The following is a 144,179-nucleotide window of genomic DNA, read 5'->3' on the forward strand; positions in this document are numbered from 1 at the left end:
ATTGGTTAATTTCACTGGCTCGGGGGTGGGTGTTTGTGCTGTCCTCAACATCCCTGCAACTCACACACCACACATAACACTATCCTCCACCACAATAACACGCACTTACCTACACATGGCAGATGCCGCCCACCCTCATGGGAGGGTCTGCCTTACAAGGGCTGCACTCGGCTAGAAATAGCCACACGAAATTATTATATTATTCCATTCAGCATCATTTTCACCTTGGTTAGCCAATTTTCATCGTGTAGATGTTTCATTTGATGCTGGTATGCTAAATTGAAGAGCCTCCATGGCTCAGACGGCAGCGCGTCGGCCTCTCACCGCTGGATACCGTGGTTCAAATCCCGGTCACTCCATGTGACATTTATGCTGGACAAAGCGGAGGCGGGACAGGTTTTTCTCCGGGTACTACGGTTTTTCCTGTCATCTTTCATTCCAACAACACTCTACATTCTCATTTCATAGTACCTATCAGTCATTAATAAATCACTTTGGGAGTGGCGACCCCATCGTACTAATAGCCTATATATATATGATTCATTCATTACATCCCTGACCCGATCAATGACTTGAAAACAGGTTGTGGGTTTTTCATGCTAAATTGAATATTTCCATCCCGTTTGCTCTCTGTAATCTTAACCAACATTTAATTACTTTTGTAGCTATATCTGCTTGTCTACTTATATCTTCTCATAGAATTCTAACTCCACTATTAGCTATACATTCTGGTAGCCTTATATTATTTCGCAGAACGTATTATTTAGTTTCTTACTGACTTCTCCAATGCCCCATATTTCTGCCCCGTACAATTGTGTGGATTTTACAAGTGAATTTAGAACATTTCTCTGCAATGTATATTCAGTATTTTGTGTAGGGTATTTCTGTGTTTCGATGGTTCCCTCATAGTTTTACGTAGATATTTGATGTGTTTAAGACAGACATATTAACAGTAAGTAAACTGTTAATATTCGTTACTTTGTCATGTTCTTCGATATTTTAGTTCAGTAAATCCGTAATCAAATAATAATTGCATTAAATAAAACCAAATTAATGTAGAAATGTATAGGTAGTCAGAAGTCGTGAATTAAGTTTTGATTAAAAATTTATGTGACAATTATGTCACAGTATAAGGTTAAACACCCTGAAATACCACTCACCTCAGCTGGGACGGAAATCTCTATCTAAGGAACGTGAGAACAACCACTAAGCGACTGTACTACTGAGGTCAGCTGACTCCTTGGTTGCGCCGTAACAGCAGTGAACACAGAGGGTAGCTTCCAAACAAATGGTTTATCAATAACAGAAGCTTAAATCTTTAACATGGACGTTGACAATAATTAACGTATCTGCCCGTAAATAACCATTAGCCTCAGCGGTATCGAACCTGTTCACTTCACTTTGGAATGCCAAAACTTGCGTGGAATTCCCAAGCATATCCTCAGTATATCTTTAACATGTATTATATTGATGGGTGTCTTGTCAATCGCCACTAGTGCCAATCCCTCCCGGTCCATTAGTCCAGTCCAGCTGTTCACCATGGACAATCGTCCCCAGAAGGGGCCGTTCTCGTTAAAGAGTATTCCTGACTTAGCGAAGAAAGCATGTGTCAGTGGACAGGTCCTGAATACTCCCAGCAACTTCATGGATTATACAGTGATTATGTTCCAACGAGTCAGTGGTCACAGAAGTGGGAAGAAACAAAGAGCCACAAAGGTAAATTTTACTCAACGATTGAATAGAATCCCCCGCGACGTCCTTGGTTTGCACAATGGAACACTCAACGACGATTCATCTCGACTATCACTCGAATGCGCTTCAATCACGGAAGTTTTAGAACTCACCTTTATCGCATCAACGTAGTGGACACACCATATTGTTCCTGTGATGGTCAGTCGATTCAGGACCTAAACCATCTCTTTTTTGCATGTGCTCATTACCACCAACAACAAAATGTGTTTCTTACAGCTCTGCTTCACGCTAAGCAACAGTTACCAACCTGTGTAAATACACTACTGGCGACCAAAAACAGAAAAGTGTATACTATTATTGGGAACTATTTAACAACAACTTGTCTACAAATTTGATTGATTTTTTGTGAAATTATGTGATTTCAATGTAATGATGTGCAACATCTATGTCTTTTATATGTATATGTATATATTTCATACTGTGACAATTACTTGTAATGAATTGTAAAGTTCAAACCAGCGTACTGTAATATCCAGGTGGCTGTTTGGTCTGTAACTGATCTAAAGCCAAATAAAAAAATAAAAATAAAAAAAAGAGTATTCCTGAGGGGTTGCCCCACCACCTCTCAGCAGGTCAGCTACAAACGGTGAAAGCATTGCATTGTCTTTGCGTGTCCATGAGGTGTGTTCACGTTAGTACCATTGTACACGTTAGGTTCGGTTTGCGCTTCCCGTGACTGTTCGTTGAAACTTCCATATCAAGCACAACTGGAATGCACTAAATAATTATGACCAGAAAACTATGATACCCGGAGCAAAAATGAGACGAAGTGGGGCTAGCAGGCAAGTGCAATTTTTGAAGCGAAAGCGAAAGTTTCGTTGAATATCCCGTGGTTAATCCAGTGGTCATCATCTCACGAGGGAAGGGTACGAAGTCGGACGGCGAATTTCCATTTGATTTGTATATATTCGTGAAGTTATTTAAAGCTGAAACAGGTAATGGAGGTCTAATATTTTCGCTGGTCTTTCTTAAGGTGGCATTTGGGAGCTGCAAGTTGGCGGTGCGCGCCCTGAATTGTACAGTATATGTCGGCACACGACAGTGTTCAAAGCCAGCGGCTGTCTTGTCTCGCCTTCCCTCTCCACTCGTTCGGTTCTCCACTATACCCCACCACATTACCACATTACGACTACCTACATCTGTGTACACGGGATGAATTCATTACGGAATAAAACGGTTTTACAAATCACTAGTTTTAGGGATGGCAACGATTTATCGGTTTTTATGAAATACCGATATTTTCCTTTCGATTTATCGATATATCGATATCGAAATTTTGATTCGATTTATCGAATAATATATCGGTTTTTCCATTAATATATCGTTTTTCTTTGAATTATTATTTTCATTAACAACATCCGCACTAGAGAACGCCGATAATTCTGCAAGAGATGGTGCTAGTGAAGGTGAAATTGCAACCTGGAAATATCCAATCTAATCAATACCTTGCTCTGAGCCTCTGGTAGGCCGGACTATAATTCGAATACAAACGGTGGAATATGTAACACAGTTGCCTCCGCATGGCAGTTTACACAGCGCGAAATACGTTCTAGTTCCAGAGTCACCGCTAGACTTCGTGTTAGCCCTCCACCATTTAACAACACAGACTATATGAAAACTGTGAAGGAAAAAGGTAAGTTTAGGTGAGATAAGCCTTAAAATTCATTATAAAAGGCGTTGATTTGTGTATTCAGCTTGTGATGAGTATATGGTTTATATTTAAACGTAAAGTTATGAAAATAGAAGCCTCCGCGAGTCAGGTGGCAGCGCGCCAACTTCTTACCGCTGGGTTTCGTGGTTCAAAACCCGGTCACTCCATATGAGATTTGTGCTGGACCGGTTTTTCTCCGGGTACTCCGGTTTTGCCTGCCATCTTTCATTCCAGCAACACTCTCAAATATCATTTCATTTGTCAGTCATTAATCATTGTCCCAGAGGAATGCGACAGGCTTCGGCAGCCGGGAAATTTCCTATTCTCGCCGCTAGATGGGGCTTAATTCGTTCCATTGCTGACCCGGTCAAATAACTCTAAACAGGCTGTGGATTTACATTAAGAAAATGTTTTGTGCATACTGATAAATATACAAGAGCCGAGAGAGTATTTATTGTAAACATTCTATTCACAAGATGTTTATTGCGCGTGGTAAACAATGGTTTATTGCTATGCACCATTCTGCAAAAGTAAACTTCAGAAAGGTAGTGGCATTTATATCCACGAGCAAATGTGGAACTACGAGAAAAATGGGTCTTAATTATGTCATGTCGCGGTGACGAGAAAAATAGCATGTGGCAACCTTCCTCGAAGTCTGTAGTATGTAGTGAACATTTTGAAAGCACGTGTTTTAGCATTTCTACTAAAACTAGTCGCAATCATTGCCAACACTTTTTTTCAGGGTATTTGCATGGCAAGACTAGGTCACGTACTAATACTAAAATGTTTTAATTCCTCCCCTGAAGGAGGAGGCGGGCCTCTTAGATGGTGACGCCGTCTGTGAGGCCGGGAGATTTGTTACGGCGAAGGAGATGCTCGGAGATGGTGAGGGGGTTGGCGACCGTGGCCTATACTAGGAACCCTTCCAGCATTTGCCTTATTGCAGGAGAATGGAAAACCACGTAAAACCATTCTCAGGAAAACCGACAGTGGAGACCAGCCGTGAGGTCCAGCCCTGTCCAGTCTCCCGAATACAGAGACGAAGAGCCACCCTTCCTCTGCTCGGTTGGCCGGTCGGAGTGCAGAGCTGTTGGACCACGGACCAGCCGTGGCCACTTGTGGGCCGAGACCCACTCTGCATTCATCGACGAAGGCTCTGTGAATACTGCAGTGTTTTAAAATATACTATGAAGTATTTTCATTTTTATTAGGATGTGTACTTTCCGGTTGCAATTATACTACCTGATTCGTATGAGCTCATCTTGAATTGCTCGGTGATACATTTATTTTTCTTCATTAAACGTCATAAAAATATCACTTTCCTACTCAAAACGCAATGTTTTATATTTGTAATGTGCTTTTATGTGCAAGTTATTATCGTAATGCCAATTGGAATCGTGCTGAGGAATGGAGGGAAAACCTCACATCCAGCGGCGATATTTGAACTGCTGCTACTTTGTCAATTTAGTACTTGAAGAGACCGTGCATGCTGAGGCCTTTACTTATCTCGTAGGCATCGATAACACGTAGGGACGTTCCGATATAATAAATATCGATATTTCATTCGATATCGACATGCCGATATTATCCTACTATCAGAACAAAATAGCGATATATCTCGATATAAAGTTATTTCTTTTCCAAAATACAAGGATTTGAAATTATATTGAAGTTCTATAAATCGGGGATCTATTAACAATATGCAACTTGTTTGAAGCCATCAAGAAATATTTAATTTGTTTGTATCTATCTGTACATAATACTGAATGATTAAAAATTTTAATTTGTTTGTATATAATTCCGAATTTGATTGATTCCTTACTTTATAAGGTAAGGCGGCAGCTAAGAATTTTAGTCCGTTAAAATGTGCAGCATGCTTGAAGCCATCAACAATGTTTTGATTTGTTCGAATCTGCTTCTATGTATTACTAAATGATTGGAAAATTTCATTTGATTTTATGTCATTCTGAATCTGGTTTGCACGTAAAATTGAATGTTTCAACAAAACAGTTAACCAAGAGACGTAAGCGTGGTAAGACCTCTGTAGTGTAGTGGTTAGTGTGGTTAGCTGCCACCCCCGGAGGCCCGGGTTCGATTCCCGGCTCTGCCACGAAATTTCAAAAGTGGTACGAGGGCTGGAACGGGGTCCACTCAGCCTCGGGAGGTCAAATGAGTAGATGTGGGTTCGATTCTCACCTCAGCCATCCTAGAAGTGGTTTTCCGTGGTTTCCCACTTCTCCTCCAGGCGAATGCCGGAATGGTACCTAACTTAAGGCCACGGCCGCTTCCTTTCCTCTTCCTTGTTTATCCTATCAATGCAATGATAAAACCATAAATATTTGCACGGTAGATGCTGCATCCTATTCTTAACTATTTTCAGCCATTTCTACTAATTTACGACGTTTTTATGAACATCAAGCATTACTGACACTACTTCTTTCACTCTAAAGAAGCTATTTACTCAGGATCTATGCCTCGACTGCTGTCTTGTGGCTGCGGGTGAATGAAAATTTGTGTTATGGAAGTATAACCCTAGCAACCGTGCAGGCTAGTGGTTATCTGAAATTAGCAGCCGTTGATGGATAATTTCCATGGATAATTAAACCGCGAATTCCAGTAGCAAGATAAACTCAACCAACCAGTCGCGTGCACAGGCAGAATAAACCAATATTGATATATATGCATTGAGATCTGGTGATGATATTGTAGTTACTCTTGGGCACTGCCTGCTCGATCTGCATCCGATGGCTGCTTATACTGCCTGCTCATTACAACATTTTAACATGGCACTAAATGAAACACTCCGTTTACAAATACCCACAGCAGGTGGCAGCACTAACCGGCTCCAGACCTGTCGGAATAAAATAGCGGGAAATAGGATAGACTGTACTTGTTTTCAGTGAAAATGGTGTACTGCTGCGTGCCTTTCTGCAAACCAAAGAAAGGGAAACCAGAATGCCGTGATATTTCATTCCATGATATACCTTCAAGTACACAATTGCGTCGAAAGTGGTTAAGTATTATATCCAGGGAAGGAAACAGCAAGGGAAGTAAATGGATTCCTTCTGATTATTCCGTGGTTTGCAGTCTACATTTCGTAAATGACGATTTCAAAGTGACCAGCAAAACGCGAAAATTAAAAAAAAAACAGGATCTGTGCCCAGCCCTTTCCCTGATTATCCAGCTTATTTCAGCGACGGTTAAGAGAAGGGATTCAAGCACAGAGACGGCTAACAATAGCTCTTCAAACACCATTGCAGAAAATGGTAAGCGTAACGTTTGAAGTATTACATACTAAGTAATATAATATCTGGGGAGACTGTACTGTTAATGTGAAGGTACAAAACAGAATAATATGCTGTCATAGATACCATTGTCCGCCTCTGTGGTGTAGTGGTTAGTGTGATTAGCTGCTAACGCCGGAGGCACGGGTTCGATTCCCGACTCTGCTACGAAATTTGAAAAGTGGTACGAGGGCTGGAACGGGGTCCACTCAGCCTCGGGAGGTCAACTGAGTAGAGGTGGGTTCGATTCCCACCTCAGCCATCCTGGAAGTGGTTTTCCGTGGTTTCCCACTTCTCCTCCAGGCAAATGCCGGGAGCTTCCTTCACCCTTCCTTGTCTATCCTTTCCAAGGCCCCTGTTCAGCATAGCAGGTGAGGCCGCCTGGGCGAGGTACTGGTCATCCTCCCCAGTTTCATCCGCACACAGCCCTTGAGGCGGTAGAGGTGGGATCCTTCGCTGAGTCCGAGGGAAAAGCCAACCCTGGAGGGTAAGCAGATTAAGATTCCATTACGAGTCTTTTGCTAGCAGTATAATATCGTGTCAATATACTGCTCTTTTTATTACTATTATTATTTACGCAAGTAGGGCCTATTTAGTTAATTGGTTAATTCCAGTGGCTCGGGGGCTGGGGTGTGTATGGCATCTTCAGCATTAGAAATCACCCTAGGTAGGGCTTTCATCTTCACAGATATGCAAGTCGCCTAATAGGCCGTCTATTATTATTATTCCCTGAGTATGTACTTGATTTACTGGAAGATTTTCGTGAGCCCCCTGAGTCAGTGTGTGTCACTTCGGAAACTGCTTACCAGGGATTGGTGTGTGGTTATTTAGTGCGTGTAATCGAAGAAAAACAGAATGCAGCACGTGCTTGAATAACGTTTCTACCTCATTTAATTCATCCCCATTGATAGCTGCGCTAGCCCTAGCAACGATTTATTGGCCTAATTATGAGGCTTCAGAAGTTTGTTGAGGCGGCTCTACCGTACTGCAAGAAATCTGCAAGTCTGCCCCAGATTATAAAAAACTATGTTCTACCTTCCTTGTGCCAATGTAAGTTTTTAAAGTGTTTTAGTAACAATAAGCACCAGGAACTTGTGTCAGGAACTGTGCTGGCCAAAGTCGTGAAACCTCTACTTAGTAATGTAGGGAAGTACCATACAGACAAAGTTTCCAGGTTTTCTTGTTCGTCGAAACCTCTTTCTCGAAAAGTGCTGAAGCTATAACTCTCTAGAGCACCACTTTATACGTAAAATTCTTTAATATTTCTCTTACTTTCAGATTTTAAATTTTGCTGGTATGCTTATCTAGTTGTATTCACGCGGTAAATGGGTACGTTTGGTGCTGCCATCTAGCGGCAGATTGTTTGTAAGGCGTGTTACACGTTTGAGTATGGAATGAGCAGGCAGTTTAAGCAGCCATCGGATGCAGATCGAGCAGGCAGTGCTCTTGGGTTACGATATATCGATATCGCTTGAATATACCGATATATTATGTGCAATAAATATCGATTATCGAAAATAAGTTTTCAATATATCGAAATATCGATATATCGGTATTTTTTTTTAAACTGCCATCCCTACAAATAATACACAATCAAATATCATGCGCATCATCATGACATTCAAAGCTTTCAAGAAATAACTTCTTATACAGTATGGCATTGGTTCATTGTACGATAGTGAAATTCCTACATAAAATATATGATTAATATAACCATGAAACGTAAGATAATAGTTTGCGGGTTATAAGAGAAAAATTGGTACAGACATTTTCAGCACACATTTTATCAGTCAAATCATAAAAAACAGTTTGCGAGACAGTATGAAATTGTTGTATATTGTCAGCTATAGAATAAGCACCCACTTTCCAAACATATTTCAACGTTGGTAAAAAATAATCAGCTTGTATTGATTATGCGCTAGTGTATGAAGTGAAAATCCACAGCCTATTTCAAGTCATTCGACAGGGTCAGAGATGGAAAAAATGAAGTCCCCATCTAGCGGCGAGGATGGAAATTGTGCTAGCCGGGCTGAGTGGCTCAGACGGTTGAGGGGCTGGCCTTCTGGCCCCAACTTGGCAGGTTTGATCCTGGGTCAGTCCGGTGGTATTTGAAGGTGCTCAAATACGTAAGCCTCGTGTCGGTAGATTTACTAGCACGTAAAAGAACTCCTGCGGGACAAAATTCCGGCACCTCGGCGTCTCCGAAAACCCTAAAAGTAGTTAGTGGGACGTAAAGCAAATAGCATTATTATTGGAATTGTGCTAGTTGCCGAAGCCGGTCTTATGCTCTAGCATTTGACTAGTTATAATGAAAAGTCTGTTTTTCGGTTTTAATTTTAACTGGCCGTGTAATTCCTTACTCGGCAAATGTTTACCATTCGACTAAACATTTTATTTGTTGGAAGAGCCCAGGATCACAGGGCTGGCACAGATACGTAGTTCCATTAGGTCTGTATTCAATTTGTACATGATTGTTCGTCAGAGATTTAGGTTGTGCATTTTTGCGAACGGAAGACATTTTGGAACCAGTCACATACATGCCCTTTCCCCATTTTCCCGGAAGATGAACAATTAATGACAATTTTGAAGGCATCCATGTAGGCTTTGATACTTTCTTGTACCCTAAGTCCAAACTTCCAATTAATGTTTTGGAAAACGACTAAGAACCAAATAACATCCCATTTCTCCGAATTTGGAAATGCGATAATGCAGTGTGGGAGAGCGTAAATATATTTCGGCAAACATGCGTAGCAGGAACGTCTTTCACACCACGAAAATCATAACTTCTCTGTGTTGCCATTTCATACTCGATACTCGTATCAGAGATCTTGTTGTAATTCAGAGATCTTCTTGTAATTCATTAATGAATGTTACAGACATTTTTAGCCACTTCATGTCGTACTTCTTCGTCTGTTTTAAACATTTTACTGACTAGTTCTGTTACTTTACGGAACCGAATTTTCGAACGCCTTTTAGGGTTTGTCAAGTAGAAGTTGCTCTGGAGAGAGCGTTTGGGGCAATGTAACTCTCTACCCTCACCAATCCAACGCTCAATGTCCTATTTTGTGACATATAATAACGCATCCTTGCCCTGGTGAACTCTTCTTTCACAGAAGCTCGAACCATTGCACATTTTCTCATTTCTCCATTGTGTTCAACGTAGTTGACGATCCCATAAATTTGTTTCCGAGTCTTCTAATAGTTCCGTACAACGTATTATCTGCGCACTTTTTATCGATAGATTTGTGTACGGGTTTGAGGAGTAAGGAGGAAGCAATTCCGGTTCCAGTAGTACTGCCAACTGAATGGAAATGAAATCTGAATTGAATCGATAACATGATCGATCGATATGAATTTTGCTAAACCTTTGTTATCTTAAGCCAACAACTGTGTCCTACACACATTATATAACATTATATAACATTTCTCGATGCGAATCTTATTCCTAGAGTGAATTCTATAGTTTGACTTTGCTGTGTAAATAACAACAGTACTAGTACGTAAAGTGTACGCCAGATGTCGTACAGCGATGCATAAGCGATTCATAGTTTGTGTTTCAAAGGTTGCCAGTACGAATCTCGAAGATTGCCGAGGTCGACCAATTCAGCACTAGGGTGTAAATCTAATACATAGGTCCTCAATCCTTTAATTTTTGATACATGTCCAACAATGATAATTTGCAATCATAATCTTCCACTGCTTTACAGGGTCTTCCTCGTCTATCACAAGACATGTTATCTCCTTTAAGTTCATCTCCATGTTTGCGATTTTTCGGTGATGTTGCCCCATTCTTAATGCAGGTTGGAAAGAAATAGAGTTACAAATGGCTGTGGAACTTATAGTTATGAATTTCATTGGGTTGCGTATTGAAGTGGGATTACAGTAAATTAAAATTCTTTCAAGGCACACCTATTCTATACAATGACATTTTATTGTGATTCAATCACATGTCTAATTGTACTAGTTTCGGCATCTATGTGCTATCAGTAGCCTTACGTACAAATCAAACACTTATATGCATATTCCTAAAACATCTAAAACACATTTTAACTCATTATAAAATACATTGCTGTAATGATACATGAGATAAGTTAAAATTATGTTACAGTTGATTGCTGTATTATAAAATTCTTAAAATCCCGGAAATTCGTTATGTAGTCCAGCCTATGTACATCCGGGATAAGCGAGTTTGTGCTGTTTCATGCTGTCTATATGGGTGACGTCGGACTTGGCTAATTTCTCCTTCAGGTTTAAATTGAAGTGGGAATTCATCTCTATTTAAATCACAACCTCACATGAACAAATTAAACTTCCCTGGAACCACCTAACAACAAGTGAATAAGTGTCACCCATATAGACAGCATAAAACAGCACAAACTCGCTTATCCCGGATGTACAGACGTGCACATTAATGGTGTCCCGACATAAACAATCAACACTGCCCCACTCCAGTACTGAAAACAAGGGGAGAGAGTGAAGGGGTAGTGTTGAAGGCCAATCCAGTACAAAACATGGCGGAAGGGAGTGAAAGGGTAGTGTCGAAGATACAATGACTCACCTTCTCGCTTAACGCATTGCTGCATGGACTGCATGCAGACAGCCCGCTACAAGACTTCGTTGTGATCGACATGGGCACAGTGGCGGATGTATTGAAGTACAGCATTAGGTTACCTACTCGTCCGGCCCGGCGGTGTACGGGGCAACGCGTCTGGCCGCTCCGGGTTCGATTCCCGGCCGGATCAGGGGGTTTTAATTGTAAATGATTATTTCCCTGGCCTGGGGACTGCGTATTTGTGTCGTCCTTAACGTTTCTCACATTCAACACTCAACACTTCCGCAATTCCAATTACATGCAGGTTCATATATTGTGCAAGTAGGAGAAAAAGAACTCTATAGGTCGACGCCCCGAACAAATAGCATTTTAACATTAAAAAATTAAAAAGTAACCTACTCTGCTAATTACAGTATTAAGAGGTAAATGAGGTTTTTAACCCAAAAGTATTTTATACTAGTTAGGAATATTTTGTAGCTGCGTTATATCGGGTCTACCAATTCTTCTTCACCTCGTTCTTGCCATATTTCTTTCCATCTCCAAACTGTCTTAAGACTGCATGGTATTGCTTGGGGGACCATGTGAGCCTCCCACATGCCAATAATACGACCTCGATTCACCTGTGGTAGGATAGGAGCCATCTTATTACAATGTTACAGTATAACGCCGGAATACACACACTGTGTATTCAGCACTACCTGTTCACTCCCTTCCCCTCCTTTTCAGTACTGGAGTGGCCTTGAACACTATCCCTTTAGGCCTACTCTCTCCCCTCCTTTTCAGTACTGGAGTGGGGCAGTGTTGATTGTTTATGTCGGGACACCATTAATGTGCGTGCGTGTACACAGGCTGGACTATGGAACGAATTGGCGGAATTTTAAGAATTTTATATTGCAGCAATCAATTGTAACAATTTTAATTTATCTCATGTATGATTACAGCAATGTATTTTATAATGTGTTTTAGATGTTTAAGGCATATGCATATATGTTTAATTTGTACTTAAGAGTGATGATGGCACATCGACGCCGAAACTAGTACCATTTGACATGTGACTGAATCACAATAAAATGTCATTGTATAGAATAGGTGTACCTTGAAAGAATTTTAATTTACTGTAATCCCACTTCAATACGCAAACCAATGAAATTCATAACTATAAGTTCCACAGCCATTTGTAACTCTATTTCTTTCCAACCTGCGTTAAGAATGGGGCAACGTCACCGAAAAATCGCAAACATGGAGATGAACTTAAAGGAGATAACATGTCTTGTGATAGCCGAGGAAGACCCTGTAAAGCAGTGGAAGATTACGATTGCAAATTATCATCGTCGGAAAATCAAAATATAATGGAATTGTATTGAATAGGTGGACCTTGAAAGAATTTTAATTTACTGTAATGGCTGTGGAAGTAAGTAGAAACTGAAGGAACTTACTATGAAACTAAAAATAGCAAAGAAGTCAGTTAAGGAAAACATGATGGCAAGCATAATTGGTGGTCATATAAATTTTAGTAAAAAATGGAAGAGTATGTATAGGTACTTCAAGGCAGACCGGGCGAGTTGGCCGTGCGATTAGGGCCGCGCAGCTGTGAGCTTGCGTCAGGGAGATAGTGGGTTCGAATCCCACCGTCGGCAGCCCTGAAGATGGTATTCCGTGGTTTCCCATTTTCACATCAGGAAAATGCTAGGGCTGTACCTTAATTAAGGCCACGGCCGCTTCCTTCCAAATCCTACGCCTTTCATATCCCATCGTTGCCATAAGACCTATCCGTGTCGGTGCGACGTAAAGCCACTTGCAAACAAATATCTTTAAGGCAGAAACAGGTTCCAAGAAGGATATTCCAGGAATCATTAATGAAAAAAAGGGGAATGTGTATGCTAAGATCTTCAAAAGGCAGAAGTATTTAGTCAAAAGTATGTAAAGATTGTTGGTTACAAAGATAATGTCCAGATAGAGGAGGTGACTAATACTAAAGAAGTATTAACATTTTCCTATGACAACAACGACATTTGCAGTAAGATACAAAACTTGAAAACTAGAAAAGCAGCCGGAATTAGTAAGACAGTGGGTGGGGATATAGTACCATATCTGAAGTACTTATTTGATTATTGTTTACATGAAACAGCTATACCAAATGAATGGAGAGTTTCTATAGTAGCCCATGTGTATAAAGGAAAGGGTGACAGACATAAAGCTGAAAATTTCTGGCCAGTTAGCTTGACATGCATTGCATGTAAGATTTGGGAAAGCATTCTTACTGATTATATTAGGCATGCTTGCGAAATTAATAACTGATTCGAAAGGAGGCAGTTTTGGTTTAGGGAAGGTTATTCCACTGAAGTTGTAGGATTCCAACAAGATATAGCAGATATCCTGGATTCAGGAGTTCAATTGGACTGTATCTCTTTTGACCTAAGATAAGGCTTTTTGCAGATGATGTTATTCTGTACAGAGTAATAAATAAGTTGCAAGACTGTGAGCAATTGCAAAATGACCTCAATAATGTTGTGAGATGGACAGTAGGCAATGGTATGATCATAAACGGGGTTAGAAGTCAGGTTGTGAGTTTCAAAAATAGGAAAAGTCCTCTCAGTTTTAATTACTGCGTTGATGGGGTGGAAGTTCCCTTTGGGGATCATTGTAAGTACCTAGGTCTTAATATAAGGAAAGATCTTCATCGGGGTAATCACATAAATGGGATTGTAAATAAAGGGTACAGATCTCTGGACATGGTTATGAGGGTGTTTACGAGTTGTAATAAGGATGTAAAGGAGAGAGCATGTAAGTCCCTGGTAAGACCCCAACTAGAGTATGGTTCCAGTGTATCGGACCCTCACCAGGATTATTTGATTCAAGAACTGGGAAAAATCCAAAGAAAAGCAGCTCGATTTGTTCTGGGTGATTTCGACAAAAGAGTAGCGTTATGAAATTTATGCAAAGTTTGGACTGGGAAGACTTGGTAGAAAGGAGACGAGCTGCTCGACTAAGTGGTATGTTCCGAGCTGTCAGTGGAGAGATGGCGTGGAATGACATCAGTAGACGAATAAGTTTGAGTGGTGTCTTTAAAAGTAGGAAAGATCACAATATGAAGATAAAGTTGGAATTCAAGAGGACAAATTGGGGCAAATATTCGTTTATAGGAAGGGGAGTTAGGGATTGGAATTACTTACCAAGGGAGATGTTCAATAAATTTCCAATTTCTTTGCAATAATTTAAGAAAATAATAGGAAAACAACAGATAGGGAAACTGTCACCTGGGCGACTGCCCTAAATGCAGATCAGTAGTGACTGATTGAAAGCCATCTTCGTCTTCTGAATCAACGAAAATGGCTTCTCCAGCTTAAATTAAGTTCTCATTTTTTCACCAAAATTGCATCAGACGTTGTCCTTTTTTTTTTTTTTTTTGTATGTACAGTCCATGACTTGCTCTTTATCAGAAAGTTCTGTACCTTCCTGCGTATTACCACCCTAGACGATATTAAGAGCTGCAGTAATGTTGCAAGCGGTCATAAAACAAAGAATCCCATGCGTTCGCCTGTATGTGGAATAGCCATCCGTCGTGGAGAAGTTGACGACCGTATAGAATAAGCCCCGCCGTCCAATGTACACGACTGCAGGTAGTCGTATGTAGTGGGGGATAGTGAACCGAACGAGTGGAGAGGGAAGGCGAGGCAAGACAGCCGCTGGCTTTGAGCGCTGACGTGTGCCGGCATGTACTGTACAATTCGGGGCGCGCACCGCCAACTTTGAGCTCCCAAATGCCCTTTTAAAAAGGACCAGTGAAAAATTTGGCCTCCAATACCAGTTTCAGGAATATGTAAAAATGAAATCGAAATTCGCCGTCTGACTTCGTACCGTTCCCTCGTCAGGGGAGGGAGCCGGACAGTGAGTCACGGGCAGGTGTAAATATATAATAATAATAATAATAATAATAATAATAATAATAATAATAATAATAAATTTCTGGACATATTCGGAGGACTGGAGATTTTAATCCCTAGTTAAGATGGTTGCTACGAATCACAATGAAAACCATGCCAAAATTAACTTCCCTTCACCAGCGTAATACACACTGTTACCATCGTTTCCATTCCGTCTCGCAGGTCAGCTGCCTATAGTCGCTCTTTTATTGCAAGGGGGTATAAATTATGAAACTCGATTCCAGATAACATTTTAAGAGTCATTCAAGTCTTCATAAAGTACGTCTCAGATACATAAAACAACGGTGTGAATCGTGATTGGTGAATGATAGTTAGTGTGTAAATTACATAATTAATAGGCCTATGCATTGATCTCAGTACACGAGTAATGATACACACATGCTATTTTAAAGTTATTCTCATTTAGGAAATGCTTTGTATTACTATCCGAATGAGTTTTTTATTGCATACATTTTGTAATTTTTCTTTCTTCCTTTCTTTCTTTCTTTCTTTCTTTCTTTCTTTCTTTCTTTTTCTTTCTTTCTTTCTTTCGTTCTTTCTTTCACAATCCTTTTACCGTCCACGTTGGTCTTTCCCTTGGACTCAGCGAGGGATCCCCCCTCTACCGTCTCGAGGGTAGTGTCCTGGAACGCGAGACTTTGTGTCGGGGATGAAACTGGGGAGGAGAACCAATACTTCGCCCAGATGGCCTCACCTGCTATAAGCCTTGTGGGGGCGGGGGAGATTGGAAAGTGTAGTTCAACAGCCTATGCATGCTCTTCAGCTTCCACATGACAGAGATTGCCCGGGGTCCAAAGCAAACCGAACATGAGTTGCAGTATGTCTTATAATCAGATGGCAAATAAAATTCCTATTTTATACTAGTCATAACAGTTATAGTAAGTAAACCTTTATTTTCTCCCGATCTTACAGTTACACAACCCAATCAATCTTAACGGAGAAAAATAGCAATTCTCAAAATTGGCAAAAAAGAAAAACAACCATGCAAAACTAAGAAAGTTACAAGCAAAAAAAAAAAAAAAAAAGGAACCTAGCTTACATAGACAATGCATTACAAAGATACAATGATACCCCACACTGGTGGGCATAACAGCACTAAGCACAAGAAACAAAGGAATAGTTAGTCCACTGGCCTCTCGGGCGCCAGCTGAGCATAATAGTTATACAAATGATACCTCAAAAAAGCAACAGAACCATTAACAGCCACGAAGACTACCGTGTTCATACGTTGATTGTCCAGCGTGAGCAGAACCGTGTAAACATGAATGGTATTGTACTTCTAGCCCCAACCTTAGGACCCACTACTTCTGTAGATGTAAACATTTATTGTGTGCTATAATATGAAAATGTGGGTTCGTAGGCGTCGCAGGTTTCTTTATGAACATCCACTGGTTGAGTGTCGGAGGCCTCAGTTCTAACTGTTGAGTTATTCGTAAACCATGAGCGGAGCCTTTTGGAATGGCTATGATATCAATCCTCTCGCAGGATCCATTGAACCAGGGGCGTAACGAATGTTATACGAGCCCACCTGAAAAATTAAATTTCGGACCTTCTCAAATGAAATGTAAAACCAAACTCCATGGTGAAATAGCCCCGAGGTGCCATGGCCTACCAAGCGACCGTAAACCTATGAATAACTAACACAAATTCAGTCACAGCACGAAGAAGTTATGCAATATATTGTCAATGCATATTAAGAAAGGTATTCATCATTATTGTAAGTGTATCTGTGGAACAGCAGAGGTGAAAGAAGGTGCTGGGTGTAATAGGTCTCAACTTACGAAATTAAAGTTAATTCAAAACTTTAACAAAGGCTATATTTTATTTTCAAGATAAATAAATAACAGAATATAACAGGTACCAAGTAGCAGATCAACAAATTAAGAAAGTACAATTTTAGTTCATTACAAAATTTTGGCTTCGAGCCCGACACTCACGAACCTTGAGCTATAAGCGCAACTTTACCTATATACCAAGTTCAAACAAAGGGGCAGAAAACCCCAATCATGCCAAGGAGCACTGGCTCCTGATTACCATATTAAGCCTCCTCGAGGTACACAGAAACCAAATTTAAGAAAGAGCAAACCCGCTCTCAAGATTCAAGCCCATCAAAGGCCACAACAAACTATACTTCAAACTGCCCTCAAGGCATACCAAGAACAGGGGTAATAAATACCCAACCTACTGGGCCTATTCAGTAAAGAAGCAGGTTAATTACATGGCCCAAAATACCAACTTGACTGGAGGCGTAACTTGCACTCCTAATACACTTTTAAAACCTACTTGACACTAGGCCGCATACACAAGGGCTAATCCCATACTAAAGAGGTGACTTGTATAAGAGGACATTATTACATTAAGAAAGGAAGAAACTGTTGTGAAAACAAAGTCACCTCAAAACAATAGGAGTAGGAGCTCGAGAGGGTTTAGCACTCTCTATCCAAATTTATAGTTAAAGATACGAAGTTTTACCAAGTGTCTATTACATTTTAAAGAGAGGTTACATGAGAAAAGTTTCGAACCTGCCCCGAGGGTTAAACTGCTGAGCTAGCGAGAAATGAAGTTATTAAATGGCCATTACCTTATGGATGAACTGCTGCCCGAAGAAAGAGGCGCTTCCCGCCCCCTGCTACATAATCACACTAGGAGAGATGTTACTGAAGTGGCCCCGAGACAAGAAAATCAGCAGCTTATATATCCTCGTGGAACATTCGAGACCTTTCATGAATGATAAGACACACCCACAGCAGTTTATTGGTTACATAACACAGTTACAGAGCAGGTTGGGGAAGAAAGCCCCGATTGGCCGAAAATTAATTTAAGAAATTCGGGATTGGCTAATTTCAACACTGGTGGAAAGAAAGGATTAACATTGCCAACTCTCAAACCACAGAACAAAATTTAGCGAAAACAAAACTTATGAATGTTAAATTTCTTCAGGACAGTTCATTCCTTTACACCAGAGTGCGTTATTATAGTTTTTGTAGAGACATCTGTTAGGGAACGTCCAAGTTCCTTGATCCGGAGGAAACAAACACAAGTCGAAATAGACACCGTTCAGACACTTCAAAATTACCAAATTTACTGTGGTGACATCTTTCGAGAAACCATTGGATTAATATAGTTTGTTAAAGTTCAGGCGTTCTCCTGTAGGGGAGTTTCGACTGGCGCAATATTTGAATAGGCATTGTGGAGGTTTACCGCCCGGTACAGTAAGATTTCAAAGAAACCTATTTAATTGATATTATAATAGCATGCGAGCTGAGGCTGCTATTAGCCGAGGCCACTAGTTGCCAGAGGATTTAAATCCCGGCGATTGTGAATAATGGCTCAATTCACATCCGGCGAATAGTCACTAAAGAGAGATAATGGTGTCCTATGATGAACTTCTCCTTGCTCTTCTATTCAAAATGAAAAGGCGAAGGTTAGGAGAATGCGAAAACATCCTATGTCTGTTTTTCGACTGACTAGAGGATTATATTATGCATTGTAAAGTATTTATTATGAGAAACAAAGTAACGACTATGGCATGACTTACCTCAGTGTGGGGAACAATTTTTCTTCTGCTGGGAAACGCTTGTTTAGTCGAGTGTCGATTCCTGTTATATCTTATTTTATATACCCAAGCAATTAGTAAAATTATGATTTCGGCATGCGACAACAGCTGAAAAATTTACAGTAGCCCGCAGTTAGATCGTTAACTAATGTATAATATAATCCTCTAGTCAGTCGAGAAACAGACATAGGATGTTTCCGCACTTTCCTAACCTTCGGCTTTTCATTTTCAATAGAAGAGCAAGGAGAGGTTCATCATAGGACACCATTATCTGTCTCTAGTGACTATTCCCCGGATGTGAATTGAGCCATTTTTCACAAGTTGCGCCACTAGTCGCCTTCGGCGAGAAGAAGAGCTTCTTGCCGTGGGAAGCTCAGTGCATGTCTTGATGCTAGTCATACAAGAGTCATTTTAATAATAGGATGATTTCTTAATATTAGTAGTTTGTGGCTGAACATTAAACTGTGAAACTGTATCATAAGTATATATTTGTGAATCTGTATTATATTATGTAATAATATACACTATAGATAAAATATATACTGAAAATACACTTAAATTACCAAACAAATTTTTTTCTTTGTCTTAAATTAGATCAAAATCTGGTTTCATTTCTAAGTAAACCTCACGCCAGGCATTTCTTGTCGCATTCCGATCTTTATAAATGCAGTAGCGGCGATTAGGGGGGCGAGGGGTTGTGGTCGCCCCCGCCCAAATTTGTGGAGAATACATTATTATTCCGTTTTAGGTGGCTGAAACTAGGACTTATTTTAATTATTTAAAAAAGCAATTTGTACAAGCCCTGTTGTCTTATCAGATGAATCTTTCTTACATTTCCTTTAATTATCAATAAAATTATTAGCGGAAATACGCACAAAATGTAGTTTGTCGCGGCTAATCGATTTGTATAGCGCCATACCAAGTAGTGGAGACTTTGCATGTCCTGTGAGGAAAGGTGGCAGGGGTATATTTTATTGCCAAGGTCATAGACACTGAGGTATGATTCACTCGCTTGCCGCGCGCATTCGTCTATCTGGCAATCTCTTTAGTGTGTTAGTTTCGTAGTGTGTAGTCAAATACTAAACGAATTTTAATTGTATTATCACACTGTACTTCTGTTTAATTTTAGTATTCCTTTGATGAAAGTTGTATTGTATGGTACTGAATCAATATCTAAAAAAACTATTACCGTACTTAAGTTAGTAGTCTGACAACCTTTACCTCTCTGTCGAAATTAGCCTACCACATTGAGCTTTTATTAAGAGTTTTGGTGTATATACCTCCTCCCCCCCCCCCCCCGCCCCTCACGCTATACACCACAAACCCGGGTACGTTTTGTTGTTTGTACATTCCCCCTCCCTTCCGCAACACACACGTCCAATACAATCGCCACTACTGTATAAATGTCTAGAGTTATGTCCCAGTATGGACCAGAGTAATAAGAATTACAGAATCTACGTCAGCCGTTTCACAAAACCAACGATAAATCCTACAAAGCAATGCACTGAACATTTTAACAACAAAGTAAAACAACAAAACGCAACGATACTAATGCGTATAAGTTGTGTCTAGATACCTTCGCGTTATCTCCTCTACAGCTGCTCGAGAGCTGCCGTACGATTAAAAAACCGTGCAGTGTGAAAGCACGCATTTAGCTGCGTGCGCCACTGACTCAACGGCAGCCGTCCATTCCAGTGGCAAGACACGGCTGCCGTGCCGTGTAATGTGAAGGTCTAAGGCTCCTTTCACACTACACGGTTTCGACCGTACGGCAAAAAAACCGTACGGCGACATTCCATTAGTGGCGTGAAAAAGAGCATTAGACCTTTCACATTACACGGCACGGCAGCCGTGTCTTGCCACTGGAATGGACGGCTGCCGTTGAGTCAGTGGCGCACGCAGCTAAATGCGTGCTTTCACACTGCACGGTTTTTTAATCGTACGGCAGCTCTTGAGCAGCTGTAGAGGAGATAACGCGAGAGATAACTTTTTTCTAGTTTAGTTTATACGCATTAGTATCGCAGTGTTTACTGGTTTATTGGTGAAGTGTTCAGCGCATTGATTTATAGGATTTACGATTGGTTTTGTGAAATGGCTGACGTGGATTCTGAAATTCTGATTACTCTGGTCCAAGCCAGGCCTGTGTTGTGGGACAAAACTCTAGACATTTACAAAGATCGGAATGCGACAAGAAAAGCCTGGCGTGAAGTTTGCTTAGAACTGAAACCAGATTTTGATGTAATTGAAGACAAAGAAAAAAATGCGTTTGGTAAGTGTATTTTCAGTTATACAGTATTATTACACGATACAGATTCACAAAATATATATATATTTATGATACAATTTCATAATTTAATTTTTAGCCACAAACTGCTGATATTAAGAAATCATCCTATTATTAAAATGAATATTAAAAAGTTGAAACAATGAACAATCTGTACAGCCTGTATTATTATTCATTAACTGATATTACTGTCTTCCGTTGAACTAATACAGACAAGCTTTTATGTTAAATAGCAGCATACTAATTATTTTACAAAAATGAACACTTCTTCACTTCACAGATGGCTCTTTTGTATCTGAAATGAATTCCTACTGATAATTTATATCTTTGACATTTGCCATGACACGCTTCCGACATTTGACACAAAATATTTACAAAGTGTGTTTCTAACATTATTTGCTGTCAAACCTCCTCTTGTGGTGTTCCCTGGTGGCAAATCTTCCAAACCTGTCACTGATGTGGTATCTTCAACTACAAATCCATCTCTTTCACGTACAAAATTGTGTAAAACAATGCAAGCGTTGACAATGATGACGGCAAAATCTGGCTCTACATTAATAGGTCGGTGAAACACACGCCACTTATTGGTGAGAATGCCAAAGGCACATTCAACATACCGCCGTGCCCTGCACAATCGATAATTAAATATTCTTTTCTCAACTGTTAAATGTGTTCCACCAAAAGGCCGTAATAAATGTTTATTTAGTCCAAATGCTTCATCTCCGACGAAAAAGTACGGAACTTTTGGACTTTCCGTTCCCGGTAAAGATTTTTCTTCGGGTAGTTGTTGACTGTTGTTTTCTATTGACTGCCACAACCTGGATTGCTTAAATATTGAAGAGTCACAGTCTTTACCATAGCTTCCTACGTCAACATAGACAAATCGGTATCTGGAGTCTGCTACAGCCATTAGAACTAAAGAGAAATAATCTTTGTAATTAAAATACATTGATCCACTGTCAAATGGACACGTAACACGTATGTGTTTGCCATCGACTGCTCCTAAGCAATGGGGGAAGTTAGCGGTACTTTCAAATAAAGAAGCGATTGACTCCCATATCTCTGGTGTGGGTGTCGGGATGCAGTCTTCTCGCATCAGTGACCAGATTGCTCTGCATACATCTTTAACAATTTTACTTGCAGTTGAAATACCAATTCTGTAGTTGTAGTGTAATTCAGTAAACGTACAACCATTTGCCAGATATCTGAAAATACAGTAAATTATTAATTTAGTTTTTGCCGAAAAGAAAGTAAGAGGATAATTAGTAATAAACTGTTATAGTAATTCTTTTTACAATGGTTTCTTCCTCTTTTTAGGAAAAGAAGTAATACGGAGGTGGACCAATCTCCGTGACTCCTTTGCCAAGTACAAGAAAAAAATTAAAGATATCAAGAACAGTGGTGCGAAGGTAAAAATTCTAAGAACGTATGTATTTTCTGACCAAATGCAGTTTTTAGACAAACTCTGTCATGGTCGGGAGACGGTGGATAGCTTCGAATCAGAAAGTGATGGAGGACTGGAGAATGTACAGGAAGTAGATATAGAGCCGCAAGCTTCCACGTCATATGAGAGTACCGGTATTCCAAAGCGAGCATATCAAACAAGAAGCAGGAAACAAAGAAAACCAGATGAGGTCGAAATGAGAGTTTTGAAAGCTCTAGAAGCAGGCAGTCCTTGCAGCAAAATGTCATTTTTACGAAGTCTGATGCCTCATTTGGATAAATTTGACGAACAAGACTTTCTTCAGTTTCAAATAGAAGTACTTAAAGTTATTGAAAGAATTAATGAAAGAAAGAAGGGAATGGTTGCTCACCCTCCTACACATTTCCACTACTCAACTACCATGCCCGCCCATCAGCAATTTCCGACTCAGCCTTCAACTCAACCTAACCAATTTTGTAATCGTCCATCTCCTATTTTCCTTCAAAACCAAAATTTTTCAGGTCTACCCCCTTCGTTTCCCTCCCAAATAGCAACCTCTAACCGGCCTCCCTCGTACTTAGCCCATCAGCCGGTGATTGCAACTCAGCATGCAGTACCACCACAACCAAACCAGACGCTATCTCGCATTAATGAGATAAATTCTAATCAACACTCACAGTCAACAGTGCAACACTTCCAGCAGTTCGGACAATGCACCTCTCCAGACAGAGACGTGCTGCACAGTCCTTCTACAGTTTCAGCAGAATCTTCAAGTGCTGATAATATTGACTTTGGTACCGGTAATTAATAATGTATTACCCACCCGTATTCATCTTACTTTCTTCTTCGATGTAATGTCAAACAATTTAAGTAAATAGAGAATTTTAAAATGCAGATGTCTCCAGTTGGTGTTGTAATATTTCATTCGCCAATAAAATTTAATTGTACTGTTCTCAGTCGTTCGTAAATCTCCTAACATTGTGTCTACCATGATTTGAAACAATGCTTATGAACTTAAAGAAGGTGCGAATACTACATTTCTTTTTCGGCACAAAGTCACCCCACCCGACGGTACTTAACACGACAATGTTAAAAGAGATACTAAATAAATACATTCTGTACAATTATATATATATATATATTGAACCCATGACCTTTGTGCCCTAAGAACATTATGCATAATGTAACAATTAAACTAAAAGTTGGATTCTTGATAGCATGGATTTGACACGTGACGAGGGGGTGATTACCTTCGGTCCCACGCTCTGGGGTACGTGACGTCAACCACACGTGTCGACGGCGGAAGAATCTCAAGTCATTTTTATGAACTATTTCAAAGCGCGTGTACATGGCGTGACCACGCCAAGTCAAAAAAATATAGTGCCTATCAAAGGGGGTCAATCATCTCACAAATCGAACCCGTAAAAATTTTAAATGTCCGTGAACACTACCGCCAGAAATGTAGCAAGCATGTAGTCACTTTCAAAACTCTTGAAATTGCAGTTTAGGTAAGTCAGAAAATTTATAGAAATTTTCTTGGCGGCAAAGGGAGAGATCCGAAGAGAGGGGGTAACTGCTATAAATACTAAGGGACGCCATGACGAAGCCTCCTTCTCCGGCATTTGTGATACAAAGCGGACGAAAAATTGTTGAGCTGCTCTGCGAAATCAAACCAACGAAAGTAGACTGAGTTCAACTGCAGATTTTAGCCATTGCGGCTAAGTCTTGACTCCATGAGGAGATAGTTTTCTTGAGTGAAATAATTGTACCAGATAGGACGGTCAAAGTACTGAATAAATTCTAATGTGATTAAGTAATTCGTGTGCGTAAATAACTATAGTCCATCGTGTGCACTCAACAAACAAGTGAAGGGTATTTTTATGCTTTATTCCAGGAAACCTGAAGAAAATTAATAATGAACTGTGAAGCCATGAATGTAAAAATGGCTAAATAAAATGCCAGGGTCACAGGTGAGCCCTATGACGAATACTGGCGTGACGACATGAGGTAGGTGACTTTCCATCTTACTACCTCTTATATCTTGTCTCGTGATTTCTTGTATTTGAATGGGGATATACGACGCAGTGGTCACCCCTACTAAGTTTTGTAAATGTGAGAGTACGACTAAAAGAGTCATTTGTTTTTATTTTCCACTTGGATAAAAGTTTGAAGTCTTGCGAGTGCCGTATAATGTTGTAAAAAGTTATTGAATAGGGTTCCGAAGTGATATCACGTCCAATGTAGATCGTCATCCGTGTGAGTGTACTGCCTATATTTTGTGATGTCAAATTAAGATGTTCATTCGACGTAAAATTTTTCTGTCTGCAATTTGACGTTAATAATAATAATCCATGGTCACTCATTTTCAATCGAGTGGAAGCGCGCTGTCGGGTGAGAACCTAGGGTGATGAGTTTTGGTCACGGAGGGAAACGGTTTTATTTAATTCCCATTTTAAACTGTGTCTGACTGACAATAGAAGATCTAGTAGAATGTTTCAGTCATTTCTCGTAAAAATCAAGTTATTAAATACGATATCATTTATGCGAAGTTATTCATGATTAATGCATTGTGCGATATTAGACGTCGGGATTTCTAGTGAGGATTTTATTCCAGTTCTTTGTCGATGATAATTGTGGAGCTGGGAAACAGAGGTTAGTTTTGTGAATCAGGTTGGACCTGTCATTGAAGCCGGGACACGGAAGCCCGAGGAATGTTTTATATGAGTTGAGATGAGATGTGCGAATCAGGTTAGAGTCCTGTCATTGAAGCCGGGACATGATAGCCCGAGGAATATTTTATAATGTTTGGAATGGAAAGAAATTCATAGAAATCCATAGCGGGATCAATTGGCGACGCGTGTAATTAGTGTGGGCATCTTGAAGCATAATCTGTGCATTTTGTGGGTTAGAATATCGTATTTGTTTAATTATGTCGGCAGAGTTTAAAGGGAGCATTTTGAGAAGTCAGTCAACTGTGAATAAACCAGGTGTTTCCTGTAACTGCCAAGCGAGCTCGGGGGGATGAGAGGCCTCAGTTATGATAACGGGACAGGCTTGGTATTGAGATTGTAATTCTCGGCCAGGGGAAACGTTAAAATGCTGGATTTAGTTGAAATTCATAGCCGGTAATGATCTAAGTATTGTGAAATACTGTAAATGGGGACGTAATGAACATTTGAAATCACGAACTTTGAGTATAAGGAACAGAGTAACCCAATTTCAGGGTGGTCCAAAATATAGAGCGATGGTCGTGATGATCGGTTTGTCTGTGAGGGGTGTGCAAAATTCATTATGGAATGACGAGATATGACATCGTAATTATATGGCGAGTTGTTTGGTTTGTACGTAGATTTATTAGGATATCCAAGTGTTAATAACGGTTAGGACTAGATTAGATTTTTAAGCGTGATATCACGAGACAGGATATATATAGCTGGACATGAATTATGTAAAATTCTTTTCCAGCCAGATAAACATCGCAATATTGAACTCACATCACAGCTGTGTAGAAATTTGTGAAGAAACCAGAGTCCGCGGAGATAAAATTTGTTGTTCGTTAATATTTCGTTAAATCATTTAAATTTATTTAATTATTAAATTCAGTGAAACCGCATTTGAAATAACTTTAATCAAGCGAATAACTTGGAGATGCATTCTGGAAATTTTAGTTTGTTTTCTGGGGAATGTTAACATGTAAAGTAACGATTAAGGGGACATATGCGAAGGAAATGGATTTTACTGCCACAAAGTTTGTGAGCATTGCTATTGTTGTAATTATTGAACTTTGATTGATTGAGCAGTGAATGTGCTGGGGATAGTGAAGTGGAACTTTGGTCATAAACCGATGTAACTTAATTGTATTTAGCCTTCAGCCTAGAAACTTGGATGGTCAGGGGGTCATCAACCTCAGTGACTTAGATTAGGGCCATATGCCATTGTAGCATCATTTCCTTGCGGTCATCATCCACAATGACTTTAAAGTAACTTAGAAGAGTAGATGTCGGTCCATGACATAGACGCAGGTCACATCGATTCAATTAAGGGTCCATGCCGTAGAACCACTGTGTGGCACACACCGATTGGACGGCCCTAATTATTCCCAGAGTCCAGAGTTCGTGTTACGAGGGCTGGACCATAGCGAATCACTATGATGGTACATGTGGTCTCACATGGAAGCCGAATTTAAGGATTTCCAGACTTTCCTTTCTTAAATGATTAATAATTGAGACAATGGTTTCTAGTAAGAATGCCCATCAGGCAGTTACGTTAAAGTCTCACACCAGTGTTCTGACGTTTATGTAAAAGTGATTGTGGTGTCCAGTGGACACAATTGACTTCTCTGATACTGTTGACATACCATGATGCTTCAGAATTTTCCTGAATAAATAGGAATCTTTTAAATAGACCTTTCATTCTCGTAGATAGATTACAATTACTGAACCCTACCTTTACCTCAGCAAGTGACGAAGAACCCGAACCGACCCAAGAGACAGATCTCATGAACTTTGCTGATAGGTAAGGAAGGTAGGTATCCCTCAATATGGACCTAAAGGGTTCAATATATATATATATATATATATATATATATATATACAATGATAACAGTATATTAGCAGCAAGCTAAAAAAAGATTAATATATTTAAAAAATATTCAACGCACAACTTCCTAATACAATTAAACTCATTGTCATGAGGATGAAGTGAAATCAAACATTTTTAAAACATATTTATTACATTGATTGTTATTTCTTTACTTACCTCAACGTTACAGCCAGCATTTCAATAGGTTGTATACAGTTTCTAAATTGTGTGTTTTGACGTTGAAGAGCATCCTTCAGTTTGCCGTGTAATTCGTCATAGGAGGCAATTGACATACGAAAGTAGTTAAAAAAATTATTTTCGTCATTCCTGAGATCTTCAAAAAGTGTGTAAAATAATCCCACTTCCTCTCTCCTCTGATTGATAGGATGCACCCAAAGACGAGGATTTCGTTTTTGTCTCTTTCGGCGACGATGAAATAGCCATAACGCAATGATTTGTTCACGGTCCATTCCAAGACTGTCTTGTATGACTGGAATCAAGACACATACTGAGCATCCCACGGCAAAAAAACCGTACGGTGAAAAAACCGTTGTAGTGTGAAAGCAACATCCACGGCAAAAGAGCCGTACGGTCGAAACCGTGTAGTGTGAAAGGAGCCTAATGCTCTTCTTCGCGCCACTAAAGAAATGTCGCCGTACGGTTTTTTTTTTTTTTTTTGCCGTACGGTCGAAACTGTGTAGTGTGAAAGGAGCCCCAAGAGTTGATGCCATGCTGTTCGGAGTATCCAAATGCTGTCATCAACTCATCAATAACATCATAGGGAAATTAAGTTAAAATTACCAATCTTCATTCCCTGACAGGCTCAGTGCGTGGGACGATCGATATCTTATGAGCAAAATAATATGGACTCTGCTCCGTATGTGTGAATGAGTCATGCATTCAAATGCTATTACTAGAAATGCATAGATAAGTATACGACATCACGCGCACACGCGATCACACGAGGTGTTACTTGACTCACATGATTTATCAAGTTATAAATTAAAATCCACTAGAATTATTATTTTATATAATGCATATTTCTATATTTTTCAAGGAATCAGCGGGGCTCCTTAAAGGTTCGCCTGCATTGCAGGATCAAACGTTACGCTCCTGCATTGAACGCAAGACCCTGCACTTCCTCGTATATTTCATATCAAAATTCCCTCAAGACATCAGCGATCAAGGTCTGAACTCAGTGATGGCAGGCATTTTTAAGTACTTCACCATGTTGGCAGGCACCCAACATGTGTGCAAGTGTTTCTATCTCACTGTGGCAACAGCGACAGTTTTTTAATACACGTACCGGTAATATTAACGGAAAGGTTTGGCATTTCCTGCTCCGGCCTCTAAAATTACTACGCTGTATTTTAATGAAATAATATCTAGCCTAAGCTATACTTGAATTGCTTCTAGATATATATTCCATTTAGGGCCGGTTTCATCAAAATGTTTTATATATACTCTAACCCTGTGTTTGTTAACTTAGGGTTAGTATTTTAACTCATTCTTACCAGTCACGCATTTCATCAAGCTATTTCGACAGAGAGTTAACTATCACCGTATTAACCCTCGCCGGAAACAGCTGCCGTAACGATCAAGAAGGCTGTGACTAAATATCAGAGATTATGAACACTCCTCCGTCCTGGTTCATTTGTTTATATCTTGCACAGTATTTCGTTTTCTTCCTCAGTTCCGTGCTAGATATTATTCTTTCGTGATTGTGATAGAACTGATTGCAGTGATGATAAAAAATGAAAAAAGTTCAAAAGAGAAATAGGAGCACGAATTTTTCTGCTTTAGAAAAACCATTACTTATTTAATTAACCACCAAGTACCAAAGCACTGTAGAATTCAAGAAGACTGAAGGTATAAAATTAGAAGAAAAGGACACATGGGAAGTATAACAGGGGAATTTAATAGCATTGCCCACGTAACAGGTGATCTTGCAACTATACAGGATGGCGCACGAATATTTGACACATTTGAAAAGCAAATATAAAATGCAACTTACGTACTATGTTGTTCAAATTTCCCGCACACCTTCCCTGTTTCATGGAAATATCTGTACAGGTGACACTGCTGCTTTGTCTCCAAATGCCTGCATTCCTGTGAGCTTTCTGCGATGACCGACCACGGCCGACTCTCCGTTCAGCAGCGCGTCGAAACAGTTATCTTTTATTGCGAATCAAAAATTGTTATGGCGACACAAAGGAAATTTCGAGCTGTATTTCAGATTAGGTGGGCAACAGCAAGGAACATCATCCTTCGCTTATGCAGAAAGTTTGAAGAACAAAGCAGGGTGAAGGAAGAGACGCGACCACGTGCACCAGCAGTTTGGTCTCCTGTGGGTCGCCATGCAGCGCGGCCCACACAAGTCAACACGGGGAGCTTCAAGAGGAAGTGGAATATCGCGCCATTCAGTTCAAAGAATGTTACACGGTGACCTTCAGTTGTGCCCGTACAAAATGACTGTACTATACAAGCTCACAGATCTTCACAGGGAGAAGAGATTGCAGACCGCCTTATGGACCCAAGATAAAGATGAAGTGCTGTTTAACACTTGGTTGTCTGATGAAGTTTGTTTTCATCTCAACGGAGCAGTTAATAAACGAATTGTGCGTTTTTGGGCTACAGAAAACCAGACATTATTCATGAAAAAACACGTATGGGGAAAAAGTGAGTCTTTGGGTAGCCCTGTCAAGTCATGAGTTAATTGGACCACTTTTTTCAGTCAGACAGTTAATGCATAGCGATAGAAGGACATGCTGGGGAATGAATTCATGCCTCAAATTCTCGCTATCCCTATTCATACGCAGTGGTTTATGCAAGATGTTGCAACACCTCACACAGGTAACGATGTTCTTGAGTTTTTGAAGGAAGTATTTGGTTATCGTGTAATGTCTCTTCGTTACTCACAGTACAAAAATAATGGTGAATTCTCGTGGCCTCCTTAGAGCCCTGATTTAAATCCTTGTGATTTATTTTATGGGGTTGTTTGAAAGAAAAAAAAGACCTCAAAACCGCATGGAAATGCGTGCTCGGATTGTGCAGCTCTGCAGTGAAATTCATGAAGACCTGTGCCGCAAAGCTGTCAGGAACATGCGTACTCGTCTCGAAGAGGTTATCAGAAGCAGTGGAGGCATCGTTGAACCTGTGATATAGTGAAATGTATTTCCAGGGTCCAAGCTGCTTGTGTCTAAAATTTCATTAGTGTTCTGTGAATAATAAAGTTGTTATTCCAAAATGAAATGTGTCAACTATTCGTGCACCACGCTGTATAACGAATTTTGAGGTTAGAATCACTGATTACTTGACAATTGACAGAAAAATAACCCTTGTTGTCTCCGACTATTACATGAAACGACCGTGTAGTAAAGCACCTTAACGCATTCAATATCCAGGGACCTGTTTCGATGAGTTGTGTATACTAACTTCTCACAAATTTCGTCGACGACTTTACTGACGACGGTTTCTGACAGTCTATACGTCTTCAGAATTTTTTCCACAGATAGATTTTTGAAAGTCGTTCCTTCTAATTATAGACCTATTTCTGTTAGGAACGTCATTTAACAAACCTAAATAAAGCAACTCTACATCAGACGCATGATTTACGGTGGCCATTTTGCCTTTAACCTCGAGTTAACAGTTTAACCCAAGGTTTACTTATCTCCAGCCTTAACCTAGAGTTTAAATTAAACCTCGTTGATGAAACAAACTGAATAGTTATATTCAGAGTTAAAACGGTATAACTCGCCGATAAGATTTAACCCACGTTGACGGCTCTTAGCCGTTCTTCCCAGATATCGCGAATAAACAAACAAAATTTGCTTTCTTTCTAATTTTCGTGCATCTCATCCGGGACAAGAACTATTTAGGAGGAAAATAATTTAGTGTACAGATAAATTTATAATTTTATTTATGTAGATGATTAGGATTGAGGTGATTTCAGCCGGCGGTGGCAGCCAGCTCATGCTCGTGTTTAACCTCCCCACCCTCTGGTCATTATCATGAAAGTCTAAAGCTGTGGAGCAAAAACCAACACTAAGAGAATTCTGGCACCAGCAGGACGATCCACAAACCAAATATTTGCTTACCGCAGTAACAGCACTACCCACATCATACTCACACTCAATGATACAGCCGATGTTGTCTGTAGCGGGCCTTGGGCAGGGCTGCATGGGAATTTGTGCTGATGGCAGAGTGTACCCAGTCAAGGTTCAAAATGAGCTGCATGCAGCATGGACATGAGATTCACGTTACTAAAAACTGAAAGTATGCGTGTGATACCAGCCGCCTCCATCATGCGGGTGGTGGAATTTTAAATTTTGCTTTAGTTTTTAAGTGGTTCATTATCTGTTCCGTTTTAGCAAATAAACAGTGTGCAACTTTCAATTTACGCGAGAATGACATTTCTTCAGATTGTGTCAAACTTACGTCTTCAGTTATAGCCTAATCGAAGAGGTGGTGGTGATTATTAAGGGGACTTGTACGAGAACATCACAAAAAATGCTCCAATATTTGCTTATGTTCACGGTATTCCTGCTACTGAAGCTTAGAATACACAAGGCATAATTATGATAATATCATTATGCATTTAGAAGTATTATAAACCCACAAAACTTGCGCTTACCCCAAAATTACTTTTGTTGTTCACTTTTTAATGAGTTTTTGTAACATTAAGTAAATTTTGTCACTTCATGGGATTGTACACGTATCTCAGAAACTGTAATAGATAGAGGGCTGAAATTTTGTACAAAACTCTTAGACAGATAATAGATTAATGTAGGCTATTGGTATGGTTCTAGGTGAAATAATTCTCATAATTGGTTAGGACCACCCACTGAGAAATTTCAATATTTTTTGTTTGTAAATATAAAAATTCACACTAGAATTCTCATACACTACAAATGCAATAATGGTGTACATTGAAGACCATATTATGGTGAATATGTATGAAAAATTTAATTCCAGTAGCGTAGCTGGTCTCTGAGATACGTTTACCAATCCATGAAATAACAAAGTTTACTGAATGATACAAAACCTCATTAAAAATAATATCACAATTATAAACTTGTACATTCTAAACTTCAGTAGCAGGAGTACCATGAACGTAAGCAAATATTGAAGCATTTTCTATGATGTTCACGTACAAGTCCCCTTAAGGGGAAATACAACTAGGCAACTGTCCTCTCTTAATACTTATCAGGAATGAAAGTGGAAGAGTTTCGACACGTTGAAAAATGAAGGTATCAGCAAAAGAGAGTGAAGTGCCACGATGGGCATGAAAAGACTCCTTAGCCCACTGCTACACTGGAGAGAAACAATGGTAATTTAACGTTTGGAAAAGCCTAAAGAGCTTAATGTTTTTAACATTTTTAATCGTTGAAATTAAATTATGGTTTCCTTCTAGGAACCTTATTTTTGATATAAAGGCCAAAGACAGGCATTTATACAAGTTGCGACACATGCTTCCCCTTGTGCATCATCACTATTTTTCCTACATAAGAGGCTTGCAGTGGTGTCTAGAGGTGTGACAAACGGTTATTTTTGTGTAACTGCTACATCTGTCACTATTACAATAAAGTAACTGTGAAAAGTAACAGTAAAAAATAACGTCGAACGTTTCTCACCTTTTATTGGTCACAGCCTGGTCACGGCTTCAAATTTGTTCCCTTACAGCTGTGTTGGGAAGTCCCATTCATTCACTTGCACATGCATGCATCACTACACTGTTGAAAGTCGGTGCAGCAAAACACGCATTCCTATTTGCTATGAAGTTAACGAGAGACAGACAACGGATGAAATGAGAAGACAACGTAGCGTCTTTTCTGATATTTTTTTTACTATTGGCTTTACGTCACACCGACACAGATAAGTCTTACGGCGACGACGGGACAGGAAAGGGCTAGGACTGGGAAGGAAGCGGCCGTGGCCCTAATTAAGGTACAGCCCCAGCATTTGCCTGGTGTGAAAATGGGAAACCACGGAAAACCATCTTCAGGGCTGCCGACAGTGGGGCTCGAACCCACTATCTCGCGAATACTGGATACTGGCCGCAATTAAGCGACTGCAGCCATCGAGCTCGGTTTTCTGAAATCTAGAGGAGTGAATTTGACGATGTCCCGATCAAGGATAGAAGACAAGAAAACATGATGATCTGTCTGCCAAACCTCGAAACAAACCGGTACAAGAGGATCGATTAAGTACAATGTAATAATATTATGTTATCTATAATATCAATATGGAAAGCATACTAATTTATTTATGGTACGAGAAAAATTATACGGGTTTAACTTATAGTATTATAATGTAGGTAGGCCTACGCGATATCTGAGTCAACGATTACGAGTAGTTGAATATGTCATAACAGTTAACACTTTAGTTTCCAGATGACAGCAGCAACTTAAACAAATACACTATACAGTATATTATACACTATAGTGTAGCCCATTTGACTTCAAGCATCTCCTACGAAAGCGCTCTCACTTGGAAGACATGGGTACTATCTGAACTCTGAAGGTCACATTCTGTGTCTGTAAGCTGCTACTAGTGGCAGTTCCCACTTCCCAGTTACTGTTTTCACTAGTATGTTATTCTTTTGTCGTGACTCGATAACCTGTTACATTTTGTCCCCGTTACATTTGTAACAGTGACAGACATAGAACTGTGACAAAGTAACTGCTACTTTATTTTTTAGCCATCTCCATTTTTTACATAAATTAATTCTTATGGCAGGGTGTTGGTGCTGTCTTTAGGATTAGAATTATTCACACTAGGTAGGCCCAGTCCTTACCGACACACAGGTCGACTATACGGCGCCAATTGGAAACATCTGCGCCAGACCACTCCCGAGACCACACCCATTATTGTTACCAACCTAATACCGTCAGGGTCGTAAGAAAACAAGAGGTGATCAAGGGAGGTCGGATAAGAAAGGTGAAAGTGAGGAGCGTGGCACAATGCCAGATTCAGCTAGGGAACAGTGGGCACCAACCCTCCGGTGTCCCTTCTAGTCGCCGCTGACAGGCAGGGGATACCGTGGATTTATTCAAGCACCCCATCCACATAAGGTAGTCTAATCGTACTTAAAATATGCAGATCACTCCTCCGTATTTCCCTTACTCGCACATCAGATGACATAATGCACATAGTAGAAGAAATACTTTGCGGTATTTCATATGGGAGTCCAGTGCTTTGCGGGCGTTAACACTTCACATGATTTCCCGGCACGATGAAGTACCTCGTCGTTGGTGTCGAGGTTTACACATACGAACTTGAACATTTACGATACATGCATATTTCAAACGTTCATTGAAGAATCTGTTAGTGTCCATCCTTAAACACAGCGAATTAGCACCGATAATGTACAAAACACGTCACGATACGCCAACGAGTTCCGAGTTCTGATACAGTTGTACACAAGATGATTTTTTTAAGCTGAAAACATTTCCTGGCAGACAAAGTGGGGGTGCCTATACTACGAAATACGTAAAATTAAGTAATTTTCTCAATTGTGCCGAAGGTTGAAGGGCTACAGGGCCCGAAAATGTTTGATATTGTGGGTACTGGATACCTCCTTCAAACTAAAAACATAAATTTCGAAAATTATATCCGGCCTAAATGCAGTTCCGTAAAAACTGCCTAAAATTGTTTGTATCTTTACTAATTTTCTCTTTAATTCAAAGCCTAGCCAAATTAACTTATTCACATAATTCTTCCTGTAATTTGTTCCTTGTTTTAATACTCTCAGGCGGTTTTTTAAATGTCTGCACCGAATGTGAAGGGCTTAAGTGAAACTCTGCATTGACTCACATTAGCGCTTGTAGTGGTAGAAAAAGGCGAATAGCTCATCCAATCGACTGGACAACGATGATTAAGGAAAGGATTATCATTTGTAGGAACAAATAAACATTACATTCTCATACTTCATTATATTTTATGCACTTAAAATTCATACCTCATATCTCTAGATTGTTTTCAACACTGAGTTGCTTGTAACTGTGGAGTTCTAAATTTAAATTCCTTGGGCCGCGGTTTCCTAGTATATCGCTTGTTAGCTTCATCAAAATAACACTGCTCAGTCAAGTTGATTTTGCGGCCCGTGGTCAATTACATTGTTTTAAAAACATTCCAGTGTTCTATTCTCTACAAAAACAAGTGCATGTGAGTGCGATAAAATGGAAGTGGTAATATGAAAAGGATCGACACACAGTTGTTGATTAGCTGAAGTTCCTGATATACCAGTTTGGTCATTGCATCCATGAGCTAAATTAAAAGTCGTGCTAATCTAATTTTTTTTTAAAGTTATTTACATCAAGCAGATCTTGACGTGAGCAGACTAAAGGGGCCTTAAGCTGTGAACTACTTACGCACAATTCTACACACTCATCAGCATTTTTGATGTTCTGCTACATGCGACAGCACACCACTCCCCAAGCGCTCCACGGAATATCGCAGCAATAAAAAATAATGTGACGACCTGGAGACTTCTCATGCTCCACCGCTCGCGCTAACGACATCATCACAATCCTTCGAGAAGGCTGTAACCGCGTGCGCATTAGAGGCAGAGGTAGATTGGCAACAGATCTGAAAGTCGCGTCGAACTGTTGTGAGCTGATAGGCAAACTCTCTCAGCAGCAGAGCATCCAATCATCAATTACATACAGGACGACACCTAATTAAGAAGCGGACGTAAGACAATTTACTCGCTATATATTTTAATCCCAAGTTTCCCAACTCATATTTCTAGGACAGACCTTTATATACTTTTGCATGGTACGAAGAACTGAATAATTTAAACGGGACCAAAACTATACTACACACACTGTGTCACGCATGCTTTGAATTAACATGTATATCAACAAGAAACCTCATATACACTTTTCATATTGAATACTTAGTTAATGAACGACATGATCTTTTTCAAAATCTCTTCACAGTGTAAATTCAAGCAATGCGGATAGTTTATTGGAGATAATTTGTTATTATGTATTCACATAGCAAGATGAAAACACATGCCATACTGACACGAAAATATAAGGACAAATAGTAAACAAATCAGAAAATACAATAACTTTTCTTGACCATGCTGTATACTACTGTTGCAATCCAAGGGTCTGATTCAAGATTGATTATTATTTTCAGCGAACAAAGTTGTCATTCTTAAGACGTAGACTTTAACGACCACTAAATGACATAATAATATATGCATTTGGAGATATTAAATCGTGTGATATGCTGACATGTTTCGAACCTGCGACGAGGATCGTCTTCAGAGGAATTACAAAGATTCCATTGGCAACTCACTCCATAATAACCAGACTCAAGATGGAGAGACCCTGTTAAAAATATATTTCATTCCATGACCCCCAGAGTCACGGAGAAAGATGTTGAAAAGTTAACTATGGAGGGTAGCCATGACCTTCTCAGTATATAACCGTCCCCTTTGTTGACATTATTCTGGTGTTTAGCAATTTATATCGCCTCATGAACGCTTCTAGTATAAATACTGGAGATTGATTTGTTATTATTTATTCGTATATAAGAACGCAACATGACGTGCTGATGATTATGATGATGCGTGTTGTTTAAAGAGGCCTAACATCGAAGGTCATCGGCCCTCATGATGTACTGACATATAAGTTATATGCCTACATCGAAAAGTAGTAAATAAATCAGAAAATACAAGTAACGTCTTCGCCATTTTTTTCATTAATACAACTTCCCCCATGTGGAGGCTGCCACAAGAACAAAGTACGTCGACCACACAGTATTTTGTCTTGTAAGTTACTGGTGAGTTTGCCAGTGTGCCAGATAGAAAACCACCACAAGGCTCAGATGGAAATTGCGAAACACTCGAATAATTTTAACAAAAGGGACTACTGTATACTGAATAGATCATGGCTAACCTCCATACAAGGGAACGCGGATCCCGAAAATTATGAAATTTTGTATTTTCAGTTTAATGTGAACTAAAATACTACTGATTTTCCTCTTTATAATCTCATATTAATCACCCGGTATCTTAAAGCCAAGTATTAGAAAATATCTTCTTTCTAATAATTTTGCTGTAATGGGCGTGTCACCATATATAATTTTAATAGATATGTGTTCAGTGACAACATCCATATCAATTCTCCCGGTATTTCCAAAGAAATTGTATTACGTATGTGGGAAATATTTCTTGTGTTGGCTACATGATTTGATAAGCAATTATTTTGCCTGCTTTGCAGCAAACTGTTGTTTACGTTGAGTCATTTGGTGGTTAGTTCAAGATTTTTATTGCATTTCTGTTGTGTAACTGAAAGTTATAAAACATTCCTAGATTTAAGAGTAGAGTTTATAAGAGGAAAACGCCTCCGGGGAGTTTCACTAGTCCAAATGAGGTGATTTCTCATTCCGTAGGAAAATATTCCGAAAATAGCGAGGTTATGCATGAAGCGATATCTACTTTGGTCACTGCTATGATATCAACGGATAATGACAGGAAACGGAATGCTGAAAGGAAATAAAAGGAGTGTAAGAAGCAAGCGAGAAGAAATAATGAAAAGAGTGAAAAGAAGTGTAGATGAGGAGGTGCCCATTGACGGTGAAAACTCGTGTTAGGTGCCGCACTCCACTAGAAAGTTAGTTAAATTTTAAAACTCGTTTCCACGAGTTTACTCCTTTCTCCCATATAAGGAACATTTCTCCTAAACTATTAGAGATACGGACCTCAAAATTTTAGGGATTTAAATAATGCCAATATACACCTTCTGTCATAGATCTTTTGTCCTACTTAATTGATGCCGGATTTTATGTCAAAGATACTACGTCCAAATTTTCAGTAACAAAATAATTAATATCTTACCAGAAAATAACAATAAAATAAAAACCCTATGGTACATGGTGTTAATAAGTTACTACTGTAAAAGTTTCATTATTCGGCTGTTAGTAGTTTGGGAGGAAATGTCCATTACATTGGAGGTATAGGAAGGTCCGGATCAGCTAACAAGTCAACATCTTTCTCCTTGACTCTGGAGGCTCTGGAATGAACTACATTTTCTTACAGAGTCTCTCTGTCTTGAGCCTGGTTACTATGGAGTGACGATCTATATACATAAAGTTCTAGGAGGCCCGCTGTCTGTAATTTCGTTTGTTTTTTCCATTTTGTCTGATATTTATCCGATTTAGGTAAACTAAACACCGTATCAGTGGTCTTCAGCTTTCTTGTCTGTTTGTCCGTCTGTTCCACCATCACGGCGAAACGGCTAGATAGATCTCGACCAAACTCCCTATATAGGGTATTCTCATCAAGAGAAGGATTTGGTATGCATATAATTTAAAAATCACTGCATAGAATGGGGTTTATAGGGAAACCACAACAGTTTTCTTCCTTTTTCTCTTACACTATTGTTTTCCTGTAAAATCCGTGGACTACGTGTGAAACGCCCCTTTATTTTAATTATTTTTTGTTATGAGCATAATATTTCGCTTGTTCTTCAAATGACGGAGAGAATTACTGCTTTCTGCGAGTTTCATGCTCTGCATTGAGTGGCCGACAGACCGACAACGAACTTAACGGTTACCTTGGCAACGTCTGGCTGCTTGCCAGCATGGAAGTGACATAGGCTAATGTCATTTTATTAAAAATTCCTGTAAACTCGTGGTTGTTCCTTGCGTAGAAGATGAGAGAGACGTCATAGTGCGATTCTGCGGGATATTGCGGAATCCCGATGGAGGTTACAATCGTCATCAAATAAGCTCCAAGTGGGCTATTAATATATGAGCAGTACCGCGTATGATTTCACACCGTAAGGTGTTTTCTGGCATTTGCTAAATATTTTTCAGATTTCTCCTCTACTTCTGTTTTCCGCTTTAATTTCCTTGCCTCTGTCGTGCCTTTTTAGGCTTGAGTAATAACACCATAAGTCATCTTCTTATCTGGTTACCTAATAATCCCTGCACGTAAATTTCTCCTCTGTTACTGTCTTCTTATATCGTAGCTCATGTCAACCCAATTTAATGAGAGACATTTCATTTTAAAATACATCCACTTGGTATTTATATACTTGTCCCATCCGGCTGTCCTCAGTTATAATCCTATTTTCTATAAATTTCAACTTTCTTAACTGTAATACTTTCTTCATTAACTAATCCGTATGTATTCGAGTGCTAATCCAGAAATCTGGACACTTGTTCCTTTGAGGAAAAATTCCAAGATGTTCAAATGTACAATTTTTTGGCCCCGGAACATATCGAAATATGGAGGCAATTTCAATGACGTTGTGGACCTTCGTTTCGGGATAATTGGTGGCTAAACGGTAAGTCGTATCACTAAATAGAAAGCACAACCGCCTTTAAATTTTGGGAGATCTACAACTTTGGTCCTATCACATATTGTCGTATCCCGATCCCTTATAGGCTAGAAAGAGCTGAATTTCCTAATGCGGTACGCACATTGACACGACTAGTGGTCATATGTTAGCCAAATTTTGTTATTCCAGCTGCTGCATAAGTAGCCGTAAAATAATGTGTGAAAACTCTACCCAAATTTCACCCTATTTAATGTTTCTAATTCAATCTAACCCATAAATATAGGAGATATGAGAAAATGTCATAGCACTAACCCTATAGAACACTATAAGCGACGTCTGATGGCGGAATTCGTTTGTTGATATGACCTACCGTTTAAAAGTAGTAAATCTCGAAATGAAGGTCTTCACTTATTAATGTGGCCCTGCTTATCTATATAAATAAAGTTCTAGGGGTCCCCTGTCTGTAATTTCGTTTGGTTTGCAAATTTTTCAGATATTTATCCGATTTAGGTCAACTCAAGACCGTATCAGTGGTTTTTTTCCTTTCGTGTCTGTTTTTCTGTCTCTATGTCCGTCTATTTCACCTTCACGGTAAAACGGCCGTATAGATCTCGACCAAACTTTATACTCATCCAGGGTAAGGTGTAGATATGCATATTATTTAAAAATCACTTAATAGAATCGGGTTTTATAGGGAAACCACGACCGTTCCCTTCCATTTTCTCTTATACTATTGATTCTCTGCAAAATCCGTAGTACTACATGCAAAACTTGGCTTATACGTTACGTCCCTTTGTTATGTACATAATTTCGCTTGGTCACTGCACACTCTTTCGTTTGAGGCAATATTCCAGGCTGTTCAAATGGCAATGTGTATTTCTCGTTTCTCGTTTACAATCAAATCTATCTTACTCGATTGCGACTGAAATTAGGGAAGGTGCCTGACGTTATAATGAAAACTATCCATCTTTATTGCTAATGGCAGCTGGCAAGTGAGCCTGCTGTATTTGTAGAAACTCCTGAACTCAAGTGTGATTGGCAGTAGGAAATGTGGCTTCCCTATCATCTCAATAACCCCACCATGCACCTTACATCGGAAACAACGTATGGGATCTTCCACGTTTTGTTTCTCGTATAGCGCTAAGATACGTGGAATTTAATATAATCTTACTCACTGCGTGTGCAGTAACTTACATAGAACTCCGTATACAAGATATAATACCGTAGTGAAGCACAGATACATTTACTAGTTGCTAATAAAATCTTTGTTATTGCTCTGAAGACGAACCTGGTTGCAGGTACAAAAGGCGTCAGCATATTGTAAGTATTACACGACATAACATCCCCAAAATTGTATAAGTTCAGATTCCTAAACACTAGTGCGTATAGCTCATCACTACATTCTCGAAAGATTCCCTTAAAACTTTCGAAATTTTTATCAGCGGCATACGCTATATGCGAGCGTCCGACTGTGGAAGCCATAACGTAACGCTGATACCCACGTGTGGTTGGGCAGACGACGGGAAAACTATAATTTTTTGTAAATGATTCCATGTGGCAGCTAGTCGTAAACTGACATTTTTCCTTCAACATCGTACCAAACAATAACACATTAAAGAGCTCGACACTTTCTTCTGGGTCTAATAAAGTAGAGAGACGTATTATTGCTGCGAGCCTGTGCGATCTTTCAGTCTGGTCCTGAGTACTTGCGGAATAAATAAATAAATAAATAAATAAATAAATAAATAAATAAATAAATAAATAAATAAATAAATAAATAAATAAATAAATAAATAAATAAATAAATAAATAAATAAATAAATAAATAAATAAATAAATAAATAAATAAATAAATAAATAAATAAATAAATAAATAAATAAATAAATAAATAAATAAATAAATAAATAAATAAATAAATAAATAAATAAATAAATAAATAAATAAATAAATAAATAAATAAATAAATAAATAAATAAATAAATAAATAAATAAATAAATAAATAAATAAATAAATAAATAAATAAATAAATAAATAAATAAATAAATAAATAAATAAATAAATAAATAAATAAATAAATAAATAAATAAATAAATAAATAAATAAATAAATAAATAAATAAATAAATAAATAAATAAATAAATAAATAAATAAATAAATAAATAAATAAATAAATAAATAAATAAATAAATAAATAAATAAATAAATAAATAAATAAATAAATAAATAAATAAATAAATAAATAAATAAATAAATAAATAAATAAATAAATAAATAAATAAATAAATAAATAAATAAATAAATAAATAAATAAATAAATAAATAAATAAATAAATAAATAAATAAATAAATAAATAAATAAATAAATAAATAAATAAATAAATAAATAAATAAATAAATAAATAAATAAATAAATAAATAAATAAATAAATAAATAAATAAATAAATAAATAAATAAATAAATAAATAAATAAATAAATAAATAAATAAATAAATAAATAAATAAATAAATAAATAAATAAATAAATAAATAAATAAATAAATAAATAAATAAATAAATAAATAAATAAATAAATAAATAAATAAATAAATAAATAAATAAATAAATAAATAAATAAATAAATAAATAAATACATACATACATACATACATACATACATAAATAAATAAATAAATAAATTAAATAAATAAATAAATAAATAAATAAATAAACGAATAAATAAATAAATGAATAAATAAATAAATAAATAAATAAATAAATAAATAAATAAATAATGGCTGGTCATGTCGCACAGTAAACACAAAATATAATTATCATGTTATTTAATGCAAACATTCACAATGATATCCCTTAACGCTAACAGTGCACGTGACTGAAATCGTAAACTTTAAGACCAGAGGTGCTGACAATGGGCATTTCGTCCCACGGGCACACAGTACTGTAAGCGGGCAGGCGATGTTCTCCCGGTCACTCTCGATCACTGCGGCGATACCCGAGTTGGAAATGGAGGCAGAAAATAATTAAAGAAATCCACGTCATTTTCAATTTACGTCGTAAGGAATAAGTTATTTATGTTCGTTGTAGTTCATGTATACAATGAAGAGTTAGGCCTACAAACCGAAATATTTTTTAATGTACGTAATGAATTAAAACACTATTACATTTTACGAGGTGCTTTAGAAACATTTCTAATAAAATACGGAGTTAAAATGGATAAGCTGTGGCTTGTGGTTTACTGGGTTTAAATTATCTGATAAACTCACCAACAATCCAGAACATGCTCACCATGAATAACATCAATTAGGTTATTTATTTGAAGACACGCTCTAGGCAATATCTATTTGGTAGATGCATTTATATTGTTGTTTTAATTTAATCTTGGACAGTAAATAGCTCTGTCCTCACTCCTGATTAAACCCCTTCGTCCTTTAGAGGCTAGCTATTATCATAGGATGCCTGATAAGTTTTAAATGCTATTTTTACAAATTCAGTCAACAGGCAGAGTCACGCAGCACTAAAACACTGTGCAAAATAAAGCATCAAACTTGTTGAATTATGTGAATATGTTACATTCTACTAAATGAATAACAGGAAGTTTAATTCGTTTAATGGAAAAAGTGCCATTCCCATCCAAAGAGTTGTAAATCGTAGCTTGTACGCTTAAACACTCTTCTTCTTTTCCTGCCGCTTTTCCCACACCTGTGGGGTCGCGGGTGCGAACTGCGTCGCACATGTGGATTTGGCCCTGTTTTACGGCCGGATGCCCTTCCTGACGCCAACCCTCTATGGAGGGATGTAAGCACTATTGCGTGTTTCTGTGGTGGTTGGTAGTGTAGTGTGTTGTCTGAATATGATGAGGAAAGTGTTGGGACGGACATATACACCCAGTCCCCGAGCCAGAAGAATTAATCAGAAGCGATTAAAATCCCCGACCCGGCCGGGAATCGAACCCGGGACCCTCTGAACCGAAGGCCAGTACGCTGACCATTCAGCCAATGAGTCGGACGTACGCTTAAACACTCTATCTTCGTAAATTATAACACAAAAAATGAAACGTTGAACCCATAATTCTACGGTGAGAAAAATTTTTATTTTTCCCAAATATTTATTTGGTATTCAGAAACTACTGTATGTTTGAGGGCAGCCATGTTGCGCTCCCAAGAGCCCGATGTTGCGTGGGAAGGTTCCCGCAAGGCGAGCTCGTGGATTGCCGGGACACTTCGGTGGAACTCGAATGCCCGACAATTTTCTAAATTAATGAATTCTGCACAACGAGGGATTTTGACAAGATAGTAAAGGAAGAAATAAATAAGCAAAATTATTCATATACCCTTTGTGGAGGTAGTGACACCAGGGAAAATTTTAGATGCAGTTAAGCCCAAGTGTGTGTTAGCGTGAGAACAGCGAGCTAGTAACACGTGCCAAGGTCATGGGCAGAAGAAAAACGCGCGAAACGCACGGGCAGAAACAATTTATTTCTCCTGTTGTGAGTGAAGAAAAATTATAAAATTAACACCTAACATAAGTGCAAGTCTGTCCGGAGTTCTGGGACAAGTCTTATCAAAATCGGTTTATTAGAAGCAAATTTGGCAGATTACACCACCGAGACTCATAGAGGGGATAGCGTCCTTCCGGAAATTATAAAAGAAACCCCCCACCGTAGATTTTGGGAGTGTCGATCTGGAACTTGAAGCCGCGGGAGCTCGTGCCCGTCGTCATTAGAATTTCGCGCCAGATTGACCGACAATAATCAAATACATGTTCGTGGCTAAAGTCCATATATTTAGTAAGAAGAAAAGTGAATTGGAGAAGCTGTGAACGTTTGCAGACGAACTGGGAAGGTGTAGGCTGGTTGAAAAATACACAGCAGATTTTATTTTTTTATCATTTCCTGTACTCTTGTAAGTGAAGAAGGTCTGGGGGAAGCGATTCAAAGTAGTTCGACTCCCTTATCGGCCGAACACCTGTTCTTGTTGAAACAACGGGGAGAGAAACCACTCTGGGAGACGCATCAGACAGTTATAGCCGACTGCAGAACGAGGGAAGTTCGTGGTGCAAGTTACAAAGAAAGTGCATTATTTATGGTAATTTTTAATCTCGTGTGTGTGTGAAGGGTAGTGTTTGGATGAGTGAGTTTTTAAATATGAAAATGTTATCTGTGAAAATGAGGGGCTAAGTACGAGGTTGCTGGGATGATGCAATCAGAATGCTGAGAATGTCACCAATGTGCAGGTCTGTCTATTTTATATTATGTTGTAGTTAGTAGTTAGTTACTGTCTGTCCTAACCAAATTTCCAGATGATTGTCGGGTGAGATTCGTAATTATCAGGCGAAAGGCGTTGTAAATTTTGGTCAGCGTGTGAAAATTTCAGTGTGTAAAGTTCATGTCAAGAACGGTAAAATGCGACGCTTAAATTTTTGTGTTGAGATGAGATATCATTCAAAGTGCGGATTTGTGAACGTTATAAGTGTCAATTTTGTCGTGGCGAATATTGTAATTTCAGGTGTCAGTTGCATTCAGAAATGTTGGTCAATAATAATAATAATAATAATAATAATAATAATAATAATAATAATAATAATAATAATGTCTACCGCGGGATAAGGAAATTCTTCTATGTCAAATTGCATTTAACCAGTTATTTTTACAAGGATCGTAAGCATATTTAGATAATGTCAATGAAATTTGTTAGAGTCACAGTCATTAATGGGAAGAAAATTTTGAGACATCGTGTATACTTGAATTGCGAAAGGTCGATGTGTGCTCTTGGATTTTTGAGGTTCGAAAGTCGTAATTATAGTAAAGTCAGAGATGTGCTTAATAATGGTTGTCGTTTTCACCAGGGGATCGATGTATGAAAAAGGGTCTCGAAGGAAAAGGGATTGAAAGCGATGGATTTATATGTACGTGGAGATGAGAGAGAAGTGTTACCGCTGAAATAAAGCGATGAGAAAGAGTGTTGAGACATTTTTGTAGAGGAAGTATTTAGGAACAGGCTGTGTGAAACAGGCTGTATTGTTTTCCGCAATCAATCCGAATTTGAGACGACCATGATGTGAAGCATTGTAAATTGATAGAACGATTCCAAGTGAAAACGACTCTAGTAAAATGTAAAGGTCTTGGTAGTAAACATCCAGTGATTTTTGTTAAGATAAGGTACGGCCTCACGAATTGAAGAGAAATTTTGACACACGGTTGGGTTATATTTAATTTGTTCATTGGAGAGGTCATGGATAAGATGGTTGGAATTGATGATAGGCGATCTGAGAATTTCGAATGTGATGGTGATGATTATTATTTTGAAGGTATCCACTAAAAGGGAAACGTGTGTTGGGAATTTTCATTGGCAGCCCTGACACTTCAGTGCACAGGCTGAGATTGTGTTCGAGGTGGAGAATCGTTCGTCACGTCTATTTATTTTGAGTTCACATATTATGATGAGGTAGACACTTGTTGTATTTTTTTTCTTCGAGAGGTAGGCACTTACCGTGTTTCGACTTGCATTCTTTTGATAAGAGACGTAGTTCCGTCGTGCGTATTTTTTGTCTGACCAGATTCAGTGTTACTGTTGGAGGTTTGTTGGAAATTGCATTTCGCCTGATATGTTAAGGGAGGCGTATTACGACCCACTTTGACGCCCGACGATAGATTTAGGACGTCACGTGTTTATTCTTGGAGTCATTGATGATGAGACGTCCTAGGTCACGCCCGACGATAGGATTTGGAAGGCATCATGTATATACTGATTAGGTTTAGGGTGTACAGATTTCAAGTGAGCCCGACGATAGGTCTGGGATGGTAGCTGTACACGCTCAAGTCTCGGTTTAGATGTTCTCTTTTGTTTGTTCTTTTGTGGAAGTGGCCTGGGGGAAGGTAGCAGTTACAGTACGATATGATTTATTGTAGAGGGTCTATGCGAAGCTCTCATTGAGATAACGGGACTGTTGTTGATAAATGAGGGCTGTCCAAGTATGGGACACCGACCCGATCTAGATTAAATATATTTACTGTGTTTCTTCGTGCGTGTTAAGCTGTATGACTTTGAGATGTTAATTTATTTTTACGAACTTCATTGTTTTTCGTTTGATAGTGTGCATATTGACACTCAGTGTTTTAGAATGAGACTTGAGTTGCGAATGCGGTTTCGATTCGTCAGCCAGTGATTTTATTTTATTTTAATCTTGTTATATTTTCATTCTGATTCATAGTTAACGTAAGTAAGTAATCACTTTCCAGTAGCGTGTTGGGACAGACAGTAAATAGAGAGATCTGTACTGGTAGCATTGTTGTCAAGGGAAAGAATTCCTTAAATTTGTAGTAAATTTTAGCGTGGACTGGTAATTTTATTAAGTATAACAAACCCATTTCTAACCTGAAAATCGGTTCAATAATAATATTTTCAAGTGACTTTTCACTTTTTGATTAACTTCAGTGTTTGGCATTTCTTCTAAATGCATGATTAGTAAGTGTTTCCTGCATTTCGCAGTTTTGTTCCTTTAGAACGACTTAACGTAAGATCCTCCCGGATCATGTGGTTGTTGGTTCCTTCCGAACAGTTGTTTGGGTGATGCACATTTAGCATCGGGATTAACGTATCACTTAAGGGTGTCATGAATGACAAATACATGGTGGAATTTTAGGTCAATTGTGAATGATGCTGTTAACTTGTAGTGAACACCATGCTTTCCCATAATATTTCGCAACCTATCCAAAGCAACTGATAGTCAGTTTGGTTCGATTAAGGGTCCATTCGGCGGATGTTTCCGTATCCGTGAAGGGTATTTGACTGGTGGATAACCTTAATTGAGAGAAAATCAGGCGTTCTAATTGTTGAAAGTCAGATTTTCCACGGATCGTGTGGATTAACTCTCAGTTCTTGTTTGGAAAATAGGCGCCCGGTTTTCAGGTCTTCCCTTTTTCAGTTTTTCAGTTTCGCTGTCCACTAACATATTAGCTTCTCCGAAGCAACTCTTCGACATTGGAAGAAACGAAGTGACGTGATGTAATGTGACTGTGTTGGGAACTTTTCAAAAATCAATAATTAAATTTTTTTTATATTTTTGTGGCAAGAATGCATATTAAATTAATTATGTTATCGTGCTATTTCAGTTTAATAAAAGTTAGTAAGCACATTTTTGCTCCTCATTTCAAGTAGTTAGGCTTTCTTCTGAACCCCATCGTTTGGTTAAGATCGTGACCGAATTTATTCCCGCAACGACCCAAGATTTAAGAGTTCTAAATTGTTCTACTGTAGCAGCCGTGGCCGACCAACGATGGAATGGTAAGTTCAAGGGTTCAGTAGAAGTGGCGCCATCAACTTTGGGGCCTTAATGTCACGATAACGATGAGGAGCCCAGAGTCACGATAACGATACGATGCCACGATAACGATAATGAAATTATCCATTGAAAATAAATGTTAGAAAAATATAAAATAATGTTGAGGCTTAAGCCACATTATAAACAATACAAGCGGGTGAAAATGATGGCTGAGCCACAGTTAAACGAATTATGCCCAATGAGAGTGCTAGATATTAACACGTTTAATGAGGAGCGTAACTACTTGGTAGATAACAATAATAATAACAGTCACAATGCATTTTAGGAAATCAGTATTTAAAGCTGTATTGAAGCTTATGTCATGTTGCCAATATAAATTTTGGAAGTGGTAACGCTGAATTACATTCAAAGTTTATGTGTTAACATGTTCTTTGTTTAATTAATTTACGGAAGCGAAACTATTTGGGATATTTATCCAGAGTAACTTATTAACTTTAGAATTTTCTTTTTATTAAACGAGTTTGTGATACCAGCCATGTAAACAAAATTTTATGAGACAACTGTTGGAATGTTGTCAGTTTCGGTATTAAATTATAACAGCGTTTGTATGAGAAAACGCAGTAGGTAGTGAATTCTTTCCCTAGTAGTTTGGAGTATTCTGGTTGCATCAACAGCCAGCGTACTCATTATTGTATTCTTTGTGGTGTTGTGAGATGGAAGGTCAGGCGACCTTGGATCTGCTAATGCAGATGATGAAGGACATGAAAGTCCAGAAGGAGAGTTTACATAGTAAGTTGGATAGCTGGAATGATAAGTTGAGAGAGGACATTAAAGACATGAAAGTCCAGAATGAGAAGTTAAGGGAGGACATGAAAGTTCGTGATGAGAGTCGGATAAGTAAGAGGGAGAGTTTACATAGTAAGTTCAATGAGAATTTGAGTAGTAAAATGGATGACATGATAGGTCAGCGTAAATGTTTGGCAGTTAGCTTGAAAGACACTAGGGAGAAGGTACAGTCGAGTTTGAAAGACACTAGGGACGATTTAAAGAGTAGTATGGATGCTTTTCGAGCCAGTTTGAAAAAAAGTCATGACGATTTAAAGAGTGGGATAGATGAGTTGAGGGTTAGCCTGAAAGATAATTTTAACGATTTGAAGAGTATTGTGGGTGAGTTACGAAATGTTTGCAAGAGAAATAATAATGATTCAAAGGTAGGCTCAGAAGAAATGACCGATAGACACGTGAGAGTTGAGAATCAGATTCCAGAGACTGAGATTGGTTGTCCAGAATTTAAAGAGGGAGCAGTGGAAGTAGAAAAGGATTTAGGTGACGATGAACGGGTCATGACCGTCCACACCAAAGAGTCCGAGGATGTCGATAGTAATTGTGAACAGGATTCGAGAGGGAATACCTTAGCCCAGGAGCAGACGGACGAGAAGGTCAAACTCAAGGAGAGTGAAGTTAGTAATGAGATCAGTACAGTGGACAGGCAACCAAAGATGGTTGGAAATCTGAGTCAAGCTATGGAGGATCATAATCTAGACCTTGGTAGTCAATTGAAAGTTGGAAATGACGCAAAGGCTACAGGCCAGAATGTGTACGTTGAGGCGAGAAAATCTCAAAACTTAAGGATCGCGAACGTCTTTAATATGACTGGGAGATATCAGGACCAGTTGTGCCAATTGAAGGAAGACCCGCACCTAACTGTAAAGGAATTCTTTGAGGATCTGATGGAAGATGTCCTAGAGGCCAAGATATCTGAAGAACGTAGATGGAGGAAAGCTGATGGATACACAGAGAAAGCGCCATTATTGTGGGTAGACGTTACAGCCCGTCAACATTGTTTCTTTGATAAAGGAAAGATATGCCGGAGAGCCCTTTCAGTGAAATGCAGATAGCAGGTATAGAGAGAGAGAGAGAGAGGCAGGCGGCAGAGACCATCGAATGACGCACATAACATCAGTAACATCAAGAAACAGACTCCGAGCAACTCCCAATTCAATGATGATGCAGCCAATTTAAAGGTTTATCATAGAGCCGAAGAAAGAATTCCACTACAGGATGACGCAGCCTTACCAGCTGGGGAAATGGTCACCGAAGAAGAAGAAGAAGAAGTACAACCCGTAAATATGATCGTCACGTCGAGAGGAAGACAGGTCGAGGCACCACTCCAAGGACAGGCAAGCAGTGGGAGTAAAGAAGAGAAAGACGCTGAATGTTTACAATGTTCATTCTTAAGAGAAGACTTTGTTGATGACATCTGTAACGCGATCCTATTGTTGGAAGAAGAAAACAGGGAAATACGTGAAAGTAACAGAGCCCTACGTCAAGAGTGAGATCGGCTGGGAAAGTTTACGTAGAATCATGGTTCATCTGTATCAAAATTCCCATGTACACTTTAGAATTTTGAAGGAATATATCTGTTTAAATATTTCCCCTTTCTGGGTAAACATTTCGTCGTTGTAGGTGGATTATGAACCCATAATTCTACGGTGAGAAAAATTTTTATTTTTCCCAAATATTTATTTGGTATTCAGAAACTACTGTATGTTTGAGGGCAGCCATGTTGCGCTCCCAAGAGCCCGATGTTGCGTGGGAAGGTTCCCGCAAGGCGAGCTCGTGGATTGCCGGGACACTTCGGTGGAACTCGAATGCCCGACAATTTTCTAAATTAATGAATTCTGCACAACGAGGGATTTTGACAAGATAGTAAAGGAAGAAATAAATAAGCAAAATTATTCATATACCCTTTGTGGAGGTAGTGACACCAGGGAAAATTTTAGATGCAGTTAAGCCCAAGTGTGTGTTAGCGTGAGAACAGCGAGCTAGTAACACGTGCCAAGGTCATGGGCAGAAGAAAAACGCGCGAAACGCACGGGCAGAAACAATTTATTTCTCCTGTTGTGAGTGAAGAAAAATTATAAAATTAACACCTAACATAAGTGCAAGTCTGTCCGGAGTTCTGGGACAAGTCTTATCAAAATCGGTTTATTAGAAGCAAATTTGGCAGATTACACCACCGAGACTCATAGAGGGGATAGCGTCCTTCCGGAAATTATAAAAGAAACCCCCCACCGTAGATTTTGGGAGTGTCGATCTGGAACTTGAAGCCGCGGGAGCTCGTGCCCGTCGTCATTAGAATTTCGCGCCAGATTGACCGACAATAATCAAATACATGTTCGTGGCTAAAGTCCATATATTTAGTAAGAAGAAAAGTGAATTGGAGAAGCTGTGAACGTTTGCAGACGAACTGGGAAGGTGTAGGCTGGTTGAAAAATACACAGCAGATTTTATTTTTTTATCATTTCCTGTACTCTTGTAAGTGAAGAAGGTCTGGGGGAAGCGATTCAAAGTAGTTCGACTCCCTTATCGGCCGAACACCTGTTCTTGTTGAAACAACGGGGAGAGAAACCACTCTGGGAGACGCATCAGACAGTTATAGCCGACTGCAGAACGAGGGAAGTTCGTGGTGCAAGTTACAAAGAAAGTGCATTATTTATGGTAATTTTTAATCTCGTGTGTGTGTGAAGGGTAGTGTTTGGATGAGTGAGTTTTTAAATATGAAAATGTTATCTGTGAAAATGAGGGGCTAAGTACGAGGTTGCTGGGATGATGCAATCAGAATGCTGAGAATGTCACCAATGTGCAGGTCTGTCTATTTTATATTATGTTGTAGTTAGTAGTTAGTTACTGTCTGTCCTAACCAAATTTCCAGATGATTGTCGGGTGAGATTCGTAATTATCAGGCGAAAGGCGTTGTAAATTTTGGTCAGCGTGTGAAAATTTCAGTGTGTAAAGTTCATGTCAAGAACGGTAAAATGCGACGCTTAAATTTTTGTGTTGAGATGAGATATCATTCAAAGTGCGGATTTGTGAACGTTATAAGTGTCAATTTTGTCGTGGCGAATATTGTAATTTCAGGTGTCAGTTGCATTCAGAAATGTTGGTCAATAATAATAATAATAATAATAATAATAATAATAATAATAATAATAATAATAATAATGTCTACCGCGGGATAAGGAAATTCTTCTATGTCAAATTGCATTTAACCAGTTATTTTTACAAGGATCGTAAGCATATTTAGATAATGTCAATGAAATTTGTTAGAGTCACAGTCATTAATGGGAAGAAAATTTTGAGACATCGTGTATACTTGAATTGCGAAAGGTCGATGTGTGCTCTTGGATTTTTGAGGTTCGAAAGTCGTAATTATAGTAAAGTCAGAGATGTGCTTAATAATGGTTGTCGTTTTCACCAGGGGATCGATGTATGAAAAAGGGTCTCGAAGGAAAAGGGATTGAAAGCGATGGATTTATATGTACGTGGAGATGAGAGAGAAGTGTTACCGCTGAAATAAAGCGATGAGAAAGAGTGTTGAGACATTTTTGTAGAGGAAGTATTTAGGAACAGGCTGTGTGAAACAGGCTGTATTGTTTTCCGCAATCAATCCGAATTTGAGACGACCATGATGTGAAGCATTGTAAATTGATAGAACGATTCCAAGTGAAAACGACTCTAGTAAAATGTAAAGGTCTTGGTAGTAAACATCCAGTGATTTTTGTTAAGATAAGGTACGGCCTCACGAATTGAAGAGAAATTTTGACACACGGTTGGGTTATATTTAATTTGTTCATTGGAGAGGTCATGGATAAGATGGTTGGAATTGATGATAGGCGATCTGAGAATTTCGAATGTGATGGTGATGATTATTATTTTGAAGGTATCCACTAAAAGGGAAACGTGTGTTGGGAATTTTCATTGGCAGCCCTGACACTTCAGTGCACAGGCTGAGATTGTGTTCGAGGTGGAGAATCGTTCGTCACGTCTATTTATTTTGAGTTCACATATTATGATGAGGTAGACACTTGTTGTATTTTTTTTCTTCGAGAGGTAGGCACTTACCGTGTTTCGACTTGCATTCTTTTGATAAGAGACGTAGTTCCGTCGTGCGTATTTTTTGTCTGACCAGATTCAGTGTTACTGTTGGAGGTTTGTTGGAAATTGCATTTCGCCTGATATGTTAAGGGAGGCGTATTACGACCCACTTTGACGCCCGACGATAGATTTAGGACGTCACGTGTTTATTCTTGGAGTCATTGATGATGAGACGTCCTAGGTCACGCCCGACGATAGGATTTGGAAGGCATCATGTATATACTGATTAGGTTTAGGGTGTACAGATTTCAAGTGAGCCCGACGATAGGTCTGGGATGGTAGCTGTACACGCTCAAGTCTCGGTTTAGATGTTCTCTTTTGTTTGTTCTTTTGTGGAAGTGGCCTGGGGGAAGGTAGCAGTTACAGTACGATATGATTTATTGTAGAGGGTCTATGCGAAGCTCTCATTGAGATAACGGGACTGTTGTTGATAAATGAGGGCTGTCCAAGTATGGGACACCGACCCGATCTAGATTAAATATATTTACTGTGTTTCTTCGTGCGTGTTAAGCTGTATGACTTTGAGATGTTAATTTATTTTTACGAACTTCATTGTTTTTCGTTTGATAGTGTGCATATTGACACTCAGTGTTTTAGAATGAGACTTGAGTTGCGAATGCGGTTTCGATTCGTCAGCCAGTGATTTTATTTTATTTTAATCTTGTTATATTTTCATTCTGATTCATAGTTAACGTAAGTAAGTAATCACTTTCCAGTAGCGTGTTGGGACAGACAGTAAATAGAGAGATCTGTACTGGTAGCATTGTTGTCAAGGGAAAGAATTCCTTAAATTTGTAGTAAATTTTAGCGTGGACTGGTAATTTTATTAAGTATAACAAACCCATTTCTAACCTGAAAATCGGTTCAATAATAATATTTTCAAGTGACTTTTCACTTTTTGATTAACTTCAGTGTTTGGCATTTCTTCTAAATGCATGATTAGTAAGTGTTTCCTGCATTTCGCAGTTTTGTTCCTTTAGAACGACTTAACGTAAGATCCTCCCGGATCATGTGGTTGTTGGTTCCTTCCGAACAGTTGTTTGGGTGATGCACATTTAGCATCGGGATTAACGTATCACTTAAGGGTGTCATGAATGACAAATACATGGTGGAATTTTAGGTCAATTGTGAATGATGCTGTTAACTTGTAGTGAACACCATGCTTTCCCATAATATTTCGCAACCTATCCAAAGCAACTGATAGTCAGTTTGGTTCGATTAAGGGTCCATTCGGCGGATGTTTCCGTATCCGTGAAGGGTATTTGACTGGTGGATAACCTTAATTGAGAGAAAATCAGGCGTTCTAATTGTTGAAAGTCAGATTTTCCACGGATCGTGTGGATTAACTCTCAGTTCTTGTTTGGAAAATAGGCGCCCGGTTTTCAGGTCTTCCCTTTTTCAGTTTTTCAGTTTCGCTGTCCACTAACATATTAGCTTCTCCGAAGCAACTCTTCGACATTGGAAGAAACGAAGTGACGTGATGTAATGTGACTGTGTTGGGAACTTTTCAAAAATCAATAATTAAATTTTTTTTATATTTTTGTGGCAAGAATGCATATTAAATTAATTATGTTATCGTGCTATTTCAGTTTAATAAAAGTTAGTAAGCACATTTTTGCTCCTCATTTCAAGTAGTTAGGCTTTCTTCTGAACCCCATCGTTTGGTTAAGATCGTGACCGAATTTATTCCCGCAACGACCCAAGATTTAAGAGTTCTAAATTGTTCTACTGTAGCAGCCGTGGCCGACCAACGATGGAATGGTAAGTTCAAGGGTTCAACGTGTTAATTTCCTTTGAAGGCATACATATAAACCCAAACCCAAACCCCATGGTACTACAGCCCTTGAAGGGTCTTGGCCTACCAAGCGACCGCTGCTCAGTCCGAAGGCCTGCATGTGACGAGGTGTCGTGTAGTCAGCAAGACGAATCCTCTCGGCCGTTATTCTTGGCTTTCTAGACCGGGTCCGCTATCTGACCGTCACACAGCTCCTCAATTCTAATCACGTAGGCTTAGTGGACCTCGAACCAGCCCTCAGGTCCAGGTAAAAATCTCTGACCTGGCCGGGAATCGAACCTGGGGTCTCCGGGTGAGAGGCAGGCACGCAACTGCTACACCACGGGGCCGGCGAATGCATAGATATAAGAAAATAAAACTTACTGTTCATAGAGTCTTTTTTTTTTCTTTTTAATACTGTACCCTTATCAACATTTCGCCGAGTTGTGGAGGAGAGCTCCGCAGCACTGCTCCAAATCCATGCGAAGTGCGTTCGCTCTCTCGCTTCACTATGACGTATGCTTGCTACGTAAGCTGCCCGCATTTACCTCGGGCCAGCCCGGCCACACTGCGCTAGCCCCAACGAGCGCCCCGCTGAGCACCTCTGTTTTACACGGTTTCAGTCTCGTAGCTCTTCCGTTTGCGGTAACATCAGGCAACATACTGAGAACAAAACAATATCGGAAGAGACTTAAGGAAGAATTATATTCGACTTACATGCAGCCGGAATAAATTAATCAGGGTGAAACCCTCAGAGTTTGTCCAATAGGCCTAGTATGAAATACAGTACACTGAAAAGGTATTCGGCCCATTGGATGAATGGTCAGCGTAGAAGCCTTCTGCTCACAGGGCCCCAAGTTCAATTCCCGGCCAGGTCGGAGATTTTAACCATAAACGGCAATTTCGTCTGGCTCCGGGAGCGAGTGCTTGTACTGTCACAAACATTCCTGCATTCCTTCTCACAGACAACACTACCCCTCCACCACACTGCAAAAACACACAGTTCCCATACACGGCAGATGCCACACATCCCTCATTGGAGGGTCTGCACCAAGCCAGCCGAACGTATACTTGGACATTTCCAGCACAAAATGCCATACGGTAAATTATATTGAAACGGTCCTCTTCAGTAAATATAACACATGTCGGAACATCGATCTGCTTAATAATAATAATAATAATAATAATAATAATAATAATAATAATAATAATAATAATAATTGTACCAGGGGTACACCTTACCCGGCTATATAAACTGTGCTCTTTCTCCATCACGACAATCTTTGACAGTGATTGTGAACTTTTAAGACTTTCTAAAACTTTATTCTCCGATGGTTAGATGGCTCTAGCATATATATTATAGCGATCACTGCTGGGGAAAAACTTACTTTATCGCCGGAGAAATGTAATTCTTTTATAGTTGGTAAACATTTTTACTTCTTTTTATTTGCCGAAGTTGTCAATACTTCACCAGGTTCCTCCTCTAATATAATCTGCCTATCACATGCCTGTAACTCAGTTCTCTAACCAATCTGTACCAGAGGGAGTGTATGGAAATTTAGCCTATCAGCGCTCTGGATTCTAATATAGTCTATAACATTTCCCTGAGGATCTATTTAACCCTGGAGTGGTCGCATGGGTTTTGTCAATATTAATGGTCGCACCGGGTCTCTCAGACCCATTTATTCTCAGTGTTTTACTATTAGATTTTTATACTTTATTTCCAATTATAGTATTATAGGACATTATTTCGTTTATTTTAATACAGTCTACATGACTAAAATATTTAACTATCCCGTTTCGTAACAAAAAAATGTATTTTAATAATTACACTGAAAACTGATTGTTTTCTGTTAACTTGTGAAAGGTAAAACATGGTAACAACAATATGTATTTCACATATTTTTTTTTTTACTTCTTCCTGCATCTACGCGCACAAGGCAACACTCTCATATATTTTCTACACAGCGTTAAAAAACAAATTTTTGAGAATTTCACACTTGAACTATTGGTACAAAAATATGGATTATTTTAGGTATGTGTAAAATATGTATCATAATTCATGAAATAAAAGTTAAATTGTTTTTAGAAACACATCGAAGTACAGGGAAACATCACTTTAATCAATTTATATGCACATTCTGCAGACGAGTTGTCCATGTTCTCCGCAAATGAAATTTTGGGCCTTGGGGCAGTTGAAGGATGTCTTCCTCTTTGTTTGTCGGACAGAAATGTCCAAGAGCTTCTTCATCTTCAGATTCCTCCAATATGGAACGTATACAGGCAGAGTTAGCTTCATCCATTGTTACACAGAAGGAAAAGTGTACTAAACTACCAATGCGAAGTTTGACCAACGTTAACAGTCGCACCGGGTCTGCGAGACCCTGAACAGCCTGTACACGCAAAGTTTCCAAGGCAACTGAGAGCGGGCTACTGTGTTCGGTTGAAGGTCGGGAGCCAAGAAGCTACCAGGGATGGGGAAGCGCTCGTTGCATTTCAACAACAGGAACACCAGTAAGTATGTCCGCCTGGGTCTCGTCGACCCATCGCGACCACTCCAGGGTTAAGGATAGCGCTCTAGGGCCGTCTTATCTGATTTACTCCGGTGATTGAATGCGCGACTTGACGGAGGTTAAAGGTGACAGAAGGCAAAAGGCAGGGGGTGGCCGGCTTGAAGAAGATGCAGTGCCGATAGGTAATGGCAGAATTTTCCTAAATATGTGATTGCTAGGGGCTTTACGTCGCACCGACACAGATAGGTCTTATGGCGACGATGGGATAGGAAAGGCCTAGGAGTTGGAAGGAAGCGGCCGTGGCCTTAATTAAGGTACAGCCCCAGCATTTGCCTGGTGTGAAAATGGGAAACCACGGAAAACCATTTTCAGGGCTGCCGATAGTGGGATTCGAACCTACTATCTCCCGGATGCAAGCTCACAGCCGCGCGCCTCTACACGCACGGCCAACTCGCCCGGTAATATGTGATTGTGCCGGCGTGTGTCTCGAGGGGAAGATTTCAGCAGTATTCCTTACAATATAATATGCAATATTTTCATTTCTTGCTGAAATCGAGGACCTTTTGCTGAGGCTTCGGACTCAGTATATATTCTCTACTGGGATAATACTTAATGTAAGGAGCCATGAGTGGTGACCCTCGGAACTCTCCCCTTCTACTTTTGAGCTGGGTGACAAAATTTTTCTAACTCTAAAAGTTTTGAAACTTGTCTCGGGTTTTAAACGTTGTCCATTAGTCACTCTTTTTTAGTATGGGATCAGCCTCTGTGTCTTTGGGCCTTAATCCCACTTAGGTTCCTGTCTTTTCCAGAATATTCTTCTAAGGAGGGCTGGTGTTTGCCTTTTTCTAATGGCCTGTTTCGTTGTAACCTTTTCTTCTCCTTCTTAAGGCCTAGTAGAATGGGTAATATGCCCCTGTATATTCTTTATGTTTTTGCTGGTAACCATGTCTACGTTTAGGTTACCTCGGGGAACAGTACTTAACTCGTTGTGAAGTTTTGTAATTGATAAGCCCATTATGGGGCAACCGGTGTATAAACACCATGAAGTGGGGTCTCCCAATAGGTTACTTGTGTAATTGAGAATGTAACAAGCGACATATCGCTTTATTGAGGTTAGCCTTTATGTATTTGGAGCTCAGTCTCATGCTCTTGGTTAATGCTGTGCCTTTGATAATGTTGGTTTCGTATGTAAGTTAACGATTAGTAGGTTCTCCTCATTAATCTTGTACCTGATTCTTGTACTTTTCCAGAACATTCTTCTAAGGAGTACTGGTGTTTCGCCTCCTTGCCTTTTTTTAATGGCCTATTTCGTGGTAACATTTTCTTGAAATCTAATATGTGATATTTTCATTTTTTGTTAAAATCTAGGAATTTCTGCGGAGCGTTCAGACTCAGTTTATATTCCCCACTGGGATAATATTTAGTGTAAGGGGTCATGAGTGGTGACCCTCGGAACTCTCCCCTTCTACTTCTACTGTTGGAGCTGACGAGCTCGTTGTTAAATGTGAATAGGCCTATCCTGAAGTAATTTTTTGTACTTCTTGTCAAATAATTAGATTACTTTATTTGGTTTACAGAGGAAAGAAATAAAATTTCCCATTTTTGTTGAGGTAAATTTTTGTTCTATGTGATCCCCTGTCCAGCCAGCCATTCACCCCACGCGCTTCTTTACCTCTGCGTTGCGCGATACATCCCTGTAACAAAATTATACAACAACAACAACAACAAAAACCATGGTGTATGACATTTAGTGCCGGGAGTGTCCGAGGGGTCTTTAGATTTGACTCCCGTAGGCGATTTGAGGGTCGTGACGAAGATGAAATGATGATGAAGATGCCAAAATAAACCCAGCCCCAGTGCCAGCGGAATAAACCAATTATGGTTAAAATTCCTGACCCTGCCGGGAATCAAACCCGGGACCCCTGTGACCTAAGGTCAGAACACTAACTATTTACCTATGGAATCGGACACAAAATAATAATAATAGTAATAATAATAAATAAAATAAGTTATCAAACTTCGAAACTTCGAAACATTAGGAATAGACGAATGAAATTCTTCGGCCATCTCAAGAGGTTACCAGAAAATCGATAGCAAAAAGGACAATAAATTATGTAACTTCGCTTAAGAACTCAACACTCTGGATTAACGAACTTCGAAAGGACCTCAAAAAACGCAAACATTTCAACAGACATTCTAGAAAGTGGCATCTTTAAGCACAAAGTAAACAATTGGGAAGCTGCATCAGAGCAACCACAACAGAAACAGTACAGACCAAAGTGGTCGGCAGAAAGTACACGAGCCTTCCGGAATGAAAACATATTGCAACAACAAGAAGAACCCACAGAAGAACTGACTGAGTTATTTGCTTAACGTCTTCCAATATTGGGAGAATTCGCTACAAGTATTAATAATATATATGATAGAATACAGCTTGGTGGCTATGATCGTTAAGGCATGAAGCATATATGGTCTGACACCGTCGTTTGCCGGTTCGAGTCCCATTTGTTGAAAAAAATGTTCGCTATCAGAATGCTGGCCTGCAGGCTAGGTGGGGTGGTGGTATACATTTTTTATTAATTAGAATCCGTGCCAAAATCCGGGATTTGATTCAAAACCTCCCCGCAGTGTTCATATGGACTGAGGACATATGACGTTTTTGATGGTGATTCGTCCGTCAGATGGAGACGTTATGGCATGGGTAGACCCAAGGTCTGTCTAGGAAGGTCTGGTCTTGCTACCACAATCCTTTGCGGTGGCGGCCATATTGGGTCTTAAATATCGTTGTTATGAGGGCGTGCCCGATGTAATGATGTGAGTTATTACTTGTATTTTGAATGAAAATGGGATACCGTGCCGCACCAAAATGTCAAAATAAGACAACTGACGGAATTAGACTGTTTCGCTTCCCGAGAGGTAAGCAAAGAAAATCTCAGTGGGTACAAATCTGAAGGCGTGACATACTCAAGTGGAATTCCATCCCTACAATTTTCATCGTCCCTAATCCAGATAATTCCGTCGTGTGCGAGTTTAGTGAAGTTATACATACGTATTATTCCTGAATAATAATATGTTTATATGAACGATGTTTTATATTTATAGGCCTTAACATATAATTTCTTCTAGCATCATTTTGAAGAATCGCAATTTGAATTTAAGAGGGAAGATGGACGGAAACTACTCAAGTGGAATTCCATCCAAACAATTTTCAACCTCCCTAATCCACCCAAGTCTTTGACATACAAGAGGAAACCTCCCAAAGAAAGAGAATTGTCTTTCAAAACAAACAAGAAAAGTAACAGGAAATGTGTAATAGTAGTATTGCTGTTTATGAAAATTTCCCTTTCATGTGTCCGACTCCACGGCTAAATGGTTAGCGTGCTGGCCTTTGGTCACAAGGGTCCCGGGTTCGATTCCGGTTAATTTCGCTGGCACGGGGGCTGGGTGTATGTGTCGTATTCATCATTATTTCATCCTCATCACGACGCGCAGGTCGCCTACGGGTGTCAAATCAAAAGACCTGCACCTGGCGAGCCAAACTTGTCCTCGGACGCTCCCGGCACTAAAAGCAATACGCCATTTCATTCCATTCCTTTTCATGTAAACTACAGACAGTATCTTTCTAACCCTACATTTGAAATGCTTGTTCCTGTTCATTTACCAATTATAATCACAACAAACAATAGGCCTATCACTTCAAACCAACAATTTGTGTTCAGCTTGCCATCAACACAACCATTTTTAATAGCAGTCTTATACGGTACTGTAGTAACTATTTACAGCTAAATTTCATTCATCTTAAATGCTCTCTAGAGTACATTATGGCTGGACAAATACTTAAAGATCACAACACTCGCTTCATTAGTACTAACCAACAACTGTAATTTAACGTACCGTAGCCTAACACAATATCCTAATGTAATCCCTAAAATAGCCTAACCTAGGTAAACTCAGTTTAATAGTGACTGAATTTCTATTTCTTATGGAATCGTGTCTACCAATGGCTTCAATATTCCTAACCATTATTATTATTATTATTATTATTATTATTATTATTATTATTATTATTATTATTATTATTATTACTGATACTTGCTGTTTAAAGGGGATTAACATCTAGGTCATCGGCCCAATTATTATTATTATTATTATTATTATATGCATGCATGTTGGGACTCAGCTAAGAGCCCCGTGGTCGCCAACCCACGCTCCCTAGTTAGGAGCTCCTGACGCCCCTTTCAGTCGCCTCTATGACAGGCAGGGGATACCGTTTGTGTTATTCTATTGTCCCCACCCACAAGAGGAAATATATTTTGGGTTGTGAGTACGAGGCCCTTAGCTGAATGTTGACATTGCTTTCACTCACTTGTGTCAGACTCACCTATTCTAGCCCATCCGACCTCTCCTGGTCAACACTTCTACTGGGTCGATGACCTTCGATGTTAGGCTTCTTAAAACAACAAGCATCATCATCACACTTGTTCTTTTCCGACCGCGACGGCATTAGCGCATTCGAAGCCTAGGAAGTTTTTCATTTCACGCACTTTGTGGCCTTATCTTTCTTTTGCCGATACCTTCATTTTTCGAAGTGGTGGACCCCTTCCATTTGTTTTCTTATGATTAGTGTCTATAGAGGACGGTTGCCCAGTTGTACTTCCTCTTAAAACAATAATCACCACCACCACCACTTTGTAGTAGCCTATATAGCTGCATGGGTTATCAATAAACTAGTTAAGAGTAGCTAAGAACGTCACTCTTGTTGCATATGTGCAAAGTATTTTTACCTTAGAACCCAAAGAAATACCACATGAATGGATAACAACAGTTACCATACATAATTTAATGCACTCAACTCAAGAGGCATTCAGTGTTTGTCAACATACTGGGGTAACCTTTTAGAAACGCAGTATCGGTAATTACTTTCTTAATAAAGAAAACGCTGAAGGTAATTTATGACAACTGTCTTTTAATACTTTAAGCACAGTACTTCAAGTTCAGTATTTCATTTACCGTACCGGTAATCATAATATGACGCAGGTACTGTACAGATTTCTATGTTTCTGTCAATAAGATTACGTTTTTGACAGATAATATTTATAAGAAACACAGTAAGACCAAGTTGTAGGGAAGTAAAAGAGTAGGACATGAGCTTTTCTGTTGATAACTGTATCTCAAAAAACGAAGAATTTCAGGCTCTGTTAATTATCTTCCTATTCAAATAGCTGTGATTTTACTCATATTTAAGCGTTATACAGTTATATACTGCTACCTTTCCACCCCACGCCATTTGCCGCATAGAACCAAATGACTGCATGATAATCCCTAAAAAAAATCGGGATACCGCCATATAGCACCATACGCCAAAGCGCCTGATGAAAAGGGACCTTTTTAGTCTAGAGTCAAATGCCACCTCATCAGGAAGGAACAAAAAAAATTCAGAATGATGGGTGAGCAAATGCTCTTCCGACCGTGCAAGGGTCTACTGCACCCTTCCGTTCCATAGAATCAAAACACCGACCTCCCAAGGCCATGGTGCGTTCGCGGCAGAAGATCAAAGAAAATAACACATAACTAGCTTAAAGGCATAAATGAACGGAAGGAAACCTGGGATACAATGTTATTCGGCAAAATGACAGGCAGACAAAAATTTAAATACCTATTTATTGAGCCTTGATAAATCAAATTAATTAAAGGTTGATCCTGAATATTTATAGTATATCAATGTTGAATATGCAATGTCCAACACACTAAATACAAATTGTAAAGTGTCAAAAAAAATTTTATTTCTCCTTTACTTCTTTCTTCTTCCCGACATGATGATAAATATTACATCATAATTTGTATAACATACTTTTCAAATTAAAAAAATCAGAAATATCCTTATAAATGCGACGGTTATCATTACGAACTTTCTTCACTATCAGAAGAAACAATTATTTATACAACAAAATAAATTGAAGATAACTTGAAGTGGTCACCTAGCTAAATTAATTATATTACAAAAATAAACAAAGAATAAATGAATGCTAGTCGATATAATCCTAATCAAAATAAAATGACTGATGTCGGGTCCAGAAATCGAACCCACATCCCAATGAATCCAATGACAAAAATTACGAAAAAAAATCTCGATTTGTCATCCACATAAAGAGTGAAACACGACTAAAAGAATGTATAAAAAAGGAAAATATGTACACAATATGAAAATAAACAATAACAATATACACATGCAATTGGCTGTATATAAAAAAAAATGTGACAACAAAAATCCATGGTTGCCTCAGAACTCGAACCGATGTTATCCAAGATGGCATCGACAAACGGGACAAAAAAACTGCCTTTCTTAATTAATCATATGGTCAACAAATAAATGATAATACTGGCGTTCCAGTTAGTTAAGTACTATTATAAGATCATACATGAAAAAGTCAAAGAACCCTTTAAACAATAATCGGTGTCGCACGGCCTTCATTCTAAGTGGAATAGCTCGAACAATACAGCATACAGTAATCCTTTAAAAGGGGCAAGCCTTCTTCACTCTCCCCTCATCGTATATCTCCGGACGTCAAAGCCCTCGATAATAATGGCCCAGTGTGGCAGAAATATCCTTTCAACATCTCAAGGTGAAAGCAAATCGTTTCCCTTGGAACACATATTTGTTAAATAATCTTATTTCATTATATATTCTCATATCATATTCCAAAGCTCCACTGGCTTATAAATTCACTGTCCTGCCACAATTATATAATACAATATCAATCCACTGTTCATTGTCTCATATTCACATCCATTAACTCAGAATGACCAGCTTCGATTCCATCCGATTACAGAATACAGCCTAGGTTTTTCCTACGTTTTAAAATCAAATCAATAAAATCAAATATGGATTTTAAGCATATCCATAACGTTTTTCGCATATATAGAAAGGGAAAATATTTCACATAAAAGGAAAACGCTAATCTCAATAGGAGGGCGTCTGTTCGATGTCTAGGGATGTCACAAGTTACGCATATAATTAATACAGCCATCTACAAATATATCATCATGCGAATTACATGAAAATAAGAGCGCCTTACTATCCTAATGTTAACAGTCGATAATCCATTTTTACAAGCATAATCACATGCATTATCATAATAAGCTTGGATATCACGTAAATAAATATACAAAATTACGGCTTGGCTCAGTGCCAAAACAAATCTACTTTCTATTTCATTTACCTAATCTAAGCACTCTCAAACTAACTAATATTTTATCATCACGTCAAATACATGCATTACGTTAATTATATATATATTTAAGCCCATGGAGTAGACTATTAATTCCATGAAATGAACATAAATGAATATGAAGACCACTCACAAGTTCTCTTTCTAATTTAAAAAATACATGCAATTTACATGTCTAAGCTAATTTACGTGATCTGCATAATGAATAACCGCGCATTTATTAAAAAATTATTTCATTTTAGTACTTATCATCATGTCGTAACAATCCAAGGTTCGGGTCCCGGGTAAGACCCTCATTCTTTCCTTTTAAGCTTCCATGGTGTTGACGTTGGTCACGGGTTCATGTCCGTTGCTACTCCCGCTGAGCACGTTCATATTCCAATGGTTATCTTCTACACTTATAACAGTTTTTATGAGATTAAGACTTGTTGCGTCACTTTAACACAAAAAATACAATTAATAGCACTATAATGAAATTAATACTTGTTGCATCACTTAAAAAGTTACAATTATACCGTTCTTGCGATCACATAACTTCAACCTGTTTTTAAATACTATTGTTTGTAGACAATTACAATATTCTCGAAGATATAAACTGTACATTTACAGTCTGAAACACTAAATAGATCAGAACACCATCAAACCGTGGTTCTGCTTTGGATCCTTCGCGTGAAATGGATACTGTTGTCATCATCTGATTCCTTTTATAAACTTTCCCCCTTCCATGCAAGAGACAATGGATAGTCCCCACTACTTTCTTTAATTAATAGTTCCACGTGTCGTATGACATCGGTAATACACTCAAACGTGTGACTCAGATTCTTAAGTAGTCTGGTTATGTGCGGAACCTGAAATGTTCGGCCATTTATTCAAAATTAATTATCAAAATAATGCCCCAACAATGTCTTCCATGAAGGTGCTGCGTACAAGGGACGCTTAGCGTGTTATATAATGCAACGATTGCTTATTCTTCCACATGTTAATATATTATAAAGAATTAGAATTTTGGCAGATGTCTATAATTAAATCATATCACATCCCGAGGTTTCCCATATTAAATATTATGCATGTCTCGAAATCTCATCATAATAATGCGATTCGCGAGCTGGCAACATCGTGTTCGGCCATTTTTCAACGGGTGACGGTATCATTATCGATTTTTCTGGCTTGAGATTTTCTTCCCTCTCTCTCTATCTGTGTATCCTTTTAGTTAAGACGGAGTGGTGTTTAGCAGGTTACAAATGTTGTGTAAGCATGTGCAACCTAATGCAACTTTTTGTAACAAGTACGAGGGAGCTTTACAAAGGTTTTTCACTGCCAAATAATTAATAAATAAATATGTACATGACCGATAAGGTCACAATACGTTGTATACATGAACAGTAGATGCCCAATTAAATTCTTTATGAAAAATAGTTGGTATTTTGTTTTTATTTCAATGTACGGCATAGAAATCCTCTAAATTCGAATACACTTGCCTTTGGTTACGCTCGCTTAAAGACCCAATTTGGCGGCTCCATAAGTAGCATTCGTGACTTGACCTCCCTAGACAGACCTTGGGTAGACCCGTTTGCGGTAATCGACAGGAGGAGGCATTGTAAATACAGTACGTTAATACCAATTCACATATATCTTAAATAATTCGGAAGCGTTAATACTACAGTTACAGTGATTTAGCGTTGCATTAAAACGTGGCACCATCACATAGAAATGTACACACAATTTACAGAATGCTGGAATCTACTCTTGAAGCATCTTACATTTTTGGGAAAATGGTGTAAGACAGCTGCAGGTAATGCATTGAGCATTCCTATCACCAATTTCCCGATTTACAAACGAATATTTACCATAGTTAGTTTTATCGTAGTGGTGTTAAGTGAACAATGCATCGACTCACATCAGCGCTCATGATTTTCCGGACGTTTCCGAGACTGATTTAATATTCTTTATTGTAAGGTACGTTGGCTTACAGGGCAAATGATAGTATAGGCATCATTAGTTCTAACTTCGAAAGTTTGCGCGGCACTCGAATTAGATGATGCTTGTTGTTTAAAGGGGCCTAACATATAAGGTCATCGGCCCCACTTGAATTAGATCACCGCCTTCTATAGGTATATAATATCTTCCCTAACAATAGATTTGATTTCAAAAATGATAAAATGATTAATGCACACAACATTTCTAGGCCTATCATTCGGTTCGAAGTTTTCCTTAAACCAGTTTTGCCTTAATATTAGGTCTTTTGGGAACGGGAACACTGAAGCTTGTGCCATACCTCTTAATTACATCCAGCCACACAGCACATTAAACTATTAATATATTGCATAGGTAACTAAAAATAAAGAAAGTACTTTCAGAGAAGAACACGAGAATCAACATTAACCTAATCACAACTGATATTGTTGGAATAAATAAGCTCTTTGAGAACAAACAGCTTCTTACGGCACTGAAAGGGGATCTATAATATTCTTAAGACTATAAATAAATATAATGTACGATTAATAATATTCAAATTTCCTTAAATATTTGGTAACAACACGACTCACAAAAATAAAAAAACAAACACACGCTAGCACTCCAGCTGCCGCCATTATGGACAGTTTCGATAGGTCGGTTAATGTCTGAGGTCTTGCTTCATTATTAGAAAAGTTTCCCTCGTATACAGTCAAGATTTTCTTCTGACACAGAGCAGAGTTCTCTGTGAAACGTAAAGAATTTCACCTTGTTCTCTGGACACGGCAAAAGCACAAAAGCTTATATCACGTCTACAATTACGGGTGGTGCAAACATCAGTCTAAACAAAAACGTAACTACTTACTTTCAATTTGTATATACCTAATCCGATACATAAAACGAATTATAAAGTGTATACACAAAATAAACTCATGTATGCTTAGCAGAAGCTCTTCTCTAGACTAATCTTTGATCTCAAAGGAATTCCATGTAAGTTCCACCGGGAAAGTAATAAAAGAAACTGCAAATGCACTCCATTGTCACGCAGTTAGTTATGTCCTCCGGTGGGAGACAAAGAGGTTCACAAGACGGGATTACACGGAGTCAGTGCTTCAGAAACTTCTCAGCATCAAGGGCGCACTTGCCTTGGGGAGGGAAGCTAATCCTTTCACAGCCTCTCAGTACAAAGGAGAGCGGTTTAATTACCACACATTGCCTGTTCAAGCCCTGTTAATCTCGTGGTTTATTTCCACTTGACTCAGGTACTTGGTAAGGAAGATCACAGTGATTATTATTATTATTATTATTATTATTATTATTATTAATATTATCGCCTAGTGCGGGATCTACCACACAAATAGAAACATACAGATGTTATTGGGGACCGTAAGGAGCTGCGGGATATATAAATAATACCGAATATGTTTGCCGGGTTTACACTACACAGCATTTATTCTCAGGAAGTACAGTAAACTTTACAGAAAACCATCTGAGTGGTCCCTTAGATCATCCACAATACGTTACCAACGATGCGGAAGACGTCGGACACCAGTCGTCGAACTCTGTGTGTGTGTGTGTGTGTGTGTGTGTGTGAATTTTGCAATCTCATGTTTCACAGCGTTGGAAATGTCCTCTCGAGTCGCAAACCGTCTCCCAGGCTATAGCACTGGGGTTGGAACACTTGCATGGAGTGACATTGCCACGGAGTGACACTTGCACGGAGCCCATCAACTTATATGCCAGTACTTGGCGAGTCAGAAGTAGGATAGTGACATTTGTACGGAGCGACGCTAACACGGAGTCCCGATTTTCACATTATATTCCGGTATTAATAGACACCTGAAGTACTTCTCATAGCCTCGATTGAAAAGCTGGCCTACCTCCTCAGTGTAAATTGTTGAAATCATACTCCCCGTCTTCCTCGCACGTTTTTTTGTTTTTTGTTTCTGTCTACACTTTTTCTCACTTCACTCGTCGCGCTTCATCCGGATTGTAAACATGACTGGCCTCGCCTAAAATTACATTATTTTTCTGGTTATTTTTCCTATACAGCTGGGCTGAGTGGCTTAGGCGGTTAAGGGTGATAATTTGGGTCGGGGTATACAAATGGGGAAGAGGAGCAGTACCTCACCCAGACGGCCCCACCTGCTATACTGAACAGGAGTCTTGTGCAGGAATGGGAAGGTCGGTATATATATTATAATAATGTTAGTACCGAGCTCGATAGCTGCAGTCGCTTAAGTGCGGCCAGTATCCAGTATTCGGGAGATAGTAGGTTCGAACCCCACTGTCGGCAGCCCCGAAGATGATTTTCCGTGGTTTCCCATTTTCACACCAGGCAAATGCTGGGGCTGTACCTTAATTAAGGCCACGGCCGCTTCCTTCCAACCCCTAGGCCTTTCCTATCCCATCGTCGCCATAAGACCTATCTGTGTCGGTGCGACGTAAAGACCCTACCAAAAAAAAGTTTCATTTTATTTTGACTAACTTGTTTTGTATAGGTGTATGTACTTTCGCTGAAGTTGCTTAGTAAGTAACGTTCGATGCTAAGAACTGACAGCGAGAAATTTTCCTCGTAGTTGTTGGGTACCTGATTAAATCAATTTCCTTACCTTTTAATAGGGAATTCCTGTTAGCCTATAAATGATTGTAAAAGTTGTTCCGGTACGCAGTGTTTTATATGTCCACTAGACCTGTAACATTATTCTATAAATTATATACATGGCATCGAGAAACACACAGATGATGTAGTACATCATCTAAAATGCTTGTGTGATAGTCACATTCTGGGATTTCTTGCAACTATAGACTGCTGTATCCTATTCACCTTCCAAACCGAACCACGTATCTTACAGTGATACAGTGTGATTTGCTGTGTGTGGAGTGAGTCTTCTGCAGTTGGAACAAAATGTCGTGCAGCATCTGTTTCGGACTTGAAATCTCTAAATTGCTCTACTAAAACAGTTAATGGCAGTAAATGTAGACCATTATACCCTCGCTCCCGTTCGCTTCTCCAATAAAGTGCAGTTAGAGGCGCATCTTATGTAAGTGGAAGGCAGTTTGGACCACGCCGTGTCCTTATCAAGACTTTGGGTTTACTGACGTTTTTCTCTGTATTTTTTATATATATTACCGGATACGCCATACTAAATGGAACACGGTTGATTTTATGGTGCAATCCTAGGTGGCTACAAAATTGTTTTTATAGCGTACCATTCTACGGACCAACAACATTAAACCGGGCGAGTTGGCCGTGCGCGTAGAGGCGCGCGGCTGTGAGCTTGCATCCGGGAGATAGTAGGTTCGAATCCCACTATCGGCAGCCCTGAAAATGGTTTTCCGTGGTTTCCCATTTTCACACCAGGCAAATGCTGGGGCTGTACCTTAATTAAGGCCACGGCCGCTTCCTTCCAACTCCTAAGCCTTTCCTATCCCATCGTCGCCATAAGACCTATCTGTGTCGGTGCGACGTAAAGCCCCTAGCAACAACATTAACTACAGGGATGAAAGCAATGCTTTTATAACCGAGAAGGTAAATTTAGTGTGATCAATAATCTTGCTTTATGTACACAGTTTTAAATTAAATTAACATCATGTATTGTTAGAGTTTTTGCACTATTATATTCCAATTAATTAACCATGTAATAACTCCGGAGGTCGTCGATAGAGACATTCGATTGCCTTTGTCTTCACAGCGTCGATTACCGGAGAGTGGTTAAGTGGACTGCATCATTCTTTTTATAGTCATGGCGTCATTCACTACAAGTTCTGTCTTATTCAGAATTAAATAACACGTTTGTTATAGGAAGTATTTTTGCTCATTTCCAGCGCATTATACAATTACTCAAGTCTTTGTGGAGACTGAATTGAAAACATTTTGTCACCATGAGGTAAACCACCTCAAATTCCATTTCCGAATTCATTGACATACCACTGAAGCTCTCACCTGAACTAGATTAGTTCAGTCAACAACAAACAATCGACAAACATGTTTTCAAACACAAAATCACCAAACACTTGTGATTGAAAATGGACGGATTGTATGATTCACGTACCTACTCGTGAGTGGGATCGCCATGCGCACTTTAATGAATGAAAAGGCCAGTCAGAATAGTTTTCTTTTTTATCATGGTATAAAAACTACTAAGGAAGCCAGCCTCTGGAAGTCGAAATTGCTTTTGAGATGAATATGTCTTAAGGCTGGGTGTCATCCGAATATTTGTGTAACGCAAAAAAAAAAAAATGTGTGACGATAGTGACGTCACATCAGTCGTTACCGTAGGCCTTGGTCGCCAAATATGCTGCGGCTACGAGTTCAGTTCCTTTGAACGTAGAGTTGCAGTTCTCGTTGATATAACATTGGATTCCATTTATTAAAAGACATGATCATTAGCTTTTCGCAGAAGGAAATATTTCTTTTCTGAAAAGTGAGAGGTAATTTGAAAATTAAGATGTGAATTTAACTATCGTGTAAATGATGTTGCACTCCACATGTTATAAACATGTCAACTGTAGGTAACAGCAACAAGTATTATAGTATTAATATGTTTATATAAACCCTTCAGTGTATAAGTAACTGAAGGAAGTTCTTTGTCCCTTAAGGATCTAGTTTTCCTAAGAGTACGCAGGTGAATAGAATACTTCATGAAAAATGATTTTAACTGGATTCAGCACAGCCAATCTCGTTGTACAACACGCTTTCGTATTTAAATGGCGAAGAAGAATTTCCACACATCCAACTTCTCGGTCTAACTTGTGAGGTGGCTTGCTTGAAGGATGAAGAAAATTAAAGAATTCAGCAGGATGGTGTACTACTTCATTGTACGGAATTAGCATTAATAAACGTTAATTTGGCATCTTTATAAATGTTATTATCATGTTGGTTAATCACATTAATGTTTCGAAATATTTGAATTTTTACATGGATTCAACGAAGAATCTATTCAATCTTGCATAATATCAAATATGACTTTGTGGGATCTGGTGTAAATAATTTTGCTTTGGTTCTCCATAACCGAATTTAGATGCCGTTCAATGTGGATAGAATCTGCATTCGTTGTTACTTTCACGGCCCGTACTTGTAAACATTATATCTGCTTTTGGGCTTATACAATGTCAAGAAAACAAGGTGAAACTATTTACGTTTCGCAGAGAATTTTGCTCCAAGTCTTCAGAAGAAAAATCTCGACTGTTCACGAGGAAGACTTCTAGGATAATGAAGGTTTGGATTTAAGAATGCTTTACCGTTGGTGCTTTAGTGGCACGCTCATTCGTCACCAGGTGGCTCGCTGTATGCTTGCACAGCGCTCCAAGTGGGAGCTGGCGACAACATTATGCTCCAATCACGGCCGACTGGATCCCTCGCTGCGCTCCCAAATAAGATGTTCTATCACACCGTCTACGCGTGAGAAGTAACAGAGAGGAAATCAGACAAATTAGGAATGAATTTGGTAGAAGAAATAAATATAAACTAATAAAAAATGCAACTAAAGACACAAGATAAAACAGAGCTGAAGAATGGAAAGAAAATGTCTGAAGAAAACAAGATGATGAAAATGATGTAAACGCTGCGCCTTTCATTACATTTTTTATTAGTTTATATTTATTTCTTCTGCCACATTCGTCTCTAATTCGTATGATGTCCTCTCTGTTACTTCTCACGCACACTCGGAGTGATATAACATCTTATTTGGAGCGCGTGACTGAAAATTGTTCTGATGGACTTCATACCCACAGTTGACTTAAGGAACATAACGGATAGGAAGAGCATTGTGACATACGAGGTATTGCTTCTTAGACGACGAAATAGCACTTGCAGAAGAAGGTGAAGAAGAAAAAGTCATTTATATGTAAATTTCTGATTTCATTTCCTAAGTGCAACCGTTAATTTCTGTTTCAACTCATTTTAGCACCTCGGATAACTGAAATCATAATGTAGAATTCTTGTGTTTACTTCAAATTTCACACAATTATATAGACAGCAAACGGTCTCTAACATTATAGTCCAGTTAATATGGTGGTGACGCGTGTCCGTTTGCTTCGACTCTGGCAGGGCATTGGCAACTCCAACTTCAAACGAAGTGGTCGGTCGTAGTTCACTCATACCTAGGGTTGCCATACGTCCTGAAAAAGCGGGATTGTCCTGAATATGAGCACGTTGTCTGATGTGCTGACTGAATTTTTAAAAACCCCTAAATGTCCTGAATTTTAAAAGTCAGAGCAAATTATTTAAAATGTCGCTCAAATGTTTTTGAAAGGGAACGTATTTTTTTTGGGTTGGTCATCCTGAAGCAGATTCTGACGTAATTACCTGACGTTGTTATGGTAACAGGCTTGACCTGCGCTAACGCTATCCACTTCCGCCCGGAAGCAGCGTGTTCAATAATGATGAAAATTACTTTGTAACCATGTTAGCTAGTAATAAATGGGTTCAGTTTTTAAGCAATGTAAATCAAGTGAGCAATATTCCGAATTGCTTAAATTGGCTCAGGTCTATTTATGTTGACCTGGCCATAATGCATGTCTGGGAATAATTTTTTTCTTTAATGAATTCACAATGGACAGTTAAAGAAATAGACTGAAAGTAGAATCTGTTAACTCAATATTATTGCTGCAATACAATTTTAAATAAATTTAAAGAAATTTCATGATTACATTTAAAAAGCAATTAGTTTCTAAAAAGTGTCAAAAGTCTGATTGGTATAAGCATCAGGGCACTTCTGCGTCATAAATATCTTTACGAAAAGGTAAATAAAATACTGCTGTTTTTAGTTTTCATTCATTCGTGTTAATAAGAAATGAGTATTCCCACGTGAGCTTTCCCATCTGTTACTTCAACATCTATGCAAATAACATTGAATATTATAGAATTTTGTAGTGGTCTGTAAAGTAGGCGTTTTACGTATATTATGATTTATTATTTCTCTATTTGATTTTTAACATTAACATCATAAACAAGTGTGTCTTTTGGTAACGGACGGGGCAGTTTATATGGAATTACCCAAATACACTCGTTAGAACCATAGGCGCCGACTTTTGTCCTTGAATACGGGAGCAAGGATGAAAATATCAAATATTCTTACAGGAGCAAAAACATGATTGCGTTAGCGTACCACTATGTGTATAGGGGCAATGCTCCAGTGGAGTCGGCGTCTATGGTTGAAACTTGTCGATGCTGGTGTCGTGAATTTCATCCTAAACTTTATGGCAATCCTATTCATATCTCATAAGATATGTTAATATTGCCACGTACAACAGAATTCCAATTTCACGGCATTTTATCCAAAATGGACCAAGCATTAAATATCTCTATCTCACCCAAAACAAATATCTAAAATGGAAATAACTTACCTACAACGAAACATTCACCATTAAAACTTGTCACTTTGTTATTTCTCAATCTCGGTGGAAAGAGTTCCATATCGTGCTTGTAGATAGAAGTAGTACCGTTATATACGTCAAGATGATGAAGACAATACGTTCAATTCTCTTAAAGAAGTACTTTTCACCAAACAGCTGAAATACGATGATCATTTTATTGTTTCTTGCAACCTAAATATTGTGCAAATCTCACACTTCCAGATGTTTTCGTTTCCTCATTACCGTTGTGGAAGGTGAAAGAACTCACAGTTTGGAGTAGTTCGAACTCAGATCGATAGATGGAAGTATGTGGGTCAACATGGTGAATATGACACAAGAAACGTATTTCTATTTTGGTAGTGCAAATCTCGTAGACTTGAGATGTTTGCGGTACTTTTAATGTAAATGGGACGTAACAACGTATAACTGGTGCCTATTTCATCTCCCGAAAGGTTGTTTTGTAAATATTGCTATGTAAAACAGCCAGAATAGGTATTTTATAGATTCTATGCAGTGTATGTGTGATCGGATTGTAGCAACACCTCCTAGATATATAAGGCCTAACAACTGTTCTGGGAATATACTGTGACGTCAAAATCGGGAGGCAAGCTTGAACCTTTTCAGTAATAACACAGCAATGAGTTTGGCCATGTAACGCTGAAATTAGAAGAGTTTTAATTCGTTTAATGGTGCTAATTGTTAATACCGTTGTACGTAATGGTACTGATGTGTTGCGTACTCAACTTTAAGGAGAATTCCGGCAGTGATAACGAACTGCATGCATTAAGTTTACGAAAGACGAGGTTATGCGGCAGATATGTTTACGTGCAATTCCAAGACAAGACTACAAATTTACTAATAACTCAATGGTGAGTAGGCTAACTATTATTATTACATTCTCACACAATCATAATGAGTATAGGCCTTTGACGTATTTAACTACACGCAACAGCTGGTGATATGTAGGCATATTTACTCTTTAATGATATAAGGTTATGTTAGATCACAATCATGGGATACATTATTTCAACGGTATTATTATTATTATTATTATTATTATTATTATTATTATTATTATTATTATACGCATTAAAACATACCACCTACAGCAGCTGCTGGTGTAGGCCGATTCACTCTGTAAATGCACGAATTTCACTCACGGTGATACATTATTTTACAGGTATGCCACAGACATTTCAAAGTCGGTGATATTTTATGGGAAGTAACTGGTACTGATCCTGCCAGAATGTGACTATAAATATGATGGGCAGTTGGAAAAGATATAAGCCACTGCTGTCTCTGACAATCATGGTCTTGGAAGAGGAGTAGTTAAAAGAACCAGGCAAAAATGTAGAATAGAAAGGAACAATAAACAGAGCCATTGAAGATAGTACATATCTCATACACAGAATTTCAACACAGCTGAAAAGTACAATAAACACGTTGTTACCTGATGGTTGTTGTACTGTGATGAAGGGAACGTAATTTTTCTGTACGTCGATACATCAAGGCAACCATACTGCATGGCATATGTAATCATCTTATAAGACATGGCCTTTATTCTAAACGGGTTTTATTAAAGTAAAAATATCTCTAATGTATATGTGGACAAAATTACTAATATAAATGCGGTATATTCTTTAGTTACAAAACATCATAGCTGCATCACAAGGAATGAGTGTAACAATGTGTAGAAAGATTCAATAAATAAGTTAATTCTAGTCCTAGTTGGTGAATTGGACACCGAGGATGATGTCCCCACAGTTAATTTAATAGCCATAGTTAAAACATTTCTTAGTTCATAAAGTAGTATGTGCATGATTTTCTTGTTATTTGTTCAACCTTCTGTCTGATATCTCCTCATGTTTACAAATTTATGGCCGACCCCGTGGTGAGGGGATATAATGCCTGCCTCTTACCCGGAGGCCCCGGTTCGATTTCAGGCCAAGTCAGGGATTTTTACCTAGATCTGAGGGCTGGTTTGAGGTCCACTCAGCCTGCGTGTTTACATTTGCGAGCTATCTGACGGTGAGATAGCGGCCCAGGTCTAGAAAGCCAAGAATAACGGCTGAAAGGATTCGTCATGCGGAACCCAAGACACCTCGTAATCTACAGGCCTTCGGGCTGAGCAGGACCAAGCCAAGCCCTTCAGGGCTGTTGCGCCGTGCGATTTTTACAAATTTATGAGACAGTAGCAATTTAATGTTGCCACAATATGTCAATACTTTTACATACTTTCTGGAATACATAAAGGTTTCGAACAGAATTACAAATTAGTAACATCGATGGTAGGTGAAATTCTCATTAAACCATACATGAACTTCAAGAGAGGAAACATTGTAGGCTCATGTGCAAATACTGCCAGTGATGCTACATCAGCTTAGATGTTAGGCCTATGCTAATATTATACGTGCTAGTTTTCTTTTAAGATCACGTAATACCTATTTAAATTGAAATATGTTTGTAACATTCTGTTGTGATGTTAGCAATTCGGCCTAAGTGAGTTAACATTGCAAAATGCTGTCGTGTTTTACAACTGTCTGCTGTTTATCTTTAATGGCAGAGTCACTAAAATACGGGAATAACGACAGTATAATTCAATATCCTTCAAATTTGAAACGCTATTTGTTAGTAAATAAATTATTCCATTGGCAAAAAATATTAAATTCACATCTGTGTTTAACTAAGTTCCGCGTTTCTCTGCATTGCCATCGCCTCCGTAGCGTGACGTCACTACGCTGTTGTTAGGCCTTATTATCTAGGAGGTGTTGATTGTAGAGTATGTTTCGGCCCACAAATGGCCACGGCTGGTTCCAGTGTTGCCAGATTGAGGGAAATTTTCCACGGAGGTTGGGAAAATGGACGTGATTTAGGAATTGTGGTGAAAAAGGAAAATGTTAACAAATATCTGAAAATAAACGTGGGAATTTTAATATTACCGCACCCTACTTATATAAAATATTATAACGTTTATCCAAATGAACCGTCCTTGCTTGCGTTTCGAATATTTTTGCTCAAACTATCAACAAAATTCTCATCAGTCGCTCAACAATAGATTGTTATTAATTAACGGTTATTGGCATTACTTTTCAATAATATTTAAAACTTGCGTTTTTACCCGTTCTCCGCACGGGAATTTGCAGTGGATTGTATGTTACCTTCAAGAATTGATGCGAAGTAAGATGGCTCTATTCACGTGTTTAATTTCATAGGTTAAAATGATGTTTTCCTATAGCTCATTCCACGTTAAGTAAACATTATTGCTCTTATGGACCTACAAGGAGTGAACACACCCCCCTCTGAGACACCCATAATTTCTCGTGATTAGGGAATATTACACTGTACTTTGTAATGTATTATGAAATATAGATGAAAAGGATGAGGCAATTTTTCCCGTGATTTATTAAAATAACTACATAACATTTCCGTTTACGTAATTACATTCGTAGGGAGGAAGCGTAATGGCGGGAACAGCCATCGCTTCGTTGCCTTCCTTAATTTTTCTTCTTCTGTGTTGCTCGTGTAGTCCCACACTGTGTAAACCGCCGGCAGTTCACTTTTGTAGTGAAGTCATCTACAGTATGTACTTGCCTTGGACTTCAATGCTGAGGTTTTGTATATGCCGTAGTTTACCTCTGATTCTGTACAAACCAAAAATAGCAATGTAAAACCCCAGTCAAATTTAGTTCATAAAAGTAATTTCTAGCTTCGTTTCTTCCGCTTCTTGTCTTGAACTTAAATAGTGAATTTCACAAATATATGTGCCGCCGTTTTCCCGTGATGGTGTTGAGCAGAGCTGTTCGATATGGCAACCCTGTTTTCATAAGAGCAATACTGTTTTCTTGACATGGAATGAGCTATACGACAGCGCGTAGCAGTAACGTTAAAAATGATGAAGTTGAACCCGAGATTGAGAACGATTTCCGAATGTATTGTACGGTATAGTTCCTGGTCCGAAGTTGTGTGAAATTCTCCGTGGTTCTCAGGTTGCATATTGTATTTCCGACCACTGGCATGGCGTTCTGACATTAATGATACCTTCTTTAATATCTGCCGTATCGATAGGAATAAAATGGCTCTCTAGTTTTTCCCATTACCCACCTTGAAGTGACATGCACGACATGTCTCACGGGACTTGGACTAAAATTCTTTTTCGTAATTATCTGCGTTATTATCCGTCGAACGATAAATACGTACACGGCATAAAGATACGGAAATAACGTATTCTTAAATGTGTATCGTATTCAGTCTTTTGATAGGCCTAATATTAACGAAAATACTTGAGAATTATCTTCCTATAAATACCAACTCCATGTGATTACCATGACATCATATGCACCTGATAACTCCATCCTGACTGAGTAGATTCGAAATAAATAGTTTGGTTGACGTAAGTCCAGCAGTTTTCCGTTTTTAGGAATAGGCAGACAGACACCAAAAGGAAAATTCCGACCTCATGTTTCCTCGTGTCCGGTTACATTAGGTGGGGTTAATTTTCGAGCCTCTGATTTTCTCCTCTTATGGATCTTTCAAATACCAACTGTAGGTCTGCGAGGGTGTCCGTCACTGGCTCCAGAGCATGAAGCCCGTAGACAACAGTATTTTTCTCAGTCATTTGAAGAGTAAGCGAAATTAAGTATATAACAATAATATGTTATTTAAAATGAAGGGGAATTTTACGTATAATCTACAGATTTTACACATAATCAATAGCGTAAGAGAAAAATTGAAAAGAACTATTCTGGTCTTCCTACAAACGCCCACTCTGTTCCAAGATTTTTAAATGATATGCATATCAAAACCTGATCCTAGATTAGTAGACTCTAAATATGAAGTGTGGTCGAGATATAACCATTAGTGTAAAACAAAATTGAAAAACTCTCTTCTGGTTTTCTATATACCTCCAGTCTGTTTGGTGATTTTTAAAAGATATGCACATCGAAACCTATTCCTGGATGAGTTGAGTCTAAATATGAAGTTTGGTCAAGATAATAATCAATAATGAAAAAGAAAATTCAAAATTTTTATTTTGGTCTTTCTATAAACCTCCAGTCTGTTTGGTGATTTTTAAATTATATGAATATTGAAACCTGCTCCTCAATGAGTTGACTCTAAATACAGAGTTTGGTAGAGATCTATCCAGCCGTACCCCCATGATGTGGAACAAACAAACAAGCAAACAGACAAGAAAGCCAAAAACCACTAATACGATCTTGAGTTGACCTAAAAGAGGCAAGATAATTACAGACCCGCTAGAAGATAAATAAGATGAATGTACATAAGCAAGCTTAATACCACAATGAGTGCTAAATATGAGCGATAATAATAGAATTATTTGGTATTTAATAATTCAATATACCGAGCACTGTTGGCTATCGCCGTGAATGTTCGAGTGCTCTGGCTCGTCATTCAGTAATTTGTACTTCTCGTTGCAGCGGCTCAAATACTTTGAGTTATGTTTTGTGATTATTATTATTATTATTATTATTATTATTATTATTATTATTATTATTATTATTATTATTGTTGTTGTTTTTGTTGTTGTATTGTGCGAATTGAATATCCTACTTGAAAAGAAAACCAGGAGTCGGAGTGAATTATCTCCTGAGGAAATAGGGAACAACTGGCGTAATAGTTATGTTTTAGCAGTCACTGTTCCTACCTAGCTTTCTGCTGTCCTTAAAATCACTACATTTTTTCTTTAATACTTTACAGCAATGTGAAGCTTAGTCTGATATTTAGGATTATAAATGTCAGAGATGTGGGAAATATCTTGTATATGAGGAAAATTTTAGCAATATGATGGGAATTTCAACTCCAAATGTCTGGCAACACTCCTGATCCCTAGTCCGACAGCTCTGCTCCCCGACCGGTCAATCGAGCACAGGAGGAGTGCCCACAGCTCTGGAGTGGCCCCGCGCCTCTGCATTCGGGAGACGGAGTGGGACAGGTCCCCAGAATGGTTTTCCATTCCCCTGCACTAAGGTAAATGATGGGACAGTTCCTAGAATAGGCCACGGCTGCCAACCCTTTCACCTTTTCCGACACAAATCTCCTGGTCTGAGAGACGGTGTCACCGTCTAGGATGCCCGCCTCCCCGTTTAGGGGATGAATGGAAACATTTAGCAGTAGTATTTTTATGTGCTCCTTACCTGGTATTCTTGGCTGCTTGAATGACAGAATCACAAGAAACGGACTTCGTACACCCGTAACTGCATATCGGTTGTAGTTTTACAGACTTACAGGCGCGAGAGTTTCAGCACGTACCTGAAAAAGAAAGAAAATATTAATCTTTAGAGTGATTTTAATGTTCAATATAAGTGGCATACTGATTTACATTACATTTCTTCCACAGGCAGGCCTATGTGGTATTAATAACTGCAAGATGAAAAGAAATAGAGCTCCATCACTATAATTATACTGAATGTGGTAGGCCTAATCTGCTTTCCGGCCATTAGAGATGATGAAAGTAACTTCAGAGGTCAACATGACCTCATTTGTAAATTCACCACATTATCATGTTAATGTTGTAGTTAATGTTGCTGAAGCAGCGGGAAAAAATAGGATGCTTTTGTGTGAAGTGGGTAAAATCTGCTGCAACTTCGTCAAGTAAAAAGTACACTTTGTGTTTTAGAGCATGGCTACCATAACTTCCCTCCAATTTTAAGATTCAAGTTCTTATTCTTCTTTTGGGGGGTTCTGCTTGCTTTCTGGGCCCGTTCGCTATTTGCTATAATTTGTTGTTTGAAATGTTTATCTCTTTGTACACCTCTTCTTTGCTCTCTGCTATGTTTGAGAGTTCTTCGTATTTTTAATTGATTTTTTAATATTATTGTGCACCAGATCCATGTTATTTAAGAGAGGTAATTCACCTGATAGCCACCCCTATTAGATAATCAAAAGATTGGCCTCCTAATCAGTTCATTTATGAAATATATTTATTTTATATGATGTTTGGATTAAGCAGGCATAGCTTGAGTCATAACTCAAGATTACAATTGCCGCCATCATGCAGATTGCCTCTTTCAGATTTTATTTAAAAAGAAAATCCAAAACATGGTTCTTCAAGTTAGGAAGTACAAGTGGTGTCTTACAATACCTAGTGAATTTTTCAACGCAGAGTCCGCTATGGTCTGTATCATTGTGTCCGGGATTTTGTTTATTTATAAGTTCGTCGTCTCATTAGGAATCGATGCTTAGGGTGGGAAATGGAGTGTTTATATTATTCGTTCTCCTGCAATCCTTTGGACTCTTTACTATTAAAGGGACCAATTTTTTGTCAAACTAGGTTAAGTGATTACGAATTATAGGGTTAACTTCCAATTGTCTAAACATTCTGTTATTATTTTATTTTGTATACTGTGGGAGTGTATACCAGGCAAGCTACGCAATGTGAACATAAGTATCCGGACTGAACATGACGTACAAGTTCGTGGCACCCTCCATCGGTAATGCTGGAATTCAGTATAGTGTTGGCCCACCCTTAGCCTTGATGACAGCTTCCACTCTCGCAGGCATACGTTCAATCAGGTGTTGGAAGGTTGCTTGGGGAATGGCAGCCCATTCTTCACAGAGTGTTGCACTGAAGAGAGGTAGCGATGTCGGTCGGTGAGGCCTGGCACGAAGTCGACGTTTTAAATCATCCCAAAGGTGTTCTATAGGATTCAAGTCGGGACTCTGTGTAGGCCCGTCCATTACAGGGATGTTATTGTCATGTAATCACTCCGCCACAGGCCGTGCATTATGAACAGGTGCTCGATCGTATTGAAAGATGCAGTCGCCATCTCCGAAGTGCTCTTCAATCGTGGGAAGTAAGAAGGTGCTTAAAACATCAATGTAGGCCTGTGCTGTGATAGTTCCACGTAATACAACAAGGGGTGCAAGCCTCCTCCATGAAAAGCACGACCACACCATAACTCCACCGCCTCCGAATTTTACTGTTGGCGCTACACATGCTGGCAGATAACGTTCACTGGGCATTCGCCATACCCACACCCCGCCATCGGATCACCACATTGTGTACCGTGATTCATCACTCCACACAACGTTTTTTCCACTGTCCAATCGTCCAATGTTTACGCTCCTTACACCAAGCAAGGCGTCGTTTGGCATTGACCTGGGTGATGTGTGGCTTATGGGCAGCCGCTCGACCATGAAATCCAAGTTTTCTCACCTCCCGCCGAACTGTCATAGTATTTGAAGTGGATCCTGATGCAGTTTTGAATTCCTGTGTGATGATCTGGATAGATGCCTGCCTATTACACTTGACGACCCTCTTCAATAGTCGGCGGTCCCTGTCAGTCAACAGACGAGGTCGGCCTGTACGCTTTCGTGCTGTACGTGTCCCTTCACGTTTGCACTTCACTATCACATCAGAAACAGGAGTGTGGAAATCTCACGTACAGACTTATGACACAAGTGACACCCAATAACCTGACCACGTTCAAGTACATGAGTTCTACGGAGCGCCCCATTCTGCTCTCTCACGATGTTTAATGACTACTGAGGACGCTGATATGGAATGCTGGCAGTAGGTGGCAGCACAATGCACCTAAGATTAAAACGTATGTTTTTTGGGGTGTTCGGATACTTTTGATCACACAGTGTATATTGGTGGGCAGGTGTATATTATTGTCTATTAATTGCTTACAGAATTTCGTACGATGAGGCTTATAAATTGGACGGTGAAAAGTGTAGATAATTTACTGTACCAACATCCTGCTGACATGAACATATGTTTGATTCACTTAAATGACGCCTAAATTTTTGGTCAAGTGTTAGTGCATGATTAAATTTTAAAATAATGAATGTGGTAATGTGCCTTCAATGTTCTCCTTCGACTGCGTCATTATTGAAAATAAAGTCAATTAGCAAAGAGTTGTGGAATCCATATTATGTTCAGGAGGAGGAAACTCATGTCGATAGATTACTTGGAAACTTAAACATAGCATTTCAAGGCAGAATTCTGTCATTATGGTGTATCCTAAAGCCAATTGCCAGTTGATGAATTTTAATTTGTTTGAAAACCTCATGAGCAAATCAAAACTCATATACAGAACTTAGTACACAAGTGTATTACTTATTTATAAATGTGCCGCAAAACTAAAACAAACGACGGAAGGAAACAAGCAAAAGATAAAATATTGTCGTTGCCGGGACAAAACCTCCTATGTGATAATATTTTTGGAGACACTCTGACCCGCAGCACATACATTTCGAAGAGCGAGAATGCCTTGACAATATCCACACAATATTGCACCTTAGATGAGAGACCATTACCGGCCAAAGTTCTAAGTTAAAATATATATAAAAGAACATGTCCTGACTGTCTGACTTACACATTCACTATCGCGGAGACAAAACTACTAGACATAAAGAAATTAAATTTTGAGGATACACTTACATTACAATGTAGGTGCAAACTAAGGGAGGATTTTTGGATATTCCGTCCTTAAGGGGGTGAAAAGAAGGGGGTGAATTTTTAAAATAAGTGTATCAATATCTCAAAACAACAAAAGTTTACAGATGTAAAAATTGGTATTTAGAATCTCCTTTAAAAATAAAGAAACGTGTATTTTGTTGTTTTCGGTAAGTCCCACTAGGAGGGGTGAAAATGTTGAAAAAGGAGTTGAATGCCTTTAATGAGGATACTTATATCTCAGAAACTGAAGATATTACAGTCCTGACAATTGGTATTTGGAATCTCCGTTACAAATAAAGAAACAGGTATTTTTTTTGTTTTTGGAAAATTCAATTAATGGGGGTTAAACAGGAGTGACAAATGGGGTGAATTTTTTAGAAAAGCTATATCTACAATATATCTCAGAAACATAAAGAAATGAAATTTTGCGGATACATTTATATTACAATGTAGGTGCTCGCTATGGGAGGATTTTTTGATATTCCGTCGCTAACGGGATGAAAACGGGGGTGAATTTTTAAAATGAGTGTATCTATATCTGAAAACTTTAAAATTTAACAGGTGTAAAATTGGTATTTAGAATCCCTTTAAAAATAAAGAAACACTCATATTTTCTTTGGGAAAATTCCATTAGGAGGAGTGAAAAAGAGGTTGAATGCCTTTAATGAGAGTACTCATATCTCAGAAACTGGAGATATTACAGACCTGAAAATTGGTATTTTGAATCTCCTTTGAAATTAAGGTAAGGTAAGGTAAGGGTTATTCTGCCCGAAGGCAGGTCCGAACCTCCGCAGAGGTGTTCCTGAGCCGGAGTTTACGTGCGGTAGGGTGGCCAGTTTCTTTCCGCTCCTCCATTCCCTTACCCCCCACCAACAGCGCGTGGCAACCCATCCAACTCCTGACCACGCCCAATGTTGCTTAACTTCGGAGATCTCATGGGATCCGGTGTTTCAACACGGCTACGGCCGTTGGCTTTGAAAATAAAGATACACGTAATTTCTTGTTTTGGAAAATCCAATTAATGGGGGTTAAACAGGAGTGACAAATGGGGTGAAATTTTAGAAAGGCTATATTACAGTATATCTCAGAAACGTAAAATGTTACAGACGTAAAAATTGGTATATGAAATTTCCTGTAAAATTACAGGAACATAGGTGATTTGTTTCCGGAAACTCCATTTAAGGGGAACTAAAAACGGGGTGAAGTTTCAAAATGAGCATATCTACAGTAAATCTCAAAACTTAACATTTTACAGAAGTGAAAAATGGTAGTTTTCATCTCTAATAAAAATAAAGAGACATGTATTTTTTGATTTCGGAAAAACCACTTGGATGGAGGGTAAAAATGACTGAAAATAGGGTTGAATTATTTTTTTATCAGGATACTGATATCTCAAAACCTGAAGATGTTACAAAAACAAAATTTTGTAACTGGAATCACCTTTATAATAAATAAATACGTATTTTTCGGAAATCCACTTAAAGAGGGGGGAGGGGGAATTGAAAAATTACTTGAATTAGTTTTATGAAGATACTACTATCTCAGAAACGAATTATGTTTCAGACGTAAAAATATAGTATTTGAAATCTGCTTTTAAAGTAAAGAAACACGTATTCCTTTGATTTCGGAAAATCGGAAAATGAGGGGGTGAAAGAATTGAAAAATTAATTGAATTATTTGTATGAGGATACTTACATGAAATAAAAACTGAAGTTGTTACAGACGTGAAAATAGGTATTTGGATCTCCTTTAAAAACCAAGAGAACGCATTTTGGGGGGGATAATTTAGACGGGTGGGGGTGGAAAGGAGTTGAATTCCTTTTATGAGGACACATAACTCAAAAACTGAAGATGTTACAGTCGTGATAATTAGTATTTAGAAGATCCTTTACTAATAAAGAAACAAGTATTTTTTCGGAAAGTTCACTTAAGGGGGGAGTGTGAAAGGAAGTGAAAAAAGTGAATTCTTTGAAGCTAACAGACGTGAACATTGATATCTGAAATCTCCTTTAAACAAAACGAAATACGCCATTTTTGTGGGGGGAGGGGTATAAATCAACTTAACGGCGGTGGGCTGTAAAAGGAGTTGAGACCAATTGATTTTACTGCTCATAATGTACTTGATTCTGATCATAAACTGATCATTTTTAATCTTACCTGGGTTCGTTTTCAAGAGCTACCTTTTCCTTTGGATTACAGTAGATTATCCTGGCTTAAAAATAAAAATTCAAACATATTTGAAACAAACGATAGGAATGATATTGACCGTGCAATTGCTCGCCTCTGTAAAAAGGTCAATAATGCACGGAAGTATATCATTCGTATCGCCATATATCCCGCGCATTTGCCTACGGGCGACAATGGCAGCAGATGTAATTTACAGCCAAGTAGCAGTCTTGCATCTTGCTGCGGGGTCCAGAACATTAATAATAATAATAATAATAATAATAATAATAATAATAATAATAATAATAATAATAATAATAATAATAATAATAATAACAATAATAATAATAATATTCCTGACCGTCGTCAAAATGTGCGGTCCGCGCTGGAAACGGGTCCTGGCCGGGTAATGTCTACGAATGCAGTCCGGCCGCGGGTTCAAAACCGCCAAGGCACCCAAGACGACATCATGCCGGATCTCCTCAAGGATTTGATATATATTAAAAAGGCTTATAGGAAAAGATGGAAAAGATTTAGGGACCCAACTGACCGGGCGGAATACCTGGAGCTAGGCTGGGAAATACGAAATCGATTACTGGAAAGAAAGATTGAAAAATGGGAGGAACTTTGCTATCAGATCGCGAAATTTGGCGGATTATACATAAAATGTTAAGCATATAATTATAAATTTCAGTATTTAATAATTTCGTGTGGCTATTTCTAGCCGAGTGCAGCCCTTGTAAGGCAGACCCTCCGATGAGAGTGGGCGGCATCTGCCATGTGCAGGTAACTGCGTGTTATTGTGGTGGAGAATAGTGTTATGTGTGGTGTGTGAGTTGCAGGGATGTTGGGGACAGCACAAACACCCAACCCCCGAGCCACTGGAATTAACCAATGAAGGTTAAAATCCCCGACCCGGCCGGGAATCCAGCCCGGGACCCTCTGAACCGAAGGCCAGTACGCTGACCATTCGGCCAACGAGTCGGACAATTTCAGTATAATACCGTAGCAAAGCAAGGGTATCTTGCTAGTCAAACATAAAACGTCTATCATTTGACGCGGGAAATTTAGTCTACCGTTAAAATACAAAAATTCATGGAATACTAGGTTCTTAAAATGACTCTTTAACTATCTATGGCAGTGCAGTCAGCAGTTGGGTTCGTGGTCCTGCCGCAGAACCAAGGTGATGTTCAGTGCACCAAATAAACGCCTTCAGAAACACGGTTAAACAGTAGGAACTTAGAGAACACAAATAAGCAAACAAACATCAAAGGAATTCTGAGGAAATGATAATCAAATTACTTACAAATAATGGATACGCTCCGTCAGGCGGCTTCATATCCGATAAATTGCAAACCTATTTTAGAAGTGTAACAGGCAAATAAACAAAACGAGACAACGCCATGGATTTATATTTACAAGTTCTATGACAAGGTCGCCTGCTCCGAAATCAAATCATATCATAGCGCTGAAAAGTGCTATTTCGACGAAATTATATCATCGAAGATGCGAAATTGCCCTATAGAATTCCTGCAAGAGGTTCAAGTTAATTTAAAGGCATAATAACGAAAATAATTTTTAACTTGTCCCATTAGCCTTTATTCCCCCGTGGAGAGAGAGGTGGAAAGAGACACGTCTGCTCTGAGTCGGAACCAAGATGAGAATTAGCGATGCTAGCTCGCGTCTTAAGTTCACCCTTTCAGAACAAGGGAACGAAAAGTCCAATCATTTGCGGAATTTCGTCAGAGCAGCGAACACATCTTCCGACATTGCTAGAACACTCGAAGCAAGGTTTCATTCTGGAGTCATTCCCTCCCTCTGTTCTTCTTCTTCTTCTTCTTCTTCTTTGTCGTTTGGGCCTACTGAGGACCATGGGGCTCGTATCTTCTCATCACTTGGGCCTTCTGTTTTCTCCTCTTCCAGTACCCCTTCATTTTCTGGCTGTGAGCCAGCTTTCTTTCCTCCGTCCAAAGTCGGCTGGTCCCTGTGTCCTTCCTACTCGTAAGTGCCTTTCGATAAATTCTCTTTTGGATGGCTTGCTGAAACTGTAGGTGGTCATGTAAGGACTCTTGCGAAATCCCAACCTCTCTGATATTTTCCAGAACACCAAAATCAAGGGTTTCGTCTGGCGCCGGAGATTCTGGAGACACGATGGTTTTGACCTCCCCACAGGGTGCCCAAGCAATTTTCTATTTAACTACCGTACGCTGAGGAAAGATCCCCCTTTACATACACGCTACCCAAGAGAATTTTACACGCACTTTGTACACTGGAACATTGGTGAATGTTCAGCAATTGTTTATAACGTCGCCGCAATGACGCTAAGCCTATGAGAGAATTGGAGCTCTGTGCTTTGCCTTCGAATGTCACCAGCTGTTCTGTCAGGTGCCAAGCTCCCACTGGTGCACCCGCTCGTTTTTAGACGATGCAGGTAATAAATGATTCGAAGGAGCCAGGGGAAATAATCCAGTGGGATGACCAACTGCACTGGACCTGTAATCTGATGTCCGTCAGTCGTGCGGTGTATCAGTGTTCTGATGTGGCCGTCTCGTCCTAGTCGTAACTCTTGGATGAGTGCTTTCTCCCACTTATGACGGCGGTGTGAGTCGTTTTGTACAAGAACTACATCTCCAACTCGTAAGGGAACTGCTCTTCCATTTGTCTGTCGGACATGATGGTAGTTTCTTAGTTCCAAGAGATATTCTTTGGTCCACCTTTTCATAAGATCGTCTGTTGCCCGTTGCTGAAGTCGGAATTTTCATTTCAAGTTTTTGTGTAGAAGTGGTTCAGATCCACTAGGGACATAAGTCAATCGTCTTCCGAGATATAGGAAGTGAGCAGGAGTTAAAGTGGTAGGGCCTTCATCCTGGAGTAATGGACGTGAATTTATTGCGGCCTCCACACTGGTAAGAATTGTATTAAGTGTTTCATGGTCCACTTGTCTGCGTCCTAAAACCTTTCTAATACACCGCTTAACTGTGCCATTCATCCCCTCCCACCACCCTCCCCGCCAAGCAGCATGTGGAGCAATGAATTTCCAGTTCTGTTTTTGAAAGTTAGTAGTTACTCCTAAGAGTTCCTTATTGATTGCATTGTCTGGATATAGAGTGTGTGGAATTCCTCTGCGGCTGATGAAGCGTTGGAAGGCGAGTAAGGATTTGTCTACAATACTTCTGGGAACTTCGGACAGAATTCTGGATCGTTCGAACTCGACAGGCCATCAAGAAAGTTCTTTGAATGCGTTTACCATGCAAGCTCGCAAATAACCCTCACGGACAAGCTCCTGAAGCTCCATTACCAGCAGACAGCATTCAGTATGCAACTCCATTTGAAGTCACAGGTTTGGATTTTGCTGGCCCGCTGTATGCAAAGCAAGGCAACATTGTTCAAACGGTGTATGTCTTATTACACACTTGTACCACTATTCAAGCTGTTCACTGGGACCGTACTTCCGACATGACTGTATTCCCTTTTCAATTAATCTATTCAGCACATTTTTAGTGCCGAAACCCGGCAATCAATTCAAGTCAACTACGAACTACCATCTTGTATTTCAGTGAATCTAAAAATTGCAGATAATATAACAACGTATCCAAATAATAGCCTGTGACGTTCAGAGAGAAATGCACAAGTCACACTGAGAGAGAATGCACGAGTTATCAGCTGCAATGTCCCACAACCTTTATATATTATTTAATGAAAGCTATCCCGACATCAAACCAAAACTCGAAACCGACTGTCTACGTAACACACTTTAGAGCAGTGAACATCAAAGCAGAATGAGCTCAAACATTGTATTCATCACAGTTTAATTGTGTCAGGAAGATGTAAAATCAGATATCCGATCATTCATGCAGAACTCGCTGTATTGAGACAGTTGTAGAATAGTAATCATTTTTATGAAAGGGATGTAGCAAAAAGTTGTCAATATGGGTTGTTGGGGTCAGTAGAATCCAGAAGAAATGTGTCCACCAACCATTTTTCACCCAGAGCTTGCTTCGTACTATGGAGTACTGTCGTGCTAACATATACAACTACCGAGCTCGATAGCTGCAGTCGCTTAAGTGCGGCCAGTATCCAGTATTCGGAAGATAGTGGGTTCGAACCCCACTGTCGGCAGCCCTGAAGATGGTTTTCCGTGGTTTCCCATTTTCACACCAGGCAAATGCTGGGGCTGTACCTTAAGTAAGGCCACGGCCGCTTCCTTCCCACTCCTAGCCCTTCCCTGTCCCATCGTCGCCATAAGACCTATCTGTGTCGGTGCGACGTAAAGCAACTAGCAAAAAAAAAATATACAACTGGCCTTCTAATAATAATAATAATGTTATTTGCTTTACGTCCCACTAACTACTTTTACGGTCTTAGGAGACGCCGAGGTGCCGGAATTTAGTCCCGCAGGAGTTCTTTTACGTGCCAGTAAATCTACCGACACGAGGCTGTCGTATTTGAGCACCTTCAAATACCACCGGACTGAGCCAGGATCCAACCTGCCAAGTTGGGGTTAGAAGGCCAGCGCCTTAACCGTCTGAGCCACTCAGCCCGGCAAAACTGGCCTTCTATCCTAGAAAGTACACAAATACATATAGTGTGCTTTTTACTCTTATATCACATGATCCGGCATATTACGTGACGGCGAGTTGATACATGTACCAGTGATAACGCCGGCCATTTTTAACATTTCAAGAAGGAAAGAGTTTCATGTGGTAGCCGAAACGTTCTTTTCCTGAGTGTTTCCCATTAGTAATGTCCTAGGTATAGTTGTATAAAATGAGTTTTAACATTGAAATAAAGCGCATCCGGCCCTATGTCCAAATTATTATTATTATTATTATTATTATTATTATTATTATTATTATTATTATTATTATTATTATACCATAGTGTGATAATAAATTAAAGTTGAAATATAATTACCCAAGAGCAACAACAACAATCATCAACTGCAATAAGAGTACAACAATAAATGCCATGGAAAGAAAATATTACAAGAAATACTACCAGTTTAACATTCTAAATCCAGCACCATCATATACAAATTCGCATACAACTTCAGTATTTTCGGTACTTAACTCTACGGCTTGCAATATTATAGGTTGGGCTTACTACTAGTTTAACATTAGAACACCGTCCTATAAAAATTCACACGAACCTAAAACATTTCCAAATTTTACAATACGAGATACAACAACAACAATGTAATCAATCAATCACTACTGATCTGCATTTAGGGCAATCGCCCAGGTGGTAGATTCCCTATCTGTTGTTTTCCTAGCCTTTTTTAAATGATTGTAAAGAAATTGGAAATTTATTGAACATCTCCCTTGGGAAGTTAATCCAATCCCTAACTCCCCTTCCTATAAACGAATATTTGCCCCAATTTGTCCTCTTGAATTATGAATTTATCTTCATATTGTGATATTTCCTACTTTTAAAGACACCACTCAAACTTATTCGTCTACTGATGTCATTCCACACCAGATCTCCACTGACAGCTTGGAACATACCACTTACTCGAGCAGCTCGTCTCCTGTCTCCCAAGTCTTCCTAGCCCGAACTTTGAAATAATTTTGTAACGCTACTCTTATGTCAGGAATCTTCTAGAACAAATCGAACTGCTTTTCTTTGGATTTTTTCCAGTTCTTGAATCAAGTAATCCTGGTGAGGGTCCCACACACTGGAACCATACTCTGGTTGGGGTCTTACCAGATACTTATATGCCCTCTCCCTTACATCCTTACTACAACCCCTAAATACCCTCATAACCATGTCAGAGATCTGTGCCCTTTATTTACAATCCCATTTATGTGATTACCTCAATGAAGATCTTTCCCTATATTAACGCCTAGGTACTTACAATGATCCCGTAAAGGACCTTTCACCCCCATCAACGCAGTAATTAAATCTGAGGGGACTTTTCCTATTTTTGAAACTCACCACCGGACTTTTAAACCGATCCATCCTATGAAATGCCTTAGGTAGGTCAATCGCGATACAGTCCATTGGTATAGCTCCTTTATTCAAACAATAATCAAATAAGTATTTCAGATTATCTTTAGTATATCCCCAGAAATCTTATAAATTTCAGATTCTTTTCTAATTTTCAACTTTTGTATTTTATTGCAAATGTCATTGTTATCATAGGTAAATTTTAACACTTCTCCAGTATTATTCACCTCCTCTATCTGGGAAGTATCCTTGTAACCAACAATCTTTACATACTGCTGACTGAATACTTCTGCCGTTTGAAGATCCTCGCATACACACTGGCCTTGTTCATTAATGATTCATGGAATGTCCTTCTTGGAATCGGTTTCTGCATTAAAGTCCATATACTGAACCCATGACCTTTGTGCCCTAAGAACATTATGCATAATGTAAAATTAAAAGTTGGATTCTTGATAGCATGGATTTGACACGTGACGAGGAGGTGATTACCTTCGGTCCCACGCTCTGGGGTACGTGACGTCAACCACACGTGTCGACGGCGGAAGAATCTCAAGTCATTTTTATGAACTATTTCAAAGCGCGTGTACATGGCGTGACCACGCCAAGTCAAAAAAATATAGTGCCTATCAAAGGAGGTCAATCATCTCACAAATCGAACCCGTAAATTTTTTAAATGTCCATGAACACTACCGCCAGAAATGTAGCAAGCATGTAGTCACTTTCAAAACTCTTGAAATTACAGTTTAGGTAAGTCAGAATATTTAGAGAAATTTTCTTGGCGGCAAAGGGAGAGATCCGAAGAGAGGGGGTAACTGCTATAAATATGAAGGGACGCCATGACGAAGCTTCCTTCTCCGGCATTTGTGATACAAAGCGGACGAAAAATTGTTGAGCTGCTCTGCGAAATCAAACCAACGAAAGTAGACTGAGTTCAACTGCAGATTTTAGCCATTGCGGCTAAGTCTTGACTCCATGAGGAGATAGTTTTCTTGAGTGAAATAATTGTAACAGATAGGACGGTCAAAGTACTGAATAAATTCTAATGTGATTGAGTAATTCGTGTGCGGAAATAATTGTAGTCCATCGTGTGCGTTCAAGCAAACGAGTGAAGGGTATTTTCTTTTTTTTATGCTTTATTCCAGGAAACCTGAAGAAACACAATGATATGTACAGCCATGAATGTAAAAATGGCTAAATAAAATGCCAGGGTCGCAGGTGAGCCCTAAGACGAATACTGGCATGAAGACATGAGGTAGGTGACTTTCCATCTTGCTACCTCTTATATCCTGTCTCGTGATTTCTTAAAGTGTATTTGAATGGGGATATACGACGCAGTGGTCACCCTACTAAGTTTTGTAAATGTGAGAGTACGACTAAAAGAGTCATTTGTTTTATTTTCCACTTGGATAAAATTTTGAAGTTTTGCGAGGGCCGTATAATGTTGTAAAAAGTTATTGAATAGGGTTCCGAAGTGATATCACGTCCAATGTAGATCGTCATCCGTGTGAGTGTACTGCCTGTATTTTGTGATGTCAAAGTAAGATGTTCATTCGACGTAAAATTCTTCTGTCTGCAATTTGACGTTAATAATAATAATCCATGGTTACTCATTTTCAATCGAGTGGAAGCGCGCTGTCGGGTGAGGACATAGGGAGATGAATTTGGTTACGGAGAGAAACGTTTTATTTAATGCCCATTTTAAACTGTGTCTGACTGACAATAAAAGATCTAGTAGAATGTTTCAGTCATTTCTCGTAAAAATCAAGTTATTAAATACGATATCATATATGCGAAGTTATTCATGATTAATGCATTGTGCGATATTAGACGTCGGGATTTCTAGTGGGGATTTTATTCCAGTTCTTTGTCGAGGATAATTGTGGAGCTGGGAAACAGAGGTCAGTTTGTGAATCAGGTTGGACCTGTCATTGAAGCCGGGACACGGAAGCCCGAGGAGTGTTTTATATGAGTTGAGATGAGATGTGCGAATCAGGTTAGAGTCCTGTCATTTGAAGCCGGGATATGATAGCCCGAGGAATATTTTATAATGTTGAGAATGGAAAGAAATTCATAGAAATCCATAGTGGTATAATTGGCGACGCGTATAATTAGTGTGGGCATCTTGAAGCATATCTGTGCATTTTGTTGGTTAGAATATCGTATTTGTTTAATCATGTCGGCAGAGTTTAAAGGGAGCATTTTGAGAAGTCAGTCAGGTAGAACGAACCGGGTGGTTTATGTAACTGCCAAGCGAGCATGGGGTGAGAGACCTCAGCTATGATAACGCGAAAAAGAGTGGAGTTGAGATTGTACTGTAATTCTCGGCCAGGGGAAACGTTAAAATGCTGGATTTAGTTGAAAATTCATAGCCGGTAATGATCTAAGTATTGTGAAATACTGTAAATGGGGACGTAATGAACATTTGAAATCACGAACTTTGAGTATAAGGAACAGAGTAACCCAATTTCAGGGTTGTCCAAAATATAGAGCGATGGTCGTGACGACCGGTTTGTCAGCGAGGGGTGTGCAAAATTCATAATGGTAATGACGAGATATGACATCGTAATGATATGGCGAGTTGTTTGGTTTGTGCGTAGATTATTAGGATATCCAAGTGTTAATAACGGTTAGGACTAGATTAGATTTTTAAGCATGATATCACGAGATAGGATATATGTAGCTGGACATGAATTATGTAAAAATTCTTTTCCAGCCAGATAAACATCGCAATATTAAACTCACATCACAGCTGCGTAGAAATTTGTGAAGAAACCAGAGTCCGCGGAGATAAAATTTACTGATCTTTAACATTTCGTTAAATCATTTAAATTTATTTAATTATTAAATTCAGTGAAACCGCATTTTGAAATAACTTTAATCAAGCGAATAACTTGGAGATGCATTCTGGAAATTTTAGTTTGTTTCTGGGAAATATAAAAATAAAGTAACGATTAAGGGGACATATCCGAAGGAAATGGATTTTTCTGCCACTAAGTTTGTGAGCATTGCTATTGTTGTAATTATTGAACTTTGATGGATTGAGCAATGAATGTGCTGGGGATAGTAAAGTGGAACTTTGGTCATAAACCGATGTAACTTAATTGTGTGTAGCCTTCAGCCTAGAAACATGGATGGTCAGGGGGTCATCAACCTCAGTGACTTAGATTAGGACCATATGCCATCGTAGCATCATTTCCTTGCGGTCATCATCCACAATGACTTTATAGTAACTTAAAAGATTAGATGTCGGTCCATGACATAGACGCAGGTCACATCGATTCAATTAAGGGTCCATGCCGTAGAACCACTGTGTGGCACACACCGATTGGACGGCCTTAATTATACTCAGAGTCCAGAGTTCGTGTTACGAGGGCTGGACTATAACGAATCACTATGATGGTGCATGTGGTCTCACATGGAAGCCGAATTTAAGGATTTCCAGACTTTCCTTTCTTAAATGATTAATAATTGAGACAATGGTTTCTAGTAAGAATGCCCATCAGGCAATTACGTTAAAGTCTCACACCAGTGTTCTGACGTTTATGTAAAAATGATTGTGGTGTCCAGTGGACACAATTGACTATGACACCATTGACATGCTTCAGAATTTTCCTGAATAAATAGGAATCTTTTAAACAGACCTTTCATTCCGGTAGATAGATTAGAATTAATGAATCCTACCTTTACCTCAGCAAGTGACGAAGAACCCGAAACGACCCAAGAGACAGATCTCATGAACTTTGCTGATAGGTAAGGAAGGTAGGTATCCCTCAATATGGACCAAAAGGGTTCAATACATAAAATTGCCATTTTTCACTAAAATTTGTATGATTGCCAATTTATTATGCTCACCATCATGGTATCCTTAGCAGACTTCTTTGCTAGATTCAATTTTCTAGTAACTTCATTCAATTTCTCCTTACTTCCACAGTCATTTCTAACTCTATTACTTTTCAACCTGCACCTCCTTCTTGGTCTCTTTAGATTTCTTGTATAATATAGTGGATCTTTACCCTTTTTACCATCTTTAAAGGTACAATCCTGTTTTCATATTCCTCAACAATTGCTTTAAACCCGTCCCTGAGTATATTTACATTTTTATTTACCGTTTTCTACCGATCATATTTACTTTTTTTAACTACCTAACTACCTCAAGCCTGTTTTATTAGCCATATGGTACTACCTAATAGCAGCTTCATGATAACATACCATATATTACTTCAGTTTCTCTATAGAGCTCATCTGGTATTACCAATACCACGTCATGAATATTCTTCCCTCTAGTTGGTTCCATCACTTTCTGAATCATCTGTCTTTCCCACATTAACTTATTTGACATTTGTTGGTCATGCTTCCTGCCGTTCGCATTACCTTCCCAATTGACATTTGGTAAATTGAGATCACCCGCTACTATCACGTTTTTTCCACATCGTTTCCCACATAGCTGAATCAACGTCAGCACTACACTTTCCCGGTCTGTAGGCTACAACTCCGAAGACATCAAGTTGCCTATTATCTTTATATATGGGCCTTACACATAGAATTTCATGTCTGTCGTCGTTAACTTTTTCGTAGCTTACAAATTCATCTTTCACCAGAATGAATACCTACCATTCCTATCCTATCTCTACGATACACACTCCAGTTCCGTGAGAAAATTTCTGCATCCATCACATCATTTCTCAGCCATGATACAACTATTACAATATCCGGTAAGTATAAATCTGATACATTTCTTAATTACCCCAGGAATATTCCTTTATTTTCAGTACTTCTACTGTTCAACGCTAACATTTGTATGTCATCCCTACTTGACTTCCAGATATCCCTGTACCTTTATCACCACTTCCTAGATCAACCCTTTCCCTGTACGGATAAAAAATTGAAATTAGAAATAATAATATGAATATCGTTATTAATTCCAGGGTCATTCATTGTGGTATTTTCTTCTGCAAAATGAACAATTCGCTTTCTCATGCAGCCCAAAAATCTCCTATTATTTCTTTCCTTCCAGAAATCCTTCAATTTTTGGGATCATATTGCAGCTATTCTATCAAGCGTAAAGTCTCTGCGGTCAGATACCGTGGGTAGCCGGCTCGAGTCCCGTTTGTGGAAACTATTTTTACCATCAGAATGTTGGCCGGCAGGGTAGGAGAGGTGGTGGTATACAACTTCTAATCACTAGATTACGTGCGAAAAGACTAGATTCAATTTCCGCAGTGTTCATATCGATTGAGAGAATATGACACGGTTAATGGTGACGTTAGGAATAAACTGTATATAGGATAATATCTTTTGTTTATTTCCACCTATTCAATACATTGGGAATTGAATTGATCAGATCCCTTGGTTCCATATCCTCTAACACCCCTGGCAGTAAAAGTAATGCACTAAATAAAATAACTACTAAGAGAATAACACTTTCACAAACACTTGTATCACCGGGTTTTCCATTGTATTCCATGGTAGATATTTGATCAAACAATATTTTGCCGGAAGTAAATAAATAATTGGAGATACTTTTGGGCTGCATGTGAACGCAGAGTGTTCATTTTACAGAACAAAATACCACAATGAAACACCCTGGGATTAATAACATTACTCATATTATTATTTTTTAATTTGAATTTTTTGTTTCAACATTTAAGTACCCGGAAGCGCAACATAATTACATTTCGCGGAATAATAAACACAACTGTCACGCATACAGAGTTTCAGTTTTAAAAGTACCTCTTATATGTTTATTTAGCGACCGGCAAGTACATGATAGACGAATATCATAAAATATATACAGAATGTTTATAAAATATGTTGGAGGTAATCGAGGGATGAATAATACATCGTACCACAACACATGAAGTTCTCCTCAGCATACGGCCTTCGCACGATCGTTTACGAGATTAGCTTGTTTTGGTTATTAACTAGAATCCTGGTGAGAGTTCGCATTTCGGACTAACGGTGAGACGTGCACGAGATCCTTCAAAACTATAAGAAAAAACAATTTACGGTAATTGCTAGCTTAATATGTACTTTTAGAATCCAGTCCCAGAAAGGTTTGATTGAATCCAGTACCCAAGTGCACTTTAAAAATATTAATTACATGATGAAAACAGTGTTAGATTAGTTTTTTTTTGTTAGCTGTTTTACGTCGCACCGACACAGATAGGTCTTACGGCGACGATGGGACAGGAAAGGGCTAAGAGTGGGAAGGAAGCGGCCGTGGCCTTAATTAACACCTTAAGTGCCACACATGCAGTGAAAAAAAATCCATCCAGGCCATTCTTTCTTTTTTTACTATAGAGTATAAAATAGCGCATCTTATTACAGAAAAGTACCTTTTAGTCATCTTGGGCCAAAATTGTAGTCATAACATTGTGTTGAAATTGTGGTGACACATTGGTCTCACGCGGCCTATACAGCTGGAAGGTAGTGTCAGTGGCCGCGTGAGACCAATGTGTCACCACGTATCCTAGTACAGTTTTCACCTTCCTGACACACTGGTATACGTCTGTCTCATTAGCTGATGAACTACTAAAGAATAAAACTCATACCTTTGGAACATTGAAATCTAACCAGAAGTATAATCCAACCGATGTTACTAAAAGCAAGTTAGCAAGAGAAGAGACAAGAGCCCGTGAAAGTATCACTGGTGTTGTTGTTCAGAAATCGCATGATAAAAGAGACGTGTTAATTTTGACAACTAAACACACTGGTGAGACGGTCACTATTCAGAGGAATGCACAAGTCACGGAGTGTTATAGAATATAACAAATGCAAACCGTACATTCATTTACCAGATCTTAAAAACAGCTATAGTACTTCCCTGAGACGGGGAGTAAAATGGTACAGAAAAATGGCTATTGAGATATTGATCGACACGTGTATAGTAAATGCCATATATATTTCAAATCAACTTGGGAATGAGAGTATATCTGTTACCCAGTTCAAAGAGGACATTGTTGAACAGTTAACAGGTACCGGTATCAAAGATCTTCACATTCCCCAACAAGTACCAAAAAATGGGTATTACCCCACCGACTGGATGATGTAGGCTGGCAGGGAAGACGAAAATGCAGTAAGTGTTATGAAGAGATCCATCGGGAATCAGGAAGGCAATATGCCATGAAGAACACTCTGCAGTCCAAGTTCAAATGATTAGCCTGTGAAACTTTCTTCTGTTTGGACTGTTTCTTCAAAGTGCACAAATTTGTAGTGTGATTGTGAAACACAGTTTGAATTATATTTCTTCAGAAAGTCTCATTTGTTATACTTTAAATTCATATGCAAGAAGTGTACCACTTTGTGGTGTGATTGCGAATGAGACAAAGTTACAAATATTTTTTCTAGAAAGTTCATGTAATTTTTAAGCCCTATGTTTTCAATTCGTCTATAGACCCTGATAAGAGACAATGAACAATGAGTACACTGTACAGTACAATCTTTTGTTATTTGTGCAGATGACACGATCTGAAAACAATAAAAAATATCATCATAATTTATTTGTGGTCGATATATTACAGTGACGTCCAGGCTACGTTGTGCCACATCAGACTCGCAAATGAACAGGCCAAGAATAGATTCATGACGTACTGGCCACCTACGTTCATTTAACATACGTTTACATGTCAAGTGTGATGACAGTATGGCACCACGGGGCCTGAGACTTGGAGAGTGCGCGTGAGTCCACAGCGGACTCACGTGGCCCGACTGGCATTAAGCTGTGTGAGTCAACGTTGGTCTCACGTGGCACTCAAGGTGTTAAGGTACAGCCCCAGCATTTGCCTGGTGTGAAAATGGGATACCACGGAAAACCATTTTCAGGGCTGCCGACAGTGGGATTCGAACCTACTATCTCCCGAATACTGGATACCGGCCGCATGTTAGATTAGTAACCAAGTTTTAAAATTATATATAACAGACAGGCTACATCCCACAGCAATAGCTGAAGTCAGTTCTAATCCCCATTAATAAGAACCCAAAAGCAACTAGATGTGAACAATACCGATCATTAGTCTCATGAATCAAGTTCTTAAATTGTCTCTAAAGAAAATACATTTCAGATTTCACAAAAACGTGCGCACTGGAAATAGGTGACGAACAATTTGTAAGACATAAATTACAAGTGTGTCAACCTTTTCAGTAGGTTACAATATATCAATTTAAAAAAAAGTTACATCAGTCTTGAGACTGGTTTTAGCCACTTAGTGGCCATCTTTACCCAAATAAAAATTTAACAGATTATGTGATAACTAAAACATATGTATACCAGACAAAGTTGCAGGAATAATTATAACATTAAAATACATATAATAACAAAAATTATGGTCATTAACTTCTTGTCACAATATGATGTCTTTAAGTTGACTTAGGACCTCAGGCAAAGAAGTAAATCTCTAATGTCTGATGTAGAACAAGCACTGACTTGCTGAAGGAAGCAGGCAGGCTATTTACACAAAGGAAGAACAATCTGATTTCCGTGAGGGCTTTGGGAAAGTTGAGGCCGTATTCTGCCTGACGACACTTTTATAAAATTGTAGAGACCATTTTAAAGATGTATACATCTGCCTCATTGATTGTGTCAAACATTCCGAACTCCTGCGAATTCTGAACACAACAGGAAGAGATATTGAAAATCTGCATGAACATCAAGGAGGTTCCCTAAGGATTTGAACCTTCGAGACTCACGCTACTAGGATCAAACAGGGAGTACGGCAAGGATGTGTGCTATACCCCCTGCTGTTTAATCTGTACTGTGAGCAGATCTTCCGAGCTGCTCTTCAAGAAGTGGAAGTTGTATTAAATGTTAACGGTAGACTGATCAACAATCTGAGGTACGCAGATGACACTGTCATCTTGGCTGAAAGTACTGAGCGTCTGGTTGACAGAATCGTAGCAGAAGGGGATTAACTTTGTCTCAAAATTAACACCGACAAGATCAAGGTGACGGCCTTTTCCAGAAGTAGTAACACGCACATTCTTATAACCATTTATGGGGAACCAGTTGAACAAGTGCGGAAGTTTAAGTACCTCTGCAACAGAATTACTCAGGACTTAGACCGGGATTTAGAGTACCGTGTTCGAATTGAAATGGCTCGTACTAGATTTCTGAAAATGAGGAATCTACTGTGTGAGAAGCCTCAGTTTAGATACACGTCACAACAGTATATTCAGTGCTTCTGTACGGAGCTGAGGTGGTGGTGGTGATTATTGTTTTAAGAGGAAGTACAACTAGGCAACCATCCTCTATATACCACTAATCAGACGGAAAAATGGAAGGGGTCCGACACTTCGAAAAATGAAGATATCGTCCAAAGGAAGACAAGGGCCATGAAGGGCATGAAAACGAAAGACGCCCTAGCCCTCGCAAACTTAATAGTGTCGGGGTCGGAAAAGAACAAGAATTGCCCAAGAGAGGTCTGATAGGAAAGATGAAAGTGAGGAGTCTGGCACAAGTAAGTGGAAGCAATGCCAGGACTCAGCTAAGGGCCCCGTGTTCGTCAACCCACGCTCCAAATTTCAGAGCCCCTGAGGCCCCTTTTAGTCGCCTCTTCCGACAGGCAGGAGATACCGTGGGTGTTATTCTACTGCCCCCACCCACAGGGGGATGTACGGAGCTGACTCACGGACTCTGAAATGTAACATTATTAAGAAAATAAATACCTTTGAGATGGGAGTTTTCTGATGGATGTTACACATCTCGTGGACTGACCTCGTCTCCAATGCTGCCTTACTCAGACGCATGAGGAGGGAACGAATGCTGATGCGTACAATCAAGAAAAGAAAGACGGACTACCTTGGGCATATTATAAGGAATGAAAAGTACAAACTGCTTAAATTGATCATGCAGGGTAAAATTGGTGGACGTCCGTCGAGGTCGAAGGAAACTTTCTTGGCTGAAGAACTTACGAGATTGGACAGGACTAGATTCTGGTAGACTGATGAGGACAGTAGAGCATCGTGCAGACTTCGCTATGATTGTGTAATGTAGAAGGCACTACAAGAACAAGAACACACGCGCGTCAGGTGTCACGCCCTCTTTTTTCCATGCATTACTCTTTACGTCTGTTTAGACAAGCAGTTGACGATATCACACTTAGGACTATTGAAGAAAGCTGTGAAGCAACATTTCCGGTCGGTCAAGCAAACTGAAAACATGATATTCGTACACAAAATTTTGAGTAGAGTAAAAACTTGTAATAATAAGCATGTATTCCCCTTTGACTTTTTGACATGTGACTATTTTTAATTGTGTGCATAATACCAAGAAATATATCATTAATAATTTCTTTAATTGAAATTTTCAAATGAAAATTAAAAAATGAAAACCTACAACCTGATTTCCAGTCATTGATCGGGTCAGGGATGTAATGAATGAATCATATATATGCTATTATTACGATGGGGTCGCCACTTCCAAAGGGATATATTAATGAATGATAGATGCTACGAAATGAGAATGGAGAGTTTTGCTGGAATGAAAGATGACAGGGAAACCGGAGTACCCGGAGAAAAACCTGTCCCGCCTCCGCTTTGTCCAGCACAAATCTCATATGGAATTACTGGGATTTGAACCACGGTATCCAGCGGTGAGAGGCGGACGCGCTGCCGTCTGAGCTACGGAGGCTCTCTAAAATTTTCAATGAAACTACAATTTTCAAAGTTACAAGTAATATTCCACAATTATTGTTCAGCCTGTATATACAGTAGCCAAGAAACTGTGATTTGGTTGAACAAGTGTTGTGGGTTAAGTGACAATCTGGCTTTTGGTCACAGGGGTCTCGGGTTCGATTCCCGGTAACGTCGGGAATTTTAACCATCATTGGTTAATCTCGCTGGCACGGGGGCTGGGTGTATGTGTCGTCTTCATCATCATGTCATCCTCATCACGACGCGCAGGTCGCCTACAGGAGTCAAATTAAAAAATCTGCATCTGGCGAGCCGAACATGTCCTCCGACAATCCCGGCACTAAAAGCCATATGCCATTTCATTTCCATTTCGGTGACAATCGACGGGTCATGTTGCAAGAAGTAACCGGAAGTGGTTCATATTTCTGGTGCAAAGAGAAAGAGAAAGTCAAAGAGAAGCGTCAACCTACTATGAGCAAGATGACATTCAACAACATGCACGGAGGAACTGCGTACAGACTATAGCATGGTTCAAACTGGAAGAGAACTATGTTCAACGCGGAAGTGTACAGGCTGAAGAAGACGGCTTAGAAATATCATATAATAGAAATTTCTCACACATTACCTTCTACATTAAGTTACTCACATACATGAAAAAGATACGGATGTTTTCAGCCTAAAATTCTCATTGAATTGTTTTAGTATAATACCAGCTGATGTACCCGGGCTTCCTACGGAATTCTCAGAAAGACTGACTTTGCGGTTTTCCCAACTGAAGTCAACATAGGTCATTACAATGACATCAGAAGGAATCTCGCGATTAAAAGCAATGCTTTCTTATGAAATACTCGATCAAATGAAAACCCGCACATTTTCTCATTTTAACGAACAGTCCAAAGTTCCAGAGCTGGAATGACCAGGCTGCAGACAGCCGTGAACACTCTTATGCCATTATTCCCTTAAGTCTGCACACTGCTCATTCCAATCAATGCCCCAGAGAAGGCATTGAATAGCTGGAATGCTATGATGAACCAGTTTGTTTACGTACCAGTACAGTAGTATCAGAAAATTTATGAACCAGAGCAAAGGCATGCCAAACAAGAGATAGATATAACACTCTAGCTCCAATATTGAGGCATGCTGTTATACCGTTACGCAGCAGTAATCCCATCTATCGTAGTTGATTCGCAGCAGAAGATACAAACCACATGCTACTAATACTAAAATGTTTTATTTCCTCCCGTGAAAGGGGAGGTGGGCCTCTTAGAGGGTGACGCCGTCTCTCAGGCCGGGAGATTTGTGACGGTGAAGGAGAAGCACGGAAAAGGTGACGGAGTTGACGACCGTGGTCTATACTATGAACTCTTCCGGCATTCGCGTTAGTACAGGACAATCGGAAACTACGGAAAACCATTCTCAGGGCAGCCGACGGTTGGGGGCAGCCGTGATGTCCATCCCTGTCCCGTCTCCCGAATGCACAGGTGCAGAGCCATGTCCACCCCCTCACTTTCCCATGATTCCTGGCGTTGCATCTACTTACTTGCATCAGGCTCCTCACTTTCATCTAGCCTAACCGTCTCCCTTGGTCAACACTCGTCTTTTTCTGACCCCGACAGTATTCCGTATGGAGGCCTACGGAGTCCTTCATTTTCACGCCATTCGTGGCCCTTGTTTTTCTTAGGTCGATACCTTCATTCTTCAAATAGTCGGAACCCTTCTAGTTTTCTCTCTGATTAGTGTTATGTAGAGGATGATCGGAAATTATGTTCTCTATAACATTTGTTATGTAGTACTTATTCTTCTTCTTTCTTTTCCTGCCGCTTTTCCCACATCTGTGGGGTCGCGGGTGCGAACTGCGTCGCACATGTGGATTTGGCCCTGTTTTACGGACGGATGCCCTTCCTGACGCCAACCCTCTATGGAGGGATGCAAGCACTATTGCGTGTTTCTGTGGTGGTTGGTAGTATAGTATGTTGTCTGAATATGATGAGGAGAGTGTTGGGACGGACATATACACCCAGTCCCCGAGCCAGAAGAATTAATCAGAAGCGATTAAAATCCCCGACCCGGCCGGGAATCGAACCCGGGACCCTCTGAACCGAAGGCCAGTACGCTGACCATTCAGCCAACGAGTCGGACGTTATGTAGTACTTATATGTAATTAAAATTAAAAATGTTGGATAAAATGATTTTTAGCCTAGATTTTAGTTCCTTATTGTCAAACTTTTCAATAAATTCTGTTAACCCATTTTCTGGTGGCTCGGCGTTGATATGGACATCAAATTCATGAAAATCTCTTATCATAGGCGGTATGGTAAAAATGTATCAGACATAAATGATCGGAAAAGCAATACTATATATCTGTAGTTTTGTAGTATTTATCGATAGAAACACGAATAACATAAATACTTGGGAATTAAATTTTAGGGCTTTCCCTTAAACTACCATTTCAATCAGCGTGAACAAAATTATTCGTGGACTAGATTGTAGCGACTTATTCCCCGACTAGCTGATGTACCCGTGCTTCGCTACGTAAATCTTAGAATGTCTTTGTGGTTTTCCCGACTAAAGTCAACATAGGTCATTACAATGACATCAAAGGGAATGTTGCGATTAAAAGCAATGCTATCATATGAAATAAACTATCAAATATAACACGCGCTTTTCTGAATCATAATGTGCATTATTATTTATTACGCAATCAGTTAAAGAAACTGCGGCATCCAAATGTTGTACGTAATCTCTGGTTAAAGCTGAACTTCATGTTATAAATTGAGAACACAATATTTACAGTCTGCGAGTACATTCATCTAATTGAGCATAATTAGTCTTTACAAGAAACATTGTGTAACAATATGTATACCACGGCAATGAAAAGACTGATATTCACGAAACACATTACATTACTTTAACAGGAATGAATAAATGATCCAGCATTTTAAGAGTAGAATTTGCAAAATATACGGATCTATTCACTGTTCAATGTAAGTAACCGACTTCGAAGTGTTTCTACCCTTTCATTGTTTTCTTTCAGAATTTGTCACAGGTGTGGAAGAGACGGCAGTGTTAAGATACGGCTTAATGGTGGAGGAATTTCTGCTTCTATAAACTCAGCGTTATTTTTACAGAGAAAGTCATCGAGGAAGCACGCGCCTGACGTATGATTGTACAGTAGCGTATACGAGTCCAACACTCGGCCACCTGGATTCCTCGCTGCACACCCTCTTTCCTGCGCAACTTGTAAGCAAAGCGAATGCTTGTAAGGAGCGGTAAGGAGTCTCGATTTCAGTAACAGCCGTGTGAGTGCTCAAGATGTGGTTTATATGTGCCATCTGTCGGTTCGGTATTCAACTAAACTATTGGAATAGCTGCAATAGCTAGTTTTAGTTGAATGCTGACAGATCGCACATACAAAACACACCTTTAGTGCACACACGGCTATTATTGAAATCGAGACTCCTTACCGCTCCTTACAAGCATTTTCTTCTTCTTCTTCTTCTTCTTCTTCTTCTTATTCTTGAAAGGTGTGGTTGGACTCATGTGTTATCGTCCAGTCACGAAAACATTGATACAAGCATTGTCTTTGCTTACAAGTTGTGCAGAAAAGAGGGTGTACAGCGAGGAATCCAGGTGGCCGAGTGTTGGACTCGTATACGCTATTGATTGTACTGGTCACCGCCGTCTTGATCCTCTTATAGGATACTGGTAAATCACAGAACACCAATATAACAGAACTGCACAGTCCATGTTAGAGCTTGGAAACAAAGATGATCGTAGCGCTCCTAGTGGTATGGCTGCTAAGTGATAGCACGGCCGAATGGGTCCCTTGTTGCGCTAGCGAGAGCGACGCATCAAAATGGCCGCGGTGATAGGTATGAGAATCTTAGCTTGCAGAGTACTTCCTGGTATGAAAACTTTCGTTTTGTTATATAGAATATCCCACCTCCCCACACGTTTCTCAATATCTTAACATGTTGAATAACATGTAACAGTCTAAATTTTTTCTCTCATAATGAATATGGCATGACTGAGCAATATGTTTTACTACTGGTTCATAAGTTACTTTGTATTTTCAGAATTTCGTATACATAATGAAACGAAATTCAATATATCATCCAATGTGTTAAAATACTGAGAAACGTGTAGGGACGTGGGATATCCTAAATGACAAAACGAAAGTTTTCATACCAAGAAGTACTCTGCAAGCTAAGATTCTCATACCTATCACCGCGGCCAGCTCACTAAATTCGGCAACCTACAAGCTGAAAAATAAGCTTCGTCATTGGGAACAGAACCACAATGTCACTTACAATGACATCGTGTGTTCAGTTTGGAATGAGGAACTTTGAGTGGTTTGTATTGTGTGAGAGAAATACTAACATAACCATATCAACCAATAAAAAAAAAAATCATGATGATATTTGAAGTTCATTGAATTGTAACTTAATACATTGAAAACACTACAAACATTATAAATGACAACAGGAGAAGCAGATGAAACTGATCTTTCCTTCAGTGAAAGGATAGGTACATGAAAGAAGACAATCAATCAATCAACCAATCAATCAATCAATCAATCAATCAATCAATCAATCAATCAATCAATCAATCAATCAATCAATCAATCAATCAATCAATCAATCAATCAATCAATCAATCAATCAATCAATCAATCAATCAATCAATCAATCAATCAATCAATCAATCAATCAATCAATCAATCAATCAATCAATCAATCAATCAATCACTACTGATGTGCATTTAGGGCAGTCGTCCAGGTGGCAGATTCCCTATCTGTTGATTTCCTAGCCTTTTCTTAAATGATTGCAAAGATATTGGAAATTTATTGAACATCTCCCTTGGCGGTCTCACCTACTATGCTGAACAGGGGCCTTGTGAAGGGACGGGAAGATTGGAAGGGACAGACAAGGAAGAGGGAAGGCTGCGGCCGTGGCCTTACGTTAGCTAGCATCCCGGCATTTTCCTGGAAGAGAAGTGGGAAACCACGGAAAACCACTTCGAGGATGGCCGATGTGGAAATCGAACTCACCTCTACTAAGTTGACCTCCCTAGGCCGAGTGGACCCCGTTCCAGCCCTGGTACCACTTCAAATTTCGTGGCTAATCACGCTAACAAAAGTGGAAAACTACTGGACTTATTTCAACCAAATTACGTATTTGGATTCTACTCACTCAGGATTGTGTTTCTAGGTGCATATGATGTCATGGTAATCACATGGGGTTGGTATTCATAGGAAGATTAATCTCAAATATTTTCGTTAATAAAAGACTGTATACAGCAAACGTTTAAGAATACATTATTTTCGTTCTTTTGTGCCATGTGCATATTTCAATTAAATTGAAATAATAAATAAGGTAGTTCAACCTATTTGTCGTACGACGGATAATAACGCATACGATTTTGAAGAATTGGATTTTTAATATTAATGATATTTTCTTTACGTCCCACTAACTACTTTTACAGTCTTCGGAGACGCCGTGGTGCCAGAATTTAGTCCCGCAGGAGTTATTTTACGTGCCAGTAAATCTACCGACACGGGGCTGTCGTATTCGAGCACCTTCAAATACCACCGGACTGAGTAAGGATCGAACCTGCCAAGTTGGGGTTAGAAGGCCAGCGCCTTAACCGTCTGAGCCACTCCGCCCGGCAATTGGATTTTTAGTCCAAGTCCAGTGGGACATGTCGTGCATGTCACTTCAAGGTGGGTAACGGGAAAATCTAAAGAGCCATTTTGCTCTTTTCGATAGAGCAGGCATTAAGGAAGGTATAATCAATGTCAGAGCTCCACGACAGAAGTCAGAGATACAATATGCAACCTGAGGACGATGGAGAATTTCGCACAGCTTCGGACCAGGAAATGTTTCGTAAAATAAATTTGGAAACCATCATCATTCTCTCTCGACTTTATTCAGCTTTATCATATTTCACGTTACTGCCACGCTTTTTCGTACGAAAATATGATTTTAAAACGCCGCATTAAATGTGTGGCTAGAGCCGTCTGATCAAAAAATTAGATGTATGGCTTTTCAGGCGTTTGCTCTATTAACCAGCGTTTCGTATTAGGTCTGACACTAGACTCGTCAGAGTGGGATGTGTCAGACCCTACCCACTGACGCTGGGGTGTATACAGGTGAACTATCTATCTATCTATCTATCTATCTATCTATCTATCTATCTATCTATCTATCGAAGTTTTCATTCCCCACCCTGAAGGGGTTGACGGGGTTGAGGAGAGGTATTAGAAGAAGGAGATGGGTAATAGGTGATGTAATTAAAGAGTGGAGGTAATTATACTGTGCTTTATTGAGATTGGATACAAGACATGAATAGATATGACAGCGATGCTGTGAAGCGAAGGGTTAGACAAGGTGCGAGGGAAATAGGTGAAGTGCAAAGCTATGATAGAAGGAGGAGAAGTTAGCAAGAGAAGTGAGGAGAAGTCGAATGATGTCTAAGGAAGGTGGGGGTGAAAAATAACCGGAGGTGGAGGTGGATAAGGGCGAAGATATGGACTAGGGGTCGGCTACGAGGTGTGGTGGGACGAGGCGAAGTTTGGGGAGGTGAACGAGATGGTTCGATCCGATGGTGGCGGCCGTTGAGGTGTATCCCGGTGGCGATGAGTCGTGCGGCGTCGTCAGAAGTTGGAAGGAGAAGTCTGACTTAATATGTTGGTCCGTCGGCGTTGTAAATGCGGAAAGCTCTTCGCACGGGTATTCCTGCTTGGCGGAGTTCCTGGACGATGACTGCAGATGGTATGCTAGGCTCTACACCGCAAACCACGCAGCTATAGGTGTTAGCATAGGCAGAAGGCGGTGGTGTCAGTGGAGGATGTACCATGTTTCCAAGAGCATCTGTAGTAGAATTTCCCTCGGCGGGTGACTGAAGAGATGCGCTCTGAGGATGTGTTAGATGAGGGTTGGGAGGGAAGGGAAGAGTAGACGTCATAAGAGGGAAGGAATGAGACATCACAGTAGTAGTAATAGGCGGGTGGGCTGGGGTGGTAGTGACAGGGGTGGTGTAAATGGAAGACAAAGGTTGAGGTGATGAGGTGGAGGAAGATAGCGTGGTTACGGGGATCAGAGCGACTGTTGTAGGCTGAGAAGTTTCGTCGTCCTGTACCTGGAGCTGGACTTGAATATCCTCTGGAGTAGGTTCCGCTGGATAAAGATGACCACGAATACGGGCTCCAGTCTTGTAGATGGTGGAGAGGTCCGCTGGAGAGTGAAAATACACAAGTATATCTGGCGCTGGTTCAGTCCCTTCGTAGAGCCTGGAGACAGAATAGGCGCCGGTTGGATGAAGTTAAGTAAGGAGGTCATCTTCAGAAAATACAAGGGGAACGTCGCCAAGAACACAGGTGAACAGCATGATGGGAAGGCCGACCTCCAACTTGGTGCCAGCCTATTTGCTTTATTATCTCGGCGGGGTGCTAAATTAAAGATGAGCAGTCACCCGGCCGAAAAAAAAAAGAAACGTTGCTTCGGGGCAGTGAAGTGTTCATCAACTGGTCTCCTCCGGCGTCCGTCTCCGTCGCCGGCACCACCGTGTGGAACATTCCCATTCCCCGCCTCTGTCGGCCCGCACTTCTTCTACTGTCCCTCTACTTCGCTGCCAACCTGCTCCGCCACCCACCCCTCCGCCGCCAACGGTTCATCCTTTCTCTCTTCCACAACAGCCTTCTTTACCGCCTCTCTCAATACTGGAACTTCTCCGCCTCCTTTCCACTTCCGTCACAAACATCACAACTACTCTCTACTACCTCCTGTCTCAATACTACTAACCTTCTCTTTATTTCTCTTCCACCCCGTGCCCACTTCTTGTTCCACCTAATCTTAAGTAACTATTCATGTAATCTTTCGTCAATAGTCTTTTTCGAAATACGCGACCGAGATACATCTCACTAACCCCTCAATAAAGATGAACCCAGTGGGGATCGGCTCCGGTGGGTGTGGTGCGGTTTCTGCCCTGTGGGTTCCCTTGCTGGTCGCGGTTCCCCTGCGCCGGACCCTTTAACATTCTTTTCACGTATGTACTACACATACACTCTATTAGACTTCTTTACTGTACACTTTCCTTCAACTGGCCGAAGAGCTCCTTTGTTGAGCTGGTGGCCCGTCCCTCCTCTACTGAGGAGTGGGAATGAACCAACTGTGTGATGATGATGATGATGATGATGATGATGATGATGGCCTATAATCAAGAAAATTCACTGCATCACAATATCCAACAACAAAAACTGTAGCCAAATTGGAGTTTGGAAATGTATAAAAATCATTTTGATTGCCCCGGCGGTTCTAGTGTTAAATTTTGTTATTGAGGCAGAGTTTGCTGTTTTGTAACTTTGAGCATTTTAGTTCCAGTTTTCCTTGAAATTTATGGAGACATTGCACTCCAGTCGACAGTATTACTAATGTTACGCCGTAACAGTTTACTACCATGAACTGGACCCCTGATCTCTACTGTGATTATTGTTTGTGATACAGGCTAACACATAACTTGTAATCTCGTAAAGCTTAGAGACCAGTAAACAAGGCTTGAATATTCATAATACTGTAATGACAACAGTGTTAAGTAAGTGTATGCATGAGGTTATTAAGGTTAACGAGTGAGTGCTGGTGTGTTGTTCTGTTATTGAGAGCCATTCACGGTAGCATGGATGTCTTGATTCCACGTATTATCTGTCTGCATTTATGTGATTCAATGTCTACGCATCTAGCTAGAGCATTAAGTTGACGTCTTTCAGATTTCTCCCTCGCAGGACCAAGCCAGAATCTGCAAAATCATGGTCGAAGGGGGATCGAAAAATGTTCACTACAAATAAACATTAGTAAAGGAATCATTTCTTAGCTTTAAACTTGCTACCTTCTTACTTATATATAAAATAATTTTTTCTCTGTACATTACCCAGAATTTGAAAATAATGGTATGTCTGTATCGGTCGTGTCCACGATAACAAGGAAATGCGAGTTTTAATTTCCTTCATCTCTGTTGGTCTGTTATGTCTAGGAATGACGCACTACAATCTAGCTTATAAATTATTTTATTCACGCTGAGTGAAGTGGTAGTATAAGGGAAGGCCTATAATATAATTCTCAAATATCTATGTTATTAGTGGTCCTATCGATAAATACTGCATAACTAAAGTTACATAGAATCAAATTCCGGATCATTTATATCTCACATGCTTTTGCCGGATCGTCTATTATAATGTCTATTGTTGCCAAATCCATATCAACGCCGAACCACGAGAAAGTGGATGGATAGAACTAAATGAAAATCGGTATGTGAAGTCAAACCTCCGTAGCTCAGGCGGCAGCGCGATGGCCTCTCACCGCTGAGCTTCGTGGTTGAAATCCCGGTCACTAGATTTTTGCTGGACAAAGCGGAGGCGGGGCAGGTTTTTCTCCGGTTACTCCTATTTTCTCTGTCATCTTTCATTCCAGCAACACTCTCCAATAACATTTCGTTTTATCTGTCACTCATTAATCATTGCTCCAGAGGAGTGCGAAAGTTTCTGCAGCCGACACAGTTCCTATCCTCGCCACTAAATGGGGGCTTCATTGATTCCATTCCTGACCCGATAGAATGACTGGAATCTTGCTGTGGATTTTCATTATGTGAAGTCAGGGAATAAGACATTATAGTGTAGGCTATACACAATTTTATTCACGCTGGATGAAAGGTAGTTTAGAGGAAGGGGCCCAAAATTGAATTTTAAATATCTATTGTATTAGTCCTATCGAAAATTACTTACATAACAAAAATCATAGATAATACCATTTCCAACCATTTATGTCTTACAAAGTTTTACCGCACCGACTATGATAACAGAATCCACGAATTTAGACTTTTGTTGCATATTCCATATAAACGCTTAGCATTGCTGACAAGGAAATATTATTCAGTCGTGTTAATTGGTGATGATTTTTGTCACGACTGTCTTAAGGTGTAAAACCGGGTGGTCATCTGTCTATATCGAGAAGGAAAACTGTGAAGATTGTTATAAAAAGGAAATCGTTAAACAATCGCTTTAAGAATAAGTTAAATAGGAGTCGTGAAAGAAGAAATGACTCACTTACATTAGATACCGAAATATCACAGAGTCGGAGCAAGTCTAAATGTGAAGGCCTATAATATCAAAACTTCATAAGACTGATCAGTATATTGTGATCTGATTTTTCTCTTGTGCTGCCACTCATCTCCGATAGATGGAATTACTGCTGCGTCGCAAGTAAAACAAAATGCCTGAATATTGGCGGAAAGTAACTGCGGAGTTAGATAATTTTACACATGGAAATGACAATCCCGCCACCGACGTGTAAGACAGCTACTTATGCTATATGCTGAGTTTTGAAGCATATAATTAAAGTATTCAACAATGAACGAATTCCATACACCACAAAACGCCCTGGGAAAACGTCTGAATAATTTTGTGTTGAAATCCAAGGATTATGAAGCGCACTAACTCCCCCTTGTTTTAAACCAACTATTCTCACATTTGCCAACTTTTCGACAAACAATAGCAAATGTTGTACACGCAATGAGTCAAACCAGTACTTGAAATAACTGAGTACCATTATAAACATGTGGGTAACTCCGTGGATCATGGGGGCGGGCTATTTTTATCTCCATTACGATTCTGAAAGGAATATTTGATTTTCTATGGCACATCAAGACAAGTTCCTAACCAAATAACTAGTATACTGGTTCCAGCTAGTCAATACATACAAGTTTATTTACAATTCAAAGTTCTAAAAACATCACATTAGAACAACAGTTCATGTTTTAGCCGAATTCGGTCATCTTCAGCTGTCTACAATTGACATTAACTTAATGTACTGTTTGGCTCCATGGCTAAATGGTTAGCGTGATGGCCTTAGGTCACAGGGGTTACGGGTTCGCTTCCCGGCAGGGTCGAGAATTTTAACCATCATTGGTTAATTTTTGTGGCACGGAGGCTGGGTGTATGTGTTGTTTTCATCATTTTCATCCTCATCACGACGCACAGGTCACCTACGGGCGTCAAATCGAAAGACCTGCATCTGGCGAGCCGAGCATGTCCTCAGACACTCCCGGCACTAAAAGCCATGCTCCATTTCATTTCAATGTACTAAAAGTTGCAAAACGTAGGTAAACTTTACATTCATACGATCCACTTTAAATTAAAATAGGTGAATGGTGAAACAACATTACATGAAATAGTCGCTTAATGTAAATAATGAAGAAGTTATGAGTCTGGCATTGAACAGTTCTACGTGATAAGTGGCATGGTGATGTAATTAATAGTTTCTTCTTTTTCTTAAAAATTGTTTTAGGTAAAAGAATATTGACAGTTAATTTATTAAAATTGTTATTCGATTTCATATAAAATCTTCAAGAATGTTGGAGTTCACAAATAAGGATAAAATTAATTAATATCAGCCAGACAACTGAGTGGTAATGAACTGCCGTCAGGTCATGTTGCACGATATGAAATCTAGAAGGAAAACGAAAAATTATCAAGTTGAATATTAAAACGAGTGATGCAAGATGTAGGAAAAGAATAACCATATAGATATAAATGTAGAAAAACAGAGGTGAAACTCACTTTCAACAGCTCTGCGTTTTCGTCATGCCATATCTGTATGAAATAACAAAATACACTAATTTAAAGGCACAAAACAGAGATTGCAGATCTCTCTAGTAACAATGTCATGCAAATCCCAAGAATATTAGGAAAATGTGGACCGAGCTCGATAGCTGCAGTCGCTTAAGTGCGGCCAGTATCCAGTATTCGGGAGATAGTAGGTTCGAACTCCACTGTCGGCAGCCCTGAAAATGGTTTTCCGTGGTTTCCCATTTTCACACCAGGCAAATGCTGGTACTGTACCTTAAGTAAGGCCACGGCCGCTTCCTTCCCACTCCTATCCCTTGCCTGTCCCATCGTCGCCATAATACCTGTCTGTGTCGGTGGAAAAGGTGGACATTTTTAAACCTCTCCCAATCCCACCCCCCTCCTGGTGCATCAAGATACATGTTGACAAAGCGTTTTTTTTTTAATTGACGTCCTGGTTAATGAACGCAGATTAATCTTATATAAACTAAATTCGCTCTACACTCTACATCAGTCACTGCTGAACTATTCCGGCTGGTGTCACCAGCTTTGTACGGTCGCCAAATCCTATACCGTTAACAACTTTGTATCACCAATCTGTCCGGCTCCACGGCTAAATGGTTAGCGTGCTGGCCTTTGGTCACAGGGGTCCCGGGTTCAATCCCCGGCAGGGTCGGGAATTTTAACCATCATTGGTTAATTTCGCTGGCACGGGGGCTGGGTGTATGCGTTGTCTTCATCATCACTTCATCCTCATCACAACGCGCAGGTCGCCTACGGGAGTCATATCGAAAGACTTGCACCTGGCGAGCCGAACATGTCCTCGGACACTCCCGGCACTAAAAGCCGTACACCATTTCATTCAACAAAAATATAATATTTTTTTTCATGAAACACTTATATCTGACAACAGAGTAGAATAAATGAAGGGACTTATTAATGCGCAACATTACAATCACTAATTATTTATAAAAAAACAAGGCTGTGTGGCTAATTTAAACAGAAATATAGTAAACATTTTGGCCTATGCCGACGACTTCGTCTTAATGGCAGATTGTGCTTAAGTCCTTCAATCTAATATCTTTGAACTTGAAGGTGTATGCAATGAGTATGATCTGAAAATTAGCCTTTCCAGGACTAATGTGTTGTAGACAGGTAAAAAACCTAACGGAACTGAACGTCAGGTTGCGAATACAAAGCTGGAACAGGGAGATCATTTCAAGTATTTAGGATGTGTGTTCTTCCATGATGGTAGTATAGTGAGATTGAATCAAGGAGCAGTAAAGCTAATGCAGTGAGTTCGCAGTTGCAATCAACAGTATTCTGTAAGAAAGAAGTCACCTTCCTGAGAAAACTCTCTTTACACCGGTCTGTTTGCTATTACGACAGTGCAAGCTGGGTTGACTGAGGATATCTAATTCATAAGTTAGAAGTAATAATAATAATGTTAATGGCTTTACGTCCTACTAACTACTTTACGGTTTTCGGAGACGTCGAGATGCCAAAATGTTGTCCCACAGCAGTTCCATTACGTGCCAGTAAAAATATCGACACGAGGATGACGTATTTGAGTACCTTCAAATGCCACTGGACTGAGCCCGGATCGAACCTGCTAAGTAGGGGTTAGAAGGTCTGCGCTTCAACCGTCTGAGCCACTCAGCCCGGCAAGATAGAAGCAAGGGACATGGAAGTAGCGAGAGGGAAAGCTGGTACACACAGATGCGAACAGTGGATGGATGGTACTCGGAATGTGGAGATAAAGGGTAAGTTAAAAAGAAGTCGACTGATGAAGCTATACGCATAAACTGGCTTCGGTGTTGGAGTCATGTGAGGCGAATGGAGGAAGACTGGTTACCTAGGAGAATAATAGGCTCGTTCGTGGAGAATGAGACAAGTAGGGGAAGACCAAGACAACGATGGTTAGACTCAGTTTCTAATTATTTAAAGGTAAGAGTTACAGAACTAAAAGAGGCAACAGAGCGAGTGGCATCGGTTATTTTATTTACAGATGTTTGCAGGCTGAACGCTGAAGGCATAATACACTGTAATGAAGATGCAGGGATGTATTAAAATCACCAGTATCATGGAGCAATCTCACCTCAGAGGGTAGGACATATTAAATTATAGTTTTTCATAAGATAATGAGCGTTTACTTACCAGATTAAAATACAGATACGAACAGATTTACATGCATACATCATCCTTATAGAGCGTTATATCGTTCAGCATTCAGTCTTCAAGCCTCTGTGAATTTATTAAACGTCGCCATAATACTGTATTTGCAACTTGTGCTGTGGTCTTAGTTTTATACCTCCTATCTTTAAATCGTTTGAAATTGAGTCTAACCATCGTTGTCTTGGTCTCCTACTTATCTTACCCTCCATAAGAGTCCTTTATTCTCCTAGGTAACCCATCCTCCTCCATCGCCTCACATGACCCCACCACCGAAGACGGTTTATGCGTACAGCTTTATCCATCGAGTTCATTCTTAACTTAGCCTTTATCTACTCATTCCGAGAACCCTCCTGCCATTGTTCCCACCTGTTTGTACCATCAATCATTCTCGCTACCTCCATGTCTGTCACTTCTAACTTATGAATAAGATATCCTGAGTCCACCCAGCGTTTGCTCCCGTAAAGCAAAGTTGGTCTCAAAACAAACCGATGTAAAGATAGTTTCGTCAGGGAGCTGACTTCTTCTTACAGAATACTGTTGATAGCAACTGCGAGCTCACTGCATCAGCTTTACTGCACCTTGATTCAATCTCACTTACTGTATTACCATCCTGGAAACACACGCATTGTAAATACTTGAAATTATCTACCTGTCCCAACTTTGTATCACCAATCTGACATTCAATTCTGTTAGATTTCTTACTTACTGACATCAATTTAGTCTTCGAAAGGCTAATTTTCATATCATACTCATTACACCTATTCTCAAGTTTTAAGATATTTGACTGGAAAATTGTTATAATTGAAAATAATCTAGTTATCTGAGAAAACTAATCACAGAGCATTGAATTTCACAAATATATATATTTCCTCCTGTCTAATAGATTTCGTACAGAGGCTCTTCCTTCATTTTTGGCACTTGTTTGCACTTGTCCCTTGATAGGAGTTTTAATAGATTAGGATTGAAGCAATGCAGTAAAGATATGGAAACCCTGTTCTTGCTCAATAAAACACACCCCAGAATTCTAACAAGTTAGAAATGAGTGCAAACATCTGGTTTAAGTCTTCCTGATCTGATAGATTTTATATCAAACCTCAAGTATTTCGTTACTCTACGTCAGGGTCTCTCAAACGCCCAAAATCTCACGCGTGCAAATCGAGGCGCAAGAGCTCCGTGCACTGTGCATCGGTCGCGCTCGGCTTCGTTCGGACCAACGCTTCGTCTCTGGGCTACTCGGCTAAGCTCGGCTCTACTCGGCGCAACTCAGCTCGGATTTGGAGCACTACGGAGCAAGTGTGGAACAGGGAGACAGGGGGAGCGAGCAAGACAGGCGTGAGGAAAGAGAGAGACAGCGCTATTGCTCCAAATCGAGGAGTGGGGGGTCTGCACTCTGGTCAACCAAGCGAAGTCGTCTTTTGCACTGTGCACAGTGCATGCACCAAGAGCATGCACCCTGAGAGGCCCTACTCTACGTAGTTCTCTTGTACAATGGAATTCTCCTATTTTAAACCACAGGTATAGTTGTGAGGCTGGACTCTTTCCGAGAAAGGACTCTAGGTTTAATGAACTTACTGACCAGTTGCTATTCTTCAGTTGCCTAGGAGCCTCTGTCTCTTTGAGGCCATTTAGAGTATCTACTGAGGATAAATGTAGTACGTTTGTCCTTCCAGGTAAACTTCTTTCTATATTTATCAAAATTAACTTTAAAGGGCTAAAACTTCTACTGCACAAGGCATTCCGTAAATAATTTAAAACAGTTAAGTTTCACCTAGGCCAATTTTAATATGTCTTCATTGTGAAGAAGAGAACTTAAAAAAAGGATAGTTTTCTCCAAAAGTACCGAGCTCGATAGCTGCAGTCGCTTAAGTGCGGCCAGTATCCAGTAATCGGGAGATAGTGGGTTCGAGCCCCACTGTCGGCAGCCCTGAAGATGGTTTTCCGTGGTTTCCCATTTTCACACCAGGCAAATGCCGGGGCTGTACCTTAATTAAGGCCACGGCCGCTTCCTTCCACTTCCTAGGCCTTTCCTATCCTATCGTCGCCACAAGACATATCTGTGTCGGTGCGACGTAAAGCAAATAGCAAAAACAAAAAGAAAAACAAAATCTCCAAAAGTACATCTAGAGTTTATATTTCTTCCAGTCATGATAAATATATTTTGAATTACTGAAAGTAAACAGAGAACACAGAGACATCGACATCGACAATCTTACGACTCCATTAACTTTTACAATTATTGTGAAACAACCGATACTATTGTTCTTTGGTTTAATAAAGAAAACCGTTGATATAAACGTATATTTACATATATTTTACTTGGAAGCAGCTTCTGCATAACCTCTTATTAAAATAAAGAATATGTTTTAGCCTGAACAATTTTATCTATTTTAAATGTTCAAGAGAGTTCTCTTAATACGTTTTATTTGAGTTATGCATAGCAACATATCGGGCCATATACACATCCTAGTTTTTACATAAGTTGTATATTATATTTACATATGTAATATAAACCGATTAACACATTCTTCAAGTTTAATGGATGGAATAGCTGAAGTGCTGTCTCCTGTGGAATCGTCCCTCAAGTGAATATTTAATGCGCCTTCATGAAAGATAAACAAAGTGTTTTAAAGAGAGGCGTTTCGTGTACTCAAAATCCTCTTTGTTCTGGTTTTAACTTTCCTTCCAGTGATTTTGAAAGGATTTTAAAACTAGATTAGAGAATAGATTTACAAGAGTAAATAGAACTCGTGAGGATTTTAAATGAATTCAGAATATTCAGAGTGTTAAGTAGCTTTGGAGAACGAACGGTATATATTGTTATTGTAACAAGTACTGTGTTGAATTTATTGAATCGTTATTTTAGTTGGAAATAGCCACAGTGACATAAACAAGAACACATCCTGTGTTTGTAGTGGTTTTGTTCTTTGGTTTTGTACTTTGAGCGTGTGGCTTTTAGTGCCGGGAGTGTCCAAGGATGTTCTATTCACCAGCTTTGAAGGTCATGGGGCGAGCTACGTGTACATCTGTTTAAAGGTGCCGGTATATGTGTAATTGTATGGGCTATACCTGTGATATTAAAAGAAGTGTTTTGACAGATGGGGCTGGAGCATTGCATGTGCCATTGCACGGTGTTGCCACATTCCTGCATTCCTTTCTCCTTCTGTTCGTTTCCGGTTCACTTGTTTGTTCGTTCAGACCACTGTGTTCTGTTATACGTAACTTAGAACTGAGATGTTTGGCAACTCCAAGCAACACGAGCAGGCCAGCACGCTTATCTCCATGGCAACCGCAGTGGGGCCGCCCAAGTTTCCATAGCAACCATAACCCCTACTCTCCTTTCTCCAACCAAGCAAGTAGTAAGCGGACCTCCCTCTAAGAACTGTCATAACTTATCTTTCAATATTATGACCATAGAAATAGAAAGGAATGGTTTGTGTCCTTGAAGAAACTACCATCTTGGCATTCGCCTGGAGTTGAAATGGAAAAGTCACTTCGAGAATGACCGATGGTGTTTCCAATCACACCTGTCTCCCTCCAGCAGGTGGTGGTGGTCACTGTTTTAAGAGAGAGTACAACTAGGCAACCATCCTCTATTTATACTACTCAGAGAGAGAATTGAAGAGGTTCAACGTTTCGAGCGCCAGGGGCTCTTAACTTGGGAGGGTGGGATGGCGGCCACGGCGCTCTCAGCTGTGCCCTGCCATTGCTTACATTTACTTGTGCCAGGCTCCTTACTTTCATCTATCCTATTCGACCTCCCTTGGTCAACTCTTGTTCTTTTCGTCCCCAACGGTATTAGGTTGCGAATCATGTTCACGCTCTTCGTGGCCCTTGTCTTCCTTTGGCCGATATCTCCATTTTTCGAAGTGTCAGATCTCTTCATTTTTTTCCTCTCTGATAAGTGTTATATAGAGGATGGCTGCCTAAGTGTTCTTCCTCATAAAACAATAATCACCACCACTCCAGTGGAAACTGCTGAGTCAACGGGAGGCAGATAACCTGTGCGTGCCTGCCGGGCAACCGATGAGAGATACTCCCTCTACATTCATACAGTACGCTATAGTAGGGTTCGTTTCCCTTTACACACGCGCATAGGAAAATGAACTCAGAACATTTTCTGGTGGACTGCATATCTATATGTGGCTGGGAGGCGCGACGAGTCTTAAGGGTGGTTTTGGCACAGCAGCGATGATGTAGGAAGTCCAAAAGAGAACAAGAAAATCGTGAACATCGTGTACTGTAGCAACCAGCGCAACTAATTCAAACGCTCTCTGTGTGACAGCTGTCATGTGAGACAGGTTAGATGTATCTAACGTTGAGTCTACTGTAACGCACTGTTGCTCTAGGCTGTGGGCGCTTTAAATCTTCATCTCGGCGACACACACTGTGCTGTCCGTTGTTCCCTATCTTGACGTATTAAATTTTGTAAAGAGACACATTTCACATAAAATATTAGTGTTGTAAACAAGATAAGGTTTACAAGAACACAACTTATTTATTTGCTCCACACAGAATTCTACAGTATGTACAGGAATAAAACATAAAATTGTCTTGAAGCAAAGTAGATGATTAATCTTGAGAGAGTTTCTGTTTCTATACACTATGTACACTCTGAATGTATTTACACTTACTGCTATCTTGAAAAGATAGTTCTTGGGAAAGATATAGTTCGTGATAGTTGAAAACTATCATTTGCACTAGCATAGATTAGCTAAGAGAGTTCCTTCTAACTTGAAGTGTCTGAGTTCATAAGCTTGTACTAAATGAAAGCTATGTTCACAATTAGAGAATCTAATGTGTGTGTCGGAGCTAGAGTGAGTGAGCTTGGGGATGTGTGACATACAACATCGGGGCTCGACATGGATGAAGGAACGGGAAAGTGGAGTAGTGACCTGAGGTGAAACCTCATACTACCAGAATTCCGTCCACCTGGTCGAGACACATTTTTAAGAGGAGTAGCCTCCGTGTTAAACGTTCAGTGTATTTCTCGAGCAGGACACTGGGGAGAATCCTTATGAGTGACAGACAGGGAGCTCCTTATATACTGCACACGACGTAACAGACACGCGCACTGAAGACTGCGCGTCGATTCTCGAATGATCCACGCTTGCGTGCGTGCGGCTGGCTGGCGCTGAGCGAAGAGAGCGGAGGACATACAACAAATAGTCTTATATGACGGATTTTGAACGCCAACGAGCTCAACTGTAGCTACAAATAACTTCACTTGCCAACTATTGGGCAGAACAAGACAGCACTCATCCATCACGCGTTTAGAGCAATGATATTTTTAACTTGTAAGTACCTTTCATAGCATGGTATGGTTCACGTGTGTGAAAGGCAAATAACTGTACAAGTATCCTCTAGGGGCTGATCAAATACGCATACAATGAATAACACTCACTCGAGGTGAACACTCAGTTAAGTGTGAGTACAAGTCTGAAAAATTAAATTAACGATGTCCGGTATCCTTGTATGGGACTGTTTTTTTTTGGAAGTAAATATATATAAGGCAGTTGTAACTTTGTGTAAAAGTATGTTGGATTGAATTGGTGCAGAACACACCAAGGGACATGTCCAAAACTTTTGCACGTTGATGTTATGACCAATCAGTATATCGATGACCTAGTTCGAATACCAAGTATCTGACAATTCCCTTGTTATTCAGTATTTTCCTTAAGACTGGTCACGCCTCCCATCCACATGTGGATATACAACTCATCAGAATTACTTTCGTTCTGCATTTTCTTATGCTGAAGTGTAAACGAAAATGAACCTTACTGTACGGCCATTGGCCGTGATGAAACACCGGATCCCGTGAGATCTCCGAAGTTAAGCAACGTTGGGCGTGGTCAAGATTTGGATGGGTTGCCCCGCGCGCTGTTGGTGGGGGGGGGGGTAAGGGAATGGAGGAGCGGAAAGGAACTGGCCATCCTACCGTACGGAAACTCAGGCACACCTCTGCCGAGGTTCGGACCTGCCTTCGGGAAGAATACATCCTTCTCCTTATCCTGTACCGTAATGTATAAGGGGGCAGTCGAATGTAAACTGAACACCCGCCGTAACACATATACCACGTGAAAGTTGGCAACACTGTTGTTACGTATAGATACTGCCATCACTGTGATAGGAGAACTGCAGAGTGACAACTCACAGGTGCACGCAATTGTTGGGTTATGTCTTTGTTAGTGTGCGGACTGGTCTAATGTGTTTGTCCAGCTGTAAGTGTACAATACCGGTCAAAAGTTTAGGACCACATTAAAAAATCATGAAGTTCCATCTACAAACTAAAATTTTGCTACTAGACCTCTGTATTTTTTTCCTGAGCTCTCACATCTAATATGATATACGTCGCCTGATTTCAGTGATTTACACCAAGTAGTGTATAAGTTATACATTTTTAACTGTTGGAAGGTCACGTCAGAAAGTCAACATTTTTGGAAATATTATGTACTATATACTCTAATCGGCTTCAAGTATCACCAACAAGATTCTTTTATAGACTTAGCAATAGCTGGGGGTCATTTTAGTATAAATATAAAAATTCTGAAAAAATGCGGCACCGACTTTTGTGCTTTTATTTTTTGTTTCAAATCAGCTCTAAAATGGTCAATTTTTCCTTGTTCTTGTCATAGGTCTCAGTGTGAGCTATCGTCATCGGAGATGTGTTCTTGGTTGCCATCCACAAAGTGAAAATGGAACTATCAGGGCAGATAAGTTTCATGCCGATAGCTCGTCCTGACACCTTGGGCCATACATGACAAAGGCAAAGAAAAATTAACCATTTGGCCCTGGTTAGAAAAAAATTAAACACGCAAAAAAAAAAGTGCCGCATATTTTCGGAAGCGTTATATTTATACTAAAATGGCTCTTACCTATCTCTAAGTCTACAAAAAAAATCTTGGCGGTGATACTTGCAACCAATTAGAGTGTACAGTATATTATATAACCAAAATTTTTTATCTTTTGTTGTGACCGTCCAAGAGTTAAAAATGCATAACTTCCGCATTATTTGGACTAACTCAATGAAATTAGGCAACATATATCTTATTAGATGTGAGAGCTCAGAAAGAAAATTACAGATATCTCGTGGCACAATTTTAGGTTCTAGGTGACATTTCGTGATTTCCTTACGTGGTCCTAAACTTCTGACCGGTACTGTAGTTCGTTTTCTGGTGGCTGATGGTGATGGAGTACGCGAAACTCATCGTCGCACGTCTGCTGTGTACGGCAGGTCCATGACGAGTGTGAAGGGGGGGTATGGGATATTCTGAGAAGGGCGCATATCACTGCATTACATTTGTCCTGAGGTGATAGGGCGCATTGAAGGCCTTGTCCGAGAAAGCCTACGAATCACGGAGGGAGTAAGACATTCATGGTCGTCAGTTTCATTCGAACGAGGAAGTTCCAGAGTAGGTGCCGTTGTGAATCCGCTAGCGACCTACCTCTTTCTGCAAAACTAGAATTGATCGTCTCGTCTCTCAATGGGATAAACGTATTAACGCGTTTGTTAAATACTTTTGAATAAAACCATTCCATGGTCACGTTGTAGCAGCGGGTGTTCGGTTTTGACCGCCCCTTATAGGAATGTACGTTTGCACAACGTATTTACACTCCAATACAGTATAATGTATTTAAGCTCATCTAAATTAAACTAATTTATATGTAGCAGATATTTTAAGTCAGAGGAAGTTAGAATTGCGTGACAAATGTATTGTATAAATGGATTAAAGATTTTCTTGGACACCTGTGCAGAATGCAATTTTTTCCCCTCTAACTGGATTTACGTCGCACTGACATATATATGGACAAAAAGGGACTAATGAAGTGTATATAAGGACTCTCTCTGAAAAGAGGAAGACCACTACGGAATGGATCAAAAGGGCTCGGAAAGTCCTACAGGTCCATCATCCCGAAGATCCAAAAGTACGGAGTGGATCACAAATTTTGAAGATTTTACTAATCGAAATAAGAACTACAAAAAATAGAAGAGCGTGAATGGAAGACCAAAGGAAGATGACGATGATGATGATGATGATGATGATGATGCTTGTTACTTAAAGGGGCCTAACATCGAGGTCATTGGCCCCTAATGGTTCGCAATGAAATAACAAAAAGTACAAATTCATCCACTGACCAAAGTAAAATAAAAAAATGTCATGAAGAATGAATGGATGGACATGAACCCAACAAAAAACAAACAAACAAACAAAAACAGTGGATCAGACTCAAAAAGAGATCGTAAATAATAGTATAACTGACCAAGGGACCGCTTATAAAGCACGAGGATGCTTGATGTCTAAAGAGGTGCAAAATCCATGTCTATGGCCGCACAGAATGGTACATGTCGCGAGTCAAGTAGAACCATGGTATTTGACATGTCAAGATGGTACTACTCACTAGTATTGTACTTTGTACAGGGAACGCAGACCTATGGTGTTTTTCACACAATGGCGCCACTCACAGCCAATGCAAACCGTTAAGATACTAGCGTCATCGGAAGTCTAACAGTACAAAGTAGTTCAATGAATCATGAATAGTTACCGTTATTTGCGTGTTGGCTAAGCAGTGCACTTGTCTCGTCAAATGACGGTACTGTCAATCTTTATTTGAGACAGAGTAACTGAGTGAGAGAGACAGATCGAAGTACTTCAGTAGGTGTACAAGAAATTTAATTAACACTTTTCAGGGCCGCTGATACATGCAAAGACCAAAAGTAATTGAACGTTTTCATAACTAATAATACATAGGTCGAGTAATAATTCATGGCAACTATTTTTTTTTTCGCGAACAGGAGACAACACGGAAAATCTTAGATATGCATTTGGAAACGGACGGTATGTACGTGCGTATGATGCCACTAGATGGTGTATGTAAACAGCAGTGTGGGTCTAAGCATGCCCCCAAGTTCAGTGTGTGAGAGCGTCACAAAATGGAAGTCAACAAGCAGGAGCAACGATCGTCGCTTACAACGATGGTGATGGGAGGTTCTTCCTGATATGAGCCCATATGACTATGATCTAAACCCCAAAGTCAGGAAGCCATTACGTGGAGAACGGTTTGCTAACAAAGTGAACATTGTAACAGCATTTCGGAGAGAGGTGTCACACGTTAGCGATGCACATGCAGCGAATGGTATTCAGCGCCTGCCCCACCGCTGGTAACGCACAGAGGAAGCCTTGGGTGATTATTTTGAAAGTCTGTAACCAGTGGAGACCTGTCTTTTGTACGTAGTCTTGTGTAATTGTTGTCTATAGCATAATAAAACAATGTTTAACAATGGCCTGTGTTCTGTCACTTTCCTACGAGAATCTCTTGAAGTCAGAATTTCTCTTCAGGCAACATGCATAAGTACATGCCCTATATTTCCAAATGCATATCTTAGATTTTTCGTGCTGTCTCCTGTTCGCGAGAAAAAGAATAGTTTCCATGACTTAAGACTCGACCCTCGTATTTTCATTGTCTTCATATTATCGCAGTTCATTGGCTGCTCTATTTGATTTTCAAAATTTGGCTTCTAATTACAGAGCAGAATATGACCTGAAATGCGTGCTCATGTCATAACTTGGTAAACGTCTAACGAACTCAGCCAATGGACTTCATTCGATTCAGGTTCGTGGTCAATTTCGCTATAACACTCTTCCAGTGTGTAACGGACTCCTCACTTCACGGCACCTACTGCCATGAAATTCGCCATGCACAGAACCTTTTTTCTACTATTAATATGGACTTACCCTCATCTTGATATAAACCGTACTTTCTCTGCAACTGGGACTTACATACTTCAGTGAATTTAGACATCACATACTTTGCATGAACTCCGCTCTATCCATCTCTACGATCTGCTATAAACTGACTACCTTCTCGCCTGCTGACGCAATACGACATCGCCTGGTTGGTTGCGCATGCTCCAGTAACCTCTGGAATCTTCCAGACGTATTTCTTCTCATTATTTTCCCTCTACTCTACCGTATAAATATCTGGCCTCTCTCTGGATATTTTGAGATGGACTTTGGCCTGTGTGGAGGGAGGAACATTTAACGTCGTCTCCGTCCTTAGGAACATGTGCCCAGGAGTCTCCATTTTCGGGCAGTACTACGTGTTTCATGATGAGGTATGACAAACTGTTAATTTATTTTCTGTAAATACTTCTAGTTGCACAGGGAACTACTTTCCTTTGAAATTCTGACAGGGAGCATGGCATTTGCAGGCCAAGATTCCACTCGCCTTTTCAATGTTTAAAGTTTTCATTGACGAACCTAGTCACTACTCTGGTTCGAGCTGTGCGTGTGGTGTATGCGGAACTCTGCGAGTCCTACACACACTCGTACCTAATCAGTGCTTCGCCATTTGTGTTTGTGAATGTCTTGAAACTGGTTCATTTGATCAACATAGTGATTTCGGCTTGGAAAATTACTTGGTGTCAATTCGTGTGGTAACGGGAGTGGTTATGACTTACATATTTGGACTTTACTTCGAAGATCTCTAGCTGGTATACTCTGATTTTGTAATCTATCTATCTAGGTATTCTGCCTTATGGCAGGTCTTGTCATGGGATGAACCTCTTCCACTGTTGCCTGTCCTGCGCCAAGTTTTTCATGTCCGAATATTTATTTCCTTGGATATTGTCCAACATCTGATATTTTTTCCTTCCTCTTCCTCGTTTGCCTTTCACCATTCCTTCTATTCCTTCTTTCAGTAAACAGTCTCTCCTCAAACAATGTCCCATCCAGTTCATTTTTCTCCTTCTAATGGTTTGTAACATACTTCGTTCTTCTCCAACTCTTCGTAATACCTCCTCATTCCTTATCCGGTCTTCCCATTTCACTCGTTCTATTCTCCTCCATACCCACATCTCTAGTGCCTCCAATCTTCTCTCATCTTTCTTTCTCAATGTCCAAGTCTCTGCTCCATACAGCGCTATGCTCCAAATGTAACACTTAGCAAGTCTTTTCCTCAAATCTTTGTTTAGTGGGCCACAAAAGAATTTTGATTTTTTCCTAAAGCCTTCTTTTCCTATGGAAATTCTTTTCTTAATTTCTGTTGTGCAATACATATCATCTCTGATCATACTTCCCAAATACTTGTAGTTACTGACTTGCTCTATTTCTTCTCCTCCTATACTAATATGACAACTTCAACCTTTTCCTCCAATTATCATACTTTTGGTCTTCTTATTAATTCTCATTCCATATTCTTCTAGTTTCATGTTGAGTTTATCTAACATTTGTATCATTTCACGTTCGCTTTCTCCCATCACAACCATATCATCTGCAAATCTTATACATTCTACTCTCCTACCTCCAACACAAACTCCACTATTTCCATTGAAACTTCCATTGATTATTTCTTCGAGATAGATGTTGAACAGTGTCGGTGATAGAGAGCAGCCCTGTCTTACACCTCTTCCTAATTCAATTTCTTCACTCAACTCATCTTCTATTCTCACTCTTGCTCTCTGGTTTATATACAAATTCTTTATTAGCCTTCTATCCCTCCAATCAACTCCATGTTTCTTCAGGACTGTCATCAATTTGTCCCATCTGACACAGTCAAAAGCCTTCTCAAGGTCAATAAATACAGCATAAACCTTCCTGTTTTTCTCTATGTACCTCTCTTCTATCACCCTCAGAAGTCCAATGGCGTCTCTTGTTCCAACTCCTCTCCTGAAACCAAACTGTTCTTCACCTATAAAGTTATTCAGCTTTCCATATATCCTTCTGTTGAGCGTCCGCAGTAAGACTTTGGCTGCATGTGAAATCAGACTCAATGTCCTATGTTTTTCTCATTTTTTGCTGTTCTTTTTCTTTTCCATATGGATTAAGATGATTTCACTGAAGTCCTTTGGCCATTTTCCTGTCATGTATATTTGATTACATAATCCAATCAACTCCTTTCTCCCTTCATTATTTAACGCTTTGAACAGTTCAGTACATTTTTTTAACACTTCTTGTTACTCTGGGTTTCTTTTCTAATAGGCATATTTATCCTTTTCCTTGCTTGTCCCTTTCCATTCCTTCTTTATTCTCTATCATTTGTTCTCTTTCTCTTTGATATTTTATTTTTGTGCAAAGATTCGAATTTTGTATAACTGGTTGGGAAAGTACCACATTTGTATATTCTTATTTTGATGTAAATTTCTAGTGTTTCGGTTTATTTATTTCAATATATCTGTTTCCAAACTTTATTATGGTTTCTTATCTATTTTTCACCCGTCATATCCCTAATTTCACTTCACACTCCCCTTAATTTTCTAATGTTCTTACACACTGTTTCCACTGCGCTATGTGTTAGTTCCTCTGGAATGCTATTATCCTGATAGTTGGAAATCTTTAATTACCACGGCCTCTATTCTCAATTCGGCATTTACTGCATGGGGTGAATATTACAACCTATTGATTTGAAACAGCTCGGTGTCATCGATACATTGAGATCTTCCCTTGGCACTATTATTATTATATATAAGATATGTATATAACCCCCATCGGGTTACAAGTGGCAACGTTGAGACCACATTAACAGGCGATGACAGTCACAAAGTATTGCTGAGATTGGATACTATTGAAAATGAGTGCGTGGACATTGAATTCCATAGAATATTATTCACCATTTCTACTGCATCAGGTAATGAAATTTACCAAAGGAATTACAAGATCTACCATTCAGTTGTCTTAGCTGTTCTACGAGAAATAAGAAGACTTAGCGGAAATAATGTAAAGAATGCCATGAAGCATTATCTCGAGAAAGTAATGTCTTTCTTTATTTCATTCTATCACGTGTTTGCCTTCTCTCCGTACTCAAAATGAACATGACACTTACTGTCAAAACTTCCCTCACTGTTATGTTATAAATCGTATTAGATTGGTTGAACTCCGTCTCACAGTAATGTAAATAAGAACAGCCAGAGAGATTATGAATCACGGAACACCGAATTTAAACTTGTTGAACTGCCTCTCCGCCTGATTGCAGCGCTGAAGTTTCGTGCTTATCTACACCAAAGATGTCGCCTCTACATTCCCAGCTCAAGTAATCTGCCGCCATCACATTACTCACTAATGTACAGGTTAATCCATTTCAAAAAAGATAAATATCGCATATATTACAGGGTATCATAAAGTTCGTATTATCTTCATTCTTCAAGGATCGAAGCACCATGTTTACGACTCTGGTAGCTTAGTGGACTGTTCAATGCTTCAAGTAACATTCATTTCGATGTTTTTTTATCGCAAAACTCTATGTACACACATAGCAATATACACAGGACAACAAAACATGTCACTGCATAAGTCAAACACGGATGATCTGCATCGCAGCGGTGACCGAAGAAAGAGTAAGTTAATGAGGAGATAGCAGATCGGTCACCACGTGACATTTCTCTCCATTCGACGTAGCAAGTGGCTCTGCGGTTTGGGTCACGTATCTATCAGCTTGCATTCGGATTAGAATGGGTTTGAATCCTACTGTCAGCAGCCCTGAAGATGGTTTTCCGTGGTTTCCCATTTCCACACCAGGCACATCCTAGGGCTGTACCTTCATTAAGGCCACGGTCAATTCACTCCACTTCTAGCCCTTTCCTATCCCATTGTCACCGTAACACCTAACTGCGTCGGTGGGACGGAAAGTAAATTGTAAGAAAACAAGAATATCTCTATTCACGGCTAAAAACTCATCTGAAATTACAAAGATTCGGAAACACTGATGAAATTACTGAAAATGCTACGAGGGCGCTATAACAAGGGCTCCAGCCACGCTTCCTGTCATGTTACATGCACTGGTAGAAGTTTGTCACTGAGGAAGAGAATTAGATGAAGGTCATGTTATGTAATTTGCATTATGGTAAATAATTTCTATTTTATTAATACATTCCCGGAACTTTTGAAGCTAGTATTCAAAACCTCATGAATGGTTTAGGAGGTACCGTCTTTTTAATGAAGGGGTACAAATTGTTATAATATCCCACAGGGATAAAAGGAGCATCATATTACGCAGGTGCCTGAAAGAGCTTTGAATTACAATCCCACATACAGTCACCCAAACAAAAAATTGTGTCAAATTTCCCGGTGGGATATGGAAAATTCGTATATGGTTCCTGTTCATGGCCATCCATCAACAGCTGCTAATTTCAGATGAACACCAGCCGTAAGACATAACCTGCACGGTTCCTAGGTAACTTTGTCTAGCCTTCCATCCATACCTTAAATCACAACCTGCACGGATACTAGGTAACTTTGTCTAGCCTTCCGTCCATACCTTAAATCACAACCTGCACGGATAGTAAGCAACTTTGTCTGGCCTTCGATCCATACCTTACATCACAGCCTGCAAGGTTACTAGGTAACATTGTCTGGCCTTCCAACCATACCTTACATCGCAGCCTGCACGGTTGCTAGGTAGTATTGTCTAGCCTTCCAACCATACCTTACATCACAGCCTGCACGGTTGCTAGGTAATATTGTCTTGCCTTCCAACCATACCTTACATCACAACCTGCACGGTTACTAGGTAACATAGTCTGGCCTTCCAACCATACTTTACATCACAACCTATACGGTTGCTAGGTAAAAGTGTCTAGCCTTCCAACCATACATTACACCACAACCTGAATGGTTACTAGGTAACATAGTCTGGCCTTCCATCCATACCTTACATCACAACCTGCACGGTTGCTAGGTAATATTGTCTAGCCTTCCAACCATACCTTACATCACAACCTGCACGTTTGGTAGGTAACATAGTCTGGCCTTCCAACCATACTTTACATCACAACCTATACGGTTGCTAGGTAAAAGTGTCTAGCCTTCCAACCATACATTACACCACAACCTGAATGGTTACTAGGTAACATAGTCTGGCCTTCCATCCATACCTTACATCACAGCCTGCACGGTTGTTAGGTAATATTCTGTGGCCTTTCAACCATACTTTACATCACAACCTGCACGGTTGCTAGGTAATATTGTCTAGGCTTCCATCCGTACCTTACATCACAGCCTGCACGGTTGCTAGGTAATATTGTCCATCCTTCCAACCATACTTTACATCAAAACCTGCACGGTTACTAGGTAACTTTGTATGGCCTTCCATCCATACCTTACATCAAAACCTGCACGTTTACTATGGTTACACACTTTGCTACATGACACTATTTCGTTACACAGATTTTCGGATGTCCCGTCGCCCTAGCACATATTTACATATTCTATGTTTGTCACGTTCCGTGTTTTATCTGACTTAAATTTAGTTATTATCAAAATGTAACTCCTGTGTCTTATAGATACGTCCTCTGCGGATGCAAACATATCATCCCTCAGTTCAACCCCCTGTGGGTGGGGGCGGTAGAATAATACCCAAGATATCCTCTACCTGTCTTAAGAGGTGACTAAAAGGGGGCACATGGACTCTTAACTTGGGAACGTGAATTGTAGACCACGGGTCCTTGAGCTGAGTCTTAACATTGCTTCCACATACTTGTGCCAGGTTCCTCACTTTTATCTATTCTATTCGACCTCCCTTTATCAACTCTTCTTCTTTTCCGACACCGAAGCCATTCGAGCATTCGAGATTAAGGGAGTCTTTAATTTTCAAGCCCTTCGTGTTCCTTGTCTTGTTTTGGCCGTCACCTTCATTTTTTCGAAGTGTTGGGCCCCTTCCATTTTTTCTCTCTGAGTAGTGTTATATAGAGAATGGTTGCCTAGTTGTACTTCCTCTTAAAACAATAATCTCCACCACCACCACTATAGTTTCAGTAGTTTTTTGAGAAAAATGTACCTGCGAGAAACTTATGCAAATACCATGCACTCATTATATTTTTGAAAGAGTGTACATATATCAGGAGTTGGGTGAGTGGCGAAAGTAATGTTCACTACAAGGAAATTTCATAAGGTCATCTTCATACTATTAATCTTTCGCTTTTCCCACTCTGGTGTGGTTTTGAGTGCGAAATGTGTCGCACATGTGGATTTGAGCCGGTTTTACGGCTGGATGCCCTTCCTGACGCAACCCTATTTGGAGAGGTGCAATCACAACTGTGTGTTTCTGTGGTGCTTAGCAGTGTGCTGTGTTGTGTGAATATGAAGAAGAGAGGGCTGGGATAATCACAAGCACCCAGTCCCCGAGCTGCAGGTGTTAATCATTCACAGTTAAAATCTGCGCCCCAGTCTGGAATCGAACCCGGGTTACCGAGTGCAAATGCAAGAACGCTGATCATTCAACCAATTAGGAGGCCAAGGAAATGTTTATAAAGCTTATCACCGGAAACTCAAAAGTAGTATCTTGAGATGCCGAACATACGGTACACTAATGACAGGCAATAGGAAGATTTAATTGTTGTTCATTTCATTCCGTTTGACGCCCCGTGGCGTTGATTGTTTTCATTACTCTTCATAAAACACAAGATTAGGACAGCATCCATAAATGATAAACGCTGCGCAATTCGCTAAAGTAGAATATTATTATTGATAAATATACTTACATGAAGTGACTCTTATACACATCATGTAACACACATAGTAAATTCTCATCTCTTGCATGTAGCGAACGTGATAAGCCAATGAATTTTACATTAGAGAGAACAAATGTTTTTCGATATACCACTGATGTACGTCAGAGGTTGCTGGGAGAACTGCCACACGCCATACATGATGGATGAGCCCGCTTGCTGATATCATTCAGAGCTTAGTGATAACAATCTGCCGATAGAAATCGTATTAAGTCTCGTGTTTTACTTACTCGGCTAGACTGTACGTACTACAAACTGTCGAACAAAACTGAAAACATACATAAATAAATTTGTCTAGTAAAATAGAACCCATAACACTAAATTGTACATAGAGACTGACCAATTTAGATGGGGATTTGTAAAGAGGCCAATTTATTATCGAAATATGATTCATCTCCCATGTAAATACAAACCCTGTGGACACTCACAACAAGCATTACTTGAAGGGTGTCGATTCATAATTACTAATAGGTTACGTTTCCTGTACCCTTTAGTTCACACTACTGTACTGTACATACAAATACAATTACAATTCTGTCTCTCTGCTCTTTGGGATCTTTAAACCAGTGATAATACATATTACAACATCCGCCATTAAATTATCTGTAGTTATCTTGCGTAACCTTTTCTACAATTTAAAGTAGCCCATACATCTTTATTAATACTGTACTTAATATTAGAATTTGGATACCTCAGTACACCTAGATGTAGTTAATTTTAGAATGTTCACATGACGTATATATTGTAGTTTATAAATCTCATACCGAGCCCGATAGCTGCAGTCGCTTAAGTGCAGCAGTATGCAGTATTCGGGAGATAGTAGGTTCGAACCCCACTGTCGGCAGCCCTGAAAATGGTATTCTCACCAGGCAAATGCTGGGGCTGTACCTTAATTAAGGCCATGACCGCTTCCTTCCTATTCCTAGGCCTTTCCTGTCCCATCGTCGCCAAAAGACCTATCTGTGTCGGTGCGACGTAAAGCAACTAGCAAAAAATATAAATCTCATATTCGTTATTGACGCCAGTGACATATAATAACAACCTCTATTCCTCGAAATATTTTTGTCAAACCTCATTCACTACCGCTTCAGATTATTAAAATTTTTAACAAATTTTTATTGTTTATTCATTATGCGCAACCAGGGAGCGCGTTTGAACTTATTAGCACGTTACTTTGTTTTTCTTCTTCTTCTTCTTCTTCTTATCAGTATCGGTGTTACTTTTAATGTTGTTCAGTCCATCCGGTATTTAGTCGGGTGGGCTTTACAAAAAAAATGTGTTTGTGAATTAAGGTTCTTAAATTTAATATATCTTCATTAATGCCAATTTCATTTAGGTCTTCACTGATTTCTTTTAGCCAATTATTGTGATTTTCTTTGTGAGCTCGTTATTATCCTTTCTACATTACAAGTGACCATACAATTGTATTCGCCGTTTCCTGGTGGCATCTGTGATATTTTCCGCAACTTGACAGAGTTAATGTGATATTTTTTCTTTCATCTAAGTTCCATTTTCACATATTGGTCCTAGGATTTTTCTGAGGATTTACCATTCTTGTTTTTCGATCAGCTTTATTCGAGATTTGCCACTTTTTGCGTTATTATTGATATCAATAAAGAAAGTTCATTCTATTGTACATGTTTCGCCCCTAATGCGTGACTTCTTCAGTCAGTATAACTCATAAATTCACCAGATACATGATTAGAAAGCTTTTAAGTCACCGAACATAGCTCATAAACAATATTATCTGTCTGTTCATTACATTAAAAAATATTCACTAGAAATGCGACAAACATAAAATAGTATTCATTGATACACTCTCAAAATAACATATTGATTAGATGATTGAATGACATAACAGTATACAAAACGTACTGTTTTCGTCTTAGGTAGGTAAGGGTTATTCTGCCCGAAGGCAGGTCCGAACCTCCGCAGAGGTGTTCCTGAGCCGAAGTTTACGTGCGGTAGGGTGGCCAGTTCCTTTCCGCTCCTCCATTCCCTTACCCCCCACCAACAGCGCGTGGCGACCCATCCAACTCCTGACCACACCCAATGTTGCTTAACTTCGGAGTTCTCACGGGATCCGGTGTTTCAACACGGCTACGGCCGTTGGCTTCGTCTTAGAGGCTCACAGGGAAAAGTTTGAAGAAATTTTGGTCAAAGTTGAAACGTAGATAAAATACCACCATCACAGAACAACGTGAAGGTTTAGTGAAGAAAATTGAAGTACTCATAAATAAAATCTAATAAGAAACATGGAAACAATATGAGAAAATACGATTTAAAGTACGAAAATAAATCTAAGGTCCATTGAATGGATATTCACTCCATGTTGCCATGCGGGTCTCTCTACTGTTTTGTTCAAGTGTAACAAAAATACTACTAGATTGCCAAAGAAGTCAGCTGCTTGTGTCGGAATGTGGACGGACCCAAAGGAAGGGCGGCGTAGGTGGTGTCGTCCAGATTGCGAATAAGTGGGTACCTGAAGGGGATGATTTGTGTATGACAAACATTAATGAGTCCAGATCGCGAACAAGTGGCAAATACCAAGTTGCCCAACCCGCTTGACTAGAAATGTTGACTTGGATACGAACAAAATTCTAATTTGACGGGCTACAGAAAAAGTAACCCTTAGTTAGTACACCAAGTTCTGGTACACACAATTGGAATACTGGGTAATACACAAAACAGTTAAAGCATGTAAGAAAAAACCCACTTGTTTCCAAATAAACTATTTCACTCCTTATGCATTATTTTCAATAATAATCTATACATATAAAATAAGAGTTTTGTCTGTACATTGCTCAGAATTTTAAAAGGATGGTATTTCTGTATCAGTCGTGTCCACAGTAACAAGGAAATGCACTTTTTAATTTTCCGTAATGTCTGTCTATCTGTCTGTCTGTCTGTCTGTCTGTCTGTCTGTCTGTCTGTCTGTCTGTCTGTCTGTCTGTCTGTCTGTCAGTACAGTATGTATGTACTCGCATCACGAGAAAACGGCTGAAGAGAATTTCATAAAAATTGGTATGCAAAGTCGGGGAATAATTCCCTACAATCTAGGTCATAAATAATTTTACTCACGCTGAGTGAAATGGTGGTTTAGGGGAAGGCCTAAAATTTAACTCTCAAATATTTGTGTTATTAGTGGTCGTATCTTAATGAAAATCGGTATGCAAAAGTGGGCGCATAAGTCGCTATAATCTAGGTCATAAATGATTGTGCTCACGCTGAGCTAAATGGTAGTTTAGAGGAAGTTCCAAAATTTAATTCTCAAATATTTGCGTTATTAGTGGTCGTATCTTAACGAAAATCGGTAGGCAAAGTCGGGGAGTAAGTCGCTGTAATCTAGGCCATAAATAATTTTATTCATGCTGAGTGAAATGGTAGTTTAGTGGAAGAATACATTGTCAGGGAACCGGCTATGATCACAGAGGTATTCATGAATTTGGATTTTTGATACTAAGTCCATGTCAGCGCCGAGTCACGAAAAAAGGGTAAACAGGATTTAATGAAATTTGGTATGTAAATTCGGAGAATAAGGAACAACAGTCCATGCTACAAATAATTCTATAAGGCGCTGTAATATCACAGAGCCAAAAGAAAACTAAATATGAAGGCTTACAATATATAAAGCTCATAAAATTGATCAACAACAACATTACGTTGACCATTGTTTGTTCTGATGTGCTTTGTGTCTTCTGTTGCCACTTATCTCCGGTAGATAGGATTACTGTTGCATACCGAGTATGTTTTTTAATTTGCCTTACGGTGCACCGACAGAGATAGGTCTCATGGTGACGATAAGATAGGAAAGGGCTAGGAGTGTGAAGGAAGTGGCCTTGGCCTTGTATGGTACAGCCCCAGCATTTGCCTGGTGTGAAAATGGGAAGTCACGGAATACCATCTTCAGGGCTGCCGACAGCAGGGTTAGAATCCACTATCTCCCGGATGCAAGCTCACAGCTGCGCGCCCCTAACCACACGGCCAATCACCCGGTCGTACCGAGTGTAACAGCCTGCCTGAATATTGGCGGGAAGTACCTGGGGAGTTAGATAACTTTCTTCTTTAGCATGTCATTCCTCTGGTTCATAAATTTTCTGATACTACTGGTACGTAACACACTGGTTCATCATAGCATTCGAGTTATTCAATCCCTACTCTGAGGCACTGATTGGAATGAGCAGTGTGCATATTTGACGGAATAATGGCAGAAGAGTGTTCACGGCTGTCTGTGGCCTGGTCATTAAAGCTCTGGAAGTTTTGACTATTTGATCGGCACCGTAGTACTGTTCGTTAAAAGTGAGAAAATGTTTTTCATTTGATCGTGTATTTTATATGATAACATTGCTTTTAATCGCTACTTTCCTAGTGACATTTTTGTAATGACCTATGTTGAGTTCAGTTAGGAAAACCACAAGTTCAGTCTTTATGAGAATCCCGTAGCGAATCACGGGTACAGCAACTAATAATAATAATAATAATAATAATAATAATAATAATAATAATAATAATAATAATAATAATAATAATAATAACAATAACAATTGTTACCGTGTTTTGGTGGATCAGCAGAGGTGAAGGAAGCGACTGGGGGTGAATAGGTCTCAACTACAAAGTTAAAGGTAATTGAAAACTTTAACAAAGGTTATATTTTCTCTTCAAAATTAACAAGTGACAACAAGTAACAAAAGCGTAACAGGTACCCAGTAGCAATTCAACAAATTGAGAAATGATAGATTACAGTTTTTACCAGTTCAGGGGCTCGAACCCAGTTTTACATTCCTTGAGCCCACAGCTCACAACCACCATTGCCGAAGGGCAGAAAACCCCTAAGAACAAGGAGCGCTTGCTCCTAATTACAGAGTTAAGAAAAGGAGCAGACCCGCTCTCATTTATACAAGCCTATCAAAGGCTACAACAAACTTAATTTCTATCCGCCCTTAAGGCACACCAAGAAACAGCGGTATTTGATACCCAACCTACAGGGCCTTTACGTGAGCAAAATCAAACGTCAGGTTACTTTACTGGCCCATAATACAAAATAGAATGGAGGCAAAGCTTGCACTCCTAATACACTTTTAAAACCTACTTGGCACTAGGCCCGCTTACGCACGGGCTAATCCCATACTAAGGAGGTGACACGATAAGAAAATTTTATGACATTACGAAGAGAAGGAAAACGATTATGAAAACGTAGTCACCTCAAAACAATATGAGTGGGAACTCGAGAGGGTTAGGCACTCTCTATCCCAATTTGTAGTTAAAGAGACAGAATTTATATCAAGAGTCTTTTACATTTTAAAGGAAAGTTACATGATACAAGTTTCGAACCCGCCCCGAGGGTTAAACTGCTGAGCTAGCAAGAAAATAAGTTATTAAAAGGCCATTACCTTATGGATGAACTGCTCCCCGACGAAAGAGGGGCTTCCCGCCCCCTGCTACATAATTACACTTTGAGAGTTGTTACAGAAGTGGCCCGGAGACCCGAAAATCAGCAGTTTATATACCCTCGTGGAACATTCGAGACCTTTCATGAATGATAACACCCGCCCACAAGCTTTTTATTGGACGGCCAAACGATTACAAGTCAAAACTGAAGAAGACATCTAGGATTGGTGGAAAATTAATTACAAAAATTACTCATTGGTCGAATTCAAAACTGGCGGAAAGAGAAGGGTTATACAGCCAACCTAAACAATGACTGAAAGAAATTTAACAAAGAACAAACTTATGCATACTAAAATTCTTCAAAAAAAACAAACAAAACAAACAGTTCCTTCACTTCGCACTAGGGTGCACCGTTGTATTTCTTCAGTAGTGCCATGGGAAAATAAAGGAAGGAATTGGAAAGAGAATCTAACAAGCCAATGGGTTTTACCATTGTGTGAGCCAGAGTGTGGAACCGGGAGGTTCCAGAGAAATGCTAGAAAATTCTCTACTCATTGTATTACACACCAATTTCGACATACGCGACGGGTACATGGAAAAAAGTAAAACACGATGAAAGCATAATCCAAGCAGCCGAGATGAAATTATTTTAGGAATAATTGGGAAAACAGAATCATAGAAATCATAGAGAGAATAGATAGAGACCGGTAAGCTGAAATGGTATGGACACATGATGAGAATGAAAGAGGACAGAGTTCCAAAGTGAGTATTTATGTCAGAACATAATAGAAGGAAGCAATGGGGAAGGCCCAGAAAGCGGTGGACGGATACGGTGAAGAAGAGTATCGGGAAGACAGGAGTAAACGTACACAAGAACATCGTTTATCTGGATTAGGTGGGACTGGAACTGATCCCGATTATCGAAAATCCGGATGATCCAGAAAACTAAAAGAACCAAATACAATACATGGTATATAATCTGTTAACATAAGTTGTACAGTAATACACTTTTTTCAATTGTACAAAAACATATAAGAACACTTTTCTTACATTTACGACTCTGTTTTATGTACTAAAAAATGTGCGAAGTTTTCTGTTTTACATTTGTATAGCATTTGCGCGCATCACGATAACGAAAACGTTTTACTAACAACAGTTTTGCCGGTGTGGTTTCAGTCTAGGATTCTAAATAGGCCACCAGTTTGTCCAGCTGCATTCCTGCACCTCCATGAGTCATTGTTTCTTCTGATGGAGCGCCGGTTTCACTTTGGAATTCACCATCAGTGAATTAGTAGTGCGTTGCATTCAGAAGATCGTGGGTTCGAATCCCACCTCGGCCGTCCTGGGAATGGTTTTCCTCGGTTTTCCATTCTCAATTCCAGGCGAACGCCGGGACGCTACTTTTGATAGAGAGTGACCGAATTACTTCCAATTCCTGTCCTTAACTATCCTTGGCGGAAAAGACATTCAAGAAGAGTCGACCCCGTAAAAGAAGTACTGTACAAATAAAAGGACATTTTTATTATTTTCGATCCGGATAAATCGGAGATCCTGATTAATGAGGGCCGAATAAGCGAGGTTCTTATGTATAAGAAATATTGGAGGAAGGAGGGGAGTGGGAGAGAGAGAGAAAATTGTGGAAGTCATTGTTTCAAAACCCGACCCCAAAAGAATGGAAACGGGAAATGAAGAAGAAGCTTTCTTCTTTTGTTTCTAAAACAATTCAAATATCATCTCGGAAAGCTCGTTGTTTTTCTCCGATATTTCATTAAGATTGAGAATTGGGTTATATTTTTGATAGAATTAAATCAAAATATTCGTGTAAATTTTGGCCAAATTGTTCTTCACCTCTCTGTGCCAGTCCCAAAATGGGCGAAATATTCTCTTCGCAAGTGCTTCTCTAATCTGAAGTATTTAAAAGTGCGTTAATACTTCTTGATAGTACGATGCACTGCAGACGGTAGTAAAGAGATTATGCTTCAAATAAATATGCCAAATACCGCGAAATGGCAAGTATAATAATTTCGTGTGGCTATTTATAAAAGAGTGCAGCCGTTGTAAGGTAGACCCTCCGATGAGGGAGGGCGACATCTGTCATGTGTAGGTAACTGCGTGTTATTGTGGTGGAGGATAGTGTTGTGTGTGGTATGTGAGTTGCAGGGGTGTTGCGGACAGCAAAAGCGCCCGGCCCCCGAGCCAATGAAATTAACTAATGAAGGTTAAAACACCCGACCCGGTCGGGAATCGAACCCGGGACCCTCTGGACCAAAGGCCAGTACGCTAGCCACTTAGCCATGGTGCCGGACAAATAACAAGTGAAACAGTGCTCTGAGAGGATCGAATTTAAAGTAGTTTCGGCGAGTTTTTCATGCTCATTTAGAGTTTTAACTCGTATTCCCAAAACTATTTGGCAATATTTTGCTAACATGTAGGAGTATCAATTCCTCTATGAGCTCTACATACATTTGAAAAAAAAAAACTGTTGCACATTTTTCGTCTCTCGTTAATTTTCTACGTGCTTTTATTAAAGGGTTGAATATTCTCATTGTGCAACGAAGTCTAGGAACATCAGTACTATCTACAGTAGGTCTCATTAGAGTAACGAACGCATTCACTTTGCAAGGCATCGGTTATGCTTTTTGAAGATCTTCTCCTCTGTTATGAGCACACTTTTCTCTACCACGTGACACAGATTCATTACATCGTTATCTATGATCCTTTACGAGGGATTATGATGACAGCTCCCATTCTTTCACTTGGGTATTTGCTCACTCACTCAAAAGGCACAGCCGGCTTCAATGTATTTTAGACTATCATGTAGGTTATATAATTGCATATCGATGGCCTACTTCTAGATAATGCCCTTGGTACTCCACCTCTGAAATTTCAGTCCTATGATTTCATTCCGCAGGGCTTCAGTTGTACGTGGATTGTACCTGTACGCTTTTTGTTTTAAAGTATTAAATAAAAATCACAGACAGTTAAATCTGAAAATCAGAGGGCCAATGTCCACGACTAATATTATTCGCTGTTCTTCGGGAGAAATGTCGCAACTAGAAATAAATATCCCTTGTCCAATACACAAGGAGCTGCCTGGTCGAGGCGGTAAAGGCGTGCTCGGTTCGCCCGGAAGGACGTGGGTTCGAATCCCCGTCAGGAAGTCGTAAAATTTAAGAAATGAGATTTCCACTTCCGGAGGTCCATATGGCCCTGAGGTTCACTCAGCCTGCACCAAAAATGAGTACCAGGTTAATTCCTGGGGGCAAAGGCGGCCGGACGTAGAGCTAATCACTCTACCTCATCACGTGCCGAGGTTAACAATGGTGGAAGCCTTTACCGTTCACTCCTCACTCCTCCAAGGGCCTTCATGGCCTGTACGGAAGTGTCTTTGCTTTTCTTTGCTTTGCTTTGCATTTGTCCAATACACAGGCTGACCAACGGCCGTAGCCGTGTTGAAACACTCGATCCCGTGAGATCTCCGATGTTAAGCAACATTGGGCGTGGTCAAGATTTGGATGGGTTGCCACGCGCTATTGGTGGGGCTAAGGGAATGGAGGAGCGGAAAGGAAATGGCCAACCTACGATACGTAAACACCGGCTCAGGCACACCTCTGCGGAGGTTCGGACCTGCCTTCGGGCAGAATACACCCTTACGTAATAAGTTATATAGGGTGACGGGAAACAACGCGAACCGGATATATGGGAGGAAGGGTTATACAGATCTATATTTGGAAAATAATTATTTAGTTGTCTCCCGCCGTTGTCATCTTATTAGCCGTGTTGAGTGGATCAGACAGTTGAGGCGCTGGCCTTCCTGGCCCCAACTCTGCAGGTTCGATCCTCGCTCAGCGCGTGGTATTTGAAGGTGCTCAAATACACTGGCCTTGTGTCGGTAGATTTACTGGAACGTAAAAGAACTCCTGCGGGAATAAATTTCTGCACCTCGGCGTCTCCGAAAACCGTAAGAATAGGTAGTGGGAGGTAAAGCAAATATCATTGTAGAAATATTATCATTTGTTAAATTCAGCTAATCTGATCGCTTCTGCGCGTGGTTTATGACCAGCTGGAGCGCGAAAATAGAAGAAACTAGCAAATGTGCCCGTACTTCGCTACGATCTTTTTTTTACATCGTATACCGATTTCTACATAAATTAATTTACACGCGGTAATTGAGATTTTATTCGATTTATGAAAGTGGTGACCTCCACTACGGGACTCACTACACCTAAACGGTACATGATATTAAAAAACAGTTTGCACCATCTGACGCACCCTTTATCCTTCTACATGTTTGGTTCTAAAACATTTCCTCGTATCTCCGATATTTATGGGTTCTATTAGTTCGAAAATTTGAATAGGGTGAAATTTGGGTACATTTAAACCTTTACATTATGTTTAGCATAGTTATGTATAAGCTACAATCGTAAAATTTGGTCCAAATATGGCGATTAACGGTGCCAATGTGTGCACCAAACTTGATAACTCTATCTTTCCTATAAGCGTGCCAAACAATTAAATATGAGTGTAAAAATCACCAAATTGACGACCAATCCAGAAACACAGCCAAATCTAACGTATAAGAGAGAGAGATACGGCAAAAGATCATAGGACTAAAGTTCTAGATCACTCCAAATTTAACTAGATTGTGCCATCCGTTTTGTGATACGACTTACCGTTTGGCCCACAAATAGCTCAAAAACTGTCTGCGCTGTCATTAATTTTGTCCCCATATTTCGATATTTTTGGGGGTTCAAAAGTGATAAATTTGAACATCTTGGTAATTTTTCATCGGTTACAGGCTACAATCTAGAATTTCGCCAAATTTCAATTTTCTATCTCATCTGGCATATTGTGCTGCCATCTTGATCTGGTTGGAAGGGGGGGATAAAAATTAGGAAATTTACGAATGTCTTTAAGCCCACGGAACCTGTAAGTTGTCGCTTTGGATAAATTATACGACTGCGTTCTTATGCTGATCCCAAAATTTGAAGCCCACAGCGTGCCCCCTTCGGGAAATGTTGAGAATTTTCGATTTTTCTATGGATGCTGGGGTCATCAGCTTCTGCGGTACCAAGTTTCAAGTCTCTGAGATTTCTGGAAGTGTCTCATTAATTCACGTCCATTTTCATTTTTATACCTTTATATGTAGATCTCTCCAGACCGACTTGCTTATATATATAAAAACTTCTCCAGGGGAGGCACTTGAACAAATACTTACCTGCTGATAGGCTCGCCCCATAGCAACCACCCTACGGTGGCAATGGCTGAAACCCTCGGTTTGTTAGTATTTAATGCCCATTTGTTGGCATGCCTCCGAAGCCCGACCAAGGCAAAAGCAGATTTAGCAACACCGCCTTGTAAAGCCCAATGGAATTCTCCCGCGAAGCGATTTAATTGGCTAATTTCAGCAGTTGATAAAATGACAACTGTGCGAGACATCGACGTATCTTTTCTTCAGATTCCTTATCAGTATGACCAACGCTGTAACGCTTACATATTCGGTTCATGTTGTTTCCGACCATCATGCATACAGCCCCTGTCCTAATCTTACGGCTGGGTGAGCGACAACTGTTCGCGAGTATATGCTCTGTCATGAGACGTGCTTTGGACAGGGTAAACTCGAAGGGGCCTCTAGCGGCAAGGTCGTGAAAGACTTGTGATATCCTTTGGTTTTTTTGGCGTTTTGTAAAACAAAAATAAGTTGACAGCTGCCACCATATCATTGTATTGTAGGCATGGTGGACAAGCTTCTAGACTGTTCTGCATGACGTCTTCAAGAACCAATGGCAGATTACTTTCGCTAATTACATCACGCGGCTGACGAACTTGAGTGAGTTCAATGATGGGATCTACCTCACCTCTTGCGACAGTTGGCTAAAATGTGATCCAAATATTATTAAGTTACGAGAAGTAGGAAATAATACGGTAGTTTTCTCAGCTTCAGGTGACAAACGGAGAATAATGTTCGAGTATTTCGCAACCTCCATATGAGACGATCTTCCGTCGTTGGACTGTTAGCTTCATTTACACTTGTGGAATGATGTCCGGTAAAAATCGACGTGATGCCCTAGCCTTATAATGAAACCCCACGGAGGAGCGAAGATCACGAGGTGAAATCAAGATCACTACCATGAGCAGAAAGTTACTTTTATGTCACCTTCTGATTTTTAATTTTGATCTCGCTTTAATTTTTGTGGTCGTAGCGTACTAGAACATTCTTCATTCCTTATCGATGTTTTTCTCGTGATTTCCATTCATCTCTACTAGTTTAGAGTACTAAGGCCCCCGACGAATGGAGATCGATCTTTGAGTCTACGCAGCCCTAGCCCGGATTTCACCTCCCACAGAGTGTATGGGTCACACTAAACACAGAGTGCGCACTGGGCATGGAAGAAGCGGCCTGAGACCTTCTCCAAGCTGTCACTATGGTGAAGAATTCCAGAAAATTCGACACATCACCTTCAGATGCCCACGTAGAGACTTACGTGGAACCATCGACGACCTCCTGACAGCTTCAACAACGGTTATTCAGTGGCTGCAACAACTGGACATGCTAGTTTAGTTTTGATGTGTTACTTTATGTATATACTTATGCCTTTGCTGGTGAGATGTAATGTTTAGAGTGCACTATTGTCTTCTGGTATGGGCTATATCAAATTTGTTAATTTCATTGACCTGTCTCAGTCTCATCCTTGGCTTTGACAATATGAAAGTGACTGAGATATGAGTGATGCTAGTAATACCATTCATTATGCAGCCAGGGCCTGTTATGAATGGTGTGAAGATATCGCTCATAGGGTCGGTTGGTGCATGAATTTCAGTGGGCTTGGCAGACTGATATGTAATAGCAACTCTGGCTCGGTGAGGAAAGCAACGGGAAACTACCTCACTCCTAATTTCCCTAGTACGCTTCTTCAGTGACGCCTAGGCTATTTATGACACCTGTTGGCGGAACTGCAGAGGATAAAACCAGTC

At 39.5% G+C, this 144,179-nt stretch overlaps 1 protein-coding gene across 1 annotated transcript; it reads left to right on the forward strand.

The window, feature by feature from the left end:
- The first annotated feature begins 20,830 nt into the window (after window positions 1–20,830).
- Window positions 20,831–23,254, forward strand: LOC137501539 (uncharacterized). Its single transcript, XM_068228706.1, has 2 exons — window positions 20,831–21,008; window positions 22,341–23,254. Exons 1-2 carry the CDS (start codon window positions 20,831–20,833, stop codon window positions 23,252–23,254), a joined length of 1,092 nt encoding a protein of 363 aa, XP_068084807.1.
- The last annotated feature ends 120,925 nt before the right edge of the window (window positions 23,255–144,179 follow it).

The sequence above is a fragment of the Anabrus simplex genome, chromosome 7, assembly GCF_040414725.1.
Source record: "Anabrus simplex isolate iqAnaSimp1 chromosome 7, ASM4041472v1, whole genome shotgun sequence".
In the NCBI taxonomy this organism is placed as follows: domain Eukaryota; kingdom Metazoa; phylum Arthropoda; class Insecta; order Orthoptera; family Tettigoniidae; genus Anabrus; species Anabrus simplex.

Excerpts from the sequence above, each read along its gene's own strand:
- LOC137501539 (XM_068228706.1), top strand. The coding sequence starts at position 20,831 with ATGGCTGACGTGGATTCTGAAATTCTGATTACTCTGGTCCAAGCCAGG. Across the intron at positions 21,009-22,340 it reads CAAAGAAAAAAATGCGTTTG|GAAAAGAAGTAATACGGAGG; the intron begins GTAAGTGTATTT and ends TCCTCTTTTTAG.